The 144179-nt window shown below is 41.2% G+C and overlaps 2 protein-coding genes across 4 annotated transcripts; one reads left to right on the top strand and one right to left on the bottom strand.

The window, feature by feature from the left end:
* Positions 1 to 2784: 2784 nt before the first annotated feature.
* Positions 2785 to 58205, bottom strand: CCDC186 (coiled-coil domain containing 186). 3 transcript variants are annotated; one of them, XM_074959297.1, is made up of 17 exons: positions 58034 to 58205; positions 40651 to 40784; positions 38839 to 39553; positions 36117 to 36243; positions 32656 to 32784; positions 31416 to 31628; positions 29291 to 29410; positions 27691 to 27816; positions 27225 to 27323; positions 26236 to 26322; positions 23077 to 23219; positions 15980 to 16235; positions 14662 to 14851; positions 13091 to 13171; positions 11557 to 11767; positions 8666 to 8885; positions 2786 to 6931 (listed from the first exon to the last, which is right to left on the bottom strand). In XM_074959297.1, the coding sequence occupies exons 3-17, from the start codon at positions 39534 to 39536 to the stop codon at positions 6848 to 6850; spliced, it is 2784 nt and encodes a 927-aa protein (XP_074815398.1). In that variant the 5' UTR covers positions 39537 to 39553; positions 40651 to 40784; positions 58034 to 58205; the 3' UTR covers positions 2786 to 6847. The 3 variants fall into 3 exon arrangements, with proteins under 3 accessions (XP_074815399.1, XP_074815398.1, XP_074815397.1); XM_074959298.1 differs by lacking the exon at positions 40651 to 40784 and having other exon boundaries at positions 2785 to 6931; positions 27712 to 27816; XM_074959296.1 differs by lacking the exon at positions 40651 to 40784.
* A 19102-nt stretch (positions 58206 to 77307) lies between these two features.
* TDRD1 (tudor domain containing 1) lies at positions 77308 to 133759 on the top strand. Its single transcript, XM_074960046.1, has 26 exons — positions 77308 to 77330; positions 80908 to 81227; positions 82670 to 82740; positions 83536 to 83559; positions 86139 to 86286; positions 86948 to 87053; positions 88478 to 88541; positions 90628 to 90732; positions 91131 to 91313; positions 92574 to 92717; positions 98168 to 98342; positions 101345 to 101431; positions 101658 to 101840; positions 115184 to 115291; positions 116614 to 116784; positions 119236 to 119487; positions 119692 to 119820; positions 120695 to 120805; positions 121548 to 121718; positions 122761 to 123015; positions 123563 to 123679; positions 124114 to 124227; positions 130493 to 130660; positions 131084 to 131299; positions 131479 to 131525; positions 133328 to 133759. The coding sequence occupies exons 1-26, from the start codon at positions 77308 to 77310 to the stop codon at positions 133418 to 133420; spliced, it is 3585 nt and encodes a 1194-aa protein (XP_074816147.1). The 3' UTR covers positions 133421 to 133759.
* The last annotated feature ends 10420 nt before the right edge of the window (positions 133760 to 144179 follow it).

Raw genomic sequence — 144179 nt, 5'->3', positions numbered from 1 at the left:
TCTAAGTTAACATCCTACTTGAATTATTTTATACAGCAGAAATTGGACATAGTTTTCCAGCAATCATTCCACTAGTGCTGGACAAGTAACATAACTTCTCTACCACTACTCAAAATTCCCCTGTTTATGCATCTTAGGATCTCATTTGCTCTTTTAGCTGCAGTCATAGTAGAAGCTCATGTTGAACTGATTAGCCTCTTCCACCCCCAAATGTTTCTCAGCCACTGCTTCCCAGGATAGTCCTTCATCCTGTAAGTATGGCCTACATTCTTTGTTCCTAGATGTGTATGTTCACATTTAGTGGTATTAACCATTTTGTTTGCTTGCTCCTAATTTACCAACTGATTTAGATTATCTGAATCAGTGACCTGTCTCCTTCATTATTTACTGTTCCTCCAACTTTTGTGACCACTGCAGACTTTCAGTGATTACTTTCTTCCAGGTCACTGATAAAAATGTTTTAGTGTAAGGTCAAAACCAGATTCCCACAGGAAACACAGCCACTCAATGAGTATTTTCCATTTCGAGACATTTTGAGCAAGTAGCCAGTTAATCCTTTTAATGTGTGCTATGTTAATTTTATATTCTAGTTTTTTAATCCAAATATGATATGGTACCAAGTCAAATGTCTTGCAGAAGTCACCATAAGCCCATGTTTTGCATTAATTATATTGCCCTCCTTTGATTCTTTATTAATCAAGCCCCATATAAACCACTCCATTATATTGCCTGGGATCGATTGTCAGGTTGACAGCCCTATACTTACCCAGGTCATCCTGTTTTAGCCTTTTGAAATATTGGCACAAGATTAGCTTTCTTCTGAACTTCCCCAGTGTGCCAAAACTTATTGAAAATCAGCATCAACAACATCCAGCAACTTCCTCAGCCAGTTTTTTAAACTCTTAGATGCAATTTATCTGGACTTGATTTTTAAAATCTAAATTTTAATAGCTTGTCTCACATTGTTCAGAGATTCTAGTGGAATGGAAAGTGTTATCTTCACCATATGATGAAGCTATATACTTTTTCCCCCCAAATACAGAACAGAGTTATTGAATACATCTGCTTTTTCTGTATTATTGATGCGTCTACCATTTCCATAAAGTAATGGACCAATACCATTGTCAGGATTTTTTGTTCCTAATGTATGTTAAAAACAAAAAATCCCACCTCTTGTCCTGAGTTCTGCTGGCCATAGATTTCTCTGTCTTTTGACTTCCCCTATTTTCTACAATTCCTAACTTCCGATTTATATTCACTATCAACTTCCCCTCTTTCATTTTGTTGTTTTTAAATTGTTTATGTTTGCATTCACTTTGCCTCTAAACCAGGTGGGTTTTTTAACCAGTATGACATTTGTGGAATTGTGGCTTTTTTGAGCATCTAGTAAGTTCTTAGATAATTGAGAATTATCATTCACTTTTTATTTAAATTCTTCCTCCTGGTTCATTTGGCTCATAATTAAGTTTTGTGAAATTGGCCCTATTAAAGCAGAGTGTGTGTGTGAATTACTGGTCTGGACTCTAGTCTGCTTGCATGACCAAGTAATGATCACTTGTACCAAAGCTATGGTTCATTTCTAGTTGGGTGATCAGTTCCTCTTGTATCTCTTAGAACAAGGTCTACTATAGAATTCCCTCATGTTGTCTACAACACTTGAGTTAGGAAGTTGTCATCTATGTTTACAAATTCCAAGGATGTCTCTAGTACTGGCAGCATGAGACCTCCACCATAAGTCACTTCATTTGAAGTCCCCTCTTGTGATCATTCATGTTACAGATAGGTGTGTAAGGAGGCAGTCATCCTTTCTGAACTATGATTTGGTGGTCCGTAGCAGACGCTAATACCACATCTTGAGCTTTATCTTTTAGGACATTCATCCTTAACCTTGGAAGAAAGTGGTTTTGAATGCTTGTCAGTGACTTGGAAACAGCTAATGCCATTTTTGACAGAGTGCTGCTTCTCCTCCCGTTTTGCCCACTCAATCCTGCCTAAAATAAGATACCACTGATTTGATTTTTTTTTTTTTTTAACCTTCAGTGGTACCAGTCATCCTCCCCAGGTTCAGTAATAGCAATGCAATCCAAATTATACTCAAAGATCAGCAATTCTCTTGTTTGTTACCTAGGCTCCCAGCAATTCAGTAACTTCTTTCCATGTCCCTTGGGTCATTCATCACTTTTTTGTTCTCAACTCATGTCATCAGTTACCCATTTTGGGCAGATTTACACTCCCACTCTGGAGAAAAGGAACTGGGCGTGGCCCAGGATGTGAGCTACCTCTTGCAAGGGGTGTTGCATGGCCTCTCTGAAATATAGGAGCTATGACAGCTAGGTGATATTAATAAGCCACATGTAAATAAAAAGGATACCAGAGGTGCTGCAGGGAGGTACAAAATACAGCCTTCTGTAACCATATAACTGTCCGAGCTTCCAAATACACACTCCCCCACACCCTTAAATTAAGATGTAATTGGAAATATCTGTGCTCTGGGCATATGAGCAAGTCTCAGACATCCAAAAATCACTCGATTATTTAAAACTATGTTTAGATTCTCCTGCACAACTTGAACTCTCATCCACATCATAGATTCCATCACCAAAATGTTACTCAAAGTTTCACATCTTATAAAGAAACATGCAACAAAAGCAAAGATTGGAATTGGGGAGCCTCCCCTTTCTGAGAATCTGGGCCTTAAGCCTTCCTCATGCCAAGTATTTCCCAGATGTGACATGTGAAAACAAGCATTCAGATATTTTCATGTTTATTATTTCAAAGTACACTATATACATAATGTATAGTCATGTCTTGAAAAACTTCATTTTATACAGAAATGTATCTACAAAATTAACAATCAAATCAATAGTCAAAGTATCTTTGTCAATACACATATGTACATATTGGAAGATTGAACATCATTGTCACCATCAACAGAGAATGGGTAAGTAAATAAAACCCTTGGGGGGAATCTAATAACTAGATCATTTTGTATCGTAACTGAAAATTCTTTATTTGGCAACATTTTCAGCTATCTTTTTGATGGGCATGAAAAGATTGATTTCTTACGCCACCTACTGTTACTAATACTTAATAGCACAGTCGTGTGTCAATAGTTTTAAAAAAAAGTGAAAAGTATTGGCTGCTATTGACAGTTTATGGAGACGCCTGTATATCTGAACTGCCTTACTGCTCCCAAAGTAAGTAGTGGGTATAAAGTTTTAGATAACACAGCAATTCTACTGCCGTGCCGAACCAGTTTCAAAAGTTACTTTTTTCAGCATGTTGCCAGCAACGAGCAAAGATCAGTAAGCAACTGCAGAGCAGAAAATGTTTTGGGAAAACAAACCAGATCCCATTGTTTTCTAGAAAAGTCTGTTCACAAAAAAAAACTTGCATACACTTAAGTGGATTTAAAAGGGAAAGGACAACTGATGTCTGGCATAGAGGGTGCCATTCAGATACATGGGCCTGACTTCCTAATCTGGAATAGGATTTTCCATGGTGTGGAAAGACCACCACAGCTAGGAAGCCAGAAGCAATTTTCTTTAGGACCTGAAACCACAATCCACCTGGATGGTGGGATGTGTTACCAAAAAACAAAATTGCAAATTCTACTTCAGCCCATACATGCAAGTGGTGAAAGGTTTAGATGGATATTTTCAGAAGAAACTTGAGGCAGCTAACTACCTAGTACCACTAAATTTCACTGGACAGTGGGCACTTAACAGCCTGTCTCTCCTTCTGAAAACACTAGCCTACTAATACTTCCTAGAATTCAACATACTGAATTTATTTAAAAAAAAAACACACTCCCTCCTTCCATCTTTGAGAGCCTGGCCGATACTTATCACTGCAGTGGCCAGCACAAAGCTGATGCAACACTCCAGTTCCCCAAACAAGGATCAACTGGATACAATTGTTGCACAGGCCTTGTGCTGATTTCATAGAGGGCTGGATTTCACTTTGATTTAAAGCTATTCCCCTAGAAAAGAGGCTGTTAACAAAAATGTTTTACCTCCACCAAAGAAATCATTCCAATCCTTGCAGTATACCATGAAAACACTAGCATAGGAGTCAGACAAGAATATTCATGAGGAAAATACAAGCTTCTCTTAATTCGCAGCATCATCTTCTATATGAGAAAACTGACATCTGTACAGTCAAGCAAAACTACTAACATTATTCCTACAACAATCTGCATCATGTCAAAAGTATGATGGCAAAGATGTGTATAGACACTAACGTAAATACTGGAGTGCCATTTCCGGCTGTGGCAGGGGCTTTAAAGAAAAAGCCTATACAAAACATCTGACTAGAATATAATGAACTCTAGGATGTCATGGCCACTACATATACAATTTATACAACCAAGGGAAAAAACCCTGTAAATGTGAGTGTTTAACACAGAGGAAGCAGCACCTTTCAGCAAGACAAGAGGATAACGGGGTGCTCTAAAATCATTTAAGAGCTGGAATGACACAATGCCATAAAGCAGTAAGAATTTCCACAATATCATTGCACTTATCCCATCTGCATCACATTTCTTTACTACGTTCACATTAAACAGCTGCAGACCACCACACTAAAAGGTTACATTAATATTAAATACTCCAGCAAATAGCAAGCTTGGTTTCAGATTAAACAGTGGAAACATTCAGTTTCTTATTTTTTTCAAAGCATGAAAACAGATCTGGTACATGTAGGTATGAGAACTTTGTTGTTGTTTGGAGATGTGACCGTTGTTTGGCGATGTGACCATTGCTCCTGAAAACTTTGTTCTGCCGTGGGGTCTAATTCAGTCAGACACACTTACTAGTCCACTGACTTCAAGAGGGGCCAGAATTTCACTCACTGGCACAAGCCCATTGAAATCAATGGAACTAGGATTTTCTCCTTCAGAGGTTAACAAAGTTTCCTACTCACTTAATGAAGGAGAGGTAAGCCTGATCCAGGCTGGCTAAGCTTTCCATCACTGGCCTCATTTGTTCTTAAATCTTGAAAAAAAGTATTTAAAAAAAAAAACTAAGGTTGAGAGCCACAGTTGGGGCACATTTTCCCCAACTCCAAGTTTTGAATCAATAGTTTTTACCTTCTTCCAAATAAATGCTCAAAAAAAAAAAGTAAAGATGAGTTATTCAGGACTCATAAGGAACTCTAAGCAGACCAGGCCTTGATCCTACAAACACTTACATACCTTGCTTAACTTTACATGTAGGAATAAATCTCACTGACAATCAGAATTATTCTCATAGACCAAGTTAAGCACTCATGGGTAAAACTTTCAGAAGGGTTAAAGTGATTTAAGGGCTTTTGACAATACATAGGCACCTACATAACTTAGATCCCTTGGTAACTTTTACCCTGTGTTTACAGATTACAGCTCGGTTTGCACATGAGGTGAGGGGGTATAGAAATATTTAAAAGATTAATAGACAACACTGCAATAAGGTTTTTAAGTGGCCTTTCAAATTAAAACGGGTAATATTAAATTGTGGAGTGTACATGTGCACTAAATACTTTTCATGAGAATAGGAAGTGCAAATATTTAATAAATACAGTATAAACCCTAAATATATTTACAAGATGAACTGGTCTGACTCAGGCATTTTAGTTACATGGGCACTAATTCCACAAAATACGCATTTACTGTAGGAGTGGAACCATTCCAGTCCATCTGTTACCTTTTTCTAGTATTACACTGTAGAAAATATTGTGACTCAGCCTCGAGGTGACACCATTCTTGTTACTTCCCCATCACTTTGAATGAAGGGTGGAGATATCACCTGACATTTCAAATGATGGTCACAGTTAAGTCATTTTGACAGACTAATTCACATTAGTAAAGTGGAGTGTGATGTTTGTTCAGCTTCTACAGTTCCACCAATAAATTTCAATTCACCGTTTAAATATACCTTACGGTCAGTTTTACTAGCTGGGCTATACTTACAATTAAGATGACTAAACATAATGGGGGGAGGGTTTTGTTTTTTTAACAGATTGGAATGTCTTGGAATAAGGGAGTATGTATATAAATAATGGACAACTTAACTCACACACGTTAAAAGTTGTGTTAATTTATATTGAAAATCAAACTTATTTTACAAAATCTACCTGAGTTCAAAGTTATTCAGATTCATATGTCCAGAGATGTGGATTTTATGAAAGACTTGGTGAGTTGATACAGTCTGATATAGCTGAAAATGCCTAGTATCAGCAGCAGAAGTTTCTCATTCTAACTTCTTGCTAGTTTACCTACCCCCCCACAAAAAAAGTCAATTCATATTCAGTTTCTAGGTAAGCCATTAAGCTTTATCCAGTGGTAAAATATGCATCATGTCCTTAATTATTTTTACAAAAGTTAATTATAAAGCCCCTTTCCCATGCATATGTTAATTGCTTGATCAACTTAAATATATCAAACACTTACAGAGTAGGGAAGAAGATTCTGAAAGCCCTGGAAGCTCAGTAGCACTGGATATGTTCCACAGCAAATCAATTTTTCTCCCCTGCAAGCTTTATCATTAGCAGGCTGTTTAATTGCACAGTGCAGAAATTAAAATCTCACTGAAAGGTACTCTACATGTAGTGCACACCGCAAAGCATCTGGATGCCTTAATTTCAGAGAAGAGTTCTAAGAATGTAGCCTATAGTAAAGTTCATCAATGGCTGAGGCAAAACACCCTTCACACCTGATCCTACAGAGCCTCTCCTGTCCAGAAGGACAATTTGTGTGGTTAAAGGTTTGCAGGATTAGGCCCTGCCATTGGTTGACACTTGGTTTACAGGAGAAACTTCAAAATGACAGTCTGCAGCACCTGTTTCTTTGTTCTGACTGTTCCATAGTTTGTTACACTTGCTTCCTCCTCCGTTCCAGTTCATGCTGGTGCTTAATAAGCCGTTCTATTTCTGTTCCTAGTGTCTGCAGATTTTCCTTTGAACAAAAGAGAAGGGAACAATAAGAGGAAAACATCAGTAGATGCAACATACAATACTGAATTTAAATTACCACTTGCCATCAATATGAGTGGATTGCTACCTGAAAATAGCATGCTTACTTGGCAGTGAAAAGGTGGGGGAGCAACCCTTCTCTCCCCACATTAATAGTGAATGTGATGCTCTAAAGGACAGTATCTTTCTTATAGATTTTAGGATTCTACTGAGCATGCTGAAAAGGTATACTGCTTCAGTTCAAAACTAATCAATATATAAAGATAGACATGGAATCAGAGAGCAGCTTATACAGTAACTCCTCGCTTAACATTGTAGTAAAAAAAATGCAAAAGTTCCTGAAAAATACAACCTTAACCAAACGATGTTAAGCAAATTACTGTACACAGCAATGATTGTGAAGCTTGGTTGACATGGTGAAGTCAGAGGGTGGGATATTTCCCAGGGAATGCCTTACTGCTAAATGATAAACTAGCACTCAGTTGAGCTCTCAAGGGTTAACACATTGTTAATGTAGCCTCACACTCTACAAGGCAGCACAAATGGAAGGAGGGGAGACAGCATGGCAGACAGAGATGTGCATTGCCCCTTTAAGTATGCTGTGCCCACTTTAAGTACATTGCCCTTTTAAGTAGATCAGCAAGTTGAGACAGCTGCTGCTGCCAGCAAGCCTCCCTCCGTCCTGAGCCTTGTCATGTCCACCCACCTGCTCTATGGAGATGGGGTAAGTGGAGTGCAGGGGAACACCCTGACATTAGCCCCCTCTTTTCCACCCCCCTTGTATAGCAAGCAGGAGGCTCCCAGGAGCAGCTCCAAGGCAGAGGGGCAGGAGCAGGACATGGCAGTCGGGGGGAGGGACTAGGGTGACCAGACAGCAAGTGTGAAAAATCAGGATGGGATGGTGGGTAATAGGAGCCTATATAAGAAAAGACCCAAAAATCGGGACTGTCCCTATAAAGTCAAGACATCTGGTCACCCTAGGAGGGACAGCTGAACTGCCGACAACTGATAGCCTGCTGGGCGGCTGCCACACAGGGAACTTAAGGGAGCTGGGAGCTGATAGGGGGGCTGCCAGTCCACCCTGGTTCCAAGCCCCCACCAGTTTGCTGCAACGGGCTGCTCTTTCTGCAAGCAGTGGACAAAGCAGGTGGCTGCCAAACAATGTTATAAGGGACCACTGCACAACTTTAAAAGAGCATGTTTCCTAATTGATCAGCAAAGTAACAATGTTAACCGGGATGACTTTAAGTGCTTGCATATTTATACCTGCCTCTGGAAATTTCCACTACATGCATCTGATGAAGTGGATATTCACCCACAAAAGCTTATGCTCCAATACGTCTGTTAGTCTATAAGGTGCCACAGGACTCTTTGCTGCTTTTACAGATCCAGACTAACACGGCTACCCCTCTGATACTTTAAGTGAGGAGTTACAGTAGATACATTCCTTACTAACTGTTAATCATGAGCCTAGTGGTAGGAGAATCATCCCCATTTTAAGAAACACACACACAAAATTCCAACCTGTACAGAAATCAGAACGTGTGTCTTTTGAGCATATTTTTGCTCTCTCTCACTGTCAATGTTCCAAGACAAACCATAATGATGATCTCTAGAGAGACCTCTTCTTTGGTAGTTGTGTGTTCAGGGCAGTATTTATTTGAGAAGAGCAAAAAAAATTTGACTCATAGAATGAAAGGCTACCATAGGTACTCACTTTAAGTGTAATATTCTTTAATAAAGTATCCTCCAGCACAGCCTGTAGCTTCCTGTTTATCTCCAGAGAGAGTTCTAATGTGAGCCCACTGTCTGCGGGATGCGATGTATACAGGGATGCCATGATGCCACCGCGCCTGCTCAAATGGACTTTGTTAAAGTCCGAGGCTTCTGAGGACAGTGTGCCAGCTTCTTCCCTCAAAATGTAACTCTGAATAATTCTGGAAAAAAGAGAAATCCAAGTGAAACTTCAGGTGTTGAGTTATGGTTCAGGATTCTTTGCGGGAGGTATATATACTATATTTGGGTTACAACAAAACAGATCTTCACATGCATGATGTCAAGAGCAAAAACCTGATACAAAAGCTCCAAGGCTTAGAAGGGTGTATTCAGACGGGGAGATGGCTGAAGCCATTTCTTGCCACACACAGATTCATCTCCTTTTTCACATATTAACAGCAATCACCACCCAAAATAGGATTTCACCCTTGGTCTCTCCTTCTGGGTGGACCCTGGAAATCTTTAACTCTCATTTAAGTCAAAAGCAAAGCTTTTACTGACTTCAGTGGGGTTGGGATTTCACCCCAAAAATACACTTAGTGACAAAAACCAACCCTGGTACTGAAGGCCACCGCTTTAGCAAAGGACTAAGCTCCTCAGGGAAAGGACCATCTTTGTTTTTTGTATTTGTACAACACCTAGCACAATGAGGTCCCGGTCCATGAGTGGGACACCCAGATGCTAGAGAAAAGCAAATAAATAATAAAAGGGTGTGAATTGCAACTGTAACAGTTCTTGGAGACAGAACCTTATGATGTAGTCTGACTAGAATCCAAAGCATTTCCAGAAAAAAAATATCAGTTTTGTTAGCAGAAATATTCAAGGGTGGGATTTTGCAAAGCATCTGAGTGACTCAAAAGTACAAGTCACAGATTCCAAAAAGTTGCAAGCCTGTGCAAATTTAATTCAACCCCTTCTGCATTATAATGTAGTCTTTAATTACATGATCACATACAACTTTTTTCTATAGTCCCCTACCTCATTGCGTGCACAGGGTGGATGTTCTGGAGATGAATAAGAGTTGTGTAATTAAGGAGACCCCTGTCTCATCTGGTGAAGTTGGAAGGTGAGCAGTGAATGAGGCAAGGGATGACAGGAAGATAAAGAATGGTGTCATAGGTAAGGCAGCTGGATGCTATCCCTAGATAACTGGATTCTATCCCTACCTCTGCCACCGAGTTCTTTTGTGATGGTGGGCAAATCACTTAATCAACTTTTCACAGACCATTACTAATTGTGTGATCCTTATTTCCTGGATGCTTTATGTGAGACCTTTGAATTTGATTTGCAGAAATGCTGAGCACTCACTGCTGCAACTGAAGTCACTAGCAGCTGTGCTTTGAATGTACGAAGTGCTATATAATGCTAAGTACTCAAACACTAGGGTCTGATTTTTCAAATTGGACACTAAGACTGGTAGACACTTTCAACCTTACTCTGTGCCTCAATTTCCATCTGTAAAAGGGGGATAATATCCCTTCTCCTCACAGGGATATTGTAAAAATACACTTTTGAGGTTTATGAAGTATTCAGCTACTGTTGAGATGAGCCCCATAGAAAAGCTCATGAGGAAAATTAACAATTCTGTCCTCAGAGCAGGGTTTAAATAGGGTACAGTAAATAAGGCCTCGGGGCACTCATTGAACAAAGAGGATAAAACAAAATACCAAGTAGCTGCTTATTGGGTGAGCACTGTCCATTGTGCTCAGAATGAATCTGCACTGATTCAATTTACATGAAAGGCAGTAATTACTGAGAGTTAGAAAATTGCATTAGGTTTCTGAAAGTTTTTTTTTTTTTCCTAATTAGTCACTTTTAAATCATGGCTGCTTTTCAGAACAGCCTGTGTTTTTATACATGAGACACCAAACACATTACTTGTTTTTAGTATGTTTTTGAAGTGCCAAAGTTATTAATAGTTGTTTGGCTTTGTTACAGTCTGAATGAGACAGCTTGTTTAGCATTTCTGTTGTAGTAGCTCCTAAGGAACCCAGTGAGGGATCAAGGCCCTGTGTTACAAGGCACTGTACTGGCACTACAGAGGGTCCCTACCCCAGGGAGCTCACGATCTTTTATGAGAGACCATCTCATGAGATGGCATCACCATAATAGAGGACTGCATGTGGTAATGGTTAGATTTAATACAAACAACATTCCTTCAAAACAGAGTATACTCCAACTTCTTCCTTATGACCCCCAGCAATACTGAACGAGCAGACCTTAGACAGGAACCTAGCCAGTAGGCTAAATGACAGAAGATCCCATAGCCTGCACAGCATGGAGAAGAGAAATCTTATATCATATACTAAAGATGGACAGGCTTTGGCTCAGATATTTTATTACAGTAGGCATCAATCATCATTTATTATTTGTATTATAGTTGCACCTAAAGGCTCCCATCAGGAATTATACTAGACTCTGTATCAACAGAGGACCTCTCAGCATAGAAACGATGCATCACAAACAACATTTTTTTTGAGAGAGAAGAACTTGACTCTCTATACCAATGTCACACCTCAAACAGCCAGAGGGAGTCGCTGTTAAAGCAGAGGCACTGTTGACAGGGTGAGAACCTGCAGCACTGACAGCTCCTGGAGCAAAGGGGACTAAGCCACAGATCCAGGGCCTTCCGTTTGGTGCTGCATAGTCTAGTAACTGTTCACAGAAAATAAGGTGAACATTAAAATCTGAGGTCTGCTGTGGTTGCAGATGTTTTATCATTTAACATTTTTCTATCTCAAGTTAACATTGTGTGTGTTATGTAAGAGAAAGTGTTCCAGTGCAGGACAGTCACTGAGAGCCAACACTATGTGATCCAAATATCATTCATACTTGGTTTTTTTCCGGATTTCCTCCACCAGTTGCTTAATGTGATCCTCCATGAATTCCATCTTTTCATTTTTCCGAGCATGAGCCTTCTGTAGTCTTACTATTCTCTCAATCAGGACAGCCTTGTCCACTTCTGGGAAGCTATCGGCAGCTCCTGAAGATCCAGTATTCTCAGGCGAGCGATCTTCGTTGCTGCTTCGTGCGTTAAGGGACCCTACCAAACAGTGACATTGTTTAGAACTGTGTATGTTATAATAAAGTACTTCTTGCCAAGTACGCCAGTCCATCTCATCACAAAATCAATAGCTCCAGACTGTGCCCAAATATTTTCTTCATAAAATATTGATCTCCTGGAGTAGCTGCACATAACTACAGTACCATTTTCACTATATAGGTTCAGACAATGGTAAACCCCTCAGTGTAAACACAGCTATCACGGAATAAAGGTGCTTCCATCAGTATATAGCCTATTTCTGTACAAGAACCTTTATACTGATATAACTGCCCACGCTAGAGAGTTGGATCAACTTAATTGTATTATGTTCTACACGGATATAGTTAAACTTTTACCAAAAAACTACAGCTAGACCAGTGAAACTATTAAATACAAGAGTGCTGCAGGGTTGATGGCAGGAGAAAGACCGAGAAGCTCTGGAAGCAACTTTAAAAGTGACGGGGATGGAGAGGGATTACGAAGAGAAAAGAAAGGGCTACATATCTCAAACACAACCTTATGGACTAAAGGTGCATCAACTTTGATATAATTAACCTAATTTAAAATTATGTGATATCGATCAGGTAAATAAATGCCAATGATACAGCAGAAAAAAAAACATTTTTCTTCATGGCAGAACAATAAAGGAATAAATTTGACAAGCACACTGATGCCTGTAAATATGCCCATTGATTTACCAGTTACACAGTGCCAACTGTCAATTAGTGCAATTTAATTAAACAATAATGGAGACAACTACTGATTTTTGCTTTGCCTTTGGCTACATTTAAGTGTCATCTAAGGTACCTCTGAACATAAAAGCAGCAAGTTCAAAAAGATAGGAGTAAAAAAGCTAGACTGTCTATAATAAGAACACATGGCTACAGTTATATTAACAAGTGCCATTATTAGGCCTGAGACCCCTATATCTATATTAAGTTCCTGAACCTCAATGAATTCCCCAGACTTTGCAACATGAGAAAGATATTCCTTTTTCTCAGTTATACATACATTGATTTTCAGTTAAGGATCACTGGGAAAACACTGCAGTTATCAGGTCTATGTATCTCAAAACTAAAAAAGAAAAGGGGGATAGCAAACTAAAACGGACTCCAGGACTTTCACTACCAAGACTGACGATATTCCATAAGTCTTGGTGTTCTACAGGAGAAAGTGTTAACAAAAGCATTGCTCAGAAGTACATAACCTACAGAAATAACTAGTAGGTATTTAAAACACAAACACCCTAAATCTGTGGCAGTAAAATAAGTTTGAGTTATTAAAACTGAACAGTAAAGGCAGAACTGTTATTTGTTACGTCACCTGATGAGCTGGAACGACTCCCCATACTGCTAACTTCTTTATCACAGCCGCCATTTTCAATCTGATCCAATTTCCTTCGTGCTAACAAGAAAACATGAGGAGGGTTACCAAAATATGAAAAAAAAAATCCTAAGAAAATGGAACCCGCACATACACACCACCCCAATCCACCAGGAACTGAGACAATTTTCTTTAATTGCCAAATCATACATGTGAGAATACTACAGACTAACAAACCATGTGAACATCACTAAGTGCTTGGTCTAATGCCCACTGAAATCCATGGGCTTTGGATCAGTCCTCAAGTGAAGAGGTAACTCCATGCACTGGGTTGTCTTGAGACTACTATTTAAGCCATGCTTTATTATTGATATGGCATGCTATTTAAATAGCTAATGAATGACATAACACAGCCCTGCTCTGTGGAAATCAGTTATTCCGTGACTGCTATCACTACAGTGGCTGTGCCCAGATGTTGAATAGTGCTGGGAGAAGAAGTATGAGCACATGTGTTCATACCTGTATAAGAAGGTAAACAGAACTTCCTCTCCCAATATATGAATAGTACATAAGAGTTATGTTTTCACATAAATTCCAAACACCTCATTAAGCCAAACTGCACTCTAAATTCAGAGCACATGCACTTCTGAATTATTAATGTTAACTTCCTGAAAGTACAAAATTAATAATCAGTCTCTGTATGAATATATATATATTTAAACAGATGAAGCACTTCCTTAAAATTAAATTACAAATGCCACCAACAATAATTCTGGCTACAGTTGGCATTTAGAAAGCTTCTGATGTGTCTTGAATAGCCTTCTGTGTAATGATAAGGAATCACATGTATCTGGTTACCATGGATGAAGTCTCAGTTGTCCCATGCCATTTGATTCATAGAATATCCTTTTAGCTGAATACCAAGAATGTGTAGATCCCTTCCAGTACTTCTATTTTAATCAAGTCAGCATTTGAAAATCACACACATAACATGCAAGCAATTTACTGCCTATGAGATTCGATCTCCGATTTGATAAAAAGAAGGCCTGCAAGGATTGCACCCTAACAGAATATACGGATGCAGGCAGGAATCCTTCTCTAGCTGTGTATGCAGGGCGTGAGGAGGAGTATGTTAGTACACTCTAGTGCAGGGGTTCTCAATCTTTTTCTTTCTGAGCTCCCCCACCCCAACATGCTATACGAACTCTACGGCCCACCTGTGCCACAACAACTAGTTTTCTGCATATAAAAGCCAGGGCTGGCATTCGGAGGTAGCAAGCAAGACAATTGCCTGGGGTCGCACGCCACAGGGGGCCCTGCGAAGCTAAGTTGCTCAGGCTTTGTCTTCAGACCCGGGTGGCAGGGCTCGGGGTACTGGGCTCCAGCCCCATAAAGTGGTGTTTCGGCTTTCTGCCCTGGGCTCCAGCAAGTCTAACACTGGCCCTGGTTGGTGGACCCCTGAAACCTTCTCGTGGTCCCTCCAAGGGGCCCCCAGACACCTGGTTGAGAACAACTACTCTAGTAGACACAAGACTAATTCGGGAGGGGGGAGGTATGGGGGGAGTTTTCACCTTGCTGAAGTTGCTTGGTGAGGTCTTTAAGATTTGCCATATGTTTACGCTTTTGAGTAACCAACTCGTCTTTTAATTCATCTACTTGGGTGTTCAGTGCTGTTAGTTCTTTCTGTTGAGAAGCCAAGTCTGTCTGCACTTTCTGGACTTCATGTTTATGTAGCTCTTCCTCCTTTTGCAGTTTGTTTGCCTGAATTTACAATAAAAAAAAACACATCTAAAATCACTAGGCATAACCATCTGCTTAATGTCAACATCACCACCGCTTTGCACCTGCCCTTCATCTGAGAATCTCGCATCATTTTATGAACCCTTAATTAAGCCAAATACCACCAGTGTGGGATAGCCCAAGGTAGTAAACAGGGTGTACTACTTATTCCAGAATTTAGCACAATACAGAATAAGATTTAAACTCTAAAAATAATCCAGTTTGTAACTTTTCAAAATATATCTGCACACAGTAAAATAGAACCATGATGAGGCTATTAGTAATAATTTTTATTATAGCCACAAAATTATTCTTACAACTGATGGGAGCATACAGATACAAGCACAAAGGCTGCTCCAGGTTGATTTTAAAAAGTCATTTTACGAAAGGACCTCCAGCTGTGGCAAACTTGATACACAAAATCAAGCTGCAATCCTGCAAATGCCTACACAAGTGAGTAGTCCTACTGAAGTCAGAGTGGGCCTATTTAAATTACACTGTTAAATATTACAGGAGTACCTCTGGACAATGGGAGCAGCCTAAAATAATTCTAGTCTCCTATATAACAAACAAGTTCTTTAAACATGAATGATTTGCAGAGTCAGTTTCACATGTGAGTTAAATCCTGCTGGGTATAAAACTGAATTAAGGCAGTCCAGGGCCCTAGGCATGCCATGACATTGGCCTCCTGCTATGACTCCACCCCCACTGCCCTAATTCTGTGCTGAGACCCCATCCTTCATCTACCTAAATAACGGAGGCTGAAGTCAACTCTTGCCTCCTAGAGAGACAGGAGAAGCAACAGGGTCCCTCTCCCAGAGCACTGGGTCTTCCATTGACACATATAGGGCAGTTCACACGTCAAAGCTATGGTTCTATGGAGTCTACAGGCTCAGGAAGAAGTTTTTGGTTACATTCAGATCACATTTCCAAGCTTTTATTCACAACTGCAAGGGCTAGCAACTAACTTTTTAAATGAAAGCTGAAATTCTGCACTCAAGATGACACTGCACGAGATGGACCCTTGGCACAAACCTTAGAGCCTTTGCATTAATCCAGCCCTGATCAGATAACCTATTAGTACAAAATCCATCTGCATGTTGTACTCACCAGATCATCTTTAGTCTGTCTCACATGTTCCAGCTGACTCTGTAACTCTCTTTCACTGTAGGTAAGCTTATCGAGCTGGGTCTGTAAGAAGTTGGTTTCAGACTGCAGCTGTGCATTCTTACTCGTTAGCTTTTCAGTGAATACAAGCAGCTCAGATTCTCTTTTCCGACTGCCTTCAATGTCCTTTTGGAGATCAGTAATCAGAGAGTTCAGACTGTCCAGTTCTTCCTTCAAGGTGTCGATTTCTTGTTCATCTCTACCAAAACAAATGTATTTAACCTCAAGTCACCCCTAAAACATTTATCAAGTGTGAAAATACTAAATAATATTTATCACAGATACAAAATAGCTTTCAAACTTCAAGCCATTTCATATCTGTAACAACATCTGAAAGATATTTCTTACCTCCAAGCTGTTAGTGATCCCAATCATATTACTGCTGAGGGAATTCTGTGCCACTGCACGTGAAGAATTCACGTCCTGCACAAATTTCTTTGCTTCCCTGCAGAAGAATGACTTTCTGACAGGGAAGCAAAGGGAAGCTGAAAGAGCAGTCACGCACCACTCCCTAGCTGTGCAGGTACATCATTTAAGGCACCCGGAGCAGCTGGCGGAGAGGTAAATCACCACAAGTTTAGGGCACCCCAGCCAGTGGTTCCTACCCTGAGCCGGGATCAGCTGCTAGTCACTGCTGGAGTGGAGGCAGGTGGGGATGGGACTTCCTCTTCCCCTGCAAGGAGTAACTAGGCCTGTGTCAGACCCATCCCCAGAAACCTCCCCCAGCTGCAGAAAGCTCAGCATCCTCCCCTGCTTCCTGCCCCCATTACTCCTCAGCTGCAGGGGGAGGGATCACTGTACAGGGAGCTACGCCCCCATCCGCCCAACCCCTGTGCATCCAGACCTCCCATACCCAGACACCCCTGCCAAGCCTCACTCCGTACACCCAGAACCCCCTTAGCCCTCCAAACTCTAACTCCACCCCACTGAACCTCAACCCTGCATCTGGAGCCCCCTGCACCCAGACCACCCCCCACTGAGCTCCCTGCACTCAAAGCCCCACCCTGACGAGCCCCACCCCCCTGAGCCTCCACATCCAGACTCCTCTGCTGAGACACCCAGACCCCTCCACTGAGCCCCAACCACTTTCTCCTGGAAGCCCCAGCAGAGTCCCATTGCACCTGCACTTGGAAACCCCCCCAATGAGCTTCTGTGCATCCAGATCCCCCCACAGCTAGACCCCCCATTGAGCTGCCTGCATCCAGACTGTCCCACAGAATCCTCTCGATACACAGCGGCATCCCCCCACACTGAGATCCTGCCTGATTGAGCCTGCCTGCCCCACACCTGGTGCGCCTGGCACAGAGGGCCAGGGCCCCAGGGTGTATTTGGGGCAGGCCCAGGCCTTGTGCTGTGTCAGTGTTGGGCACAGCCTCACCACTGAGTCCGTGTCCCCGGGGTGGGTGGTGGGGAGGCTGCAAGATGATCTCCCATCTTCGTGCAGCCAGCGGCCTTTGCTCTCCACTGCCATGCTGGAGCCTCTGCATTTAATTACTAGCAAATAAAACTTGAAGAATTTTAAAATATTGTGCACAGAATGTTTTATGTTTTTGGTGCAGAATTTTTAATTGTTTGGCACAGAATGCCCTCAGCAGTATCATATCCCTGATAATGACTAGTAAATAGAAGAGTCTGAATGCTATATAAATTTGAAAATTCCATTTTATAAGAGTAATACTGTTACAACACTGAGTCGACCCTGATGGGGGATTCACCCCCATGAGTTCAAGTGGCTGCCTCCCCCTGCCAAAGTGTTCTACCAGTTTCAAAGTACCGCAAAGGCTCCATAAGAAACGTGGTGGAGTATGCCTGGAAGATAAGATGAATCCAGTGCATTCTCTATGGCCCCTAGCCTAGCTCCCATGACTAGCCTTGTCTATTCTGTAGGCCACAGCACAGCCAGGTTTGCATGCCCATATCTAAACCAAAACTTCAGAGCAGGACACCCCAAACTTTGGGGAGATTTAGAATCTGAATTCAGATCCAAGGTTTGCAACTGACCCCTATTCTCTATAAAGACTAGGCCAAAATCCCAGATCTGAGCATCTTGTGAAGTCTGGAAAGGTGGATTCAAAAAAATCTGGATCCAAATTTTGTAGCTCAATTCAATTCTAACCAATTTATTGGACTTAACTTTACAGTCTTTGGGGACTATAGTGTGGTGCATTTTTCTTTAGTAATTAAGATGTCAACTACAATATGCTTCTTGACTGTGCTAGATGGTTGAGTATTCATCACTCGCCATTAATAAAAAGGATTGCATGAGAAGATCAATTTGAAAACTTGTATGAAGTCACTGGGCTTGATCTAAAGTCAATATGAAGTGAAACCACTCAGAATTTTGCAGGAGGCATTTAGCAACTTGCAGCATTAGCCCTATAAGGTACTACTTTTGCCAGCCTTTCCAAGTTAACGAGCTTGAATTTTCTACAGGAATGTTTTCATACTTTCTCTTTATGGAAGCAGAAAACATGTATTAGGAAGAGGGCCATTCTGATTTATATCAATTCAATACTTTGCCTGCCATGTCAGTATAATCCATTGTGTCTCACATTACTTTGTAATCAATGGGTAACAAAACTTCTTCACAAACTTTCATAACAACCTTTTGGGAAATATTAGTTACTACATAAATGCATCCTCAGTAAATAAAAACCCCTAATCTTTTCATGCTTTTTTTGTTACCACAAATACACCCTAAACCTGCCTAAGTGATTTGTTGCCACACGTTCATATGGTATTTGACAATTCTTTTAGTCCCAGCTATTACATAACAATCCTCCACAATAACCTAGTTAAGACATCGGCTGTTCTCTTCATTAGGACAGACCTAATTTTAGGTCACTGACTATTACATGGTCAAGTATTTCATTTCGTTCTAATCCCAACTAAAGGAAAAATCTAACAGTGAATTATGGTTTTTCAAAGCAGACAGTTTTCCTTTCATCAGGTAGATTAGTCAAGAGTTTCCAAATTCCAGTTAACCTCCATAGAGAAAAAAGTCACAGCACTAGATCATCCTGTCCTAAATTGATAACTTCTTTAATAAAGGAGATAAAAAAACCTTGCTCTTAAGAGGTATATTTAATAGAAACACCTTTGCTTTCTCACAGAAGTCACTTTTCTATTCTGATCACATTTTCTACAAAGGTTTGATTTATAAATAGTTTACAGAAGGTTAATGAATGATTAAATGTGTTAATACATGCTTAATTGTCAGACTGTTTTAGAGTCCACCAGGGTGCTTATAACTATCTAATACCTTCTACTGATGCATTTATAAAGCCACCTATGACACACATTACTCCGGTATGTACTATACTTAAAAGTATTTATAAATGGAATCTTAATGTAAAATGACCTCTATTTCTGATGTCACTACCTCAAACAAGGCAGAGTTGTCTTTCTGGGTTACTAGGGCACATTTCTCATCAGTCAGCAGCACATACTTCCCTTACAAAAAGAAGGGAAGAAACCTCCACCATACTCAATGAAGACTTCCTCAGGCACGAGAGTACTAAAGGCCTTTCCTCATAGGGAGGAGGTTGGCACTGAGACAATGAGAACATGAGACTTCTGCAGCAGAGTACTGGTTTCCTTCTCCCTGCCCCAGGAACTGGATCTCAGCATTAAGGAACGCTCTCTGCCTGTGCTGGTTTTCTTATAATACCAGACTAAACAAAATTTGTGATTTTTTGTCAGTTCTACAAAACTAGATCTAAGGTTACAACATACAAATGTTCATGAGAATCCCAACAGGAGACTGGCATCTAAGCCACAATGTCAAAGGACACCTCAAAAAGATATTTTTAAAATGGGGTTGCACTTTATTTTATTTTTGTTTGTTTAGCGTATTTTTTTAAAGTTTGTTTTGTTTTGTACCACAGAAATATGAATGATGTCACGTTTGCTCTTTCTTGCCTTTTCTGGAGAACTTCACTGTCCTCCCCATCCCTTCCCTTGAGTAGGTCATGTGTACTGCGTGCAATCACACTTTAAATGGAAGGGGCACGATGCTGAATCTTCAGTGAAGATGACCTGTTAGACATTGGAGCTAAAGTGATGCCAAAAAATTTTTAGGAACATACTAAATATCCCTTTTCCCTCGGAGTTGCATTTGTGATATTATTTCACGAGTCCTCCAGCCACTATAGAGAAATCTAGCCTGGACATGACCTGAACTAATGTAAAAATACCACCTCTCTCCCCACTAAGGGAGAAAAGAGCAAGTCAAAACCCAAACCAAGTTACATGCACTTTTTATATCACATAAAACAGTAAAAAAAGGTGCAAACCCATTTTTAAAATTTTTTTTGCAGGTTACTTTAAGATGTTCAAGTCACACTGCATTTAAAGAAGAAATAAAATCACTAGGCCAACATGCTTATCCATTTTTGGATGCACTCAAATGCATTCTCCACACCTATTCATAATTTTGAAAATGAAGCCCAACTCTTATAAAACTAGATAGCTGACACCTGGCATTATCCACATTGCTATAAGCTGCTCCCTCTCTATGGCCATAGTATGGTGACTGGTAGCATGTTGCTGGTTTGGTGGCCACAGAAGTATGGCTGGTATTGTATTCCAGCTAGGGAATGTTAATCGTTTATTCCCTCCTTTGTCTCATTCTCTTCTGTGCGAATACAGCCAAATATACTGTTTGCCCTTTTAGAAAAACATACAATGAATTACAGCAGTACTCTGGGTTGACGTCAGCTATTTTCCTTACAATAACCCCATTTATATTTCCAGTTCATCCCATACTCTTTGGAGGAGGCTGTTTTCCCACTGCACATTTCAAACTGTGTTGTTTCACTATGCTTAACAACAACAAAACATCATGACGCAGTTTGGGCACGTTAGGGTAGAATACCCTGCATCCAGCAACTTCATTATACAGAATATGCAAGTGTTATTTAGAACACTATCCTTGCAAAACAGAGCAGTGGTTATACAACCTCCATTCAGACATACACCGGAAAAGGGGACTAAAAGAAAATTCAGAGCAAGGCTACAGCTTTCTCTAGCTACTTTTATAATAGCAGATGTCCCCTATACTGCAACTGGCCATCCACCTCAGATTTCTGTCACTGCAGGGTTGGCCTCTTCTAGATCAAGCACTAACAGCACCGACCAACGTGTATTTTTCCCTGTGTAGTTATAAAAGGGTCCCTGTGGTGGAAGGCAGCAATGAAGCTGTTAACCCTCCACTTTGTGCCATGTAGGCGGAGTCTCTGGAAACGTAGTTATTTTGACAGAGATATTTCTTTTAGTGTGTGGCTCTTCCTCCCCTGGGATAATACATTATTAATGTAAATTAAAATGCAAAGAATTAGAAAGCCCCGCTTTCCATTCTCCCTCCCACCCAACCTAATGAAATTCCTAGTCAAATATTTGTTCAATCATCGTCATCAGAGGAGGAAAATGTATTAGCCCTCCTGTAGTTGATGAGTAACTGATATTGATCAAGGTGTCATCTGACTGACTGCATGGCATCAATCTTTTCGAGAAAACTGATGTTAATAGGAGCCAAGGTTGATATAAGGAACTGAAAATGTTTAGTTGTATAAACCGTAAGGAAAGCAGATAATTGATTAAATGCTGTTCAACCTCAAATGAAAATTGCTTACAAATTCCACAGGCACATGTGGGCATTTCTGTTTAAACGATGGTCATCTGCCTCCAATACAACATTGTCAGAATCCATGAAAATGGATAGTATGTGTTTTTGCTCTAGTTCACATGTACCATATGGAAATAGGATTATGCTCAGACATTGCTCTGGAATGTCCGTGAGCCAGTGTCTCCTCTAACTTACAGGGGCGTAAACAGTGGTGAGCTGGAACCGGTTGTTAAATTTTGAAGCCGGTTTAGAACCGGTTGTTAAAGGGGTGGGGAAGCTCAGGTGGGATGGACAGGATGTGGCCCACGGGATCGTCCTGTCCATCCTGCCTGAGCTCTCAGCTGTGGAGGCTCCCATCTGAATTTTTACTGACCTGGCGGCACTTCGGCGGCGGGTCCTTCACTCGCTTCAGGTCTTCGGCAGCATTTTGGTGGTGGGTCCTTCACTCGCTCCGGGTCTTTGGGGGCATTTCGGAGGCAGGTCCTTCAGTGCCGCCAAAGACCCGGAGGGACTGAAGGACGTGCCAAACCCAGAGCGAGTGAAGGAACCGGTTCTTGAACTTCTGGCAGCTCATCAACTGGGTGTACATCTGTATTAGCTACATGGCAGTTAAACTACACCACTGTCAAACTGGTGCAAGTGAAGGGAGAATCAGCTTGTCCGCTCCTTCACTTCCTTGAAGCAATGGCATTTGTTACAGCTGAACGGATGCTATGGTTTTTAGTGACACAAATGCTCATAAGTATTAGTTAATAATATTTAATGCACCATATGTTAAAGAAGATTTGTTAAGTTTGTATTTTTGTAATACTTGAATGTATCCATCATATTCAGAGAGGGCTGATCTTCCCAGCTCAGCAACCTCTCCCCTCCCTATCTCCAAAACACTGGGGACATTGGCTCCATTTCTCTCATCCCTTCAATAAAATGAGCATTGGCTGATTTCCCTGAATGGAGGTTGTCCAGAGTCAGCAGTAGAACGAGCATTGATCAGTAAAAACCGGTGTGACACAACCTATTACCATCCACCGTACACCATGTCTGTCACTTTTACTGAAATCTAGTGAAATGATTAGGGACCAGTGACTGAATTCATCCCTATTGGAATACTACCAAAGTCAATGGAGTTACCACAGAGATTAAATTTTGCGCCGTACTATTTCAAAGGTAATTCGTTACAGCTATCAGTTAACCCTAGAACTGTCAGGTTTCAAAATATTGCTCTTGGGTGCCTGTAAGACTAAATAATTTAGGAAGGTTCTATGAGGAACACGCCACAGCTGGGAGAGGATACAGATTCTCTGAGGTCCAATACACTGTAAAGGCAGCAATACTTTTAAAGCACAGAAATGCTCTAGGTCCAAAACATAAATCTATATAATCAAATAAATTCTTTAAAAACTTTAGTTTATACCTTTGATGTTGCTCCTGCAGCTTATCTACAATTTTCACTCTATCCAGTAAATTCTGAATCTCGGCCTTCTGCCGATTAATAATTTCTTTGTACTTTGATAATTCATCTTCTGTTCTCAACCGTTCATCCTCCAGACACTTTACCTAAGTGCAAAAGAACATAATCTTAATTGTAAATTGGTTATTTTCCTGCCAAACTTCAGAGGATAGTATGTTTCATCCAATAGGTCTAAAGCTCTAACCACAGTTACGGTAGTACTCCCTCCCTGTTTTTGAGCAATGTATAAAATCAGATGCAAACTATTTCACAGATCAAAAGCTAAAACAGAGAACAGTACTCTAGTGTTTTCTGAAAGGGAGTGTACTCTAGTGTTCAGTCACATAAAAAACAAAACAAAACAACTATAAGAATTAGCTTCTAAAAATGGTCAAGTCGTACAAACTTTAAGAGGGATAATACCATCCCCTCCAAAAGATTCATAAACCCACATGTATGGGTGGACCAAAGCCAAGCTGCAGTTTCATCTTCCTACAGTTACCATGACCAACCCACGTCATGCTCACCCATGCTTCTGTCTAAGAACTGAATGCTTCTCCCTACAGAGCTAGTCCATGCTGCTCTTGAGCTGGCCAACAGATTGATAGATGGGCTGCTCATCAGTGATGTGTGGCACTTCCTCACGAGCTCTCAGAGGCCTAGTGTGCAGCCTCTAGTACACTCTGAAAATGCAGCTGTACTCTGATCTCTTGCATGGCAATATACTGTGCTGTCAGAACACCTCTGGGCCAGCTCCACTAGGAAAAAATCTAATTGCAATATTCTGATCATTGCACACAGACGTACATACAGAAACACCCCCACACAGACATGGATAGTACTCTGAAAACATGTGCTCAACACGCAGTTGCTGTCAAAAAAGCCAACACAATGTTATTATCTATCCCTTTCCTGATGGTTCCTAAGAGAAAAAATTATATTGCCGACTGTATAAATCCATGGCAGGCCCACACCTTGCATACTATGTGCTGTTCTGGTCACCCCATCTCAAAAATGATATATTAGAATTGGAAAAGGTCCAGAGAAAGGCAACAAAAATGATTAAGGGTCTGGAACAGCTTCCATGTGAGGAGAGATTAAAATGACTGGGACTGTTCAGCTTGGAAAAGACAATTAAGAGGGGACATGACAGAGGTCTATAAAATCGTGACTGGTGTGGAGAAAGTGAATAAGGAAGTGTTATTTACTCCTTCACATAACACAAGAACCAAGGGTCACCCAATTAATTAACAGGCGGCAGGTTTAAAACAAACTAAAGGAAGTATTTCTTCACACAATGCACAGACAACCTGTGGAACTCATTGTCAGAGAATGTTGTCAAGGCCAAAAGTATAACGGGACTCAGAGAAGAGTTAGATAAATTCAAAGAAGATACCATCTTGGCTAATAGGTCCACTAATGGCTCAGGGACACCAAGCCAAGCTCTGAGTGTCCCTAGCCTCTGATTGCCAGAATCTGGGAATGGGAGACAAGGGATGGATCATTTGATGGTTGACTGCTGTGTTCATTCTCTCTGAAGCACCTGGCACTCGCAACTGTCAGAAGACAGGATACTAAGCTAGATGGATCACTGGTCTGACCCAGTATGGCCGTTCTTATGTTCTATCCTCCTGAAATGTGGTACACAGGCCTTTTAAAAACAGGTTTCAGAGTAACAGCCGTGTTAGTCTGTATTCGCAAAAAGAAAAGGAGTACTTGTGGCACCTTAGAGACTAACCAATTTATTTGAGCATAAGCTTTCGTGAGCTACAGCTTATGCTCAGATAAATTGGTTAGTCTCTAAGGTACCACAAGTACTCCTTTTCTTTTAAAAACAGCCTCTAGTCTAACCTGGGCAGCAAGGCATGCTGGGAAAGAAGGCTACTCTATAAACCCTTGTCTTCCTGATAGTAGGGGGAAACTTTGAGAAGAACTGTGGCTGTTCATGGGTCTCTCTAGGACAAAAACTTATGAAGTGACTAATACTACCCAAGAAGAAACCCTGGACATAGAGTTCATTTATTTTTGGGCTTGGGCTTTGTTTGGAGTTGTTGTTTTTTCCCCACTGGGTGAAATGAGCGAGCTTGGGCATTTGAGCAGTGTTTGTGGCAAGCACAGGGCAAGTACTTGCTTCCTTTCCAGGGCCCCAGTTGGGAAGGGAGGAAGCCCCCTCCATGTCATCTGTTCCCCACGAAATCTAGATGGGGAAATTTGTTAGGTTTTCCCAGCTGAGACAGCCTGTGATCATGTAGCCTCTGGCCAGATCTTCAGCTATTATTTTGGAACCTTTTATGTTTTTGAAACAAACTATGGTCGATGGAACATAATCAGGAGGAAATTTGCTTAATGAACTCTTGTGGCCAGGTGGCTACTTGTTGATTTGGGATTCTGGATACCTCAGAAAGGATGGACTTTTATGTCCCCCCAGAGAGCTATGTTTTCTACAGTAATGAGACAGCTCCAGAAGGGGAAACTGAGATAGTAAACATATCCAGCAGCAGAAAGGTAAGAACTTGCTCCACTCCCTTTCCAGCAGGGGATCCCGGGGGGCCAGCCGCTGCTCCGCCTGCCGGGGGAGGGATGGGGGAGCCCCTGGGCCAACCTCTGCTCTGGCCACCCTAGGACCGCTGCTGGGAGCCACCAAGCTGCAGCAGCTCCCGCTGCCCCCAAGACTGCTGCTCGGGTGGTCCCCGAGGCCAGCTGACTGAGGCTGCCAGAGTAGCGGCTGGTGTGGCTGGCCCCGGGGCTTCTGGTGTGACTGGCTGTGGGCTGCCCGAGCGGCTGGCTGCAGAGCTGCTCCAACAGCAGCTGGTGTGGCTGTTCCCAGGGCTGCCTGAGCATCTGGTCCCAGGGCCAGCTGCTTGGGTGACCCTGTGGTCAGCCACACTGGCCACTGCAGAAGTCATGGAGGTCGCAGGAAGTCATGGAATCTGTGACTTCCACAACCTCCATGACAGATGCTTAGGAGTAATGCAGCCATCCTGAATTCATGCTGACAAATCTCTATACTAGATCACGATTATTCTTGCTCTTTATGTAAACTAGCCAGATACAATAGGATCTGTTTTCAAAATCCTTATGTTCCACCTTCAGTCTCATGGCAAGAGAGAACTCTTTAGTTACCTTTGTTCTTAGTGTACGCAGCTCATCCATACCCTCTTTAAATGTTCTCTTCAGGTCCTCCAGTTCTTTTATTTTGGCATAGTGTACCTTTTTAAAGGGAGAAAGCATCAGAACACTGTCATTTTAGGAGGCACAGGATCCCCTCATCCACTGTAAGACTACACCCACCAATAGAGAACTTATTTGCTGCCTGCCTAACTGCCTGGGTTTAATAAATATCAGCCCAGAGTCCTGTGCAAGATATAGTATGTGATCATGTAACTAATGACTGCATCATAATACATGTGCTTAACTTTGCAACCTTCATGTGCTCTTAACATAATTTTTGGGGATGTAATTTCTTAGGGTTTTTTCAAAAGGCAAACTAAAAAAAACCCCAGATGTTTCATCATGTTGAATCACATTGAACTCCAAGATGGATCATCAAATAGCACAGGGATATCTTCATCCACAAACAGACCTCTACCACTTGAGCTAACAGTAAATGGTAGCAGCTGAAAGTAGTTAGGCTTGGTCAACCTGCCACTAGAGGGGGAGGAGACATTTTGCCAGAGGGCTCCATAGCTATTTGTTAGACAGAAAAGGAATGTTAAGACTCAGGCCTTGTCTACAATACTGTGGTAAGTCAACCTAAGTTATGTTACTCCAGCTACGTGAATAACATAGCTACAGCTGACATAGCTTAGGTCGACCTATTGCGGTATCTACACCATGCTGCATCGACAGGAGACAGTCTCCCATCGATTTACCTTAATCTTCTCGTTCCGGTGCAGTACTGGAGTAGACCAGAGAGCTCTCTGCAGTCGATTTAACGGGTCTTAACTAGTCCTGCTATATCAACCCCCCGCTGCATCGATCGCAGCAGCGTCAATCCCCAGTAAGTGTAGACAAGGCCCGTGGAATCCTAGGTTTAATGCCAGGTTCTGAAAGGGAGTGTACTCTAGTGTTAACAGATCCTAGTCATACTGCCTATAACAACAACAGTTTACCTCCAGCTGCTCAGACTTTTCCTGCATTTGTTTTTCTAGTTCGCCCTTTGTTACTCGGAGCTTTGCATCCAATTCATTTGATTTAATTTCTTCTGACTCCTAGTTGATTTGGAAGAAATTAAAAAAAAAAAGGGGGAACATTTTAATTATACAGCTTTTTTAAAAGAAAAACTCTTTACCTATTTTATGAACACAGAAGACACACATTCTTATCACTATCTGTAATTTGTACTACCATATATAGTAGTTTTGAACATATAAAAACACATTGCACTCCAGTGAAACTGGACTCAAGATCTCACTTTTTCCCTAACTTTTATTTATTTATCTCTAATCATTGACGTTTATACATTTAATGGCATAACATCTCACGTGGCATGCATGCATGCAATAATTTTTCACTTTATTACAATTTAAGATGAAAATAAGAAACAAAAAAATCAGATGTTAAACATGTTAATTTCACCTCATGAGAAAGTATGCCTACTTGGTATGTTTTTATCATTTCTTGGCAGTTTTTCCGTATTTGGTCTCCCTCCTCTTTTGCTTGAGTTAACTTTGTGGTTGCATCTTTGAGTTTATCTTTGGTTTCCTAGAAAATAAACCATGAATAACTATTTGAACCTACAGAGTGTCACAGAGCAAGATTTTGAATTAGCAGGGAAAAGGGAGTTATCACCAAAATGTTTTCAATTCTAATAGAGTTTCCGACTAATGATTTTATTGAGAATCATAATATTTGCTTAGAAAGTGCTGCACCACCAACTGTTAAATCATCTGTTTATGGCTCTCCAGAACGGCAACACCACAACTCAAAAACTTCAAGGGAAAATCTGCTTTTACCACTGTGTTCCTGTAGCCATATTTCCATGAGCCACATTGAAGGCTCCCTTTGGTAACACTGAAAAAACAAGTGGCCTGTAGTGGCTGACTCATTATCTCCACACAAAAAAATCATGTAACTGAAAACTTCACTGTTCAATCACAGCAATGTGTTTCGTCCTATCACAGTTGTAAGCTCTTAAGAGCGAGGATCTAGTGGTCATCTCTCTCTGTCCTTGTGGTAATTCAGCTCTCTGTTTTTGCAATATACATATTTAAGGAGAACCAAGTGCAAGGAACCATGTCCAGTTGCTTTCCTCTTTTCTAATCAGACTAGAGTGATCAGATGTCCCGATTTTATAGGGACAGTCCCAATATTCGGGGCTTTTTCTTAAATGGGCACCTATTACCCCCCACACTCTGTCCCAATTTTTCATACTTGCTGCCTGGTCACCCTAAATCAGACTGTTACTGTTTGTGATTTAGACTGTGCACACAGTCTGAACTGACTTGTTCAGGAGAAGCGAGAGAAGAAATTCTTAGCGAGGATTGTAGGATGTGTCATTCACACTGTGTTACGACAGACTGAATTAAAAGCACTCTTGCAAATCAGAGTAAAGCAGAAATCATCCTGGATATATTCCAGTGTTTCTCAATCTTTTGTGCTGGCGAACCCCCTTGGATTTAAAAATAAATAAATAAAATAAAATTAAAAAAGTGACCTCACTATTAAGACTTGAAAAAATTGTAACCCCTTACCTTAAATATAATGAAGTAAATAATAATACTCAGGGCCAGCATGAGGGAGTGGCAAGCAGGCCAACTGCCCAGGGCCCCACACCACAGGGAGCCCTGCAAAGCTAAGTTAGATGCTTCAGCCCTGGGTGGTGGGCTTAAGCCGAAGCCCGAGCCCCACTGCCTGGGACTGAAGCATGTAACTTAGCTTTGCAGGGCCCCCTGTGGCATGAAGTCCCACGCAGTTGCCTTGCTTGCCCCCCCCCCCGAACACTGGCCCTGCACTTACACCCTAAACCCATCCCAGGTTCAGAAACACTGATATATTCTACCCATCCTTTCACATTTTCCACTTCAATATCACTATCTTTAAAGTATTATTCCAAAATCCATCAAGTTAAAAAGTAAACAATGATTTTTTAATCATTTTAGTGCTACTAAGCAAGAAAATGGCATAGCAACTATATTGGACTCATTATGATCTTACTTCATGGTATTGCTTTACTAACCTTGTGTGAATCCATTTCAGTTTTCAATTTGTTTTGGGCCCATTTTACTTTGATGATATGAGAATTGATTTCTTCTTTCAATTTTTCCATTTCTCTGTTGAATCTAGTGGCTTCACCTTCCTAAAAAAAAGGAACAAACAAAAACATCCACAGATTACATTTTATTGATTTTAAATCCCAATTTTTATACAGCTAGAGAATTAGCCTCATATATGAGTGACAAATAGATTTCATCTACAAGGCCCCAAACCTGCAAAAAACTGCATACTGTTAGCCACACTAAAGGTTTACAGGACTAGGTCTTAAAGCCTTAATTGTCTATGTCTATGGGCCCCCAGTGAGACACTGCCTCTCTGTCCATGTGTGTTGTTGCCACATTTGTGATCAGAGGAGAGGTTCTAGCTGAAGCAATCTTGATTAATTCTGAGACAGTTTCCAGCAGACTGTTTTCCAGAAGGACTTTTTTGTCTGGAATTGCATAGATCCATGACAGACTAGACATACTGATCTTCTGGACAAGTGGCAAAGCCCCTTTTTCTTTTTGCAGGCTTAAGGGAAAGATGCAGGTTTGGGAGGGGGGATCAAATTGTAGGAGGATATAGCAGAAAATGTGAGGTTTACTGACTTCTGTGGGTACTCTGACAGAAGCATTGTGTACATTGGATATTTGACTAAATGGACAATTATTGGAAAGAAGTGTAAATTGTTCAAATAATGAGAGGACAACTGCCTAGATAGGTGCCAGATATAATAGGTCAGGTATCATTAGGCTGCACCTAAATATAGTTGTTTACATCAGTGCAAAGTGGATGTAAAACACTATCAAATCAGACTGCTATTGTCTGACACATTTTGCACTGATGTAAATGACTATACAAGGTGAAGGGCAACAGTGATTGTTGGCCAAAAAAATGTACACCACACAAACCACCACTCTATTTTTCTTCAAGTGAACATCCAATGGTATTAATCAGCAAAGCATATTACTGAGATAACCTTAGATACCAACAGCTACAAACTAATATTTGCAATTAAAAAACCCGTGCATTATAATACAATCCCAGCAGCCAAATAATATTTCTGAAATAACAGATCTAAACTAAAACAGGTTTACAAAAGCACCATGTGAGGGCAGCAGAATCACTCTAATATAAGTCTCCAAGCAATGTTGTCCTGACTGTTAAGCTAGAAGTTAGACCTACCAGCTACGTTTTGTTTTGCTGACCTGAACAGGTCACACTGTCCATTCCAATCTGCTTAATTCTTAGGAGCAGGAATGGCAATGACATACATAAAAACTATGCTCCAGGAACCAAAGTTCTCAAGTTTCAATAAGATGGTTCTTTTGATCTTCTTCCTCTTGTGAGTAATGATCACTTGGAGCAATGATCATGATCAAATCCATCAGAGTAGTCTGAACCCTCTCCGTTTTGGGGAGAATACTGGATCTTTCATGAGCATAAAATCAGGTTGTTTGGTTTTTTTCCCATTAGTTTAAAAAATTATTACATTTCAAAATTTTTAGACCGCTGGTAGTTTAAATGTTTGTCTCTTGCCTTGACACTGCACTTGCAATGAGCATTTGCTGAACCTTAGTACTTAAGGAACATATCTGCACAGATGCCTCAAAATTCAGTCAGTCAAACAATCCTGTGGAAGAGTACAAGGGAAAGGGCCTGATACAGTTCTTGCAACATGTGTAGAGCTCTTACTGACTTCCAAAAAGGAGTGCAGGCTTTGATGGCTCAGCCTATTTTAAAAATCCAGTATGGACAGCCACAGGGGAAGAAAAAAAAAGTATATAACAAAATTCTACAGTGTTTGTAAATCTTCACTGTTTGTAAAAGAAGCGATGATCTATAATATAATGGCTGCAAAAAGAAAATTGTGCTGTTAGCATGCTACAAACTTCAATTCAGAAGAACACATACGAATCTCAGGAAGATGACAATAAGATCTCATTCCCCCCCACCCCCAAAAATAATATATTGACATAAAATGGGTCTTTCGCAGCCACACAGTAAAAGGGAAAGTAATAAGATATCACAATTATTAAATGAAAGGTGACACATAAGTGCTTTCCTGATTATTTAAATAGTGCTTTTAACCGTTTCTTTAAAAGTACCTTGGTTTCATAGAGCTGGTGCAATCTTCCTTTTTCCTGAGAAAGTTGTTTGATTTTATTCACATGCTTTTCAATTTCTTTATTTGCATCTCTTAGTCTTCTCTCCAGTAACTCCTTTTCCTTTCGGAGATCTAGAGACTCTTTTTCTCCTCGAACATACTTCATCACCATAGTTTCCTTTTCTTGGCGTGCCTCTTCACATTTCTTGTTTGCCTTTAAAAATTTAAATTCAGCCATAAGTTTACATTTCACTGATGATAGTTTTTATACATGAACAATGGATACTCACAGTACTCCAACACAGTAATTAAAACATAACTGAAGGCAAGTCTTAAAGTCCCCAATTCTGCAAGCAAGGTACGCACTGGCTTAACATTACTACCATGAGCAGTCCCGCTGATTTAAATGGGACTACTCAGAGTTGTAACTGATGTGTTTAAGTATTTGCAAGCTAAATGCTAAATATTTTACTTCAGCTGCATAATCAGCAGGCCAGTGCAGTTGGAATGTATTTGACTCCAAAATGGAGAATATACACTTGATAACTCCTAAGTGGAAAAATATTTTTGCAGATATCCAGTTCCATTCCTCAGTTATTGTCCCTCCACTAAATAATTTAACAATTACTATTCAGCTGTACATCATTTCTCACATAGAGACTTTGTGGTCCAGATATTGCTAATAATTTTTGTTTTCCTTAATGAAACAATATGTTCTAAAATTCTTGTAACACAGAGAAAGCCTGTGACTTGGCAAAATCTTAAGGAAGAAAACAGATGACCTTGCAACAACACAAAATGAGGCGAAAATATTATTTCTTTGTATCATTTTAATTGTGCTTGAAAAGATCAGATTTCACTGGTAAGCCTGCATAATTGCGGACTTCTCCCTCCATTCAAAACCAATGTAAATGTTGATCAAATTAAAATTTACAGGGAAACAATCATTCCAGGGCTTATTATTTTACATATAATACACAAATGAAAGAGCGTGGCCAGACAAAGCATATGTGAGTGTTAGTGGCTCTACAAAAGGTTACAAATACTTGAAAGCTCACTAACCATCAAAATGCATGAATAATTGAATCCTATTAATTAAAAAAAAAGTTTGGAAGCCTTGGTGTATCAATTTTCAACATATCTACTGACTGCAACGCTCAGGCTGCTGAATGTTTCCTACAGCAAGCTAATTCTTTAATGAGAGATTTAATTATTAAAACTTCAAAGGAATTCAAAATTACCTGGTCCATACGAAATGCCATCTCTTTATGCAATTGCTGAATAGTATTTTTGACTGCAGCATCTTGTGTTACAAGTTTGTCTTTAGCAGTTTTAACTTCTTTTTTAAGCTCTTCTATTCTTGATTCTAACTGTAAAGCAAACATTAGCAGATAATTATAGAAGTCAGTAAAGATTCCATCAAGTTTGTACAATTATTTCTTACAAATTAGATGTTACAGCATTTTTAAAATATATACTGCACTTGCCAAACTCTAATCAAACTGCAACATTCACTAGTAACAGCCCAGCTTTTGTATTACAATACTAAAGATGAAAGGAACTGAGATCATCATCTGTCAAGGGCTGATTGCATCATACTAAGCATAACCTCTGGACTAGAATAAATTACTATGTGAAAAGGTAAAGAGAAATGGGTCAAATTTTGAGGTTCTTATAAACCAGGGGTGGCCAAACCATGGCTCGTGAACCACATGCGGCTCTTTTACAGCTGAAGTACGGTGCGCGGAACCCCTCCCCACGACTTCACCCCCTGCCCAGTCTCCACGTACCAGACTGCAGGGGGGAGCTCAGGACCTCTTCCTTGCAGAGGGGTGGTAGGGTAGGGGCTTCTGTCCAACAGGAGGGGGGGGTCTTGGGGCTTCAGCCCCACAGGGTGTGTCTATTGGGGCTCAGGGCTTCAGCAGGAGTGGGGCTAAAGACCCGCATTCTGGCAGGTGTGCCCCCTGAAGATTCTGAAGATTGTCATATGTGACTCGGAGGATGAGTAAGTTTGGCCACCCCTGTTATAAACGCTTTCTTTGCTTAGGTAATGTTTCACTGAGCAAGGACAGAATAAAAATTGAGAGCTCGGCATTACGTCCTATGTTTTTATGCAGTTGCCTATAAAGATATACATGTCCAAAAGGCAAGAAGAAGACAAAACAGTTTTGTCACCACATCAAGGATTTGATCCTGCCCTCTAAAGCTGTGAGCATGAAAAACAAACACACACAAACTTAATACACTTGTGTAAGCATGCACATACGGTAGCAGGTTTTGCTTGCGGTTGTGAACACATTTTAGAGCCGTATGATTTTACTCTGCTGAACGTCAGACAAGCTACTTATCTAAGGACTTCATGTATACAAATTCATTGAGCAACAACAACAAAAAACCATCCCTAAATCTGTTACTGCAACCCATGAATCTAGCTGCTGCCAAGTTCCATTTCAAGATGCAATATCAAAGAGCTACTTGAATAACTTCTTTAAAGTAATCTCTTCTGTAATCATCCCAAAGTGTGCAATATTAAAAGTGTTAAAGGTCTGACTTAACTGACAAATGGAATTAAACAGTAGTAACAGAAAGGCCCACTTATCATTAGCACTTTCCATCACAGCCCATATGGTATGAAATGTCACATAGCAAATCCAAGATACTCATGCAATCACCGAGTGATATTGGGGAATATGAGCAAGGGACAGTGAGTGAGCTGCATTTGTTGGTTTATGCAGATGTTTGTTTCCATTCAACTTGTAATGTTTTTTAAATGTCAATTCCATTTCCAACCATGCTATGTACTTTCAAAAAAGCTTTGAGATACACAGAAAACAGACAAAGCTTCTGTACCCTCAATGCATTCAAGTACTGTATAAATCTTTGACGCAGCACTTGAGAATGTCTCCTGCCAATCTGTGTGGCATAGAAATTAATAATCAGATCTATGGCATGACTAAAACATTAACATTGATTTTAAAATATAAAAATTAGTTGGGACACTATTTCACCACAGAACAAGTTCAATGTCAAGTTATAAACACATGCCTGAATAACCCTTACAGCAGTAGCACTAGCAAAATAATCCTATAAACGTATAATGACATTCAAAAAGATGCCACGCTAGTGATATTTTGTGCCAGTAAACACCAAGTGTACGTTTCTTTTGTTTGTGACAATTCTCAATAACTATTATATTGAAAATGCCTGGGTCATACACAGTAACTTGAAGTACCACACATTATTTGTTCTTATAATTATCTATATGGAACATATGTACCTAAATAGCATTCTTTTGAAGAGTGTGTCTATTGTAGAGTATATTTATATATCAGAGATTTTTTCCCTTTTTCTAATTAGTCTCTCAACTTTAGGGGTTTCTTTTCATTTTCACTAACAAAAAGGAAAGAGGACAGATTACTGTTTACATCTCTTCTGAATCTCTGTAAGCTATTTGTGGAGACATCTGTAGAAAATTCCCCTTTTGTCTATGTACACACAATAACTGGTCCCAAAAGGGAGTGCAACTCTTTAATATGTCAAACTGTGGGTCCCGACCCCATTTTAATGGCGTTGCCAGGGCTGTCTTAGACTTGCTTGGGTCCAGGACCAAAGCCTGAGGGCTTCAGTCCTGGGTATCACGATTCAGGTGACAGGCCCCCTGCCTGGAGCTGAAGTCATTGGGCTTCAGCTCTGGCCCCCACACCGGGGGCTTGGGCTGGCTCAGGCTTTGGTACCCCCTCCTGGAGTCATGTAGTAATTTTTATTGTCCGAAGGGGGTCACAATGCAATGAAGTTTGAGAACCCCTGCCTTAAGTGGTCAACAGCTGCAGCATTCCCAGATTCAACTGTAACTTTAGCTTTCAATCTTGGGTTTATATACAGTTATCTGTAGCTGGCAATTTGTATATAGTACAGTATTTAAACTAATATATAACCTTTAAAGGTGGCCTCACACATGACACGTCCGCTGCAGAAAATTGGCAGGCCCAAATGGCAATATAATTTTCAGATAAATGCAGAATACGGTTTCAGAGTAACAGCCATGTTAGTCTGTATTCGCAAAAAGAAAAGGAGTACTTGTGGCACCTTAGAGACGAAGCAATTTATTTGAGCATAAGCTTTCGTGAGCTACAGCTCACTTCATCGGATGCATACTGTGGAAAACACTGTGGTTTTCCACAGCATGCATCCGATGAAGTGAGCTGTAGCTCACGAAAGCTTATACTCAAATAAATTGGTTAGTCTCTAAGGTGCCACAAGTACCCCTTTTCTTTTTACAGTATACAGTGCATGCCAAGGTTGCGTTTTGCAATTTGAGTATGACTCCTGTTGCTAACGTTTAGTCATCCAGCCATCTTCAAATGGGAACTGAAGGCATTTACAGGATTGGGCCCAACGAGCCCAGCACCCAGAGATGCTGAGCATGTGGAACTCCCATTGACTTCATTAGACTTCTACATGCTTAACATTTCAGTGGTTCGAAGCCAAAGATAGTAGCAAGTGCTTTCAACAAACTAATAAGGCTTTGTGGGATGGAAGAATGAGTCAACAAATGCCTAGGCTACATTAGCATTGGGAGTTTGTTCCCTCCTTCGCTCACACACACAATGCCGGCTAGAAACTCCTACTAACATCAATGACAGTTAAACGTACATGCCAATGAAAGGTTAGACAGCGTAGTCAGCTCTTTTGTTATCTGTACCTGTTTAATAATGTTGAGGTGCTGCTTTTCTGTTTCTGTTCGTTTTTTCAATTCATCTTTTAACTTGTCCTTTTCTGAACAAATATCCAAAATCAGTTCCTGATGCTTTTTGTTTTCTTTAATCAATCTGTAAAGATGAAATAAAATTGCTTTGCTTTGTTGTCTGTGTGGAAGACAAGGAAAAGTGATCCAAACAATTGGGCACTGGTACTTTTTAACCCAAAACAGCTTTGTTGCACACCCCTATATGCAAGGCTTTCACAAAACTGCAGACAGAGCCTTAGCTACACTGCAGCAATTGACGTGACACTAACAATGTGGCTGGCACTAATGTAAGTGATTACTTGCATGGTCTCCATCACCATGACACTAGAGTACTTCCAACATGTAAGTGTAAAGTCACAACAATCTGTAAACATACAGATATTATCTTCATTTTACGGTTGTGCAGAGTGATGTGACTTGCCCAAGGTCACACAGGAAGCCTGCAACACAGCAAGAAATTGCACCCAGTCAGGTCCCTTAACCACAAGATCATCTTCTCTCCCCCACCTGTAGGTAGTTCAAACGTTTTAAAATAAATAGTTTGTTCCTTTACAGTAATGGTTCTCAAAGAGGTGTACATGTACCCCTGGGGGTATGCAGAGGTCTTCCAGGGGGCACATCAACTCATCTAAATATGTGCCTAGTTTTACAACGGGTTACATAAAAAGCACTAGCAAAGTCAGTACAAACTAAAATTTCATACAGACAATGACTTGTTTATACTGCTCTATAGACTATACTCTGAAATGTAAGTACAATATTTATATTCAAATTCATTTATTTTCTAAGTCTATGGTAAAAAATGAGAAAGTAAGCAATGTTTCAGTAATACTGTGCTCTGACACTTGTATTTTTAGGTCTGATTTTGTAAGCAAGTAGTTCAAGTGAGGTGTAACGTGGGGGTACACAAGACAAATCAGACTCCTGAAAGGGGTACAGTAGTCTGGAAAGATTGAGAGCCTCTGCTTTACAGTATAACAGTTTGAAGGCTGAATCAAAGCTGTAGCCTAAATGATAGCATATTTGTGTTGATGATTATGGCTACATACTGCAGCATTCCAGAAGCGATACAGAAGACAGTTATACCTAAAACTCAAAGGTAATGTTTTCAAAAGTGCCTTAGGGCCCAATTTTCAAAGTACTCAGGAGTCTAAAGATGCAGACAGGCACCAAGGGGGATTTTCAGAAACACCTAAACAGGTTAGCTAACTTCAAGGCACTTAGGGGAGTGGAGGGAGTTGCAGGGCTCACTGGTTTGGAAAGGGTATAAAAGGCAGAAGAGAAGCAGCACTGGTTTGTCTGCATCTCTTTAAGACAGTGATCAGTACACAAGACTGATCTACTACAATCAAGTATTTACAAATGAGGGGCACAGTAAACAAACAGGTAAAACCCAGCTAACCGGTTTGTACACAATACCATGGAATTACTACCATCTAGACACCCACTGCCTTCAACTCCCACTCCCCAAAACACTCCCAAATTCTTTGTAACTGCTTTATGCATAATGTACACATGCCAGACTCACAAAGTCACCGTTTTTTTACACTTAGTATGTTTTCTGATAGCAAGATTATCAAAATCATAGCAGATCTCTCCAGAATCCCATGCTTTGAACGGGAAGTTCTCTCTGGAAGATTTTTTTTTTTTTTTAAATGTGGTCATCCATTACTATGGTATCACAGTTCCTCCCACAAGAAGTTAACACAAAAAATACAGAGATATATAAATAAAAGCCACTTTCACTTCCAGCCCTGCCAGCAGGAAAAAGAGTTTAAAGTGGAAGGTTAGGTTTTTCCAGTGAGCAAATGCCCCTCATGTTATACAGAGAAAGCAATATGAAAGATAAAAGGAGAACCAAGAATTCAAGCAGTGAGCTGAGAGAGTGTTTGAACAATCTTCGTTCAGTAAAACTGAGTTAACAATTTGAGTACAAAAATTTCTTGTAGCAAACTTTGTATATATACAGTAAATTATGAATTTCAAAAGCTTTCCTGTAACTTATTACTGTGTTACCAGATGTTATTTCAATGTTATTTGATGCTTGAAGATGTAAGCATAAAAATAAAATCCCTTAATTGCTTCATACTTTTATGAGAACTGAATTAAAGATTTCCTTTTCAAGCCTTCTTTTTAAAATCCAAACTTGGCCATCTCAAAAACTGGCAGAGGAAACTTTAATTTAACAATCATCACTGGTTTAACAATTGGGACAGCTGATGAAATTCTTCTGGAGGAGATAAGCATGAAACTGAATAAAAATTTGAGTGGATTAATTTATCATATTTGACAAAGGATTCATGTCACCAGTAGTTTGATGGAGTTAACAAGGAATTCTAACTAATGTAGGCTAAGTCACCAGGGATTTCAGATTTAGGATTAGCAGATGTCTGTTCAGTTCATGCCACATTCAACAAGAAGTTAGAGGTCTATGTATACTCATTGTACATATTTGTAAATTAAATTTAGAATGATTATAGAGTTTGTAAAATAAATAAAAAACCTCATTTACACAACATCATTAAAAAGAGCTAATATAAGCCAAAATCATGACAGGGTTAACAGCAACAACTAAGACCACATATGTTGCACAACATGGAAGTTGTAACTCCACAATATACAAGTAAGGATACTCTTGTACATACTTATTTGTCCTGAGGTTAATCTAGATACTCACTTCTTTACCGTTTGCTCCTGTTGGACGTATTTATCTTGCACACATTTTTCAAAAGTTGCTAAGGCATGTTCACCCTTCCTCATTCCATTTGGGAGCTTACGCTCTTTCGTAAAATCTGTAGCTAACAGTTCAGATTCTATTTCTTCTAGCAAAGCCTCCTGTGATGATGATTGTTGTATTGTGGAAATAAGTTTCTTGGTGCAGTCTGTGTCATAAGGGCTTTCAGAATAGATTCTATTGCTAGATTTTTTCGTAAAGTCACACTCCTCCCTTAGCTCCTGCAGGATTTCCATTAGGGACTGTTCTGTGCCATTACTTTTTGAAACCTGTTGTTCAAAATCTTCACCAGGCAAATGTTCCGCATTCACAGAGTCTTCTACTTGTCTTTCAGAACATGTATTAGCACAGGAATCCCCGCCTCCACTACAATCAGGTGAAAGCTGCAGCTCCTGTGCTTCACTTATGGCTCCATCCCCTCTTACGTCAATAGTTGTTACATTGTAGTTTGATGCCAACAATTTAGGTTCCCTTTCCAAGCTGGAATCCTCATCACCAGTATAGCCAACATCTGAGCAGTCCTTCACTTCAGAAGTCTTGCTTGTGCTCTCATTACTTGATGAGCCGGAAGGTGTATTGTCTTCCTTTGATAGATTGACTGGCTCCAGTATGCTCTGTATTTCCGGTAAACACTCTTCCATCCTTCCGTTTTAGGAATCTAGAAAGAGAATTTGGACAATATATTACATTCAAGAAGTCAAGATTAAAACGGGGGAGAGGAAAAAATACTTGGTTGGAAGTTCAGATACTGGAGGAAGGAGAATAATTTTGTTTACATTGCCAATGGTTAGCCAATGTTTTTGTCTGCTAAACATTTGAACATTCACTGTTCCAACAATTATAAATCTCTTATTTAAAAAAAGAAGTTCAGGGGACGGGGGGAAGATACCAGACACTGAAATTTAACCTAATTTTTATGTAGTTGAGGTTTTTTTTTCTCCCTTTCAGTAACTCTTGCAGTCTGAAGGGAGGAAACCGTAGAGGTGGCAAATGTTTTGTTAATTCTACTGTGTTTTTAAAAAACAAAAACCAAGCACTTCCTGCTACTTTCAGATAAAAATAGCAGAAAAAATGCTTCCAAAGAATAAAATACTGTAAAGGTTTCATTTTAAGCTTGCCAATGAAGATGATTTAAAGACTCACAACAATGATGCCTTAGAGTACAAGGTCTCTTGCTATAGAGTGGAAACCACCAGCCATTCATAACAATCCTTTGGGGGGGGGGGGGTCCACAGGTTTTTCCTCCTTCACAGTCAGTGAGCGCACACACAGACACTAGTTTCTCATCACCAAGTACTGACTGATCAGTTCTTTGCTTGTTGTGACCCTTGAGTATGTATGGAGGTCTCTAGACCCAGAAAACTGGAGTGGTTCCTTTCACCTTCTTCCCCACATGGAGCTACAACTGATCAATGCCCAGCTACTGGATTTTCAGTCAGTCAGTCTCCAAGGAATCCCCTTAGGCTACACATGGGTAGCTTCTCCTCAGCCCTTGCCATGCTGGCCAGCACCTTGAGCAGTAGCTTGTATGGCTTCAGCTATCACTAAACAAAGGGACATCTAATTGGTTTCTCTTTTAGCTTGAATTAAGGGTGCTTAATATACCCATTAACTTTAACAGGTCTGTGATCCACAGCCACCATTAACGCTTTCCACTATAATATGTAAATGCAGCTGGAAACAATGAGGAGCCACCTGCCCAGCTGTCTCTACTAGGAGAAGACAGGAACACCACCCAGGGATGGAAGCCAGTACCTGCACGGGAGCTGCCAGCCATCAACAACAGGAAAACGTACAGGGGAGTGGAGAGTGAGGCAGACAGAGACAATATCAGAGGAGTAGCACACCAGGGAGAGCATCAGATGCCTGGACAACATGGATAGGGAAGCCTGTGGAGAACAGCAAGTTACAGGAACAGAACACATAGGAGAAAAGATATACTGAAGACAACAACAATCAGCTGTTTTCAAAAAGGACAACTCACTTTTCAGACCCTTTAAAAGAGACGCAAAACACTTTCCTCTCGTCACTTTCAACACTAGATGCAATGCTCTGGAGCTGCTGAAGATTAAATCATCGGAAACAGGCAGGGAGATAGTCTGTGCAGTCACGACTGAATGGAGGTGGTGTACAAGCCACTATTACCATGTAGTCTGCATTATGAAAAAGAGTGAACTATGCCTGCTGCAGCTCCTTTGCTTTCACACAGCACTGGGGCTGATTCCTGTTGTATTCTTCCACCAGTATCCCCTATGCAATCTCTTCATAGATGTTCACATTTCTGCAATTGGGCTGCAGCTGTGTCTGCACAGTCTTGTCTCCCCAGAGACCCAGGGACCCAGTACTTCTGTCTACTCCAGGCAACTGCACATCTAGAGCATGTAACTGGCATGGACAGTTGCTCACAACAAGGGAGAGCTGCTAGGTGCGCTCACTTAGGTGGGCAATCAGGAAAAAGTATTTAAAAAATAAACATCAACATGTGGGGGAAGTAACTTCTGACCTCCATGACCCTGGGCACTGGTGTTCACAACTGTAGCCAGAGCGGTCACCGTCAGGCACTGTGGGACAACTGCTGGAGGACTGTTATGGTCGACATTGGTCACACAGTGTCTACGCTCACATTACATTGATCTCAGTAGGTTGACCATGCCTCAACACTGTTTGGGGAGGTGATGTTACTGCATCGCTGTAGCAAGGCGTTTATATCAGCAAAAGACAAATTTGAGCATAGACATATGCACAAATAGATTGACATAAGTCGCCTTGCGTGAACCTAACTTGGTAGTTTAGACCAGGCCTAAAAAAGGAAGTCATACCAAAATAACAGTCTACATAAGGAGTTTTACTGCCCCACCTTGACCCAGGTCTCAGAGTCACAGACTTTAAGGCCAGAAAGGACCATCACCATCATCTAGTCTGACTTCCTGAACATCACATGCCACAGAACCTCACCCACCCACCCCTGCAATAGGCCCACAACCTCTGGCTCAGTTACTTTAGTCCACAAATGTTGATTTAAAGACTTCAAGTTTCAGAGTATCCAGCACTTATTCTAGTTCAAACTAGCAAGTGACCTGTGAGAAAGCCCAAGATGGATGTGGAATCAATAGACCCCAATAGGATGTGGTAACTAATTTTTTCCATTTCAACTGCTAACATTTAAATAGAAACAAATGTCAACATTTTTCATCATTTCACTGCTGAGCTTCATATCAGAAACTTTCATCCAATATGTTTACATAAGCATGGATGACCCTCCCAGCTCTATTTTGATATTTATGTAAAATAGCCTTTGCAAACGAATAGAACAAGACAACAAATTCGAACATGCATACGGCAGAATACACCAGATACTCTTTCAATTATTCAAGCAATTGCTTGCCACAGGTCTTATAAATTAAGATAAGAGATAGTCACCATTTTATCAACTAAAGTGCGTTGGTAATGATGCAGTTTGTAAAATTTCAATAAAACTTAGCCTAGCAGTAGCAATTTTCTTAAATCAAACCTGACATTTTGGCTAATATCTATGATGCTTTCTACTCTGCCCTAACGTAGGTTGTCAGATGTCAGCGTGGTTATGGAAAAACAGAACACTGACACAAGCTTATGACAAGATAAAATATTTTATCGACAGCGATGGAGGTGGCATTTATTTGTATATGGTGTAAGAAAGTGGCGTGGTTAATCTCTAGTTGGCCTCAGCACACAACATGATTAAGTCTATTAGTAACCATGGCAGCTAACCATGTTTTGACTTTGCCAGATACCTAGATCCTGTAACTAGTCCATGACACTTGGGTGCTCTGGCAGAACCCTCCAAGCATGCCTGTACCACTAGTTTGACCAGTTCTCCTTCCTCCCAGCTCTCTACAGCATAGGGCATTCCAAAGTGCATTGTCTCAACATTTCGCTTTCCATACATAACCTCCCAGCACTTTTGCCTCTGTGCCGCAGCCCATACAGGGTTAAGCAGCATGGATGGTGGGGATACACAAATGTGGTTTCAAAGGAGCTGCACGGGGGGGGGTCAGGGGACCATTGCATGGACACAGTTCAACCAGACTTGATGTAAACAGACCAAATGAGAGTTTCAGACACAAATTACAAAAAAAAAAAAAAAAAAAAAAAAAAATAGGTGGTATGTGGAGTGCAGACAAGTCTAAGCCGTCCACTTCAAAACCATAGCCCTGCTATAAGGTAATAGTCACCAGTTTGGCACAGGACAAGAGAGACAATGAATAAGATTTGCATAGGAGTAAAACACCCCTCTCTCCATCATACTGACAGCCAATAGCATAGCCATAAGTACTAACTCTGTATTCCCAAATCCAAGCAGTCAAAAACCATGAGTCAGGCCTTCAAAATCATGATTTAATCATTTTTAAGTTTATATTTTGCTTTCTGGTTTTTGAGTTTTTAGGGTTCACATTCCAAGATTTTCTCTCCAAGTATTAGGGCTAGAAACTGGCTTATTTTGTATAAATGAAAGCAGAGGGTCTCATCACATGATTCCAGGAGCTGGAGCTTTAAGGAAAAAACAAACAAACCACTGAGAGGGTTGGTAACACTACTAACTCAGTGTTGCAAACTACTACTTTGGTGGGAATGCTACAACATCTTTTGCATGCACCAGAGATGACTTGCAAATATTTTTCCTGTCACTTGACGGTATTTCCAAAACTTTAAAATTTAATTTTGCGGGGCAGCACAATTCAGATATGTTTTAAATATTGCCTTCGTGCTTTGAGGGAGTAAAACTGCAGTTGCAGCAGGTGGGAGACATGTAGGTTTTTTTGTTTTTGTTTTGTTAGTACCAGAGGATGGCATTGGCAAGAATGTGACAATTTTTGTTACTGACAGTAATCCCAGGTATTATCCTCCAACGTAAAATGTGCCAGCAGGAGCAACGTGGTGAGGGTAGCAAGGAGGACAATGACATCTGAACAGTGTGCGCATACAAAGAGTGGGAAGCAAGGGGAGGAAAAGAGGTACTAATTTGGTTTAATCTCATGGTTTAGATTTAGCAGTTTGGGGGTTTACATTGAGTCCTGTATTTCATTGATGTGTTTTCTGATAAATGGGTCCATATGAATTTCTGCTACACGAGAGTGTGCAGGACTGAATTTTTCAATATACACAGCAATATACCCACGAGACAAGAATCGTCCCTATGTTTATAAGTTCTGTGCTGCCTGCTAAAATGAGTAACACTTTTTTGGCATTCATGACACACTCTGCTGTAGGAATGTTAGGGGAAAAGCAGACCTGGAAGTGGGTGGAGGGAAGATGGGTCTAGCCAATGACAAGGTCTTAGAAAGCTGAAGGATGTGTGTTATTAATTCTGCTCTGAAGGTTGATGAAGAGGAACCTTGTTTTTCACTATTTCCTTGTAAATTGGATCATAAAAATACAGAGTAATATTATGATTACCACTTATGTAGCCACTTATGATTCAGCATTTGACACAATATTCAGAGTAAACTGCTTTAAAATCTTAGGGTCACGTTTTGATCTTCAGCTGGAAAACTTTTAAAGGGACACTGTCAACTTAAATATTTTGGAAATGAACATTTAGATAATGCATTTTTTGCCTTTTGCAGAGTGTATGATTTTTTTTTTAAGTTTTCTTTAAAAAAAGTTTTAGGGTTTTTCAGCTTCCCCTTTAATGTTTATCACAGTCTTTTCAGAAAGCAAGAAACTGACTATATAAAGGGGAAAACAGTGAAACTGATGATACACAAGATGCTGTCAAATGCACAAACTGAAAAGAAGTGTTTTGCTAGTGTCTTTCAGTGTCAGTAATCTTACAGGTGTGTTGTAACTATGGCCCTGCTTCCACAGTTAATGAGACTATCAGTATCTTTAAAAGTTAAGCATCTGTGCATTTGCAGGACCATGGCCTTTACCAAGTATAAAATTTCAGACAAGATCATTTCCAAGTTGAAGGTGTCAATTTAGAAAATACTTAAGTAAAACTATTTATTTTTCTGCTAGTCTTTTGTCTGACCGAGAGCACTTTTGCCGAGATTGAAGTGCCCTCAAATCCACTTGGGAATTTTTTAAAGAAGTTTAATATATTTATTGGAATCATTTAACGAAGTAGGGGCCTGATCCGCACAGTATGGATCCAATCTGCAAAGTGTCTCATGTTGGTAGCCCTACTGGGCTGCAGAATCAAGCCCTTATCTTGTTTATCCATTTATGTCTGATCTACCCCAAGGCAATTATTCAACTCTGGTTCTTATCCAGGGTTCACTCCCATACTCTTGCAAACTGACAACCAACTATACAGCCCTCTGTTAACTTCACTTTAAGAAATGTAATAAGCAGAGGATTTGGTGGGTTTTTTTAAACAATGTCTGTCAGACACTGATTTTTAATGTTATTTTGAGGTGAAAAATTAAATTGTAAAGAAGAGCACAAGAGTAAGTTATATGCGTGCACAACCATGAGACTGATCATAGTACAGTAATAAGTTTATCATGCTGAATTACTACAAGAGGAGAGTATCTGTGATCACACTTAAATGTCAGTACCTGAACTAAAAAAATATTTTGCAAGTCTCTGCAGAAAATAATAATAAGCTTAAGGAAATTCACTCACTGAAGACTAGATGATGCAGATAGCATTTGTTTTAAAATGTTTTCAAATTAAACTTCTGATTAATTTGTTAGTCTAGAACCACAATAATGCATGACATACTAGGCTGGAGAGATTCAACTTTAACTTGCAGTGGTAAAGTAAAGATTATTTTCAATTCTTTGTCACCAAATGTCAACCTGCTAAATGTATAAGCCCATCATGCAACCACCAGACAGATTTCAGAGCACAGGTCAGCTAAAATACAATATTCTTTCAAACTCTGGAGATGTGAAAGTATCGAGACACCTCTTACAGGAAGTGAAATAGTAATGTCCTACTCCTCAGGAAACACATGCCATCCCCCTGCTACCCTTCCATATATTCTATTCACTCTAGATATGGCAATACAGCAGACGGTTCGCAATTTTCATGTGAAACTCTTAGGCCTTGTCTAAATATAAATTGTACTGTTTTAACTATGTGTGGTTAAAGTGGTACAACTCTCCCCAGCATGAATAAAATCATATCAGTATAAAGATGCTCTGTACAGGAATACCTGCATCTATCCTAAGAGTTGTACTGATAACTATTTCAATAAAAATTTAACCAAAATAGTTAAAGCGGTACAAAAACGGTGCGTAGACCAGACCTTACCTTAAGATTTCTTCAGAGGGACTCATTTATACCTTCCAATTTTAAACAGCAAAGTCCTTAAACTATTTAGAATCTTTCTTTATATTCATGGTCCCTCCTCAAACCTGTGTTGACCAACAACCTAGAAATCTTCCTGTACTGTTACTGCTCCTGTGGCTTTTAAAGGTTGTATTTTGTCAAGGTCATTTTCCTTGAAATTCATCATAGAATATCGAAGCAAACACCTCTAAGCAGTAATCCTTCAAATGCTCTGCAACTTCCACTAATCCTCCATATTGCCAACCCCACAAGCTCAGAAATTAGAGGACAGACTATAAGAGATATTTTTAAAACCTGAATTGCACATAAAATAGATAAAAGTGAATTAATGTGTAGCTTGCTCTGCTGGTCACCAGGAGAGGGGACTATTAAACTTCTCTCCCTCCTGGTTGGTAGGGTCCTTCCCCTCTACTGGCATCTGGAAAAAATGGGGGTTTTTACCCCTCTGTTTTTCTCTTCCTCTCCCTCCTACTAATGAGTGGAAGAAAGATCTACTTTTTCTTCTCTTTCTCTATAATTAGTGGCCAGGGTTGTGGGGCAGCTGTCTGCTCCACAGAAAAGAACTGGTTGTCTGTGCTATGTGGTGCAGACTTCCTCTCCTTTCTGTGCAAGGAACTAGTGGCACGCATAAAGTCAGGTCCATTTGCTCCTCCAATTCCAGTAATGCTCATCTGGTTTGCATAACACTCACTCATAACACTGCTCATCAGGACACACGGCCAGCAGAACCCAATAATAAGGTTATTGTTATTCACCTTTCCCCATATCGCCAAGAGGGAAAGAATAGCATCTTCATGCTGCTTACATGCATCATGAATAGTACTCAAAGATGTTAGGTGCATGGGACCTGCATATCAGTCAAATACTGTCGAAGCTGAATCCAGAGCACAACTGTCTAACCACACGAGTTGTACCACTTTAAGTACACCAGTGAACTTAAACTGGTACAAACCCTCCCCGCCACAGCATGGATGTAGTTATCGCATAAAACACTTTTATATTGATACAGCCATGCCCATACGGAAAGGGAAACGAACTATACTGGGATAAGTTACAAAAAGTATATCATCAGCCCTTAGTGGTTAGACAAGGTGGTTAAAAGACCTGTGCCTGGTCCATACTTCCAGCTGTTACTATTACTGACAGAGCTGCAACAGCGGTAGAAGGAAATATAAAGAAATTCTAGCGTAGACCTAGCCTTACTGAGCTGAAGAACAGAAGCCAGAGTCCCTTTCTGAGCATGGGTTGCATGATTTCTTTTATTAGATATTCTTGGTAATCTCTACATATCAAGTACTGTAACACACCAACAAAAATAAAAGTTACTCATTCTTTAAGGCAGGCTTGTGATGTAAAATTAATGGTAAAATTCTGCTTTGGATGGGACTTACAGAAGCTGGTCTGGAAGCCAAATGGCGAACTTGAATCAAGAAGGAAAATCAGCTGCATTACGTGTAGGACATGATACAGTTCTCTTTATTTTTCCAGCATTGTTGCTTTTGACACAGTACTACAGGACTAGTACACCCTTCAAAGCAGCTGAAACCAATTGTCACTGGTTTCACTCTTACAGGAACTCATCAGCTGTGGGCAACTGGTCCAACCCCCCCAAATAACAAATTTTCTTAACCATACTTTTAAAAACAATTCTAATAAAATCTAATAAATCTAGACAACGATGATTGCTAGTGGGCTGTAGGGTGATAAATGAAGATTTTTTTTTTCCATGAAAAGTACAAGGCATCTAGAATCAGAGATGCTACAAGAAAGAATTCATGGCTTTTCCTGACTCTTCCATTAGCAAATATAAGCAATATGACTTCTATTTCCAGGAGTAAATTGCATGCATTACTGCACTTACTTTGAAAGCTCATGGTTACGGGTCATATGGTGTTGCAACACAATTTCCTACTCCAAATTAAAAAAAAAAAAAAAAAAGAGAGAGAGACAAGGACAGAGAGAGAACGAACTCCACCCACAAATTGAGGATTGCTGTAAAGCATACTAGATGTGTTTGACCTATTCTGCTCCACCTGTTATACGTCACCTTTGTTAATTAGGGAAAAGAACTAAGTGGCCTGATTTTTAAAAGTACTAAGCACCCAGTGCTCCCATTGACTTCACTGTGTGTTATGGTTGCTCGGTACCTCTGAAAGTCAGGCCACAAGATTCCAAGTGCATCCTCAGCTGAAATTCAGCCTCTTTTTGTTAAAATGGAATGTAGTTTATCTATGTCTGCAAGCTGCACTTTGAATGTTATCAAGATATTATTCCACTTAGAAAATATTTTATCTGTACATTTACTGACTTAATTCTCCAAAACTCATGTTAAAATATGTCAGTTTTATAAGTCTATATGAACCTGCAAACTCTCCTTAAAATTATTCTTTACTGTGATGTCTGCAACAAGCGCCAGTTATAAATTATTTTATGAATCATTTTTTGTCCCATTAAGATGTGCACATGCCTAAACTGAGTAACTGGTCTTATTGCTATAACTAACCCTTTACTTTCCTCCCACCTTCTTTTTCCCTATCATTTGCTACCCTCACTTGTTTCTTCCATTCTGATATTAGGCCTCAATCCTGCAAGATGATCTGCACAAATGGGCCCCTATATAAAAGCACTTTTCTGCCAAGGAAACAATTGTTAAAGCTAATGAAACACCAGTGATCTTAGTTACACTGGGAACATTTGTAAGCATTTTTCTGCTGCAGTACAATCTAGAGTGGATGTTGTAGGGTAGACAGGGTTCAGGTATTTACCACATCAGATCATCCAACTCCTATGACCTGTCTACACTACAGCTTCCATCACCAGGAAAAACCTATCAATGAAGTTTCCAACTCCTCTAGATTACCAGAAATAAAAACATGTACAAGTATCTATGGGATAATTTATTTATAAAGCTGTTTTTGTGTTCAAGGGTTTTGAGCAATAAAAATCTTGAGTACAACTGATTTAATCAAACCCCCTACTCCAAATGGAAATACCAACAAATGACAAGATACTTTAGTCATTGTAATATAGAATAGGGTGAAGGATATGTTTATTTGAAAAAAAAAGTGTTAATTGTTAAGATTAATTGGATGGAAAGTATTCAAAGTGTATAAGATTGTTTAGAATTTTCTTGCTGAACATACAAAATTCAACATACAACATTCAAAATAAGACTGGAAATGATTCTGTGCAAAGACCTTCATTAACAGCACTAAGTATTATTAGCAAGCCCATAACTGTTCAGATAAATTAGCCCTATGTAGAAATTTTCTCCTAGTAATACCATAGTACCGAATATCATTCCATGTCCTTTACACCATCCTGTTATAAACACCTTAGAAAGGCTACTGTAAAATTAAAAATATATTTTCCACTACCTTTTAAAAAGTTACTCTACTACAATACACAAAAACTGCATTACAAGACGTATCAAGAACCTGACAACTGACAGAAACAAGGAAACTACTTTGTTACTAATTCAATAGTTACTAACTACTTAGTTACTAACTACTAGAAAAACAAATCCACATGATGCAATGTGGCATGGTCTACACTTCATCGCACAGTGATAGTTTTACACTAGGGTAGTATTAAAGGAATAATGATTTGATACTACAAAATATTCTGAATTTTTATAATTATGTGATTTGTGGTAAAAAAAATTAAACTTTAATTTAAAACCATGGGCCTCAGGGGCTAAGGTCACTAACTGTAATCATTTAATTAGGGAAAGAAATAGGTCAGCATGCCCAATCAGTGTCTATGAAATGTATAGATATGCATTTGTCATCAGAGCACGCTTTATGACACATGTACTGTACACATACTACAGTCTAACAATTAAAATTGAACAGAGAGCTCTTGCAGCTTGGATTATATGACAGCTATGTTGTTACTCAAATCTCAAAGCATTCACTCAGCTGAAAGTAAAAGGACTGAACACATCTTTGTACTTCAGTCGTTCCACCAGTCTGGAGAGGGGGAGGGTAGATTTTTTAATAGAACAGGATATCTTCAGTTATTGTTTTAAGTTCATTGCATAGATCAAGACAACTAGATTTCCTGTTCTATTTCCAAGTCAATAATACAACACATCTTTAATTTGCATGGTGTCTTTCATACAAGCTGCATCTCAACACACTTTATTGAATTAAACAATACTACCAGAAGTAAATGAGAGAGAATTTAAGTAGTAAAGGCAAGTGAGAAAAATGTATTTTCAACCAAGATTCATAAGGAGATGGGGAATCAATTAACTGGAGAAATAAAGAAATTGTGTTCTACGTGACAAGAACTAAAGAGGAGCTGCCTCTCATACAGGTCCATCAGTTACGGCTATAATTAATATTGTGCTTTATTAGGTTAGCATATTTTATTCTCTCTAGTATGCTTGCTGCTAGTTATATATATGCTACAGAGTTGACAATTATGGTCAGAGCATGTGCAGAGTGACAGAGAAGAGAGATTGTTGCTAGAAGTTCAAAAGAAGAAACAAAGGTCCATGAAGTCAGTTACAGAAAGTCTATGGAGGATTTTAACAACAAAGGGAGGGTTGGAATCAGATCCTTAAATGAATATTGGACCAGTGGGTGCTGTTTGAGGATGATGCTCATATAATCATGGGGTTTTTTTGTACATGTGAAAGGGCAGGTGCAATCTGGAGAGATGGGACTCAGGGAGGCCAGGGCAAAGGACTGTGCAATATTAGAAAAGACGGGAGTAAAAAGGGATACTTTCAGATAAGATGGAATTGAGTCAGTGACTCGGATAGGCATCATTGTGGTTGTAGCAGTGATAGACACCAAATAGCAATGAGGTTACAGAAGCGTAAGTAAATTGACAGTCAGAGTCAAGGAGAGTTTTGCTCGATTGCCAACTGGCTTTTCAAAAGTTAGACCGGCTTCTGTCTTCAGTAACCTTGTTAACTATCATACCAATAAACTCTGCGTCTAGACTGGCCAGCAACTCCCATCAGCTCGATGACTCAATTTTCTGCACGTTTTCAGCAGCAAAATCATGCACTTTCGCATCTGCTCCAGTCTCAACACTGATTTTGGTTAGTAAGATAGATGAATGATTCCAGAGAGATACCTAAGTTATAGTAGTAACTGCCTTTTTACCAGTATAGTTTCCTAGGATTCTAGCCAATTGTCATCTTGGGGAAATTATGTTCTGTCAGTCTAAAATTTCCCTTATAGGTTCAAGATTCCCTCCTCCCACACACACACAAACTTCTGCCCTTTATAAAACAAGCACAAAACCCTACTCTTTAATAATGCTAGTGCAGATCAGTTGCTGTGACTCAAATTATGCAGCGACCAATGATATCACAATAGTTTTCAGAATAGCAGCCGTGTTAGTCTGTATTCGCAAAAAGAAAAGGGGTACTTGTGGCACCTTACAGACTATCAAATTTATTGGAGCATAAGCTTTTGTGAGCTACATATCACTTCATCGGATGCATCACAAAAGCTCACAATAAAATAAATTTGTTAGTCTCTAAGGTGCCACAAGTACTCCTTTTCTTATCACAATAGTTGTTAACTCTATAGCAAATATAATGAATTCCAAACATACCAGAGATAATAAAATATGCTAACCTAATAATGCACAATATTTTATTATAGATATAATTGAGCCACCCGTTTCTGACTGAGAACTTCATTAAATCATAAAGATCTAGAGACCAATCATTTTGTAGCATGGACAGCTTAATAATACAGAGAATCTCATGCACTCCTTCTTGTACTGCTGGGGGGAATTCTGCACCACTGCACAATGCAGAATTTGCACAGAAATTAATGTTCTGTGCAGAATTTACTCCCCGCACCTCCAGAACTGAGCTGCTGAGCTGATGGCCGCCCCTAGGGGCCACTGGACCCAGCAGAGCCCAGCTCACAAATAGAAGACACTACCAGGGGAAGGAGGAAAGAGCAGCAAGGGTTCTGGGCAGCTGCAGTTCCTGGCACGCCCAGGAGGAAGCATGCAGGAAACTGCACACAAGCCTGGATCCCAACAGGATCAGGCTGTTTCTCCCTCTGGCTCCCTGGTCTCTAGGGGTGTAGGGGGTGCATGCAAGTATCTGGGCTGGGGAGAAGGGGCCCATAGATGGGCTCTGGGGGGGTGTGAGTGTCTGAGTGGGGTGGAATCTGGAGAGATGTCTGGACCCTGAGCTGGACTCCGGGGGAGAGGTAGCAGAGAAACAGGAACTGGGTTGTTTTAACTCTCTGCTCCTGGGGGGAAAATTTTGTGTGTGTCTGTATTGTTACAGACACAGTTTCTGACTTTATTTTTAAATAAATTATAAAAATAATTGAACCTGGAGTGATTATATATAGTGTTATTTTGACAAATAAAATATGTAAAGTTTTAAAATACTGTATTGTGTGCAGAATTTTTTTTTTGGGGGGGGGGGGGGGCAGAATTTCCCCATGATTATTCTTTCCCATTTATAACCACATGGACCACTTCCCCTGCTCACTCAAAAACTGAATGGACCACTTATTCCTAGCCCTAATTGTGTAACATCCCTGTGGCAACTATAGTGATTGCTCACACAGAAGGATAATACGGGGAAAGTGTTTAATGTATTTTAGTGATGTTTTAATGGAATTTAAAAGCTTGAAACAAGATAGAGAGACAACTCTGATCAACTAGCTACCAGTCAGGGGTCCACGAACAGCAGTCTGAGAACCTGTGTGTTTAAAATAAAGAAATTGTTTCTGCCGCCTCTTGTACTGCAAGCAATTCTTTCTAGGACAGCTAGTTTGATCATATTATTGTACCACTTGGCGGCGTTCACTTTGCTTGCTGATTTCCAACATAAAGCCAGCAATCCTGTACTAAGTTCCATTCCATTGTTTCAGAACAAAGTATGGATAGAAGACACCATGTAAAAAAAAAGTTGTACTTTAGTTCTGTGTACTACTAAATAAGATAAGAATGATACGTTCCGTGCACGCAACAGGAGTAGAATATGCCTCTCAGTGCTGGTATACATGTGTTTAAGCACCATTAAGGAAAAGTGCTTGAGCTCAACTCAAACATGGCTCAACATGGTTACAGATAAGATGGTTTCTAACATGGTTTGGCTTGAACTAAACCATGTTTAAAATCTGTGTTTTAAAGGTCTTTACTTAATATAGTATAACTTTCTATTTCCCTGTTTGATTGAGACAAGTAGTTTATTACCATTACTACTATTTAGACAGTGCAGGTCTAGGCAACATGGCAGTAAAACCACCTGAGCTCTGTCTACACTAGCACTCCCTTCAGTGGTAGGGCAGAAGTAGGAGATTTCTCAAAAATTGCTACTATAAGACACTAGTCCTAATCATAGTTACTTCAAACATCACTTACTTGGCTCATGGAGGTAGAACCAAACTGTGTTACAGGCTGCCTGTCTACGCAGGGAAAGTCAAAGAGGATTGCAGCCGTGGTCAGGGCACAAATCTGTTTGTAACAGGAATGGAAAAGTCTACGGTGTATTAAGGCTGTAACAGTGCTCTAAACACAAGAGTAAATTGACACAGCTCTCTGACCCAGTGTAGACAAAGCCTCACTGTGTTATGAGCACTAAGCCTCAGGAGATGGGAGGGATAAAGGTAGACTGGCAGAGTACATAAAAGCAAGGAAATTTAGAGTATCAGACTATCATTTTATTTAATTGTTTTAATGCTATTTATATATATTTAATGGTTGCAGGTTGCTCCATTTCAGCACTGAGGTGCAAAACTCAGGACTGTATATCTTCAAAGCACTATGACTCACTCTAAAGGAATTGGAAAACAAGATATGCTGTTTTAACTGGGTTTTCTTTGCTTGTGTCACACCTTGTGCATTACCTTAGTATGTATTTTTTACATGATTCCTTTGAGGTACCTCTGAGTTTTTCCCCGTATCCTGCAAAGACTTCATATTGTGATCTGATTGATGTTTTGGCAGTGAAACCAATCACAGCTCAACTTGAAGATAAACTTCAACATGGTTAGGTTTACCACTGGGGCTAGATTTGTTACAATTAGAATGCAAGTCACTGGGCAACCAGAGTCTGTTAATATTTAGTCTGTCTGGTTCCAAGGTTACTGTACATGTGATAGTCAAAGTGGATCTATTCATAATTGTCGGGGGAGGGCAAGGCAGAATCCTACAATCCCAGCAATGGGGCTGGCCTGGGGCCCAAAACCAGTAATCTTTAAACAGGGTTTTAAAACAGCCTTTAAGCTCTAAGGGCTTGCTAACAAAAGGAAGGGGAGGGGAGGGACAAGCAGATAAATAATCCTTCATTGGGGGAGTTGCAGCAGTGCAGAAACATATTTCATAATTTTCCCAGTGTAGAAAAGACTTAGCACCCTCCTAGCTAAACTGACACATTCCTAACAAAACCTGGTTGTTTCTATACTGTTCAGCCACCCATGTCTCAAACCAGTGCAGCTCCACTGGCAACAGCCCTAGTGTAGCCTTGCTGCAGTAGCAGCATCTTAGCTACCATGTCATCCAGACCCGCTCTGGGCAGGGGTGGATGACTTGCCTGCTGAAGTGCCAATTAACTCCTAGTAACCTGTCTATATGAGAGCTCCCCCAGACCATTGCTAGTTAAAACACTGTAGCACCCTGAGTTGGCTACGTCAGTGTTTTTCAACCTTTTTTCATTTGCAGAACCCTAAAAAATTTTGAACGGAAGTGCAGAAATCTTAGACACAGGCTGCAGACTCCCAGAGATCTGCAGACCACAAATTGAAAACTAAGTCATGGGTTGAGCCAGTGTGAACTAAAATGGGTTTTTAATTAAAGGAGTTTCCAAAAGTTGCTACAACCCTGCAAGTCCAAAGTTAAAGAACAGCTGAAATATGGTACTGTTCCATATATACTGATCAGTCAGACTCATGTGTTACTGTGCTGGAGCATTTCTATATTACAACAAGGTCCCCCTGCAAACATTTAAAAGTGCGGATGGGACCAAAATATCAGTGCTCAGGAGACCCAGATGAGTGACTAAGCTTTAAAGGTAAATTCATTAATAGAGGTCTGTTAAAGATGAGTAGTATAGTGGGCACACAATATTCTTTTAATTTTAACTTTTAAAATATAAATCTCATGTGCTCCCAGGAGTTAGGAACTATACGAACCTATGAAGGAAAACATGATCCTAATTCCCACGAGCACATGAGATTTTACATTTTAAAAGCCACTACTGAGTGCACACTTGTCCACACTTCTGTATAGCCAGTTTCACTGTTTCCCATGAAGAGTCAGTTTATCACTTTCCCCTGTTCATGAGAGTCTTCCAGAGAGCAATAGCACAGAAATATACATTTTTTTTAAATAAAGCAGGAAATTGTGACTATATTCTATCCAAGAAGTTAGCAGGGAAGACTCAAAGGAAATGAAACTACTTTTTAAAAATTATTTTATTTTGATAAAGCCAACTAGATTTCACCTGGATAATGTCCCTTTAAAGTTAGTATCTGTAAATTTGATATTATGAAGCACTTTGGGATTTTTTTTATGACTGCTGCATTATTAGTATTATACTGTATTATTTTACCTTTCATAAAGGAAATTCTACTAGAAGAAAAAGTAAACAAAACAACAAAAATAAGAGTACTGTATTAAAAAGAAATAAAAGGGCAGATTGGGATCTTCATGTGTAAAATCAATCCTGCAACACAACCTGCCCAGATCTTCAAAATGTCTCTCTGAGGTTCCTGGAACTCTGTGTGGGTTTAAAGGGTCCACCAGTGAAGATTGCTTTCTCAGGATCAGAGCTAAAAATATGGACTACGCAAACAGAATTCTTCTTCTTGCCTGAGTTGCTGTAAAACCTCCCATTTTTAAACCTGGAACTTCAGACAGCTCTTATAAATAAAAGCTGAAAATACATATTGTACTGCAGTAATCCTGCAAGGTTAAAAAAAAATCCCTTCATGTCAGCTATTCCATAGCCTTCACATAGTTTTACCACAAAAACCGCAAGTGTATAATAGAAGCACAAACCGCAGAAACAATGGGAAGGCTTTGTACACTCTATGCATTAGGACAGTAAAAATATAATCAACACTTTCCACAGAGGGGGAAAAAACAATATGAGGGGGGAAAATCAGATGATACACAGCAGGAGTTAGACACTTTAAAGCTTCTGAATGAGGAAATGGTATAAAGCTGCCTAATCAAGACTTTAACCTCCTTGTATTCAATTTCATTTTGCTTTTTTCCCTCTCCTAAACTTGACCCTTTCCCATAGAGGCCACAAGTTACTGATGTCACTCCAACTACAGCTACCTGCACCTGGATTCCTTTGCAACAGATTCATTGAAATCTCATTTCAAGTAGCAATTGAAAAGACCACACACAAAAGCCCAAAGTAAATTTTGTCTGCTGTAGTTTCCACTGTACAGAATAACCACAGTTAATATTTTATTATTATTAAAGCAATCATTAAATCTTGCTGTTTTATTATTAGTTTTCAATGCACATTTAGGGGCAGCTCTGGCTCTCAGTATTTAGAGAAAGAAAAGGAGTACTTGTGGCACCTTAGAGACTAACAAATGTATTTGAGCATAAGCTTTCGTGAGCTACAGCTCACTTCATTGGATGCATTCCGTGGAAAATACAGTGTGGCGATTTATGTACATAGAGAACATGAAACAATGGGTGTTACCATACACACTGTATGGAGAGTGATCTCTTAAGGTGAGCTATTACCAGCGGGGCGGGGGGGGGGGACGACGACGACACCTTTTGTAGTGATACTCAAGGTGGGCCATTTCCAGCAGTTGACAAGAACATCTGAGGAAGGGGGGAGGGGAGAATAGTTTTACTTTGTGTAATGACCCATCCACTCCCAGTCTCTATTCAAGCCTAAGTTAATTGTATCCAGTTTGCAAATTAATTCCAATTCAGCAGTCTCTCTGTCTGTCTGGAGTCTGTTTTTGAAGTTTTTTTGTTGAGGAATTGCAACTTTTAGGTCTGTAATCGAGTGACCAAAGAGACTGAAGTGTTCTCCAACTGTTTTTGAATGTTATAATTCTTGACGTCTGATTTGTGTCCATTTATTTTGTTAGTCTCTAAAGTGCCACAAGGCCTCCTTTTCTTTTGCGAATACAGACTAACACGGCTGCTACTCTGAAACCAGTGTTTAGAGAAAAACCAAAGCTCCTTAGGGTTTTATTACCTAATCACTTTTGATACTTTGGAGAAGGAAATAAAAGCACTAAACTGTCAGACAACTCAGCAGGCAGCTGCACACCAGGATCATCGGTGACGATCCTATTCAAGAAAAGAAAAGAAATACTTGTGCACCTTAACGCCTACAGAGGCAGCTCTAGAACGCTGACTGGCAAGAAAGTCAGGACTCCTGGGTCCTCTCTTCCTCCCTCACTGTGTGGCCTCTGTTTGTGTGCGCCCCTGGATCAGTGGCTACAGTAAGGTTTCCCTAACTCCCGGGCAGAGGGAGAACTTCAATAACCAGCCTGGCCATAAAGTGCTGCGAGATCCTTAGACAAGAGAAGCGGGACAACCATAAACCATCAGTATGATCCTAGCTCCCTTGTCCACACCAGGCTTCCCCAGCGAACTCTTCCTGAGAGCGGGGGGGTTGGGATAGCGTCCTAAGCATCGGGGTTAAAACTCTTCAGCAGCAAACTAGGGAGGCGAACTAGCGAAGCAATTCTAACGCGAGTGTAGCGATCAGCCAGGGCCGGCACCGACGGAGAGAGCTGGGCAGGGGCACAGGGGGGCTGAAATGCACCGAGCCAACCCCCACTTCCACCCTCCCTGCCGCAGTCCCACTGACCCCGGCCACAGCCTCCCGGTTTGGACTTCACAGCCTCCCCGTCCCCAGCCAGCGGCCTCTTACCCGCTTGTTCGGAGGGTGGGAGCCAGAGCGGCGGCAGCGCCTCCATGGCCGCGACGCGGTCCCCCGCGTTGTTCCTCCTCCTGCGGCAGCTCCCGGCCGCAGCTGGGCGCTGACACATCAACAAAGATGGCGGCCGCGGACGGCCTGCCCGCCTCGGGTGGGCGGGAGGCGGGGCTGGCGCTCTGCCCGCAGCGGGCCCGGCCTGTGTGCCTCGGGCTGGCGGGGAGGTGCTTGTTGACGGCGCGGAAAGGCTTCTCCTGTGTCCCTGCCCCACCTTTTTTGCACGGCGCTTCCCCGTCTCTTACTCACAAGGCCTGACGCTAGCAATGATGAGGATGATGAACGGCGGCAGGAGTCCGACTGAGGGATGCCTCCCACTGGCACCTGCTCCAGGGCCTCATGGAGGAGGGACCACAGCTCCCACTCGGGGCTCGTCTACATTCACAGGGCGCCACAGGATTGCTTCTCCCGTCAGTGTAGTTTAGCCACCCCCTGGAGAGGCAGTAGGTGTGGGAGGAGCTCTCCTGTCAACACAGGGCTGGCTGCCCTGGGAGTTAGGTCAGTGTAACTCGGTTGTGCAGGGGTGTGGAAAATCTGAGTGACGCAGTTACACTGACATAAGTTGGCCGGGTAGACCAAGCCTTCTTCGTACTCCTTTGCTGCATTATTTGTTATTGCTGTTTAGTATCTCGGACGCCTTTACTGCATTATTAGTTTATGTGCTCTCACAGTCCCAATGTGCACTCGTGAAAACTAAGGGCCCTCTTCAGCAAACTACATAAGCGTACACCTAACTATAAGTAAGCCCATTGACTTCAGTGTTGGGCAGATACAAAATAATTTGCGGAATCGGGGCCTAAAAAGTATACAAAATGTATTAGGAACATAGGAATTGCCAGACTACATCAGACCTAAAGTCTAGTCCAATACCCTATTTCCAATAGTGGCCTGTGCTAGGTGCTTCAGAGGAAGGTGTAAAAACCCTGCAGTAGGCAGATGTGGGAAAACCTGTCCCATACATTACGTCTCACCCTTGTGTCTTATGATTAGAGATTGGCTTGGGCTCTGAAGCATGAGGTTTAATAGCCATTCTGAAATTAGTTAGAATAATAATACCTGGCTCTTATATAGATCAGTAGATCTCAAAGCACTTCACAATTTTTAATTAATTAATCCTCACAACACCTCTGTGAGATGGAGAGATATTGTTATCCCCATTTCATAGATAAGGAACTGAGGCAGAGAAAGGCTAAGTGAGTTGCCCAGATAGTAAAGCAGGGACTTTAACCCAGGTCTCCCAAGTCCTAGATTGGTGCCCTAACCACCAATTTTTAATTATTTATAATCAAGCTTACTAAGATTCCAAACCTGCAAATCTTAATTAAAGAGTGATCACGCTGATTTCAAGGAATACTCACCTTCTTAGGGTTGCAACTTGTACCCGGAATTTAAAAAAAAATACATATATTCTATAACTAAAACATTAAACTTACCCTTCAAGTCACCTCCATTAGCTTCCCAAGTGCCTGTATGATCATCTTGCCTTCAGTCCTCAACCTCCCTGTCTTGTCTTTTCTTCATGTTATGATTATTATTTTTGTATTATGTATACACTCAGTGCTCAAAATTGAGCTAACACCATACAGACAGATTTCAGAAAATAAAAAGGGATGTGGACCCAGGGACTCAGAGGGTTTCTAGTCAAGGGCTCAAATGCTGGCACACTTGCTTGATTTTATGCACATACGTAGTTCCACTGGGTAAACTAAAGCATGTGTGTAAATGTTTGCAGTATCAGGACCTAAAATACAGACAAAGACTCAACTAGTGGTAGCAACAATTGGGTAGAAATAGAGGGAGAGATGGACAAAGCTTCAAAATATAATATCATGCAGATACTTAAGGCTAGTTAGTATGTTCACATGTTGATGGTTCCTCTGTATATGTATATAGAGACACATGTATACTATGCCCCCAAACCTGCACTGTCTTGTGAATAATTTTAGAAATGTAAATAGTCCTGCTGGTGTCAGGCTGTTTGGAGTGGCTCAGCTCAAGGAAGACTGTCAGAAAACAGGAAAGACACCCCAAACTGGTGGTATGTTCTATAATTAGATTTTACCAAGCCAGTACCAAATGTGAACTGGATCACCATACCATTCTTACCATGGCATCACAGACAGTCTCCTTAGATGCTCCAGTCCAGGGGTCGGCAACCTGTGGCACGCATGCCAAAGGCAGCACGTGAGCCGATTTTTACTGGCACGCTGCTGCCAGCCTGGGTCCCGGCTGCCGGCTGGCAGGAGCCAGCAGAGGGAACCCCAGCCCACCACCGGTCTGGGGTTCTGTCCGCCGGCCCCGCTCAGCCTGCTGATGGTCTGGAGTTCCGGCTGCTGGCCCCTTGCCAGCCGGGGTCTCAGCTGCCGGCCCCACTCAGCCTGCTGCTGGCCTGAGTGAACAGAACCCCAGGCCGACAGAGGACTGAGCGGGGCTGGTGGCTGGGACACCAGCTGGCAGGAGCTGCCGGAACCCCAGACCAGCAGCAGGTGAGCTGCTGCCGGTCTGGGGTTCTGTCCGCCACCCGGCTCAGCCCACTGATGGTCTGGGGTTCCGGCTGCCGGCCGCTTGCCAGCTGGGGTCCTGGCCATCGGCCCCGCTCAGTCTGCTGCCGACCTGGGATACCAGCTGCTGGCCCCGCTCACCTCACTGCTGGTCTGGAGTTCCAGCCGCCTGGACCCCTGCCAGCCGGGGTCCTGGCCGCCGGCCCCGCTCAGCCCGCTGCCAATCTGGGGTTCCATCGGGGGCCCCTGTAAATGTAAAATTTATTACTGGCATGCAAAACCTTAAATTAATGAAGACTTGGCACGCCACTTCTCAAAGGTTGCCGACCCCTGCTCCAGTCTATCCTGCCATCCAGACAAACTGGACTTAGTGATAAATGGTCACTTACACCAAAGATCACATAACATTTAGGTTGCTTCCAGTCCCAAGGAACCAGTAACTTACCCCAGACCAACTGTACTCTAGCTCTTACACCAAAGACAACACTGGCAGCCAATTCTATAGTAAACTAAAGATTTATTAGCTAAGAAAAGGAAGTGAGCATTATTGCAAAGTTAAAGCAGGTAAAATATAGGCACAGGTGAGTCACAGTTTGTAATTCCAAATGGTAGCAGCAATGTAATAAACTGCCAGTTTCCCAAAAGTCTCTCAGGGCTACCCAGAATAACTCTGGGGATGTGTCTCCTCGTTCAGTCATTCTGCCTGTTAGAATCCAAACAATCCAGAGATGTGGGATCTTTCCTTGAATCCATTCTTATAGCTCCTTCTCACAGAAAACAAGCTGACAGTGTCACTACCCACATGGGCTTTTCCTTTGATGGTGGAGAGTGAGGAATGTTGACTGCCTATTTTGAGTCTTTGACTGCCAATCATCATTCACAGTGACCACTTGCTTTGAAATTAGCATTTTTCTGTTAAAGTTCTTCATTTGCATTTCACAAGGCTTTTTTCTCATTTGATGGCTCATTTAATGGGTTATTTAGTTACAGGGGTATACACAATGTAAATGTTTGCTATTACATTATAACAGGATACAGATAGTGAAAACAATGCAAGTAACATCCCCTTAGTTTTCAAGACATTTAAAAACCAAATACATTCATATACACTTAACAATTAGTTTGATCTATACTGATACACAAGGGAATTGACCTGGGGCTTTGGCATGAGCTGACACCTCGTCTGCCAGTGTCACACTGGGTTTTCTGGAACTACTCCCATATGGAAAGTTAAACCTGTGTGTATACAATATTGCCAACTTCAAGCATTAAAAAACATAAGTCAGGGCTCAAAAAAAAAATCACAAGATTGTATGATTTTTTAAAGAAAATCTCATGCCTTTTAAACCATTCAGGAGTCTTTTTATTTGCCTTCTGATTTCTGAGCCTTTAGGGTACACTCACTTCACATTATCAAGATTTTCTCTGCAGCCATAAGGGCTAGAAACTTACTTGGAAAAAAAAAAGAAAGAAAGCTGAGATTCTCATGCAATTATTTTTATTCAAGCAATGGGGGCTTTAGGAAAAGCACCAAATAGCAAGCATTGATAACATTGTTCATACATAGGTATACATACTTACAGTAATTTTGCATAAGGCTTTAAAAAAAAAAAAGAAGTAGTATTTCAAAGTACCAGTTGTAACTGGTCAGTGGCTATTGGCATATATAACCTTTTTGTAGTCCTAGCCCATGTCAGGTGCCTGGGGTTAAAAAACAAAGATCAGTCTCTTCCCAGGACTCCTCTGTGTTACATCATTATTTCCTTTTCCCCCATTTTAACTTGTATTTTTTGGGCAAGTGATACATGTATTGTGTTGTATAAAGCCCCAGTCTTGCAAGAAGCTCTGCATGAGCAAACCCTCATTTACTTGGATGTGGTGCTACACAGGCACCCATGCAGAGGTCCTTGCAGGATCAGCGCCTAAGTAATAAATAATAAAAGTAGCTTATCCTCACCCCAAAAGAGAATTATATCCACTCCCCATGCACTCACAGGTCTCTAGGCCTGATTCACACATTGATGCCAATTAAGTGTAAATCAATTGAAGTTAATGGGTGAAATCCTGGCCCTATTGCAGTCAATGACAGTGTGCCACAGATTTCAGGGGGGCTAGAATTTCATCCAGTGAATTTACACTGGTGTAAGATCAGAGATAGGATCCTAGGTTAGCAGATAGATCGATAAAATGGCCTTGGCATTCAGTCCTAAACGTGTCTGCATTGCATTTCAGTAGCAGGTAAAAGGATTCTTATATGGTCCACAAAGACTTTTGGGATGCAAGGAACTACACAAAATGGCACTTATTAATTATAAGAAGACATAAATTGAAAAACCTACCTTGGCTGACTACCTAAGGGAAAATACCTATGTTTACCATAACAGAGAAGCTGGCAGAAGAAGCAATTGCTTCTTCTCTGCTGGAAAAACAATCCATTTCTTAAATGTTACAGTAGGAAAACAGATAGTTCCTTTGCTTTTTTATATACCTATGAAGTCAGCGGTTCTCTTCAGCTCCTGTAATTCAAAGCTGAAATGAACAATTTTAGGAATCTTTGGAATTAAATGTACCATATACATTTTCTTTAAAAAAATAATTAGGGTGGACTTAAAGTTACTGTGGTAGAACAAAAAGAAAAGGAGTACTTGTGGCACCTTAGAGACTAACAAATTTATTTGAGCATAAGCTTTTGTGAGCTACAGCTCACTTCATTGGATGCATTTGATGAAGTGAGCTGTAGCTCACAAAAGCTTATGCTCAAATAAATTTGTTAGTCTCTAAGGTGCCACAAGTACTCCTTTTCTTTTTGCGAATACAGACTAACACGGCTGCTACTCTGAAACCTGTGGTAGAACAGGATTTTTTTCCTCCCCATATTTTTCTGGAAAGTGGGATTTCAAAACACCCAGCTCAAATGTTAGAAAACCACAAAATGCTCCATAAAGGTCTCCTTACAGATCCCTGAAATGAACGTTGGCTTTATAAGAAACTCCACCCACAAGCTTCTAGAAACCAGGAAATGCTCCTTTAAGTTCTGCTTCTCACTCCTCTCACAACGCTGCCCTCACTGGGATGTCAGTGCCTTTAGTTTAGGAATGGAGAATATTTGCCTAAATTATTAAATTGCAGTAATCCCAAGATCCATTTGTAACATCGGTAAGGATATTTAAAACAAAATTATTTTAGAACCCTTTACTGATGGCACACACTAAGGCAGCTTGTAGGATTAATGGGCAGAAAGGTTCTCTTCCTACCCTATCTGCTCTCTCTGGCTTCTACTCCAGCCTTAGGGCTAGAATAACTCCCAAATCACCTGTGAGAACCTTAGATTAGGGGACAATAGGGTGTTATTATTATTAATAAACATTTATACGATAGCACTGCTTATGCTTGGTGCTGTACAAACAGTTATAGAGACAATCCCTGAGTCAGAGAATTTATAGTGTAAAAGACTCATGTGTTCTCTCCCTGTGCAATGGAACCACATCTGTTCTGCAGCAGACAAGGGCCCCCTGCATTGCAGAGAAGGGGGCAGGATTTATCCCTTAATCATTTTTGGATGATGCTGATTTTGGCTTAGGGGTATTGTTTTGTTATCAAATGGAAACAAAAAAAGGGGAGGGGGTAAGCCAAAAAGATGTTTACACAATAATTCCATTCTTTACCTAAAAATGTAATGATATGTTGCATTGCTATAGACCTTTCTATCAGAGGAACTCAGAGTACATTACAAATAGGAATATGTCTACACCGCAAAAACAAAAAAAGGTGTGTTCTTAACTTAGATTATGTAACCTGGTTTAATTTACTCAGGTTAAAATAGCTTTTAACTCATTGAGACCTACAGGGCAGCCTTGGGTTGAACTCAAGCTACTAACCTAAGTTATAAGCTAAGTTGATATGTCTTTGCCACCATTCCTGGGTTAGCGAATATGTAGGGTGACCAGATGTCCTGTTTTTATAGGGACAGTCCCATTTTTTGGGACTTTTTCTTACATAGGCACCTCTAATCCCCCACCCCCTGTCCTGTTTTTTCACAGTTGCTATCTGGTCACCCTACTAATATGGATTTAGCTAACCCAAGTTAAGACGACACCTTTTATTTGTAGTGTAGCATAAGTAACAAAACCCTTCTTGAACTATCAACCAGTATTATCACTATTTTACTGATGAGTAAATTGATTGAGACATGGCATTGGATCAACCCTCCCAGGGAGAAGTTTACCAGCACAAGCTTTTTCTTCTCTGAGCTCCCACAGAGTCACCACTGGATTTTGCCATCTACTGGTGATAGGAGCATTGAGGTGAAGGAAGAATGTATGTACTAGGGGAACAGACATTGCACTAGGACTCAGAAGACCTGGGTTCAATTTCTGGCTCAGCCACAGACTTCCTGTGACTTTAGGCAAATCACTTAATTCAGCCTGTTCCTCAATCCCCTATCTGTAAAAGGGGGATTATACCTCCCTATCTCACAGGGGTATTGTGAGGGTAAAATCTATTAATGACTGCGAGGTGCTCAGATACTATGGTGAAGAGTGCCACATAAAAAGAAGGGTGTAAACACTAAAATAGACCAGGCTGAAGCATTCTTAGAACTGTGTGTAGACCTGGATTTCAGGACACTGTGCTGAAAACACCTGCAGCCTTTCTTCATTAACACTACCATCGTTGCAAAGCTGCAATGGGGCTGGAAAACGGGTACAACCTTATCTTGCGTAGACAGAGGAAGGGGAAACAAAAACTGAGCTGAAATAAAAAAAATAATACTGCATAGTAAAAGAAAGGGGAAAAGAACAAAGGAACGGGGGAAAAGAGAAGAAATGAACTGAAAATAGAAGACAAAGCAGCACCGTTTTCTAGCGCACGATGCAAAATCTGTTTAAAACGTTTCAGAACAAAATGTGCTCCTAGGTCAAGACGCTGTGTCCTAAGTTTCATGTTGCAAACACATTTTTACAGCAAAGTTCTGAATTCATATAAAATGAGGTTGGCAGCTGAAATGCTGACAGACACTTAATTTTATTGGTGCTATCAGACAAAATACTAGTTATTGGAACACCCTTGCATGCAGTCTGCTGCTGAAATGTAACATTTAGCCCTGGCGGCTGACAGGGTTACCAGCTGTGGAGTGTAGCCAATTAAATCCAATTTAAGAAGAAACCCAAAGTTGCCCAAACATGTTCTGAGCAAGACGGCAACTTTTGTAGATTCAACTGAAATCTAATGCCTGAGGGGAAACGGATACAAAAGTTCTCCGTAGCCAACATCTGAGAAAAAGTAATCACTTTGATCTTCCATTGGCAGCCGAGTGTGATCCCAACGGCACATTGTGTGGCTAATAGTGAAGCTAGTGAATGTCCTTAGCCTTCATAGAACTCAGTTAATGTTCTGGAGGGACAGAGTGAAAACAACTGCAATAATTTTGCTGAACAAATGGAGCATGATTAATGTATTGTTTAATTGGTGCCCTGACAACCAGACTCTCATTGAAAATAAAGACAATTCAGTTTCAGCTCCTAAACTTAGGGGTGGCAGACATAAACAGAGTGCTGAAAATTAGAAGCTGACATTAAATTATCTCTGACTGGTCTGCTGGTCCCTCTTTCATAGAGCAGAAAGAGTACATTGTGATGCAGCACTGAATCCACTGCAGAGACCGTGCCAGCAACTGCCTATAGCTCACTGCCACAGCTCTATAGTAGGACTATGCAGATTCCAACTCTGATTAAATAAGGTTACCTTTTGTGATAACCTTCCTTCAAAAAGATAATATCAGTTTACCAGCAGCGGTGACTCAGGGTAAGTCTACATTACAAAATTAAGCTGACTTAAGTTACATCTACGCATAGCCACCGCAGTAATAAAATCGCTTTTGCATGTCCACATTACTCATTGTGTGTCGGCGGTGCATGTCTTCACTATGAGTGCTTGCATCGATGCAGAGAGCAGTGCACCGTGGGTAGCTATCCCACTGTACGACTTGCCACAATCTAGCAGGGACTCAGGGCTGCCCGGTGGCTAGTGCTGGGCCGCACCGCCTGCCCAGCACTCCAGGGTGGGCTGCCTGGAGCCCCGGGGCTGGGGGTGCGGCTGCTGGGCCACCTGGAGCCCCGGGGTTGGGGGCGCGGCAGCCACTCTGCCCAGCCACCTGGGGCTGGGGGCAAAATGGCTGCGCTGCCCAGGAGCTGTGGGTGCTGAGGCTGTGGTGCACTGGGGCTGGGGCCTTGCCCCCCCTCGCCCCCGGCCATCCGGTGCAGGGCTGGGGGGCTGCGGTGGGGGTGCTTTGGGCTCCTGCGGAGGAGGGGGAGGTAGAAGGGGAGGGAGAGGGGGCAGAAAGGGAGAGGTGGGGCCTCAGGCACAAGGGGAGGGGCCGGGGATTACCCTCCCCGGTGGCCAGGTCACCGGCTGCCCATGGCACAGACTGTTTTGGGAAGGGTTTGTAATGCCTTATGGGGGGAAATGAGTTGCACAGGAGTCACTGATTTCAATGTCCCATGATGCAGTTTTCTCCATCCCATAATTTTATCTGCATCCTATAATGTTTTGCACCTCTTTTCAAAAGCCTTGCAAACCCAAAGGTCCGCCATCTGTGTGAGAAGCTTGGCTCCTGCACACCTCTGCATTATTGTGATGAGCATTGTGAGCATGGGTGCCTAATCCTGCAGTATCTGCAGAGCCACCAGAGGGGCCGCAGGGAACATGACAATTCTTTGGCGGCTACCTTGATGTGTGGCATAGACAGAAACAATTCATGGTTGTTGTTATCATTCACGGAGCAGCTGCAGACAGTGAAGTGCCGGCTTTGGGCCCAAGAAAGAAGCACTGACTGGTGGGATCACATCACTATGCAGATATGGAATGATGAGCAGTGGCTGCAAAAGTTTCGGATGCACAAGGCCACATTCCTGGATGTGTGTGTGGAGCTCACCCCTACCCTCCAGCTCAGTGACACCAAAATGAGAGCTGCACTGACAGTGGCGAGTGAGTGGTGATTGCTGTGTGAAAGCGATAAATTCGGAATCAATTTGGAGTTGGGAAATCTACCCTGGGGGTTGCTGTGATGCAAGCGTGCAAGGTGTTTGTGCAGCTGCTACGAAGGACTGTGACTCTGGGCAATGTGCAGGACATAGTGGATGGTTTTGCAGCAATGGGGCTCGTGAACTGCGGCGGGGCAACAGATGTCCACTGACTTTCCCCTGGTGTTATCTGGACCAGTGATCTGCTAGGTTACTCTAATCCTCGACTCTGGGAGCCAGCCTTACCCTGCTCTGCTGTGAGAATCACCACTCCTGGGCTGTTCACGCACAGCCTCTAGCATGTAAGCTGCTCCCAGCTATGTGAGTGAGCACTTTTGGCCAGTTGCTGCTTGGATTGTGCAACCGAATGACACTAGCCAATATCTCCGGTCCCAGACATAACCCTAGGAACCTCTGTCTTGCAGTGTCCAGTTATGCCTGCTGGACGCTGCAAGCTTATATGAGTTCGTCAATTTAACAAAGAAATTGATATGTACCAGGCTTGTTATCCCAAGGGGAGTCTCTGACACGCTTCAAACCAAACGCACTGCTTCAGGTAGAATAAACAAACACATTTATTAACTACAAAAGATAGATTTTAAGTGATTATAAGTAAAAGCACAAGAAGTCAGATTTGGTCAAAAGAAATAAAAGCAAAACGCATTCTAAACTGATCTTAACACTTTCAATGCCCTTACACATTTAGATGCTTCTCACCACAGGGTGGCTGGTTGCCCTTCAGCCAGGCTCTCCCCTTTGATCAGCGCTTCAGTCGCTTGGTGGTGGTGTCTGTAGATGGAAGTGGAAGAGAGAGAGCGTGGCAAATGTCTCTCCCTTTTATCATGTTCTTTCTTCCCTCTTGGCTTTGCTCCCCCACTTCAGAGTCAGGTGAGCATTACTTCATTGTAGTCCCAAACTGACCAAGGGAAGGGGGGGGCTACTCACTCAAAAGTCCAATATAGATCCTTTGTTGCTGCCTAGGCCAGTGTCCTTTGTTCCTGTGAGACTAGGCTGGGTTTGTCCCATACATGCCCTGATGAGGTGTTAACTGCCCTTCTGCTCCTGGAGAGTTTTGCCTGGGCTTGTTTTAAGCCATGAGGACACATTTTCACCCTCATAACTGTATACATGAAATTACAACCTATAACATTTACTATAACAACAATGCTCAGTGCATCATGACCCTTCTCAAGACATCCAACATGACAAACTTTGCATTGGATACCACACAATCATATTATAAGGATGAACATGGGGGTGCAGGGTGTTCCCCCGAGGTACAGAGCGTCTCACACACGCATATCCCTATTTTGGCACCAGGCCACCTTTCCCAGAGTACATCAACAGAAAAGGCCACTTTCCTATGGTATTGCAAGCACGGGTGGATCACTGGGGACATTTTACCTACATCATTGCGGGATGGTCAGGGAAGTTGCATGACACATGCATCTTTAAGACCACTGGCGGCCTGTTCAGAAAGCTGCAAGCAGGGACTTTCTTTCCAGATCAGAGGATTATCATTGAGGATATTGAAATGCCAATAGTCATCCTGTGAGATACAGCCTACCCCTTACTTCCATGGCTCATGAAGCCATACTTCGGCTATCCTGACAGCAGCAAAGAGAGCTTCAACTACAGGCTCAGCAAGTGCAGAATGACAGTTGAATGTGCCTTTGGCGGTTTGAAAGGCAGCTGGCACTGTTTATTCATGAGATTAGTCCTCAGTGAAAAAAATATCCCAATGGTTATAGCTGCCTGCTGTGTGCTTCATAATATCTGTGAAGCAAAGGGGGAAAAGTTCTGGCCAGGGTGCAGGGCAGAAGTGAAACAGCTGTCTGCTGATTTTGAGCTGCCAGATACCAGAGTTATAAGAAGAGTTCAATGAGGCTTTGAAAGACCATTTTAATAGTGATGCACAGTAATGTGTGTTGCGGTGGTGTGCTCTGCCTGGCATTGGTTTTTTGGTACGCTGGGTTTTTTGCACCGCAAATTGTTTTTTGAGTGCGGTGTGTGTAGTAATAGAACATTGCAAATGCATCTATTGCTGTTATCTGTGAATGATGTCAGCCCCAGCCAGCATATGTTGTGAACTAATAAAGATGAATTGTTTCCATAAATAGACTTCCAAACTCATGCAGATAGACATATTTATAACCGAATGAAACTTTATAAATACAGAGAAACAAACTTTGAAGGGAAAGAGCAGTCATTTTCATTTCACAAACACATATGCCTACTGTCTCTCTCACAGGTCAATGCATGTGTGGCTGTGATTGTCTATACTCTCCTCTGGAGTGGTTTGTTAGGGGTAGTGTAGTGGCCCCTAATGCCATGTGGAATGGCGGTGGGGGTTGGTGTGTAGAGAGGTCCTAGAATGCAGTTTTCTATGTGCTGCAGAGGGAAGTGAGCACAGATATGTTGAACCTGAAGGTCAACGAGAGTCTCCAGCATGTCTGTTTGCTACTTGAGATGTGCTAGCATCTCCTACTTCTGCATGTGTCTCTCCTTTTCCTGAGCTTTTCTCCTCTCCACTCTATCCCTGTCCATTCTGTCTGTGAGGGTGATCCTCCAAGCCCTGCGTTCGGTGTGACGGTGAAGCCCATAAGGCTTTATGGAAATATGCTTATGAATGTATATATGACATAACTTGAATATGTTTTACGCTACATATGCCATGTAACATATCTCTGTAAAGGTTAAGATCTACTGAATCTATTAATCCTATTTGTATGCGTGTATCATTTTTGTATTCGAAGTTATGAATATTGGCTGTATACTTGTTTGATTTTAAATAATCTTAGTAAGGCATTTGGTCAGCTTCTTTAGAAAGGAATTTGCAAGTTAAGTGCCCGATCAAGAAGCACTTAACGCACAATGGATCTTGGAAGGCTCCAATCCACAAAAGAACTCTACATGAGGATGTTCAAAGTAGCATGTGGACAAAGGCTGCTGCCTGTAAAAACTGAGTCATGCATGGACATGTGACTTGCCCATGTGATTCCAAAACTCTGTCTTGGAGCTGGACTTTGCATAGGAGAGAGGAGTGGATCTCCACCCACAAGAGAAAATCTATTTAAACCCCTGGCAGACCCCTCCATTTTGTCTTCAGCTGGCTAAAGAGATAGCCACTCTACCCCCAAGGATACCTGAAAGAAACTGGAACAAAGGACAGTAACTACAGGGCGTATGAGTGATTGTTGGACCCAGACTAGAAGGAGACTATTCTGTAAAAGGAAGCTTACTGGAATTCCTCTGAGGGTGAGGTTTTTATCTGTATTCAGTTTTCTTACTGTATTAGATATAGACTTGCGTATTCTATTTTGCTTGGTAATTCACTTTGTTCTGTCTGCTATTACTTGGAACCACTTAAATCCTACTTTCTGTATTTAATAAGATCACTTTTTACTTATTAATTAACCCAGAGTACGTATTAATACCGGGGAGGGGGCAAACAGCTGTGTATACCTCTCTATCAGTGTTATAGAGGGCGAACAATTTATGAGTTTACCCTGTATATGCTTTATACAGGGTAAAACAGATTTATTTGGGGTTTGGACCCCATTGGGAGTTGGGCATCCAAGTGTTAAAGACAGGAACACTTCTTAAGCTGCTTTCAGTTTATGCCTACAGCTGTTAGGGGACGTGGTTCAGACCTGGATCTGGGTTTCCAGCAGGCTAGCGGGTCTGGCTGAAACCAGGTAGGGCACTGAAGTCCCAAGCTGTTAGGGCAGGGAAAGCAGGGGCAGAAGTAGTCTTGGCACATCAGTTGGCAGCCCCAAGGCAGTTTCTGTGATCCAACCCGTCACATTTGGTATGCAAAGCACGAGAGGCTTGCAGGATCTCTTGAACATTCATCCCACATTCACTTTGTTCTCCTTATCTGGCTGAACCGTTCTGCAGGTGTGGATGGAGACTCTCAAAGCCACATTTCCAGGTGCAAAAGATACAACACACAGAGGTATTATTGTGAGGGTATTCACAAGATAAATGGAAACTTAGTATACTGAACTCACTCCCCTAGATCCACACAAGTTGCAAGCACTACATTCTCACTTCTCCTTCAGATTTATAGAGCATGGCGGCAGTCCTAGCCATGATGAGTACAACACACGGAGAGGGTGCAAGTTGGGACATTTGGAGATGGGATAGCTCACGGATATGAGTATATGCGGAGAGGGCAATTAAACTGAATACTGGCACCCTTTCCCACAGGTGGTAGTGATTTTAGCTGATATCTCACTCATGAGGGTAACGGAGGCTGAATGGGAACATCTCCTGCATGCTTCCTGCTGCAGACTGGGGCCATATGTTGCTAGCTGCGTGCTGCAATGGTGCCTGCTGAAGTAATTGCTGAGTAGCATGGGTAAATGTCCTACCGTGGTGGAAAAATAAGGCAGCCCTCCCCAGAAACCTTCAGAAGAGGATTTCAGACTACCCTCAGGAAAGTTTCCTAAGATCGCTGTGGAGGATTAACAGGACATCCTGGTGCACATAAATACATTGTTTGGCAGGGCACGCTCTGCCTAATTGTACCGGGGAGTGAGAAACAGATAGCAATTCTACCTCTCTTGGTTATTTCACTACTTCTTCTAGAATGATTAATAAAGAGTAAATGAACAGATGTGTCCCTGCAATATCAAAGCAAACGGCATACTTACCAGAGGTTCCTTCCCCCTGCATCAGGCTTGCCCATGCTGAATTGTAAGCACTGGCTCAATTACTCTGGAGTCAAAAACAGGTCCTGGCTCACTGCGCCACTGGATCCCCCAGTCGCCTGTCCCCCATACTCCTCCTCCTCCTCTTCCCTGTCCAATACTTCCTCCTCACTGTTCACTGCAGAGACCAGTGATTCTGACTCCTCTGAAGTGTCCACATGGTGGTGGCGGGGTCTCCACTGAGGATGGTGTGCAACGCTTTGTAAAAGTGGCAGGTCTGCAGCTCTGCACCAAAGTGACTGTTAGCCTCACTGGCCTTCTGGTACACCTTCCGCAGCTCCTTGACTTTCATGCGGCAAAGCTGCAAGTCCCTCTTTTAGCCCTTCTTTCTCCTACACGCCCCAAGCAATCTACTGTGATATCAACATTTCTACAGTTGGATCAGAGCTGTGCCAGCACAGCCTTTTTCCCCCACAGCTGCAGGAGATCCACCACCTACTGTATCCTGCAGGGAGGAGCATGTCTGCAGCATGGAGCCAGCATGCTCAGGTGGGCAGTCGTTAGGTAAGCTCTCCACACCAAGGAAACAGGAAATGATATTCCAAAAATTCACTTTAGAGGGGAGGGGCGTATACCTGTGTACCTGGCTGCCAGGCAGCAGAGTTCAAAATGGTGACCAGAGTGGTCATGGTGGGGCATTGTGGGACACCTCCTGGAGGCCACTGAAGTCAACATAAGTAATACAGTGTCTACAATGACATTGCGTCGACCTAACTGCATCAACCTAAGTGGTACACCTCTCGTGGAGGGTAGTGGGTGAGTTACACTGGTGGGAGCAACATTTTAGTGCAGATGCTTACCGAGTTAGGTTGATGTAAGCTGCCTTGTGTTGACGTAAGTCTGTAGACCGGACCTCTGAGGTGGTCTGTTTTGAACTCAACTCCCTCAGCAGCAGGAACTCAGGCAGGAGAAATTTATCTCTGACATTTCTAGTGCGGGTGACCCCAAATAGTTTCAAAGCTGCAGTAAACAGTGCTCTGCATTGTATCCAGAAATTAACTCTAACCACACACTAATTTAGAGAGGAGTAGGTGTCAAATGTCAGGTGAACAACTGGTGGTTCTCTTCCAAGCTCTGCCACAAAATAAGATCCACTCATTCGTGACATCAGAGAGAGACATTGCTCACAGTAGATTAGGCAAGTGTTTAGCATATGATTGTGTATGCTGTCTGAGCTTCATTGGGCTCCTTGAGTTTGACTTCCACTTGATGGGTCTTGAATATGCTCATGAGGTCTACTGTGCTCTTTGGGTTTGGCTCCTTGATGGAGGGACAAAAATACATGGTGTTAACTTCCAAGCACCGACACACAACACCCCGACTTGTGGCACCACAATGAGAGTTCATTCACAGTAAATGATGCACATCTGTGATTCACCCTCTTCTTTCTTACATGAGAAACGAAACAGTTAACAATGTGGAAAACCTCAGGAGCATCCAGGCTTGTAGGGAAAATTTAGGTTGATATTTATGTTCTGCTGTTATAATTAGGATTTAAATTTGACCTTATACAGTATGTACAGATTTTATTTGGAGCAGAGTGGGAATGCTACCTGTTTAAGCCTCATTAAAAATGAAGATTTATGAACCTGATTTTCAGCCCAATTCTCCCTTTTGTGCCCTCACTTTTGCAGATGCAAATAATTGTGGATGCAGTTGTGATGCCACAATCGTATGTGTATCATTGTCATTTTGATGCCTAACTGCTGGGGTGAACATGCAACAGGAAGTTAGGCTCTTAATGCTATTAATTATGCTATATAAAATGAAGACATATTTTTGTCTTCTTAGACTGTACGCTTTATGGGGCAGGGACCATGCCTTGTATGCAGTTATACAGCATGTAGCACAACAGGGCCCTGATCTTGACTGGGGTCTCTGGACTCTTCTGCAAAATAAATAATAATAATAATAATAAATTAAAAAAACAAATAAGGTGCTGTTTGACCAAATTGCCCAGCACTTGTTTCAAGGACAGTATATCACTATTTGCGTTATGATAAATTAGAAGGTGCAATTAATTAATTTGCATACAGGACTTTGAAGATGCAGAGTGCAAACTGCAAACCGATTATCATGGGGCAAGTAAGCAGGTAAATTGGTCCAATGGCCTATTGAGATTTTGGCTGACTCTTGCAAGGCACTGAGATGTTGTGTTGATGGGTTGGTTGCTGTTGTAAGGACCTAGATAGACACAGTTGTTATGATTGCAGAGCGCATGTGGTAGTGCGAGAGAAAGACTGATTCAGCAAAATGCAGTGAGTTTATATAGTACAGTCTAGCGTAGTGTGCAGTATTCACCATAGGATAGGATGCAGACTAAATATGGAAATGCAGTCTCAGGTATCAGTTAGGGTGCAAAGTGCAGAAATGGCTGCATTACAAAGGGCAGCAAAAGTGCAAAAGCCAGTACTTTTGCACTGCAGCAGGGACAATGATTGGAGGGTGCCATCTACAGTGTTATTAACTGCATCTGAACCCATTATAAATCAAGCCTAAGATCAGCTGTAAAATAATCAGTTAGCTCCGATACCAGAGCCAGGCCTCGTGTGAACCCAGTCACCAAACCCACTGCACCATGCCACTCCAACTAGGAAAGTCACTAGACTCAGTCTGCGCATGCCTAGAGGTAAATTAAGATTTATTGGGACCCTGGGAACAACGAACATTTGGGCCCCTCACTTGACATGGAGCCCTGCCCCCCTGCTCCTCCTCTTCCTCCAGAGGCCCTGGCCAGGCCAGAGTTGGCAGTAGTAAGAGCCGCCCAGGGACCCAGGCCACTGCGGGGAGCCCTGGACACTCCACCTGCCCTGGGCAGCATGCCCTAGCGGGCAGAGCCAGGGGCTGCTCTCAGTGGACAATCGGATTTCTGTTTGAGCAGCCTATTTTGGTTGAATTTCAACTTGTTTCCAGGCAATTTAATCTAAACTGGAAAAAGCCACTCTCAGATGTTTTCACTGCAAAAAAGTTGTGGCTTTACATAGATGTGGTGAATTCGAGATCGCTATGTCAGTGTAAAATCCTAGTCGAAACAAAGCACTGTAGTTTATCCCTCAGTGCTGTTAGTTGAAGTCACCCCTATATCCAACTGAGGTTTAGCCCTACTAGCTACATTAAGGTCAGAACTACCTGTGCCTTCCCCCCACTCAACTTTATATCGCAGTAGTGATCTGGATCTCAAAACACACCGTTTTTGCCGTGAAGTGAAGTCAGAACAGCCCCACTGGGCCTGGCACTGGTTTAACTAAATCAGTTTAAATTCACCCCTTCAGTTAAACCAGGGCAATTTTACCTGCAGACAGCCCCCATGAGTATTACATTGCCTTACATTTCATGCCATCAAAGAACAGCAATTTATTGACAAGGCAACACATGCAGAGAGGTAGGGCTACGGTGAGGCAAATATTCAAAAACAAACCAACGTGAGCTAGACCCATCGAGACCACAGATTCTTCCAGAGGCTGTCGCCGATGCTGAGCTAATCTCTCCATCCAAGGGCATCTCCTGTTGCCTTCGTCTCCCCTCGCCCCACTTTTATACCAGTGTCACTCCCCGGACTTGCAGCGGAGTTATGCTGGGGGCTGGAGCCCGAAGCCCCGCGGCCGGAGAGGGGGCACGCGGCGGGAGCCCCGCGGCCGGATCCCGGGGGCCGGAGCACGCGGCCGAAGCCGGGGAGAAGGCAGCAGCGCTGATGGAGGCGAGCCCCGGGCCGCCGCTGCCGCCGCGCGCTGGGGGCCTGCGCCTGGATCTCGGGCTCGGACCCCGAAGCTCCGCGGCCGCGGCTGGAGGCCCGCGGGGGGCGAGGCCTGGCGGGGGGCGAGGCTGGCGCCTGGGCGGGGCCCGGTCGGTGAGCGGCACGTGGTGGGCTGGGCGCACGCGGGAAGGGAGGGACCCGGCCGGGCTAACGGTCGCGGCGCTGCGTGGGCCTTGCCCTGTCCGCCGGCCCGGGGCGAGGAGAGACGCTGTGAGCGGGGGGCCCGGCCCGGCCCGGCCCTTGACCCCTTTGGGGGCAGCACGGTGACCAGGGGCTCCCGTCGCTCTGGGGCGGCCTCCGCAGCGAGGGGCGCGCGGTAGGGCTGGGAGGGGTGTGTGGGCGCCGTCTCTGGTGCCCTCCCCGCCCTTGGGTCGGTGCTCCATGCCTCAGTTTCCCCTCCGGCTGCTGGGAAGTGGGGCTCTGGGGGAGGAAGTCGGCACAGCACCTCCTGGCTTCGAAGCCTAGCGCTCGTGAGCGGCACCCCACACCCTGTGAATCAGGGACATGGTTAGCCCCGTTGTACAGTCGGGAAACTGAGGCCCCTGGGCGAGGCTGGGATTTCCAAGGGGCCTAAAGGAGTTAGGGATGCTTCTCCCACTGAATATCATTAGGAGGCGTGTACTTCTCTTAGGGCTTACTTGGAAGTTATTCTGGTGCAAGGAAGGGTGTGGATTTAAAGCTCTTTGGCTATTACTGAGTAAGGGCCTGTGTGGATTCCAGAATAAAAGTGCCTTTTGTCAATTACCTTAATCCAGGTAAATTGGGGAAGGGCAGTCTTATTCCAGAATAAGAGCCTCCATATGGGGCTCTGTGGCAAAATGGTTTATTCTGTGATTGGTCAGTTTTCCTCAGAGATGAAATTCTTAGGCCCTTCTGAAAATCCCAGTTTAGGTGACTTCCCTGAAGAGTTACAGTGAGCTAATTGCAAAGATGGCAATAGAACACAGAGCTGTCTCTCATTTGTATGCATTGCCCCAGAAGCCATCCTCTTCCCCTCAGTGCTATTGCCAAATATCAAGAACACTGTTTAGATTTTAGACTAGCATTGTGTCTATTTCCTACAGATGGAAATGTTGTTTCTGGGTTTGCCACTTATTTCCTGTGTAAACTTGATCAAGTTAGTTTTCCTGTTATTCCTTTCCCATCTATAAAATCATGATTTACTTTTATCTCTTGGTGGTGTGAGACTTCATTCTTTAGCATTTCAGGGCTTCCTGGGCTTCTGATGAAAGATGCTCTAGAACAGGGGTAATCAATGTCTTCTGCAGTTTCCACAGTATGCATCCGATGAAGTGAGCTACAGCTCACGAAAGCTTATGCTCAAATAAATTGGTTAGTCTCTAAGGTGCCACAAGTACTCCTTTTGGATTTGGCCTGCGGTCTACCTATTGACTACCCCTGCTCTAGAAGTACAAAGTTTTATGGTTAAAGTCAACTGAATGATTTCCTTGGGTGTGCCCTATTTAGGTAAAATTGAGGTATTGTAATGAAAAAGAAATAGCTTGTTTTGCAAAACTGAGTTTCTAGCATTAAAGAACTATTTTTGCTAAATAAATGTGTAATCTACTTAGTGCATGTTAAGCCAGGCAGTTTTATTTAGGGTGCTGGATATTAATGCTTAGCAGGAGGAGTATTTTGCTTATATCATTCTTGTTGCAGATGCATGAAGATGCAGAACCATTGGGCTAAGTAGGAGAAACAGCTTTTCAGGAATTGTCAATAATATGAAACTTGGTGTTCATTTTAATTCTATAACTAGATCAGATATTTGAATTGTGTATAATTTGGTGCAGTGAACTAAACAACTTGTTCAGTGCTGCTATATTTATTATTTATAACCTCTCACCTTGATATGTTAATTTAGTGATACACTACGTAGTGCATAGAAGCAGGGGTATATAATTATCTAATACTTAATTTTCTTACATGCCAAGTTTCTTAATCTAAGATGCAGTACTTAATCCACATTAAGTCCTTGGCAGGGTAGAAGTCTTAAAATACATGTTTAATTTAAAATCAAAGAAGTGTCTGAGTAACTTTCAAAGTGAAAAACACACTGACATAACTATGGCTATTTATTGCTCTTCAGAACTTTCCAGAACAGTTCACTTTTGATCTGAGTCCAAATATGGAGAACTTTCTCTCCAAGGATTTCTCACAGGTACTTTACAAAGCGCTAGCTCTAGCAATAACTACAACTTTCCTGCCATAACATAATACAGTAATTTATTTAAAAAATAAGGTCCTTGAAATTTGTAGATTTTTCTGCATCTGTGGAAACTTTGTCACTGGCTGTGATCCTTTTTGATAATAAAATTCAACTGCCACACTAAGGGGCTGGGTTTGTGAGGTGATGAGAGAATTTTTATTCTTACGTTTCATCTTGAGTTAATTAGCTGTTTCTCAGAGTACTTCAACTCAGCTTTGCATAATTGCAACACTTTTTGAAACTTAAGTTGGAGGCTGTATTAAGAGGGACAAGAATGAATAATCTTGCATGTATTTATCAATGTTCTGGAGCCTCCGTTGGGGCTTTTGACAAGTTCTTCGTCTCATTACACTGTATACTTGAGGAATAAAATTGTGCTGGCTTATTAGGATTCCATTGAGCTCAGTTTGCCGCTCACTTTGGGTAATAGGTTTAGTTTTACTTCTGTACAAGAAGGGCGAGCTAAAATAGTACAAACAGCTTGCTTCTTACAGAGATAAGGAGTTTTAAGTAGCTGCTGCCCAGAAACTACTCCTTATTTGAAGACCTAATTACAGTATGCATTGTAGCATGTGTTGGTAGGTGGTTGTAGATATCTTGAGATACATGGCTTTCTTGCAAATTTATTTCAAACTAGCAAATTCTTTTAACATATACGATAATGCAGTACTGCATTGTACTTTAACTTCTGGAACCCAAGGCCAGGTGTATATTACAAAGTTTGGTCAATATGAGTTCTGTTGGCAAAAAGCTGCCACAGTTAGGTATGCACACACAAGTGATGTAAAAAGAAAAGGAGTACTTGTGGCACCTTAGAGACTAACAAATTTATTTGAGCAAAGCTTTTGTGAGCTACAGCTCACTTCATCGGATGCATGCAGAAATAAGACTGCCATCTTCAGAAATCTTCAGGAGAGGATTGCAGAGTACGTCCATGGAAGTTTTATTGAGATCTCTCAGGAGGATTCAGGGGACATCCCTGTGTACATAAACATTTCCACATCTCTTCTCTCTCCCCTCCCCACCCCTCCCACCAATGTTGGACTGCTACCTCTTCTAGTACAAGTAAAACAATGAAAAGTAGATACCTTTGTCCTGCGAAGTTGGTGTCTGGCACCATCTGTACATTTAAACATTGTAATGGAAAAAGCATTCACATATTTACCCAAGGTTCCTTCCTGTGCATCAGGCTCATCCATTCTCAGCTGGTGGTATTGGCTAGACTGTAGTGTAGTCTCAAACACGTCTTGACTCGGGGCATAGCTGGATGCATCCAATGCCGCATTGCAGATCCGCCATCCTCCTCCTGCTTGCTGTTAATGGCAGGTGTGTCTGTTGGCTCTTCAGAGGTATTAGCGGTGCTAGGGGGATCTCCACCGAGTATGGCAAGCAGCTAGTTGTAAAAGTAGGTTTGCGCCTAGGCACCAGATTGACTGTTGGCCTTCTTGGCCTTATGGGATGCCTGCCACGGTTCCTTCATTTTCATGTGGGACTGCTGCTGATCCCTGTTGTTTCTCTTTGCCTGCCTCCCCTATCCAGTTTTTCATAGATGTAGAATTGTAGTCAGTTGCTTTGTAGCTATGCCTGCACAGCCTCTTTTCCTCACAGGCCATAATACCTCAGGCAGGAGTGTCTAGAAAGTATAAGTGGCATGACCAGTTGGACAGTTGCACACAACAAAGGAGAGCTGCTGGCTGGGCAGTTGGGAAAGGGCATTTCAAAAATAAACACTTAAGGGGGTGGGTTCTGGTCTTTATGACCCCTGGGCAATGGAGTTCACAGTTGTGACCAGAGCTGTCGGGCATTGTGGGACAGCTGCTGGAGGACTGTTAGGGTCGACATAAGTCATGCAGTGTCTACACTTGTTCTGTGTCAATCTCAGTATGTTGGTCATGGCTCAATGCTGTTCGAGGAGGTGGGGTTACTGCGTCACTGTAACAGGGTGCTTATGTCGGCCAGAGATAAATTTGAGTGCAGACACCTGCACTGTTAGGGTCATATAAGGTGACTAACATCAGCCTAACTTTCTACTGGAGACCAGTCCCAAATGCCAAAAAAATCATTGAAAAGCAGAGCCTGCTAGTATACTCCCAAGATAATCCTTGCCAAATTGAAATTGGATTTTCTTCCTAATATTTCAATTTGTAATACTTCAGAACACTTGCTTTCAGTTGCTTATCTCTAGCCCTTTAAGAACAGGGGAGTATAACAGTTAAGTGTTACGGCTCCAGTTTTTTCTCAGAATTATGCTGTTAGTATTAGCTTAACATAGACACGGGTTTACTAAAAATATGGACAGCTCAATGAGACAGATTTATTTCCGTCTACCATCACTACCGCTTTGAGAGTTCTTTACCAACGAATGAATCCTCCATCTGGAATGTTAAAAATGGTTGAAATTTTAAGGAAGAAACTTAATACACCTTTCTTTTAGGATAATCATTTATACTTTATTTTCTTCATTAGTTTAATAAGCATTGTTAAAACTTTCCTTAAAATTAAGCTATATTTAAGTATTTTAAAAGTCAGAGTTGAATGCTATATCCAGTTTAACACATGTTTTAACTACTTTTTTCCCCTCTAGGTTTTTGTAATTACAAAATAGTAACTTTGTAGGATGTCAGGGAAAGATTTGGGTGTGGATGTTTACAAGATGAACCGACGATATCATATAAAGAGCAAGGAAACCAAAGCCCCAAATGAATCCTTAAGAAGCCCTCGCACCTATCCCAACTTCTGGGTGAAAAGCCCTGATCTTGGAGGTAGAACTTCTGGATTAACCAACAAAAACTTCTTATTTTGTGAGCAAACTAAACAGTTCTTTACTAGTCGTGAGAATGGTTCAGGAGATGCTAGCTCTCATTGCAAGAGTGGAGTGGCGAATGACTTTAACAAGGAAGAGTTTGGATCAAAGATGAGCGAGGGAACACTAACAGGTGAGATAAAACACCTTTTAAATAGGGTAAGTTTTTGTAGCTATGTGAAGACTTAACTTTTGTAGCACTATACAACATGCCCAGACATGTAGTTTGCAGAAGGGAGGGAAAAGGCTAATTTAATAAACATCCTCACTAATCTGAAATTCCAGTTTGATAAAGGTAATCAATCTGAATACAGTTTGAGTACCTGGTAATGGGATAACATTCATTTGCCATATGCATGTGTATATGTAAAAATTACGCACAACAATTGTAAATGTATCTGACTAAGGAATAAAACTCATTAAAGGGAGACTATCAAATTGTAATCCAGTGATTTAAAAAAAGTTAATAATTTCAGGGGCTGCTTATGTCTTGATACCTGGAGTTTTCCCTTGCTTGTGTAAGTCTTTCACACAGCAACAAGGATACAATACCCCTGGGAGAATTCTGCACCACTGCGCAATTCAGAATTTGCACAGAATGTTCTGTGCAGAATTTTATTTTTCCCCTGCAAAATTGGTGCTGCAGAGCTGCTCGGGGCTTCTGGATCTGGCAGAGCAGTGAGGATGCAGGCAGAATCATTTGGGTGCTGATAGTCTTCCAGTGCTCTTCCTTCAGCGCCTCTCTCTCCTCCCCGCCCTCCCCCAAGGACAAACAGCTTCTCCCACAATTAAAAGTCCTAGGAAAGAATTCTTGAGTGTCTCAACACAAAGAATCATGGGCTATGCCCCTCCTAGGCACACAGGTGAGTGCAGAAATAGTGTGAAACACTAATCCAGGTATGGCTTTGCTGTGGGGACACTCACATCCAGGCTAGGCGCCAATCACCAGGTTAACTGTGCAGTAAAGACATACCCTTGAATTACAGAGCACTTTGTGCATTTGAGAAAATTAGAAACAATTATTTTAGCTAATATTTCTGTTCCTATAATATTGGGTGGTCTAATGATAGGCAATTCAGAAAGTTTAGTTGGTTTCAGAGTAGCAGCCGTGTTAGTCTGTATCCACAAAAAGAAAAGGAGTACTTGTGGCACCTTAGAGACTAACAGATTTATTTGAGCTTTCTTTAAATCTTATGTTTGGGGTCATACTCTTTTAAAGTCATTTAAGTGGTGCAATTTGTAAGGGTACATGATTTTAATTACTCATCCAATGTCTTGTATCAAGTGATAGACTGATCTACTTTTTATTATGTGAGGATACTTTAGTTTCAGAGATGTATTTGGTAAGAATGATTTGTGTCAAAAGGTAATGTTAGTCAGTTATAAAACAAAAAGCTGTGGCACTTGTGTTTTCGTATTCCTTGCTCTTAATTAGTAGAAATGGAAGATATTCAGTTTTCTTAGCTTCAGATAATATTTTGTCTGTTTACAAAAAGCATAAGACAATCTGTTAATACTACTCCTGTCTTGGTTTTATGAAATCAGACCATTTTATAAACACTTCTTTGTTTTTAGGAAACTCAGTGGAAAGCATAAGTGGTAGAAGTAGTTTGCTGTTAACACCTTCAACTAAGGAGGAAAATGCTGTAAGTTGGGGTTTTGTGCCAAATTGTTAGCTTGTATAGTGCTAACAAATGATCAGCTATATTTTATGCCTTGCTAGAATATTTGCATTTGTGTTTATTTTTGCTCCATTTTTTCCTGTTGGCATCACATTTCAGTTTACAATTAACCATTTGTTTGTTGTTTGCAGATGCAGTATTCTTGCTTACAAGTGACTTATTTGTGTACTTTTTAAAATATAAAGTTAGACTGCACGTTTAACTTATTTTTAAACATAAATGCCCAGTAGCTAAGCAAAATTTCCATTGTTATTTACAGGTAGTCTATAAGCTGCCGAGTAAATATCAGAAAAAATATTAAGTGTTTTAATGAGAAGTTACCTATGGCTCAAATTTAGAAATGGCATTGGAACAGTGATTTGCTAACAGTATCAGAGATACAATGCACTGGTCAAAATTAAAGACATAAGTTGAGAGATGCACTTAATCTCCCTCCCCATCCATATTTACCTTATAATGTAGCTTCTCCAGTATTCCTCTGAAAATCACTGACTTGACAAAGATGAACATTTAAAAGACGCTTGTTTTGTTAGAGGCCATCTGTTCTCCACTAGGCCAATAAATTGACTTCTTCACTGGCTAGTGGTCCAGAAAGATCCTGGATCAAATACACTCTTACAGACTCAAGGATTATAAGACTGATGTGAGTCCTAAAGTGATGTTCATACTCTCGAAGAGGTCACAAATGCTAATTTTTTGAGGTGCATGAAATGTAGGGAAACTGAATGACCCAGGTCCTCTATCCTGTTTTACCCATAGGTTGCTGGTCCAAACCTAATCCAGGTGAGCAAAAATTAACATTTGGCCTTTCAGACAGATGAATATATTGTATTCACGTGAAATAAAATGTCGAAAGTTTCGGGGGAAAAAAACCTGACAAATGTTAGAGAAGTTTGTGATTTACCTACTTTTAAATGTACATATCTGTTGTAAATTCTTTCTTTCTGGGCTAGTTATGTTATATTTCTCGCTTCTATTCAGCAATTTTTCAAAATCATGCTCTGTATGTTTTATAATTCTTTTCTCTGGCTGTTGTCTTGTTCTGCTTTTTGTTGGTCTTTCTTCTTCTCCTCCCGGTATATATTTTTCTCTCTCCATAGTCACTGGCACAAACAGCATTCTCTAACTTATTGACAAATACCAGTTTGCTAATAGCATTTTCTCAATCAGATTTTTAAAATGTCTTTATTTGATTCTTTACTGATCTGAGTGTTCACACTAGGGTTTCCACTGATTTAAGTTAAACTGCCACGAACCTGATTTAGTTACATTGGTGAAAAAACTGTATGTAGGCCAGCCTTCAAGCTACTGTGAGGTAAGGTCTTTAATTTTAAATGTCTAAAATCTGTTTGAGGCCCCCACATATGAGACCTGAAACTGACGTTTTTTATAACTAATGCTGTGTACCTTTTTACCAAAGAGATACTGAATAGCATATGAAGGCTGTGTATACAATAGCACTTTTCTTGATAAAACTTTTGTTGGTCGGGGTGTGGAAGAAGCACATTCCTGACTGACATAAGTTTCACCAACAGAAGTACCAGTGTGGACAGCTCTATGTTGGCAGGAGATGCTCTCCCGCCGGCATAGCTACCGCCGCTCGTTGGGGATGGTTTAATTATGCCGATGGGAGAGAGCTCTCCCGTTGGCATAGAGCGGCTACACGGGAGAACTTACAGTGGCGCAGCTGCAGCTGTGCCGCTGTAAGGTCTGTAGTGTAGACATAGCCAAAATCGCCTACTCTTTACTCTGTTGCAGTAATGATAGTAGCTGGCAAAGATGGAGTTTCAGAACTTCTTTGCTTTTGCATGACGCTTATTGTTACTTTACTTATATTTTGTTTTTATATTATATTATATTATATTTAATATATATATATATATTTATATTATATTTTGTACTTATATTTTTGTTATATTATCAGAGTGGTAACCGTGTTAGTCTGTATCCACAAAAGCAACGAGGAGTCCAGTGGCACCTTAAAGACTAACAAATTTATTTGGGCATAAGTTTTCGTGGGTAAATACACACTTTTACCAATGAAAGCTTATGCCCAAATAAATTTGTTAGTCTTTAAGGTGCCACCAGACTCCTCGATGTTTTTGTTTGAATTGTTATCTAATTAGGTGTAAGAATCAAATGTAAGATAATTTGCTAATGCATTATTTATTAAATGGTCTAATTACAGAATCGTAAATAAAACTAGTAGCTGAAAGCCATGCTGTTGCATAGGCATAATTTTTGGTTTTGGGCAGGGGGGAGCCAAAAATGGTTGAGAACTTAAAAATTGGACAGTAACAGACTGTGAATCCCAGTGATATTCTAAATAGAGCTTTCAAACATACTTGCAGCTGTTTCTATCACTGCAAACTGACTCAACAGGCATTCTTTGCTTCAGAGTGATGTTTGGAGTTGTTTTGTCTCTGGGGCGGGGTTGTGGTAGGAGTTTTGTGTTTTGTGTGCATGGAGAATGAAGAATGTTTGCTGCAGTTAGGGCCTGTGTGTGTTTGGGATTATTGTGTACATTGTTTGTGTAGACTTGTGTCTGGGGATTGTTGATTTGTGCAAGTGGCAGTTAGGCCAAGTAATATACCATCTGTGTAGTCTCTCTCATACAACCAGTAAAATTGTTGCATGAAAATTAGCTTTAGAATAAGGGTGGTGATTAGTTATCTCTGATATCACAATAGTGTAGGACCCTTGGCATGGCATAGATACCCCCCTTGTTGTAAGTGTATATCTCATAGGGTCAAAATAGCTGAATCTTATTATATAGGTAATCCAAAATATTGCTGCAATTGGGTTACAGCATAACAAATGTGTTGGCATAATTATTTAAGTTTAAATAAACAGATAAATGATTTCACTGTAAGAATAAAACTGTTTACATTTTAAGGGTTGGGATTTCTTACTGGATTAAAGCATTTAGGAGCTACACAAATTTGTACTATGAAAAGAATTATTCAGTCTCTCTGTAGATCCTGGCATTCTTCTCTTGTTAATCAAAAGGTACCCCTAAATGACTGTGATCCACAGTTTGTTAGTTAAATGAAACCGCTCTATATTAGCTTTTAAAAATTAAGAATATGCTTTAAATGTCTCAAGTTTCATTGCTATTTTAAAGTGTGATCAGAACCTTAATTAAATAAAACTTGCTCAATACTATAAACTTGATTTGGTAGCTTTAGCTGCAGTTATTTGTAAAGAAAATAGTATGTGCTTTGGGATTTTGAGAACTTGTAACTTTTCTATACTAGGGTAAGCAGTTCTAGAATTGTAGGTATTCTGTATTGGAATATTACTGCTTTAGAGCTTTGAGTTCCTGTTACAAAATATTATTTGAGATTTGTCTTCTCTTTCAGAGCTCCAGTTCTGACTTGCTTCACACAAAGCAGAAGAAGATACAGAATTTCCCTGAGAATATTTTATCTATAAGCTACGATTCAAAACTATTTAATTCGTTAACGCCGTCCCCTCGGATGACTACTTGCCATCATTGCGGTCTGTATGGTAAGCCTTAATTACTATCCCTTAGGCCTGCACACACAGTACTCAAGTTGGACGAGGCTTTCAAGTAAATATGTGCAAAAGGCTCTTATAAAAATGTAGATATTAAGCCCTCTCCCCCAGACTTTCACTTTTTGAAAGAAATTGATATTTTACATTGGCATAGTAATTCTGCAAAACATAAATAGCAAAGATTAAAAAGCATCAGACGAAACTATTAATCAGTCCAATCAATCAGTCAATCCATGCTTTGAGAAATCCATGGTGACACCACACAGATGAAAAAGCAAATACTTCAGTGAAAAATTAATGAAGTACAGACTTCAAAAACAAAAAGATAATGGTATATTAAATTAATAGTAAATATGTATTCTATAACTTGTCAGCTCTTTTTGAGAGAGATAAGATGGATGAGATACCTTTTGTTGGACCAACTTGCGTGGATGAAAGGGACAGGCTTTCAAGCCTTGAAAGCTTGTCTCTTTCACCAACACAAGTTGGTCCAATAAAAGATATTACCTCACCTACCTTGTCCCTCTCGTATCCTGGGTCCAACACAGATACAGTACTGCAAACAACTTTTTTTGTTCAGCCATGATTGTGCCTCTTCCCTTCTTTAGGTTAGGCACAGTACTGACTTTTTTTTTTTAATTTTTAATTTTAGGAGACCTGAGATGTTCTCAATGTAAACAGACATATTATTGTTCTACAGACTGCCAGAAGAAAGATTGGTCTGCACATGGTATTGTATGCAAGCCAATTAAACAAAAGTAAGTTTAGGATGTTAAAGCAAAATCTTGTAACTCAGAGAATCTTAAAAATAGGCAAATGAGAATTACTTTTGATTTAATTCTAATTTTTTTTACTATAATTCAGATACCTTTAAATGATCTCTGTTGCTTGGTCTTATACTGAAAGATATTCCACTACATTGTAAATCTGACAATCATAAGAAAATGAGGCAGGAGAGGGCTGGAAATTAGGAAAAAAAAAAAAAAGGCTCAGAAAGGTGTCTGAAAATGACCGCATAGAGCTTTATACTGTGTCTGAATGGCTAAATATAAAATTTGCTGAGTTTACAAGTGAAAACATGTCTCTTGTTAAGTTACAGCACTGCAAACGAATTTGGGGTGGGAAAAGTCAAGCTGAATTTTTTTTTCTGCCTCGTTACCTGACTAGTAATATAGATTTTTTTGCAGCCAGAGCCTAGATGTCACTGTGGTACTACCTCTATTTGCAGCTGCTGCATAGTGGTAAAAGAAGTTCAAATCTATTACATGCTTATGTTATGCTACTCTTCCATGTGTACAATAACTGTGCTTATATGGAATGAAATCCTGCCCTATTGAAGTCAATGGGCGTTTTGCCATTGACTTCAGTCAGGACAGAATTTCATCCAAGAATGATGTTTGCTCTCTAGTGAGAGAGGAGGTGGTCCATGGATACAAACATTTGCCCTTTACCTTGGGATTCAGTCAAGGTAAAGAACAAACATTTGTACCCTGGAACAGACCTTTGGGGAGCACCCACACAAACCTTTACAACCATGTTAATTGCCAATTAACTTGAGGTCAAGTCTAAACTCTCATTTAGTGTTTGAGGTTTTTGTCACAACCATAACTAGAGACTTAAAGAAGAAAGAGAGCTGAGATTCTGGAGAAGAAAAGTTTCATAGAGGAATTGGTACACCATACTGCTGTTTTTCAGCGTAGTCTGAGAACTTGTTGGCTCAGACTGTTTGTTTTAAGTTTATATCCTTTCTGTAATAATTAGTCGTGAAGTTGCATTAATTTTCATGTCAAGAAAGTAAAATTAAAATAAAATCTTCATGATCAGAATTTTTTAAAAAATGTATCACTACAAAAAGTGAGACACACCTCAGCATGCATATATATTAAATGTACAATTAATAACCTCCCACATCTGACTTCAGATGCAAGAACTGTTCTTGCTAGTTACCAGCTGTGAAGTATGGTTTAAAAAACATAAAATAAGCTGGCCTTTACCTTACTTTATTATGCAGTCTTCATTGTGGATCTAGGATGCAGGTTGACACTCATACGTTTACAACACTTAAGTCATTTTGCTTTGGGTCTATAAGTACCTGTTACTAAAATGGCTTGATTCTTTATTTGCTGGTTCTTGAATACTGTTGTGACTTTCTTTAATGGTTTAATCAACTGCTTTATTTCAGTTTAAAGAAAAGTGAAGATAATGCCAAGTTGCCTGGTGAAATTAAGAATAAAATTGATTTTAAGGTACAGAATGTTAACTTTTATTTTAATTGGCTCTGCTTTTTGGAGAAGCTCACTGCAGGTTGGATATAATAAGGATGAATTTAAGTTTAATGTGTTATGGTAAACGTCGTAATGTTTTAAACATCATAATGCTCAACTCACTATAGTGAAGAGAATAGGAAGTTAAGAAATTTTGATCGCTTCAAAATACACTGTTGCTTCAAATCAAACAAGCTAGTCTAAGCAACATTCCAAAATGGTTGTTTAAAACTGAAGTTTTTGAGAAAAGTAGAGTTCAGTTATTGCTGGATCTTTCTTACCTGTGTCAGGAGAGAGTATGGTAGATGGCATCGGTAGTGGAGGTTCTGATTTGAAGGGGAGACAGAAATATAAAATGTCTAAATCAGAAACATTACTTACATGCTTTACATTTCCTAACACATTGTATATTGTTACCTTTTTCAGCCCACGCAGTTAGCAGTTATTCGGGAACTTGTGGGTTGTTTCTGCTAGGAAGAGAAATTGATGAGACGGGTATTTCTTTGATGCAATACTGTTGATTTAGAATGTGCACATCGTCATGTTTCTCAGAGTAAAAACATAGGAGGCAATTTTCTTTGCTTGTAGTTTCAGGATTCTTTCCAGCTAGCAGACTCGTCAAAAAGCCCTCTCTTAGCGTTCTCTTCTGCTGCTTCTGCCCACAGACTCATGTTACTCCAGCAGACAATACCCAGGCCTTTGTGTTCGTATTCCATCTCCACTGAAACCTTTCCACCCACATATTTCAGATTTCAACTGGCCTTGCATATTGTCTGTGTTTTGGGCAGTTGCTCCTATTATTTCAGCTATCTTACTCCAAAAAAGTAGCTTAACTGCTTCTTACATTTATCCTTAATGAAGGGCACTATCATGGCCATCAGCTTCAACAAGGTTTCACCCAACTTCCATCATAACTTTTTCCTTTTTGGAAGGTAAATGGAGGGAAACTTGTCTGCACAAACTATTGGGTATAAATATATCTGAGCTTCCCGGTAAGATTAGCTTTCCGTTAATTTTTCTACTTTAAATCCTTATTCAAGGTTATAGGTCTGATTTCTTTCTTTGCCTTGATGGTAGTTTATATATAGCCATATAAAATAGTCCAGACCTCCAGTGCTTATATTGCAGTATAACTCTGATTCAAAACAGCAAATGCTAATTGACAATAAAGGTCAATTAAATAAAGGTGCCTTGCAAAAGAGGATATATTGATAATGAATTGAATACATTCTTATTTCGTGGTTTTTAATAAATGTATAAAGAACAGAGTTCCATTTGTGTTTAGCTTCAGCTCAGTTTTAAATCTCAGGTTGTGCAAGACTACATGCACTACCAACTAATACAGTGAAGGAAATTTAATACATTTTATTCTTGCTTTGAAAAATGCATCTTACAATATAGGATGTCACAGAAAAGCTTTAGTAGATGTGGATCCCAGTATAGAGGTAGGCTGATAAGCCATTGTTGGGATCCCTTTGTTCGTGTACAGAAGAGAGAGTATTTTATGATATAATAGTAAGGTACAAATTTAAATATAGTGCCATTTTGTTATGGTCTGCAAATTAGGTATATACTGAAATCAGTGGGAGTTAAGTGCGTTTAATTTAATTTAGATTTAGTGCGTTTAATTTCATTTAGATTTGCAGGTCATGTTAAACTCTTTAGCAGAGCAGTCCTACTTTTTTTTTTTTTTAAATTGGTAAATTATCCAATACCAAAGGCAATTGCGGCTCTTTTAGACTTCAAAACTTTATGCTTGTACCTTGTGCTTTCAAACTCCTCTCTATAGAACAGTGCTCACTTTTTTTGTCAGAAGAGTTGCTATTCTGAGCAAATGGTGAAGAGTTGAAGGAAGGTAGTGTCTTTGTGCTCCATTTCGGGTTTAGGCATAAAATTTTCAAAAGCACCTACGTTGACTTTCTCTGAGACTTAAATTCTTCAGTACCTAAGTCACTTTTGGTTACTTTTGAAAATTTAATTAAGCATAAATGCTTTAAAGAGCTACCCTGAAGCAGGTAATACGTAGACAATTCCAATTTAGAAGTCACCTATATTTGTTTCTAAATAGGGCAGTTTATCTCCTGTTGATGCACACAAGATAGATGACGACATCAAGAAAATAATGCTTTCTGATCTGCAAAACCTAGGGCTCAAAAAAGCTATGGAAATACAGGTACTTTCTCCTTGCCACCCACTGCATGATTACATTTATTTTTGGAAAATATTGATACATTTCACTGTCAGCATCTTCTGTGTTCATATCTATTTCTTGGACAGGTCACTTCACCTCTGTATGTCTGTTTCCTCACACGTAAAATGTGGATAGCAATCCTGGCCCATCCTTTTAAGAGTTGTTCCATCTACAGATGGAAGTGCTATAAAAGGGATGGGGGTGGTAGTACAGAACTGGACATTCCTAGCATCAGTAGTGTACATCTACCAGTTCTAACTGATACAGAATATTTATAGTATATAGACACTCTTCATGTGTCCATTAAATAGTAAACACGGTAAGTTATTGATGACAAGTATTAATGTTAGATACTTCAGTAGTATGGCTTTTCTTTTTAGGGTACAGTCACAGAATTCAGGAACCCAAGTGAATTTTATATACAGGTCTATTCTCCAGAAGTTTTAGAACATATCAGCAAACTTACTGTGAAACTAAAAGATTGTTATGCAAATATTGTTAACCAAGAGGAATATATTCCTATCAAAGGGGAAGTTTGTGTTGCAAAATATTCTCTGGATCAGGTAACTTTTTTTTTTTTTTATTTGGGGCCTGATAAACATTTTTAAAAGAATGTGGGACTGTAAATATCTAAATGTCCTAAATACCTTTTAAATTGTGTGTGTTTACTTAGTTTTATATATTCTGTTTTGTGTTGCATGTAACTCCCATTGTTATCAGCATTTGCATTGAGTGATGAATCTGTTGTAGCATTTGGAAACCAGGTGTAGTTTATACTCTTGCACATTCTGAAATCCAACTTTGTAGAAATTCTTGTCTTTTGAGATAGTTTACGTTATCCTAGAGCAGCTCATTTTCATGTAATATTTTCTTTAAGTTCTTTATTAAGTTAATTTTCTTTTTAAACAGACCCTAAGCAAGTCAAAATACTTACCATGATGGGCTATCTTGCTATTGGTACAACGGGACAACCTGCAAATAAGAGTTATACCTCAATTTTTTTAACCTTAGTGCAGGTCATTTGACCCTCCCCATTTACTTCTGATTCTTACCTGGTGTGTGGCCTGACTTTCCTGACAGCAGTTTTTTTGTTAGCCCTGGTCTACGCTTGTGGGGGGTTGACCTAAGATATGGAACTTCAGCTACGTGAATAGCGTAGCTGAAGTGGGCGTATCTTAGATCGACTTATCTGGCCGTGAGGACGGTGGCGAGTCGACTGCTGCCACTCCCCCGTCGACTCCTCTTCAGACTCTCGAAAGCTGGAGTTCTGGAGTAGATGGGGAGCGCGTTCGGGGATCAATTTATCGCATCTAGATGAGACATGATAAATCGGTCCCCGATAGATTGATCGCTACCCGCCGATCCGGTGGGTAGTGAAGACCTGCCCTTAGTAAAACAACTTATTTCCCCCCTTGTCATCTTCTATACTTTCTTCTTTCCCCCTCCTCCTTTCCCTCAACGCTACCAGACTCTTAAGCTGTTAGAAGCATTGTAATGATATGTGGTGTCTGTCTTGGGGGGCGGATGGAGGAGGTAGAAATTTCTTTGGAGCAGACTTGCTGTGAATCCTGAATGTTTTGTGCTTTGAAATGAACCATGTCTTGGTGACCGTACTAATTCTTTTTCAGATGACTTTTGCCCAAAACTATTGCTGTACAATGAGTCTTTGGTTCAGTTGAGTCGCTTCAGAACGGATCAATATTTTTTACTTTGTTGCCAACTTGATGGAGTAAAAGTAATTCCTGAAATTATTCCTTTTGTGGAGAATATAATGTGTGTGTAGTTGTGTTTTTACATCCAGAATATCATTTGTTCACGTGTAGACCTGGAACAGAGTACTGGTAAAAAAGGTGGATATCTTGCAGAAGAAAGCACAAGTGTTATATATCGATTATGGCAATGGAGAAGATGCTCCACTAGATTGGATTAAACCACTCCACAAAGACATCGAACTGTTTCCTCCCTGTGTGAGTATTTCTTTTTAACTTCTAATAGCTAGCTGGGTAAGCAAATGTTGTATTTAAATGAACAGTTGTCAGTTAAATCAGTGTTTCTAGTGGCATGCTATAATTGCAGTTACCACAACATTTTGTTAAAAGATAATATTGCAAGTGTAGTTTGGCATCATTCCTTTTATAATGATTAGGGGTATGATGTTGTCATGGTAAAATTACACATAATTCATGGCATAGTCACGGTAAAAAAATAGATGATTTCACCATATGGTCATGGCAACCTTGTACACCCAGCTGCCATGCATTAGCAGTTAGCTTGTTTTGATATAGTCCTCTCTAAAACAGGACTAACTAACTGTTAATCAGTGCTTGAATTATGGTGGTGGGGGGGGGGTCTGCCCTGTCCTCTCTTCCACTCAGTGTAGCTGGGTTCCCTGTAGCGGCAGCTCCCATTTTCTACCTTCTTTCCTTCTTGTAGGTCCCCTGGACCTTGATTTCTCCCCCCCTTTCCCCATCTCCCTCCCTAGCTGGTTGCTGGGACTTGCTACCTGGGCGTGGTGCTTCACTTGGCAGGTCCCAGGCCCCAAGGCCCTCGTCTGGAGAGAGGCCTCTTTGTCCTAGCAGGAAGAGGGCGGCGCTGTCCTGTGCCCTGGCCAGTTTCTCTGCAGAGATCAACTCAAGCCCTCTGCATCTCATCCTGATCACTCTTCCTCCAGTGACAAGCTGGAGGGGGGATGGGGACTGGGATCAGAGGGGGGTCAGGGATCGAGGAGACTGGGGGTGTGTGTGTTGTGATTGAGTGATCTGGGGGGAGATTACTGGGGAGGTGGCATTCAAAGAGGACTAGATCAAAGTGAACTAATGAGGTGTTGATGCATGGCAGCAGGATAAATGGCATAATTCATGGTTCTGTGACAGTGGTGAGCTTTCGTGATGGAGTTGATGTAAATGGCAGAATTCCTGCGTTCCATGACAGTGACCACCATGACAGAATTATATCTCTACTAATGATTCAGTTATTGTCAGTAATTCAAAGTTATGGTTTTGTGAAGTTTGTGAAGTGTTGGAAGTGTGGCAATTGAAAATTTGTCAAAAGTTATTAGAGAATTTTGGCCTCTGCATATTTCCACTCATGGAAGACGTGCCACCCAGTGCAGGCTAGACACTAGAACCTTCTCCAAGCGGTGCTTGTTGAAGCTCAGATAACACCAGCTAATTTTCCATCATCTAACATACTGTCACCCACACATCTCACCTAATGCTGAAGCACTAGTGAAATATTTTTTCTTTGAACCTTTACAGGTTGCGAATTATTTTAGACTGTAGTATTTGGACGAATATTAATTTGCTACCTGGAATGAGTCCACCAAATCCATTTTCACTTGAGAATTTATACTGAGATCTCAAACTGGTGCTCTATCCCTATACACCTAACATATACACCATGAGAAATAGGTGGCTATTTAAGCTGTATTTTGGATCTTGTCCTCTCCCATGTCCATGACATTTGGGCTGGTTCTCTTCCTGAAAATTTGAGGCAGTTCTGACTTGCCCATGAAGCTCTGGGTTTTAGCTATGCCTCTTCTACCCTTGTGCCAGATTTTTTCTGTGTGTTGTTCACTGCTAGCATCCCAGCCATTGGAGCTAATTTAAGGAAAGCTGTGACAAGACACAGAGACTGACTTCCACAGTGTCATGGAACCAGGAGACATCAGTCAGTCTTTGCCCAAAGCTCCTGGGTCGTCTTCACAGAGATTGTTTCATGGACAAGACAGTCTCCTTTATTACGCAGCTCTGTATCCTTAGAGCAGGTCCACTCTGTGCACTGAATGAAGTAGGAATCCTGTGAGGCAAAATGGTATGTGATCATAAATAAGGACGGTTATAATACATATAAAATAAGACTAAATTAGAATTGCAAAAGCCATCTTAATTCTGGTGTTTCCGTTCTTTTGGGCGCTTGACTTTACAACCTTAACGTTCTTTTAAAATGGCTTTGTGTGTGTAATTTCCTAGATTTTTAAAAAGCAAACTGGAAAAACAAATTCCATCTCTTTGCATCATATTGATACCCATGTGGTTCATCAGCACTGTTGAGCATACCCAATGTGGATGAAATCGTGGAGATTGTAGCTGCAAAAATCTGAAGCTTCTTCTGGATAGGTATAAAGAGCTGTGACTTTTTCCCCCAGAGACTTAAAACTTGGCCACATTTGGGCAGTTTTTCACAGGGATGGCAAAATATGCACCCCTAAATACAAAGTCCACTCCTTCCTTCCTTTTTTCCCCTCAAAACTTCAAGTATAGGGTCCTTGAGAAGCTCTCTTTTATTTAAATTGGGGGAAGCACCCTTTCCAGATGTGCAAGGGGAGTACTGTTTTGCCCATAGCTTCCTACCAAGATGCTCATGACACATGCTTCCGTGTTTGGGTGGGGAACTCACCTGGGACATCTTCAGACCCAAGACGTCTGGATTTCCGGTGAGACTCACAATCATATAAATGTACTTGCTGATAACCTATGCTGTCATACAGTTGTCATTCATAAAGCCATGTTATTTTTTAAAAAGGCCAAAAATGACTCTGAACTTAAAGTAGATGGTAACAAACAGTGAATCCCAGTAATGATTGCACCTTAAGATATTCTAAACAAAAAGCTTTCGACTATGCTGTAGCTGTTAATTGCTTCATGCTGACTCAAGATATTTTAAGCTTTAGAGTTTTAATGCTGGAATCTTAAGATCAGAAATCAGAGCTATGGGTTTAGCATTCACAGATATCCCTTCCCACTCTGTGGGGTTTGACAGTCCACGTCACAGCTCTCAATACAATAGCAATGTAGTAATGTTTTGTAAGACAGGGAGGATCATTCCCTCTTTGCCAGGAAACTCTTTGTTTTTGGAACTGGTGCATTTGCCACCAAATCATTCCAGTAGCTCTGCTTCTGCCAGAATTATAAAATGTCCTAGGACCATCTCCACAGACAGTTCACAAGCAAACCACAAATGGACTGTCATGGACTCTGTCATCCAGAACATCTTTCTGTAAGTGGGGTCACCTGACTGTCTATCTGTTCGCCTCAAAGGTTAACGTCAGCTGTTTTGCTCAAAGGGCAGGGTCTGAGCTAGGTTCTCTGTCAAATACTTTCCTCAACTTGTGGACTCCTGGAATGATCTAGGCTTATCCACTGATACCATTAATACCAAGGATTTTCAGAAACCACATTGTAGGATTCAGCAGTGATGATCATATTAAAACCAGCCCAGACAGTTCTGGTACTGGAACTTCATGAACTTGTCCACTCAGCCACAGATATCCTCATCTCTTTTAACTATCATAATCTCCCAGAATGAAGGATACTTTCTACATCTGGACCCAGCTTTGTTGCACTTGACAGGGCAGATGCTGGCTTGCTAATCATCATGGAGAGAAGCTGCTCTATGGAGTCAGAGCACACTAGTTCAGAAAAGACTCTATTAGACTAATATAAGCAACCAAGTGGAAAAGATGTCCTGTTGGGGCGGAGCAATGCCATCTATGTCCTCTAAAGACTCCTATTCTTTCCATTGTGGATGATGCACTCTCACTCACTAACTCAGGGCTATCAGTCAGCTCCACAGGAGTACACTGAGCAATATCAGCTCAATATCAGCTCAACATCCCCTCCCTCTGGGGTCACACCATATTCTCCTTCCCCACAGTCGCTAAGTTCCTTAAAGACAGGTTTCAGAGTAACAGCCGTGTTGGTCTTTATTCGCAAAAAGAAAAGGAGTACTTGTGGCACCTTAGAGACTAACCAATTTATTTGCGCATGAGCTTTCGTGAGCTAGAGCTCACTTCATCGGATGAAGTGAGCTGTAGCTCACAAAAGCTCATGCTCAAATAAATTGGTTAGTCTCTAAGGTGCCACAAGTACTCCTTTTCTTTTTAAGTTCCTTAAGGCTCTTATTTCCCCCGAGTCCCAGAGCCCTCTCCTTTTCCCTTTTGCATCCCTGTCATCATGCTCATTCTTGCTCACTCTGCATCCATCTCCGAAGAGGGCCTTAGATGTCTACATAGCAGCTAGGAGGTGTAAAAACCCAGTATGAATGTGGCAACCTGGGTGGTGACATAGGCTAGCTGCCCGCATACACTCTCGCCCGACCCCGTGGATATGTACTCTGGCAGCTAGCCCAAGCCAGCCAACACAGCCACGCTGCTATTTTTAGCATGCTAACTTGAGCAGAGCTTGCATGTGAATGTCTACCTGTGCTAGGATTTGCACCTCCTAGCTGCTGTGCAGACATAACTGAAGTGGCTATAACATGAATTTGAAAGTTTGAAATGCAGGCTCTCATGTCTTTTCCATCTTAGTGTGTTCTGTTAGGACAAAGTACCGTAAGGCCTCATGCTAATTTTGTTTTTTCCTAAGTGGTAGCCTTCCATTTAAATCAGATGATTTATCTGCCTGTTTTCTTAAGTCCCACTACAAAGAGAAACTAGAAAGTACACATTTGGTGTTTGTAGGGCTCTTTCATTTTACCTTGACAGGATCAAACTTTTCAGACTCCCTGAGACTATTTGTAGCATTCGCAGATAGGATGAAAGTTCAGGCAAGATCTACCCAAAAGCTAAGTGTGTGGGTATCTAATTGTATTAGGGTATGCTATGAGCTAACAAGATCAGATCCACCCATGCAGGTAAGAGCCCACTCTACTGGAACTCAGGCAGCTTCTGCGGCTTCCCTAAGATGCATACCTATCTGAAACCCTCAGAGTGGCTATTCTGGGATCAGTCCACACATTTACATGTTTTCACATTACACAGCCTAGTTGGGGTATCAAGATCTGAAACCCCCTTTATCAGAGCTGTCCTGCAGCCTTTATTTAAGTAGACTTTCTGAGCACTTACTTCCTTTATACTAGGTCACTGCTTGTTAGTCACCAAAAGTGGAATACATATTGACAGTCATTTAGAGAGAACAGTTACATGCTCTAGAGTAACTGGCTCTTTGAGATGATGTCCATATATCTATTCCACTCCCCGCCTTCCCTCCCTTCTCCTGTGGAGTTCTATAGCAGTTGGCTTTTGTGTCTGTGAAAGAACTGAAGGATGTGGGGGAGGGGAGGTACAAGGGCAGTCTTGCACATGGGGTACACACCAGAAGTGGAGTATATATGTACAATAGGTCTTGACACATCTGCACATATTGTAGGGTATGTAACCATTCTGTATGGCACAATGAATGAGCATAACAGTGGAGGCAGGGGAAGAACAGGAACAAGAATTCAATATATTGTCCCTTAGTTCCCCTGTAACCGTAGGACCTTATGTAAATAGCTTGAATTGTTAATATGGACTTGATTGACTTGAGTGCAAAAACAAAAATAAGAACCAGTGACTATATTTCTTGCAAACCAAAGATTTTGCAGGCTCTAATTTTATTTTCTTAAAAAATGTATTCTTTTTGGTTTTCTCTTTCAGGCCATTAAGTGTTGTGTTGCTAATTTTGTTCCATCCTCCTTGTTTTGGAACAACGACTGTGCTAACATTATTACCCCTCTGCTCGTGGGACAGTACTGTTCGGTGACTGTTGTTGACCTATTACAGGAGGAGATGATGACTTGTTTCGCTGTAGATGTTGTCCTGCCAGGTTCTGGTAAGATGGGTTTGATTGTTCTGGGACATATCTTAAAATTGTCAGTTGTGATTCTCATTTCTGTTCCCTTAAAGCGTTTTACAGAAATGAGATCGCACACTTTTTACCTAAAATGTTTAGTTTTCTAGTCTTAGAAATTTGAATAGCTGCAATAGAGAGATCTTGTTTTGAAAAGTTGTGTGTCTTGATTGGCTTAATCTCATGCTTTGTTGACTACCTTTATAAACTTAAATTCTTCAGTAGTGAACCTTTAATAAGATCATTTAGAAAGTCTGGATAATAATTTTCTTCCCATATGGTGCTAGTCTTTATAGAGCTTTTGTCTACTGGCATGTAGTGACTTGGGGTTATTTCCTTACATTCTTTCTTACTGTAATTTTTTTTCACACTGTTTACTTTGAGGTAGTTGCCTTTTCCAGGCACAACTGTATCTCTGCCCTGTAGTGATGTTATACAGTAATAATATGGCTGTGACTAATGCATCTTAGTTTTTGTGGTCCTAGTGTACATTAAATGGATTCTCAAAGACCTATCAGATTTTATGTTTCCCCTCAAGTCATCACTATAGGGCAGACTTAAGGTTGTTTGGGACCCTAAACTGTGCATTTCTTACCTTAACGTATTTGGATTTCTTTTAATTATTAATTTAATTTTGAATTTCCTGAGTTTGTAATGCATGGTTTTGAAAACTTTTTTTATCCTTAAATTACTGGCACATACTCTCAACCTTAAACCCAGCTTCTAAGAGGTTTTTTTTTTTTTTTTTTCCCCCCCCTCCTGGGAATTTCTTTAGTTTTTAAAAAATGTAGTTAAAATTACATACTTAACTAACATAAAAACTAAACAAGAATTCCCCCCAAAATGCTAGTGTGTGTGATATTTCTAATTATTTGAAGACATAATACCAGTCTTAAATATTTACATGTTAAGGACAGAGTCCTCAGTGGAGAAGGGTAGCATGAAGCAGCCAGAGTGCATTGGCCAGTTAAGCAGCTGTAAACCCAGCCTTGCATTGCTATAACAGCTGAGAGATACTAGTGGATCTGGACTTAAATTTGCAATTAATTTATTGGTTTTGAGGGCTCTTTGTGAAACCAGTGCTATGTGAAGAGGGGAGGTAGGGAGAGCTGAGTTCTATTGTACCTGCTCTTTTGGGTTTCCCGTTGTGCAGCTGCTTTGGTGTGCCATGAAGTTAAGGCAGTGGTACCATCTAGTCTTTTAGTCACTGATGTCCATACTATGTCTGCAGGCACAGAACCTTTAAAAAATAGTGATATTTGAGCCAGCTAACTTACCAGTGAGAACTCTTGACACACACAGCTAGTTTTCTTCATGCTATTGAGTAATGATATCAAATACAATGATATCAAATAGAAGGAACAGAAGTGGACACCGTGTAGAGTCAAGCACGAGTGTTTATTACGCACAGCGCTGGCGGAGAGTCACTTTGTTTATTAGGCTCAGTGAGACACTGCTAAACAATTGATTACAATAGATTATATAGAATGCCGATGGGCGGAGGGAAGCGACGGGGTAGGAGTTCCCGAGCCCCTGGATAGGTTCTGGCAGCAAGACAAAATTAGCACAATAAGCTAATAGTCTAAAAGATTACTTAATGGCTTCACCCATAGCTCAGGTTAACATAGTTGTTAATACACAGGTGTTATTCCCAAAATTTTACTTTTAAAATGTGTAAGTTGAATCCTGATTTCAGGTCCTTAGGGGTGACGGTGGCTCTTTCCAGACAGGTGTGGCCCACAGGTATATCTCTGGAGGATTTAAAATAAAAGGATCGTGAAGAGTACACATCAAAAACAATTGTTTGGTTTTACCTTTGCATTTTTGTGAACTATGATTGGCATTTGTGAGGGAGGGATTCATCTGTGAAAGGGAGGATGTCATATCTCATGCTGACATGTTAGGCCTCTCCCTGAACTCTGGTTGGCATTTGGGGAGTGTGTGTTATCTACTTCCTGCACCGGGGAGTAGACTTTGAGGCTCCTCTCAATGCGTTGTGTGCCTGTAACTCATGATAAAGACACCCAATTACTGCTCTCCACCTGGAGTTATGCTGTTTCAGCTCATAATATCTATAGTGAACAAACAAGGGTTGTTTCCTGCTTCTTCCAGTTTCCTTAGCCATGTATTGTCCATTGTTAGCCAGGCCTCATGCCTTAGACCAGGCCATGGAGTTTGGGCCTATGAGAGAGATTTTTAACAGAGACTGTAGTCAAGATCTTACATACATATTATTGGGATTTTGGCCCTTCATTAGCTATAAAGGAAGAATGCTGATTGAGTTACAGTGGCCCCACTTAAGTTATCTGAGCCTGGCAGTAGCCCGTATAATCATAAGATACGATCATTACTAACTTAGCTTAATTATAACCCAACTTCTTCAAATATAGGTTGTGCATGAGATAAAATTAATTTTTGTCTATATTGAGAGTTTGAAGTATTTGTGGTGTTCTGCTCATTTGGGACAAAGAGAAGAGACTGTCACAGACACTGAAAATCTTAAAGGACCCAGTTTTTAATTAATTCATAAACTAATGGATTTACTTGTAAATTCTCAGGCCTCATTCTGTACTCAAAGTGCTGTAAGTTTGAGGAAGATCTGGAGCAGTTGAATCCTGCTTGGTGTAACACATGCAACTCAGCCTTAACTATAGAGTCGTGGCATGATAAATTCAGTAGCAATTGTTATAGATATTTTGGTGAAGTGAAATTAGCAAGATGGTAATAATTGAGAAATGGGTGTTTTTAGGAAGCTTCTTAGTAGTCAAACTACTGAGAGACTTGTTTGTATATCTATATAAAAATGTTGTTCAACATCCACGGCATGCTAGACGCTTGACCAACAAGTAAAATAGACACAGTCTAGGTCAGATTTTCCAGGGTTAGTAGTTTAGAGAGTGCGTTCAGAAAACATGATTTAAAAAACTAATCTGAGACTGCCTTTGTATGTAAATTAGTTTAATTTACATAAATATGTATTATAGGGAAACACCTAGATAAAATACTTCTCGAAATGGGGCATGAATTGAGTCCAAAGAGGAAAGAAACTAAGAAAATGAACCCAGATACAGGTGAGTAAACCAATCAGGCTTTTGACAGATTAATCTGAAATTTGGGAATGATCTTCTCCTATTTTGGGTGGTGTGGAGTTAATGGTGAAGTTAGGTTGCCCTCTGTTTCAAACGTAAGACGCTGGACAGTGGAACTAGCTTCAATTCACTGACTGTGATGTGGCCTGTGTTATTGGAATATTAACTCAGTAAAATAGCTTCTCCTATCATGTTTGTATTTCCTCAGGTACTGTGTTACAAAAGGATTCTGAGGGAGAAAGAGAAAAAACAGCTGAAGATGAAGAACTGGTTCACAATAGTGATTTAGCCATAAAGGTTTTTTCCGTATCTGTGGGAGATACATTTTCTGGTGTAGTTGCCCATATTCAAACGCCAGAAGACTTTTTCTGTCAGCAGATTCATAATGGCCGTAAGTGAATATATTCATACAGGTCATTCTAAAGTAAAAGTGTTAACATAATAGTTTATGCAAAAATGGTATATTACAATTATATATACTAATTTTCTTTTTAATAAAAAGCACCTGAAGGTCCCAGGGGAAGAAGGTGGGACCAGAAGGAGGGGAAATGGAGTTGGGGGAATAAACTAGGAGCCCTAGAATAAGGGTTGCATATAACTTGAAGCTTAGAATAGCTGGTGAGGACCTATGAGTCTGGAAGAGGCTGAAAACAGCAAGATCCTATGGCACAGAGTTTAGCTTTCTTGTGTTGCCACTTGACCGAATTATTTTTTCTGCCTTACTTGTACAAAAAAATGTGATTTTTTTTTTTGATTTGTTGAACTGACCCAAAAAATATTATTTAATGCTGAACTGATTCTAAACTACTACTTATAGTGTGATATTTCCTTTATAGCAGTTGCTGTTTGAGTGCTTGATGCCTCTATTCTCTCTCATGGCTAAGTCCTCAGATTGTTAGTTTGGGTCATTGCCTGCCTGCCCCCTACTGCTACAGAATCAGAGCTGATTGGATGGCAGACGAGGGACTAGCCCCCACTTTTCAGAGACCCTTCCCCTTAGTTTCGGGTTTGTTCTGCCTCCAGTAGCTACTGGCAGGGAAGGGGAATCCAGCATCTGCTGCAAGAGAGAATGGGAAAAGAAAACCCAAAATATGAAGATGTAGTTTGTCTCATACAGCGCCACTCCCGACTGCTCAAGTAACAGGCTATGAGGATGATGGAGACAGGAGACTAAGGCTATGTTCCTCCTGCTCTGCATCCCTGCAATAAGTTTGTGCCTTGTTTTCCAGCTGCCTCATCCTCTGGGTTGGAAATTGTTTTGCTCTGGTGGCCTTATTCTGACCCAGGAGCTAGTTCCCCACTAGCCAGACTTCGAATGTCTTGAAGGATGTAGGAAAAATGGAGAGCCCTTTGGCCACCAGAGGCAGATATGTCAAAGGACAGCATCCTGTCACAGGGAAACCGTAGGCGGGCCCGGGAGAGCAAGAAGTGACTAAGACAGTTTCAGGGATGTGCCCTCCTGCAAAGCAGGTCACATCATTACACACACCCCGCCCATCTATGTCAGGAAATTCAGTCTCCTTCCATTAGCCTCTGGGAAGGTCAGGAATTCTGCATAGATAGATATATAGGGAAAAAGAAGGGAATCTCATCGGGAAGAAATTCTTCTTGGGCTAAGCAGCTCTTGGGTTTGGTATGAAAAGCACCATTACCTCAAAGTCTGCTATCTTGGAGCCCTGGGCAGCAGCTTAATATCCCCTTACTAGCATTTGGTCTGCTCTCCAAAGGGCAAAGATAGAGATGCATTTAGCAGAGGAGGTTCATGGTATTCCTCACCTGACTCAGATTCCCAATCCCCACCTCCTCTAAAGAGTAAAATTTAAAAAAGGGGGGAAAAGGTTCAAAAAATTACCACAGAAATATTGGAAAAAAACTTGTCCTGTTCTTCTGAGAATAGCAGTTTCTTTAACGCATCACCAGAGCAAAAAACTCTGCTCATGAGGTTTTGATCCATGGAAAGAAAAAAATAATAAAAGGAATAGAATTGTTTGTGTCTGATTTTTCTTTATCTTCATCATCATTTAATTCATTTTCATCCTCATCTTCGTGGGTATCATCAAAGAAAAAGAAGACGAGGTAGTATGTTCAATCCAAATCCCAGAGAGGAGAAAAGTCAGGATTTTCTTCAGAGGAGGAAGGTGAACTCTAAAATCAGAATCTAAATAGCAGGATGAAGCAAAGCAAGGGGATCTTTTTCAAACTGTCATTTGAGAAGATGTTACAAAGGGTGATTAGATACTTCAGGTATTTTGTTGGATGAGCCCACTAGCAAATACTACAAGGAAGAAAAAATGATTGGTCCAGAAATTACAAAAAAATATTTTCCAGCTGGTTCATAATCTGAACTATACATTGCCCTTCACATCTTTTTGGAAAAAGTAATTAAAGCCAAATGGGAAATACTGTAAAAACCTGAGGAATATCCAGGTATATCAAAAAAATTCTACAACGAACACTGTAGCAAAGGAGATTTTGTCTCTTCCCAAAGTGTCAGAGCAGTTTCAGCACTAGTGTAAGATGCTGGTATCCTAATGGAAGGGGATTTTTTCCCAAAAGAACTCAACAATTGCAGAATGGAAATACCATTGTTCTGTACGTTTGAGGCTGCATCTTCCTATCTGGGCTTCTTCTGCAGCAACATGTTGTGTAAGGACAGTCCTGGCCTGGATTGACAGTTTTTTACAGCTAGAGTGCCCCCCCAAAAAAGACGAAGAAATCGTTTTGGTTAGGTTCGGAGTTAAAGAAAATCTCAATGGCTTCAGCCTTCATAACCAACAAAACCAGGGATGCTTTGATGTTTTCAGCACATGTCACGGCCTCCAGCATGGTGACCAGATAGCATCCCTGTTTATGAGCCTGGAAAGGCAATATACAAGCCAGAATCATGTTAGTGTCTTCAAAATATTCAGGAGGTGGCTTATTTGGAGAGCTGTTAGAGACAAAGTGATGCTGGAATCCTCAGATAACTCAAAAAAGATCTTACAGAACCATCCTCACTCCAAATCTGGGTATAGGGATAGCTGACCTTATTACAGGTATGAATCTCGTTTTCTTGGCTACTGAAAGTATGGAAGGCAAGATTACAGCAAATGTAAGCCTTGAAAGGGTAGATATCAGTCTTCCTGCAATGCAAATTCCAACGCTTAAAAACAATGCCTGACTAAGTCTGGAGAATTCCAACGAGTGACAACTGCGGGTAGACGATTAAAATTCAGGGACCAGTGATCTTTCTCCCTGTCAGGCTAATGGATCCTGGATGTGTTTTGACAAGGGTACATCATAGAATTCTCAAATATTTGGAGCCTTCTTTTTCTCCCTTCTCCAGTATCCTTAAATCCACAAACAAGGAAAATATGCTAAAGGCCATAAAAAAGCTTCTGCAAATCGGCAAGATAATTACCAAGATGGAGATGTTCTCTGAACATACTCACTTGTTTTTTGTACCTAAAAGATCCAGGGAGGACAGAGCATTGTTGGACTTAAAACACCTGAACAAGTTCATAAGAAGGGCCAGAGTCAAGATGGAGATCTTAAAGTCCATAGTAGTGGCAATATGACAGAGGGATTATTTTACAGCAATCAGTTTGAAGGAGGCCTATCTTCATATGCAAGTTCAGTAGGTACACAGGAGATTTCTGTGCTTCATTCAATTGTTTTTTATACAAAATTCTGCCTTTCAGACAGTCATCTATATCTCACAAAAGTCCCCATTCTGGTGGCTTTGCTCAAGCAGAACAGGATACAGGTATACCCTTTCCTGGATATCATTCTAGTCAGCGCCTCCTCCAAGGAGGGGTCTATTTTGGTGGCTCAGACAAAAATCCAAATGTTGCAACAGCCTTTTCAGCACCTAGTTAATCTTGGTGTGTTGATGGACACAGAGGCCCACAAAATCTTTATCAGCTGAAAAATGGGACGAGATCAATTCAGCCGTTAACCCTCCTGAGGAGGTATCAGACGACATGGGTAGGCACTCTGAGTGTTGTAGGGATGGTCATGTCCTGCATTGGAATAGTGCCTTTGGCAAGAATGCATATGAGGATTCTCCAGAGTTTCCTGCTGTCCCTTCCCCACCATTTTCTGATTTTTTTTTTTTTTCCCCATCTTGGAAGTTGAACGTTTTGTCATTTTGTGTTGAAATCCCTGGGTTGGTGGATGAGTCCAGAGAGATTTCAGGGAGATCTGGCCAAGGCAGAATCAAAGCAGTATGTCATCACAGATGACAGTCTGGAAGGATGGGAAACATTCTCTGAGAAGTTGGTGGCTCAAGGGATATGGTCCATCTCAGAATGAAAGAAAAACACACATTTTCCTAGAGCTGAGGCTGGGCAATTAAGTATGCTCTTTGACAGCGGGCCCCAGCATTGCTGAATAGTCATATTTTGGTAATCACACACATGGCAGCGATGGCATACATAAACCATCAGGAGGGTACGAGGTCAAGGGATCTACAAAACGAAGCAGGAATCTGTGATGCAGTGGATGGAAGTCCACCTGTGGTCTGTCAGGGCCCTGTATACCAAGAGCACCAATAATGTGAAGACTGACTGGCTGAGCAGAAGAAAAATTGATCAGGCAGAATGGAGTTTTCACAATTAATCCTTCTGGAGTTCTGATTTTAGATCTTTCCATCGAAGGTTCACCAATAATTTGCAGGAAGAAGGCAGCCAGGATCCCTAGGCATAGATGCCTTGTCACTAAAGTTTCAGAAGGGCTTACTTTATGCTTTTCCCCAGTGCCCATCATCACAAGTGTAATACAGAAGACCAGGAAGGAGGAAATGGATTTGGTGGGATTGCATCATTATGCAGGTATGGGATGACGAGCAGTGGCTGCAAAACTTTCCAGTGCGCAAAGCCCACCTTCCTGGAACTTTGTGCAGAGCTCGTCCCTGCCCTGCAGCATAAGGATACCAAAAATGAGAGCTGTTCTCTCGGTGAAGAAGCGCGGGGTGATCGCTGTGTGGAAGCTGGCAATGCCAGACCACTCCTGGTCAGTCGCGAATCAGTTTGGAGTTGGGAAGTCCACCATGGGGGTTGCAGTCACACAAATGTGCAGGGCCATTAATCTCATCCTTCTATGAAGGACTGAGACTCTGGGAAATGTGCAGGAAATAGTGGATGGCTTTGCAGAAGTGGGATTGCCTAAATCCGGCGGGACAATAGATGGCACGTATATCCCGATGTTGGCCCCAGACCATCTTGTGACAGAGTTCCTCAAGAAAAAGAGCTACTTCTCTGTGGCATTGCAGGCACTTGTGGATCACTAGGATCGTTTCACTGATACCAACGCAGGGTGGTCAGGGAACGTGCATGACGCATGCATCTTCAGGAACCCTTGCCAGTATAGAAAGCTGCAAGCAGTGACTTTCTTTCCAGACCAGAAGGTTCAAATGGGGGATGTTGAAATGCCCATAGGGGTACACTGGGTTTCCCAGGATCATTTTCTCACATGGCTCATGAAGCCTTACACCAGAAACCTTGGCAGCAGCAAGGAGCACTTCCACAACAGGCTGAGCAGGTGCAGAATGACCATTGAATGTGTGTTTGGCAGATTAAAGGCTTGCTGGCACTGCCTTCATGGCAGGTTAGACCTCAGTGTGAAAAATATTCCTATGGTCACAGTAGTCTGCTGTACTCTGCATAATATTTGTGAAGCTAAGGGGGAAAAGTTTCCCCAGGGGTGGAGCGTCTACTGGATAGGCTGATTTTGAGCAGGGCTGTTGGATACCAGGGCTCAGAGGGGGGCTATTCAAATCATAGAGGCTTTGACAATGAACTCCAGTAATGTGTCTTCATGAAAGGCATTCAGCCAGGCTTTGTTTACTTGCCACCTGGAATGAACCTTGTAGTAATTGCTTCCTGAGTGATTTGAAATGTGCCAATTGCCACTGTGTATGAATTCCAGCAGCAAGGTATGGGCGAAAAATAAAATAAGGATTAATTTTCTATGAGTACATTTTTATTAAACAGCAATAACAAATACATAGAATTCAATTTCTTGTAAGGGACATGATACCGAGGAAGACTCTCCTCTTAATGGAGGCTCTCATAGCTGTGTATAAATCCAGCTGGGGTAGAGTGAAAGGGCTACTGCGATGGGCCGGGAACATGCCAGGAATGTGGTGGGGGGAAGGGCATGGCATGGCATGGCATGCAGTTCTGGATAAGCTGCATGCCGAGGCAAGCATGCATGTGTTCTGACTGTAGTGCAGTCAGGGACTTCAGCATCTCCATTTGGTCTTCCATCCTTTTTATCATCCGTTCCTGGCCTTGCTTCCTCTCCAGGCTAACTATATTTTCAATTTTTTGTTAATTGTGTCTCTCCACTCTCTGTGATCATGATCTGTGGTGTCAGATGATTGGAGCACCTCCCTAAATTGTCCTCCTTTACTCCTCCTGGGTTGCCTCCTTATCAGACGGAGGCGCTCCACTGGTGTGTAGGGGGTTCCCCTCAAGGGCACAGGTGCAGAAGCACAAGAAACAGAGGCAGTATTGTGAGTGCACTTACAGCATTAAATCATAATAGTTAAATGCACCTCTTTCTCATTCTCCCTTGGCAAGCACGCAGCTGGGCGAGTGCCCTAAACATAGTCAGTTCGGCCTGGGACGGTGGGGAGGGGAAGGCCCAAGATGGGGCAAGGGGCCTAGGTGTTTTTTTTTAAGGGAATTGCTGCAAGCAACGAGGGATATTATTGTAAATTCTGCCACCATTTTCCACAGGTGGAGGTAATTGAAGCTGATATCTCACTCCTGAGGATAAACAAGGATGCAAGGGGGCATCTCCTGCATGTGTGTGCCTTCAGAGCGGGTCCCTATGCTGCTTGCCTGTGTGCCACTTTGATTGCTGCACAAGTGATTGCTGGTTGGTGTGGCAAAGTTTCTTATAGTGGGGAAAGAAACACAGCAGCTTTGCCAAGGAAACTTGGCAGAGGATTGGCAAGTACCTCCAGGAAAGTTTCCTAGAGATCTCTCTGGAGGATACCCATGAAATCTCTGTGTGCATTAACACGCTTTTCCGCAGGGCCCCCACTGAGTAGCTGCATATGGGAATGGGAAACAGATGCAAACACTACTAGTCTTGTACATGTCTATCCCTTAACCCACTTCTAGTATATAATGAAACAAAGGACAACTCTACCTCATATAACCAAACAGTATCAAATCAAAATGAGCACTTACCAGAGCTCCCCTCTCGTGCATCATACGTGCTGGAGTCCAAATACTAGGACTGGTTTGAACCCTCCAGAGTCGAGAAGAGGTCCTAGCTCACCACGCTACTGGACAACCCTGTCACCTGTCTCGCCTCATCCTCCAACTCCACTTCCTCATCCACCACTTCGTCCTCAGAGATGAGTCTGCTGGCTGCTGTCTCCAGTCCCCTGAAAGTATCCACGGGGCTCTTAGCAGTGGAGGTGGGGTCACTGCCGAGGATGGCGTCCAGCTGCTTATAAAAGTGGCGGGTCTTTGAGAGAGCGTTTGCTGCATGGAGCCGCCAGGATCAGCTGGGAAGATGCCTTATGAGCTTTTCATGCTGAGCAAACAGCAAATGGAATTTCAAAAAATTCCCAGTCTTTTAAAGGAGGAGGGGATGAATGCCTGTGTACCTGGCTGCAGGGCAGTAGAGTTCAAACTGCTGACAAGATTGGTCAGGATGGGCATTGTAGGACACCTCCTGGAGGCCATTTATGGCGACATAAGCAAGCACAGTGTCTACACTGACAGTGCGTCGCTCTGACTTAGCAACAAAAAGCTCTGTGCCTCTCGGGGTGGTTTTATTTTGTCGGCGTAGCAGGAGAGTTAAATTGGCAGGAGGAGCATTGTAGTATGTACACCTCTACTGTTTTATTGATGAAAGCTGACTTTTGTCCACAAAACTGTGTAGTGTAGACAAGGCCTTAGCGGCCCCCAGTGGCTCGAGGCCTTGGTTTCTGGACATCATGAACATAACCACGGAGCCACCATTGTTCCTGAATCTGCCGCCAGATGTGTTATCCCAGAGTCTTCATTAGGATCCGAGCAAGTTAAATTTAGCACCTTGGCATTTGAAAGGTATTTTCTAAAATGAAATGGTTACTCTGCTGGTCTCACAGAAACTCTCTTAGCATATAGGAGAAAATCAATAAAAAGAGCTTACTCAAGGATCTGGTCTAAATTCAAGGCATGGTGCAGAGACACATTCAGCATCACGTAGCCAAAGTGTCTCATGCTCTGGAGTTTTTGCAAGATGGTTTTGATATCAGATTGAAGGCTAATACCTTGAAAATACATATTTCTACACTGTCTGCAATTTTAGTGTATCCAGAAAATCTTCCATTTCCTGCCATGAGAACATATTCTGCTTTATTAGAGCAGTTCAGCTCTGACATCCTCCTAAGGTGCATTGTGCTCCATATTGAGATTTGTTAGCTATAAAGGAAGAATGCTGATTGAGTTACAGTGGCCCCACTTAAGTTAGCTGAGCCTGGCAGTAGCCTGTATAATCATAACAGATACAATCCTTAATAACTTAGCTTAATTATAACCCAACTTCTTCAAATGGCCAAGACTATTTCAGTGGATGACTAGTACTCCCCAGGTTTGGATCTCTTCCTCCCCCAGTGAGGTGGTCAACCCATCTGCTTCAGGGGTTCGACAAATTTAAGACCTTTGAGGACCTCTTGACGTGGATTACAGATACCCTTGATATACCACCTGAACTGACTCAGGAAAAGCAATAGACAGTTGGATGTTCTCCACCAATAATACTGAGCAGAATAGCAATGCACATTAACAAGTCTCTCCAAGTTAGCCAGGGAATCATAGAATCATAGAATATCAGGGTTGGAAGGGACCTCGGGAGGTCATCTAGTCCAACCCCCTGCTCAAAGCAGGACCAATCCCTAACTAAATCATCCCAGCCAGGGCTTTGTCAAGCCTGATCTTAAAAACCTCTTAAGGATGGAGATTCTACCACTTCCCTAGGTAACACATTCCAGTGCTTCACCACCCTCCTAATGAAAAAGTTTTTCCTAATATCCAACCTAAACCTCCCCCATTGCAACTTGAGACCATTAGTCCTTGTTCTGTCATCTGCTACCACTGAGAACAGTCTAGATCCATTCTCTTTGGGACCCCGTTTCAGGTAGTTGAAAGCAGCTACCAAATCTCCCATCATTCTTCTCTTTTGCAGACTAAACAATCCCAGTTCCCTCAGCCTCTCCTCGTAAGTCATGAGTTCCAGTCCCCTAATAATTTTTGTTGCCCTCCGCTGGATGCTTTCCAGTTTTTCCACATCCTTGTAGTGTGGGGCCCAAAACTGGACACAGTACTCCAAATGCGGCCTCACCAATGTTGAATAGAGGGAAACCTTGCATACTTCTATCTCCGTCCCACCCTTTGAGCCCTTGGCAACTGCTCTTTATCATTTCTCCTAACTAATGTGACTGCTATCTGGACGCCTCCTGAAGAGTTGGTGAAGATCCTCATGGCAGAGTTTCCCTAAACTATATGCTATAAGGATGAGTTCAGGCCTCCTCAAGTTTTTGCTTAAGGTAGTATTGGGTTTTCATCTCAATCTATTCATCTTCTACTATTCTTTTTAAAACCCCACTCTAATCCAGCCAAAATGAAACTATAAACCTTGGATGTAGTGAGAGCTTTATCTGTTTATTTAGTCAGAACTAAGTCATTCAGAGTATTAACAAGAGTGTTCATGACTTTTTCGTGGAGAGTTTCCTCTAGCCCTCTATCTCCCTTCAGATTATCTAAATGGGTTTTGGACTACATCAGACGTTGCTCTCAAGGGGTTAACATGATATTGTTAGTATACATTCCACGAGGGCTCATGCAACCTCAGCAACTTCCCTGTCAAATGCTTGGATTTCTGAAACGTGGTGTGGCCACATAGAGCTAGGTCCACATGTTCACTTCCCACTACTTTCCTAGTTTGGGTTTCCAGGTCAGATGCCACCTTTGGTAGACCAGTTCTCCAGTCACTCTTCAAGTTATACTTTTCTTTATGGTTACCATAGGGTAAGCAATGGTTACTTACCCTATGGTAAGCTTGGTTCCTTGAGATGTGTTATCCACACAGGTTCCACTACCCACCTTGCAGCCTCACTAACTGAAGTTCCACTATGTGGGATTTTTATTGTCAAAGGAACTGAGTAGCAGTTGCATGTCCTGCTTGGCTGCTGTGGGCAAGAGAATATGAGGGGATGCTATTCAAAAAGAATCTGATCTTGGGCACGTAAGGCACTTGTGTACCAAGAGTGGAATCTGTGTGGACAACCATTTGGAGAGCCAGTTACTGTAGGGTAAGTAGCTGTTGTTTTTGATTTTTCCATTGGGAAAACTGAAAACATTTTAGTAAATCAAAATTTTCTCAATTAAAATTTTGATTTTACAAAAACTATTTTCTGTTGAAGAATTTTGACTGAAAAATATATACTAGAGCTGGCTGGGAATTTTCTAACAGGAATTCATCCTCTAGATCGCTGAATAGAATTCATCACTCTTGTAAAGGTTGGCTTTCTGTGATATGTGGTGTTCAGGCATGTACATACCAAAACAGAACAGTGTTTTTTGTTTTTTTTTCACTTACGTGTTTTCACCTCTGAACAATCTTAGACCTGATGGTTAGACTTTTGTCATCTCCAGAGATTCAAGATGAAGGTACCCTGGTTAGTCATTTAGCTGGTGCTCTGAAGAAATTCTTGGATTTCATAGCTCTATAAAGTACTTGTCCTGAGCACAAAAAATACCTGATTCTATTGGAAACCTGTAATTCCAATATTGCACTTTGCCTTTCATCTGGGAAGCAGCTTCTGAGATTTATTAAATTTATCAGTGGTAGCAGCCAACCTCTGGAAGTGGAGAATCTTAAAGATTTCCTGTATCCGTAAAAAGAAAAGGAGTACTCGTGGCACCTTAGAGACTAACAAATTTATTAGAACATAAGCTTTCGTGAGCTACAGCTCACTTCATCGGATGCATACAGTATGCATCGGATACAGATTAACACGACTGCTACTCTGAAACCTGTCTTGGTGACTGGCTGTTCAGTGACAAGTCTCCCAGAATATACTAGACTTCCTCCATTTGAAGCTCATAAGACTTTCTTACATTATATTACATCCATTTCTGATGGCCCAGTTGAACTATAAGAATGAAGACCTCTATCCTATGATTTGAGACCAAAGGTTACCTTGATGAGGAAAAAAACAATGCCAGCCTTTTGTTCCAGACATGGCAAACCATAAGGACGCCAGGTTGCATTGTACGGTGTCATGAGGGGTCCTTGAATCTCTTTAAATTCTGTAGAGTCTTGAATTTTCTCTCATCTAGAGCAAAGGAAAAGATTTTGTAGAATAATCGGCAACATTTTACTGTAATGGAGCCAAGTTCTGCTTTAGTTAAGGTTGAGTTGTAGTGGTCTAAAAATCTGTTGTGGTTAGATGTGCTTAGATGGCCTTGAAGGATGCTGTGCCTTACGGGAGAGTGGGGTAGGGTTAGTGATCCAAATTTGGGGTCATTTGAGCAAGTGGTTCCTGAGGAACCTGAACCCCTCAAGCATTTCATGTAGTCCACAAACTACCAAATTTTTGCGCACACACCTGGGGCTTGGATCATCCCCCACCTAATCTGTTGCTTGACATTTTAGCACAGCTAGTGCATGGCACCCACAGCCCCTTTGAGGAAGCAGTATTGAAAACATTAAAGGGCATGTGTAGTTGTCTAGAATGGTATATGCTAAACCAGGGGTCGGCAACCTTTCAGAAGTGGTGTGCCGAGTCTTCATTTATTCACTCTAATTTAAGGTTTCACGTGCCAGTAATACATTTTAACATTTTTAGAAGGTCTCTTTCTGTGAGTCTTTAATATATAACTAAACTATTGTTATATGTAAAGTAAATAAGGTTTTTAAAATGTTTAAGAAGCTTCATTTAAAATTAAATTAAAATGCAGAGCCCCCCAGACCGATGGCCAGGACCCGGGCAATGTGAGTGCCACTGAAAATCAGCTTGCGTGCCGCCTTTGGCACACATGCCATAGGTTGCCTACCCCTGTGCTAAACACTCACACATCACATTACAATGTGCATGTGCAGAAAGACTTAGGGAAAACTGTTTCCACCCAACCAAGTTTCACATATCCCTGGATAGCTCAAGTGAACATGCTGTGGCTGTCAAAACCTGAGCTATACGAAGGCACTGTAAGTTTGAATCCTACCTTTTGGCAGAAATCTTAGAGCTCTGTAGACCTGATGCTACTATCCACCTATGTCAAGGGTTGTGGGGTTTTTTAATATAATCAGAGTAAAGCAGATAATTCAGAAGGGGCTCAAATGATTTACAGGGGGAAAATGCAATACAAATGTTTTCTATACAGTACTTGCGGGTGTGAGAGTTGAGTGCAAGCAGATGGGGGAGGGAATAGGTGTGGAGATTTAGCGTCGGATGATGGGAGGAGGATTTGGAGGGATTAGAAGTTGGTGGAGCCCTATTCCTCTCAGGGGCTCCGAGCCCCTCTCCCTGCCTCCCATGTGAGCTGGGATCGGTGGGGGTGGGAGGGGAAGAGCAGGAGTGCTGAAAGTAATGCAGATTTACACTTCTGAAAACTTAGGTGCTTTAGGTTTGTATTTCCTATTGCTCGCATGCAGGGTGGGAGGTTAGCAGGGTGGGGGAAGACCTGGCCAGGCCAGCATTTCAAGCAGAACTCAGATCTCTGAAAACCAGGAACTAGAACAAAGACGCACACCAGCACAACCTTAACTCCGATCTCTTTGAGCAGTGCCTCAATAAGATCCATAACACTCGCTCTGCAGATAGTGCTGAACTTAGGGAATAGGGTAGGTGGTCACTGTTGGACTGTCTAACACTGCCTCTTTAGGCAAAACACATGGCTAGGTGATCTGTACAGAACAGGAGCTACTTACACCTGACTTTCACTCAAATGTAGTTTACTCCACAGAAACAGCATACACCTGCTAAATTTTACAACCCCTTCACCATTAGGCTCAGGGTGGTATTTAACACTGTACTTTCACTTAGCCATCATTAAACCCAGAGACCACTCCTATCCTACTTTATTGCTGCCATTCCCCCTGGCAAGAAGCTCCCTTTGTACTGCTAATGACACAGCCTACAGAACTCATTGCTGAAATGAGGCATACTAGATCTCTCAAGGTACATATGCACCTCTTTCCTTTGATCATGCTATACCTAACTCAGTGAATGCAGCAGGAGTGCATGCTGATAATTCCCAGTGGCTGTTGCCAGCTTCAGGGGTCAGTTAGAATTGTCCCTTAACTCCTTATTTGTTGGTTTTCAGAGGTTTGAATTTTGCTGAACTCCTGGAATGTCCAGGAAGGGCACTAGGAACCACCAACCAACTTTAGCTCTGCATTAATGAAGTTTGTCATTGAATTAGATTTTTAGAGCACTGATGTGCCTTTGCTGTCACAAGTTTTGACAAGTCTGTTCCAGTACTGAGACCAAAAAACCATCCCACCCAGTTATACAGAAAGAAGTTGATTTTTGTCCACTGGAGAAATACCATTAATTATAGGAAACCTCTGTTCTTTCAGGCTTTTGGGAAATCCTTCTTTTGACACACAAAGGAGCCTAACACTGATTTTTATGTAATAGATAAATCTTAATTTTGGGCATTGAGTTAAAAGGGTTTGTCTTGTAGTGCTTGTTTAAAGAAGTCTTGTTAATGAGTATTTTCCAAAAACACTTATTGTCAACAGGCCAGCTTGCTGAGCTTCAAGTATCCTTGGGTGAATACTGTAACAAAATCCCCACTATCCCAAATTTCTGTCCAGCTGCTGGAGAAGTCTGTTGTGCCCAGTTCACAGGTAAAGGAGAGGGAAAGGATGACTCTAAATGGCTAATCGCTATTATGTTTAATTTCTTACCAAATTAAACTAAATCTCTATAAAGCACTCTTAAATAGATTTGAGTGTCTACATTAACTAATCGGTGCAACTCTCTAAACTTTTTTAGAAATATATTTAATTCAAAGATATTTCTGTGTGTAGAAAGGGCTTTTATCATTTTACTTGGACCCAATTTACCTGTGGATACAGAATTATCAGCCACATCTATGGTAACCAGTGTTGTGACCAGACACCAGCTGTGATTAAGAGCCTGGAATGGGTACTTACACCAAGGAAACTGTAGCATTGGATAAATTCTTGGGTAGAAATACTTTCAGGGAAACCCTGAAGAAATTTCTAGCTGACGTTGAGGAAAAAGCCCTTAGGCCAGAGGAAGAGAATACTACCAATGTGCTAAATAAACAGTTTTCTTGTGTCCAGAAACAGTATGGGATACATAATACAAGAGACAAGAAAATGGGGATCAGAGAAGCAGTGCAACATCCAGCAATGTTTACTTCGATATTGGCAGGGGGATTCGGTCTTTGCTCATCTGTTTCGGTGAACATAGTTGTGATAATGGAGTAAAGTTCGCTAATATCTCACTTTAAGTCTCCAAATGCCTTAACACAATCTAAACGTATTGCTATCCCTTTTTTGACCTGAGCAATTAGCCCTGCAGGTTATTTCCAGGAGGAGGAAACATTGATCATCAGGTATTTATCAATAAACAGGATTCCATTAAAGTCCTGTTTCCCTGAGTGCAGTAGGAATTAAACAGGAGACAGTTATTTGCTCTCTGTCCTAAGCCCCTTTCCAGCTAGCACCTAGCCCTAAAATGTTTTAACTTAGCTTCTTCTCAGGGCCATGCTCCTAGTGCTTTTTCTGGCTGTCTCCTTTGCTTTCTTGTTGCCTTTTCTGTCTGCTTCCGTAGTCTTTCTGCTGTTTCTGACAGATGCCTCTCCATCAAGCAGTACCCAGTGAAACCCCTCTGGCCACATAGCTCTGTTTCTGGTGGGACTTGCGTGTGCTTTTGTTTTGGGCAGGGATGTGCCCATCTTTTGGGTGGAATCTCCTGTTGTTTCAGCTATCTGGTTCCATTAAGGAGCTTGTTTTTTTTCTTTTATTTTGAATGAAGGGTGGCTGTTATACTTAACAGCTTCAACAAGGTTTAACTCAACCCATGACAATATTATAGTTCAGAGCCATTGCATTTTGTATTAATGTGTTGCCAAGAAATCCTTTTGGTGCTTAAGAATTAATCATTCACAGAATGTTTGTATCTGCATCTTTCCTTCCAGAAGACAATCAGTGGTATCGTGCCTCTGTTCTAGCATATACCTCTGAAGATACTGCTTTAGTGGGCTACATAGATTATGGTAACTTTGAAGTTCTGCAAGTGGCTAGGCTTCGCCCTATGATTCCAAAATTATTGGAGTTGCCAGTGCAAGCTATAAAGTGTACGCTAGCAGGTATGAAATGAACTACAAGCTATTGCAGGTGGGATGAAAAATAAAGTTCAAAACAGATGTGGGGCAAAATTTTTTCAGAATTTGCCTAATTTAAGACCAGATGCAACTACTGAGTGACAGAGGGAGGGAGGGAGGATGAGGTTAATGTTTGAAAGCTACCTGTAGAAAATCAAATTAGCACTTCATAGTGATAACAGGAACATTAAAATTCATAAAGCTAAAGTCCTTTCAAATGTGCATAATAAAGATATCTAGTAAAAAGGAATAAAATATACTGTAAGAACTGTACTGTCCTCAAATATGCACTTGTGCATTGTGCATATGTCCTTGGCTCTAATGTGTTGAGGTACTGGCTGCAATGACTTTCTTAGGCACCAGTTCCTTCTTGGAGCCAGTGCTTTCTTTGAACTGAAGAGGCAGAGCCACAGCTGTTCAAAGTGCAATTTTCTGATAGAGTTTAATCTGCAAAACCTCATCTTTTTCTTGTTGGACAAATCAAATAAAACCACTTTTTGTTAAATTTGACAGCACCGAATATTTGAATGGTACTTTTTGGCAAACTACAGATCAGGTGCTCCCTTGGATCAAACTGGCTTTTTTGAAGCCTCTGAGCATTTTCTTAACATTGTCAGTAAGGAATATTCCATTTAATCCTGTCAAAAGGACAAGGCTGAGATGCTGCTCAGGCTCTAAAGCTTTGTAAAAGAGGAAAACCTTAAAGGATGGCTGTGCCTTTAGGGATAGAACCCATGCACATGGGGCATGCCCTGCAAATCACACTGGATGGAATCAGCAATAGTGTTTTTGTTAATTTGGTAATACACCTCTACCCCGATATAACTTGACCAATATAACATGAATTCGGCTATAATGCAGTAAAGCCGTGCTCTGGAGGCTGGGGCTGTGCGCTCGGGTGGATCAGCGCGTCTGGCTCCAACACGCTGCTTAGCGTGTTGGAGCCAGACGCGCTGATCCACCCGAGCGTTATATTGGTCAAGTTATATCGGGGTAGAGGTGTATTACCAAATTAACAAAAACACTATTGCTGATTCCCGAAGTCCAATGACTGGACTGCAATGGCTGGACTCAGGTACATATTAAGATGGAATCCCCAGCACTCCATGCACTATCAGAATCTTCAGCACCTCTTTCTAACTTTGCTATTTCCCTATGTTTTGTTTCAGATTTTTGGTGGTAGTTCTACAAAGTTAACATTAGACTTCCCCACTGTATAGTGTCAGATGGATCAGTGCAAACTGTTGGTTCAATTCAAGGCAAACATCTCCACGTTTAATGTGGTATTAGTCTACTCTATTCTTCATTCTTATCAATGAACTGCTCCATTATAGGAACTGCACTGCAATACCGGCACAGAAACAGTCAGATTCCAAAACATGCACCTCTTACAACACCAAAATTACTACACCTCTACCCTGATATAACGCAATCCTTGGGAGCCAACAAAATCTTAGTGTTATAGGTGAAACCGCGTTATATCAAACTTGCTTTGGCCTCGAGCATTTCCGTTATTAATGGTCACTTCCCGTCCCCTGACTAACCCCTCAGAACCCCCGAGCCATCCAACCCCCCCCCCACTCCCTGTCTGCCCCAACACGTATCTACACCCCTGCTCCCCGGGACTCCCACGCCCACGTTCCCCTCCCCCGACCGCCCTGCCCCCAGAACCTCCGAACCATCCAACCCCCCCCTGCTCCTGTCCCCTGACCGCCCCCCCGAGATCCTCGGCCCAGCTCCCTTAACAGGGGACAGGAGCAGGGGGGGGTTGGATGGTTCGAAGTCTAATGTTAACTTTGTAGAACTACCACCAAAAATCTGAAACAAAACATAGGGAAATAGCAAAGTTAGAAAGAGGTGCTGAAGATTCTGATAGTGCATGGAGTGCTGGGGATTCCATCTTAATATGTACCTGAGTCCAGCCATTGCATCCCGAAGTCCAATGACTACTGCTTTTCTAGGGGGTTCTTACTTGGCACCGAGAGTGTATGACAAAACACAAGTATGTCTATACTGGCAATCATCTACAACTACAATTACTAAGTAACCTTTCTTTTAAGTGTTTCCATTATTAAAACTGTGTCAAGCAATACAAAAATTGAGTGTCTCTCGCTTAGCAGTATTGAGATGTGTTGGGGGAGCACTTACCATATCTAACAATGGCGCTCTGATCTCTAGGACTCTAGACGCTACCTTAATAGTTCCCTTCAGCATTTTGTAACCCCTGACATTAAATCACTGGCATGTGCTGCTATTGATTTGATGCATATTTAACTGGCAAGTAATTTCAACCATTGACAATGTTGTTCATAAAACAGCTTCACAAAATGAAGAATGAACTAGTTCAAGAATGGGGATTGTGGGAGAACAACTCCCAATAACTACAGTCCAGCTTGAAATAAGATAATATTTCTTTCCTTTAAATTTCACTTTCAGGTGTGAAGCCCCCATCAGGAGCCTGGTCCTTGGAAGCTATCTCTCTGATGAAACAACTAGTGCAAAATAAAATGATCACTATAAGAGTGGTGGACAAAAAAGAGAATAGCTCTGTTGTAGAGATTGCAGATGAATCTGTTACTCCAATAATAAATGTATCTAAACATCTTTTAGAATCAGGCTATGCAGTGAAAGATTCCAAGGATGTCTTGACAATAAATGAAACTGTTAACACTGTGAAGGAAGTAAATGGTAAGTACATGAAAAGTTGCTATAGAAGCTGGTTTTATCTATACTGTACAATAGATACACAGTAATCTATTAGGTGACTTGAAATGAGTATGGTCAGTTATGTGGCCAAGAATGGGCATTTAGAATGTACATTTTCTTTCCCTATAATGCTGTCTTTTATGTCTCTCTGACCCTGTTTTCTTCTCTTTCCCCTTCACCCTTTAGCTGTAGGAGAAACAATAAATAAAATGGATTGTACATGGGTTAAGCTGACTCTTAAACAGATATTAAATGTCATGCTGTGTACGGTGAACAATCCGGGAGACTTCTTCTGTCAGATCTTCAAAGATGATGGTGAGTTGTCTCAACCTTCATTTTTCTGTGCTCTCTCTGTCTTCTCATCCTTAATCTTGTTGCATATTAACTTGTAAAATACTTTGGAATGGGATCAATGTAGTTTTCATGCACCAATGCTCCTAGTGGACTTTTCATACTTAGAGCTTACGCCTGAGCTTCCTAATTAGTTCATACTAGTACTGTAGGTCTAAATTTGAACACGCATTTTAATAAGGACAAAGATCAGATCTCTAGGGACAAAGAATGTTGGGAGATAGTATCCCGGATGCAGTGACACTGAAAAGGAATGAAGGGTAATTGAACATGAGCTCCCAGTGTGTCTAGGAGGACTAACATAACTGATAGAGGCCTAAGCAGGGGAATATCAAATAGGAGTAGGGATGCATACAACATTATTAAAACCATTACTGGAATACTGTGTCCAATTCTTGTGTCAGAACTCTAAAAACATCTTCAAAAATTGGAAAGGATTCAGAAAAGAGGCACAAGAATATTTTAAGTACTGGAAAAACAGTCTTATTGAGCTTAGGTCGAGCTGTCTATTTAGTTTATCCAAGAGAAAATTAAGAGATGACATGGCCTGCAAGAACCTGCATGGGGAAGAGATTTCCAATATTTTTTGGCCAACTAAAACTTATAACAGTACTAGACTTTTATACATCAATATATTAATACTGTTTTACCCTAAATCAGGGGCACCTTGAGATTTTTTAAAATATCTTTCTAAATATGCTATTAATGGGACCCAATAAATAAGATGACATTCTGCACAACACGGTCTTGTTTGTGCCTGGTAACTCCAAACCACTGACTTGCTGCTTCTAAAGATGTATTAAGTTTGGTGGTTGTTTGTTTTTTATATTCTGCTTAGACTTACTTGCTCTAAATGTACTCAACAAGTCATTGGCAGAATACTGCCAGCAGATTTCAACTAGTGTTTTCAAGCCTTCAAAGGGAGAACCCTGCTGTGCTTTTTTCTCTGGTAAGTAATATTACCACCTACTCTTGTTCATTTTTTCATTTACAAAAATGTCCTTAAATGGAAAATGCACCTTTATCTTTGACTCAGAGAATGTTCTGTTTAATATATAGCTTTTTAAACCTTGTCAGATATTTTGGGCATGGTCTTGATGTGTTTGGTGTGTTGCTAAGTTGAACAAGGAAGGAAAATAGATCTGCAGTTGGTAACGGTAAACCAAGTATGTGTGAATAGTGACTCCAGTGAGTGAACAGTTAGGAACCTTTCAGATTCGATATACGCTTAAATAGATCATAATATTGGATATTATTAATATATAGTCTGATTGAACAGAAGTAAACAGTATAGAGAAAGAGGTTTAATTATTACCTTAGAGAAAGTTATTGCTTTTCCAGGAAGTAAATATTGGATTTTCCACTAGTTTGTATGGGATGTTAATAGGTTACTTGCATCACTTTTTTTTATGTACTTTCATTTCTGGATGAAAACTGTATTGATATTGTGGAAGGGGCTTGATTGCCCATTGCCCTGCACCTCGTATAGTCACTCAAAGCAGTGCAGAATAAATATAAAATGCTATCAAATCAGAATGGCAGTGTTTTACATCTACTTTGAAGTCATGTAACCGATTACATACTGTGCAAAGCAACAGAAATTAAGGCCCATTTTCTCTGCCAAGGAAAGTAAATTAGTTCTGCTTATGATTTAGGTAAATGTGGGAAATCACAGTTCTTTTAAATCCTAGGTGATGGTAACTGGTACCGTGCTTTGGTAAAAAAAATCTCTTCAGATGGAGCTATTAAAGTGCAATTTGTGGATTATGGAAATGTTGAGACAGTAACTCCAGATAAACTTCGACAGATCTCATCAACATTCCTAAAACTTCCATTTCAAGGAATTAGGTGTTGGTTATCAGGTAAATCTTCATTTAAAGATGTTTTAGAAATAATTTCTGCACCTGCTAAGCATTCTGTCATAACGACTCTTTTATAGTTAGAAATCATATGAGTTTCAGGCATGGTAGACCTTCCAATGTAGCATGTTTTTAGCAAAATGTGTTTTTAAAAAAAAAAATGTTTCAACCATATTTTCTTCTGTTAAATAGAAGTGATTTCTCTTTGTGAACTGAAAGGCAAAGTTTCTGATCACCTGTAAACTCTTCACAATTACACTTCCATTTATATCTCTGCTCTCATCTCCTACAGTTTGCCCCATTCTAAGTTCCACCCAAGTTTATTTTCTTATTGTTACTTAAGGGCAATGCAGAGACAAGCCGCTCCTGGATACAGGCCAGTACAGAGTGGATGTGGAGCTACGGTTCTGCCTGCCCTGTCTTGATTTGGAATGAGACCCCCTAGCACGCTCAAAGTGAAAAGGTTTCAGGATCGCATCTTAGTTTAATAAATATTGAAATAGTTATTTGGCAAGGAATCTGATGTTTTCCCTGACCCACCTTTTTCCCAAAAGGAAGATCTGGGCACTCAGGGATACATTCCTAAACTACCACTCCAATTCTATATATTAGATGAGGAAGAGCACTAGGGCTCAAAAACAACTGTTCCCTTCTGTCAATTAATACTCTGCCTTTTTAGTATTTTGCAAATGAGGATATTAAACTGCTTTACAAACCTTGTATTGCCATGTAGTATCATCCCCTTTTACAGATAGCAATGGGAACAGAGGCACAGAGGAGATTGACTCATTGACAGTCATGCAGAGTCTATTACGGATTTAGGAATAAACTCAGGATTTTTTAAGAGGAATTTGATATTCTACACTTTGGGGGCCCCAACTCATTTTGCACTAGATATACTTAGATTACACATTCCTTATGGCTGCAAAAGTGGTCTTTCTAACTAACAGGACATTTTAAAAATTTGGATAAAACTAAAATGGTAATTTTTTTTTTAAATTGTGAATGAGAAAATATATTTTTAAGTCTTGTCTTGTTTCCTTAGGTGTAAAGCCTGTTAACAAGGAATGGCTCCCAGAAGCCACAGCAAGATTTCAGATGTGCACTGCAGGAATTAAACTTCAAGCCAGAGTAGTTGCTTTCAACAAAAGTGGTGCTGGAATAGAGCTCATTGATAATTCCACAGGTTGTCCAAGAATAATCAGTGAAATTTTAATTAGTGAAAAATTGGCTTTAAAGGACGGTCTGCCAAATAAAGATGGGCTACCAAATACATCTGCTGAGAAAGTAGAGCCTCGAGGTGACTAAAGCAGTCTTGTTAACGAATGATAAGAATATTGGGTATCCCTCAGTCTGACTCTCCTTTTGATCACATCTAAGATGTAATAAATGTATCTAGTTTTAAATACATCATGAAGTTTATGATTGGGTGCAAGTTGTCCTGCAGGTGGCATGATAGGCAAAAAGTAGGTAAATGTGCAAGTCACTAGGGTTATGTGTTAAACAATATTACTTAAATACACTGTAACAAATTATAGCAAACTTGAAGTATGACTAAAGAGTCTATCGCATATTGGTTTCTAGTATCTTATTTTCAGCAATATTAAAATTAACTAGCATTGATTGATTGTAAGAAAATTATATATTTTCTGATGAACAGAATATCCAGTGTATTAGTGTCAATGTTCAGTTTTCATCTCACTGCAATCACACTAAAATGACTGGAACATGTTGATAGACTGGAGATGTTACTTAAGTTAATAGACATGTGCAACTGTGATGAACTTGTATATATTTCTAGAAGTGCTTTGCTCTGTGCTTTACTAGTTTGTGTTTAATTACTTTAGAAACCTCTTGTGAGCAGTGGCAGACAATAGAATTGCCTATCAATGAAACTGTGTCAGTCCGTGTAATGGAAGTGATAAGCCCAGACTTGTTTTATGCTCTGCCAAGTGAAGCCAGAGGTAAGAAATGAAGAAAATCTCTTGGTTTATCTAGTTGGTAGCAATATATTTGGAAGATGGATGCAAGATGTTTAACATTATAATAATGAATTGAGAGACTACCAAATACATCTCAGACAGTAAGAAAAATGCAGAAATATAAATATTTTTATTAAAAGCTTTGCGCTAACTTAGGTAAAATCAGGCCTAATAATAGGCTTTCCTATGGGTGGGTGTGTGGGTGGGTGGGTGTGTGTATAGCCTATTATTAGGCCTGATATTACCTAAGTTAGCTCAAAGCTTTTAATAAAAATATTTATATTTCTGCATTTTTCTTACTGTCTGAGATGTATTTGGTAGTCTCTCAATTCATTATTATAATGTTAAATATATATAATTTTTATCATGCTTGAAACTTCGTGCAGTACTAACAGATTCTCTTCACTTATTTTTAGTAGATCAAGAGAAGTTGCGTAGGTTGATGATTGAACTGGTAGAATATTGCAACACTCAGAACAGTCACTCCTTCAGACCAAAAGTCGGTGAAGCCTGTTGTGCCAAGTTTGCAGGTGAGAGAGAATTCTTGTTCATTCTAAAAAAGGAAAAGTGATCTGAACTGCAAAACTTGGGCAGATGGCAAAGTCCAAACCTTTAAGAAAAAAGAGATTTGTAAAATCCTTGATATGCCACAAAACATTGCCATATTTCATTTTATATATGGCTTCTGTTTAGTCACAAACAATATGTGACAGTCAAGGCTAGAAACTAAGGAATGCCTCATGCATCTGAAAATCCATGGAGTTTTAGGAGGGGCAATATAATGATCTAAACTGGAATTTAGTGAGGCTTCTTGAGTGAACTCCCCTATTCCTAAGCAGTTTTATATGTTATCCAAAATAAATTTCTTCAGGAGCAACCCAGAGGGGAGGCTTGACTGAGGGCTTGGCTACACTTACATTTTATAGCGCTCTCACTTGCTGGCTCAGGGATGTGAAAAATCACCCCCCTGAGCGCAGCAAGTCACAGCACTTTAAAGCACTAGTGTAAATAGGCTCCGAGCACTGGGAGCCAATCCCTTCATGGAGGTGGATTACCAGGAGCGCTGGGAGAGCTCTTTCCCAGCGCTCGCGCACAACCACACTCGCACTTCAAAGCGCTGCCTTGGGAGCGCTCCCATTACAGCGCTTTGAAGTTTCCAGTGTAGCCATGCCCTGAGTCATTTATTTCAGTATTGATTCAAAGAAGAGTTCTGCCAAACAAATCCATAAACATCACTTCCTGTAGCACTTGAATTTTCATTGGAGGTGTCCTATCCAAGTACTGACCAGGCCTGCACCTACTTATGTGACTGGACATTGGTGTCAAGATCACAGTCCAAAGTGGTATAGCTGCAAGCAACAGAACATTCCTGTAAAGTGAAGCACAAGGGTGTCAGATCTGTCAACAGTTAAAGGAGAGATGGACAGAAATACTACAAAACACAGTGTTAAATATAGACACTGAAGTCAAGTACTAGATGAAAAGATGGCCAACAGAGTTGAAGTTCTGATTTACTTTACTATTTGAATGAGTTGGGGGACTAAAAGAGATGTTGAGGAATTTGTGTCCTTTAGTAGTAAATAGAAGCTAGCACTTGTGGTAGGTCAAAGGAGTAGGTAATTAATACATAGCATTTGTATAAACATCCAGAAAACACCACTAATGTTACAGCAGAGATGCTATAGTTAAGACTGAGACAGCAATTAATAAAATTTAATTGCTGCTTTAAGTGGTGCAATTGATGCTTCATTAAATTGTGTGAAGATCCCCCTTTCCCCTCCTTTTGTGCTGGGATGGGAAGAACTCTCCTTGTCAAGGCCAGGTCCTGGGCAGTCAGACTTTAGTAGTTGCAGCCAGAGTCCGCAGTCATGTGACAGGAGTTAGGAGTCAGCTGAGTCAGGACACCAGGAGTTCAGAAGCAGAAGACAAGAAACTGGAACCAGAGTTAAGCCAGATCAGGAGGTCAGAGCCAGGAAACAAACTGGAGGGCCAGAACCACAAGTCAGATGCCAGGTAAGCCAAGCCGGGTAAGGATGCCAGGAAATAAAGAAGCATAAGGCGCACAGTCCAGAACAGGATGGAGCCCAGTTGTTTGGATACTTTTCTGTGCTTGCTGCTGGCTTAAGTAGGGCCAGTGGGCCAATCAGCTGCCCAGGGGCTTGGCCAGTTGGACCTCAGGGCGGAACCTCGTCTTGGGGTTGGGCTTCATGAGTCCTAGATAAACCATTGTGAGCGGGCTGCCATGTAGAGGGTTGGAGTATGGTTGCTCCCATGGACCCTGTGGACTGGGTTCGAGACATGTGGGTCATGACATCACCCCTTCCCCTAGGAGCACCCTCTGGGCAACACGGGTCCAAGTTTCTCAGTATGGCTCCTATGGAAGGCCTGAACCAGGGTGAGAGCATGAATGTTTCAGCTGGCTCCCAAGTGTGTTCCTCCAGGCTGTAACCTTCCCAGTTAATCAGTACCATAATTTGCCCAGCTTAATCTTAAAGTTGAGGACTTCATGCACCTAAATTCCTTCTAAGATGCGTAGCCATTGAGAGCTGAATGTGCAGGCAGGCAGTGGGGAGAGGCAGCTCTCCCCCGGCCCCGCTGGAGCTGCCGTGGTCAGGGAGAGGCACCTCGCCTCCTGCCCCCAGGCTGCTGTTGGGAGTCTCTCCTTTCTTTCTTTCTTTTTCTTTCTTCCTTCCCTCCCTCCCTCCCTCCCTCCCTCCCCCGCCACAGCCCCAGGGCAGCCTGCACCCAAACCCTTCATCCCGAGCCCGCATCCCCAGCCAGAGCCCGCATCCAAGTACTGTCACCACTCTTTGAAGGCAGTCTTAATTGCCAAGAGCTTTTTGTCCAAGATCTCATAGTTTCATTTAGCAAGGGTAAGCTTCCTTCAGTAGTAAGCAATGAGGTGCAGTATTTGCTTGGTTCCATGCCTCTGAGAGAGGATTGCCCCAGTCACTGTGCTAGACGTTTCAACTTCCACAATAAAACTTGCCTTCACCATTGCTCCTGTATTGGCCCTCCCAGACATGATGCAAGCTTTAGCTGCTCAAATGCATGCTGGGCCTTGGGCGACCTGTGGAACGGAGCATTTTTCCAGAGTAGGGCAGTGAGAGCCGTGGCTTTTTTGTTGTTGTAAAATTCAAAATGAACCTCTGCTAAAAGTTTGCGAAGCTTAAAAATAGCTTCAGTCACGCATGTTGCAGGGGGCTGCCCAGTTGCGGGAAGACTACACCTTGTGTGGATCCCTCTTGATTCCTTCTGGGGACAGGATGAAACCCAGGAATTTGGTTGAGGTCTGATCAAACGTGCACTTCTCAAATTGAGTATAGAGACCATGTTTTCATAATCTGTGCAGGATTGTACGGATGTGAGTGGTATGTTGGTCCATATCATCTGAGAAGATCAATATATGATCTAAGTATACCACCATGAACTGGTTCAGTAGGTCTCATAGCATATTGTTAATGAAGTGCTGGAATGTTACTGGGGCATGAGTCAGTCCGAATGGCATAACTGAATATTCAAAGTGCCTTTCAGACCTGTTATGTCCAATCTTTCATTCATCCCACTCTTGGATGCGGACAAGTTGTAAGCTCCGTGGAGATCCAATTTAGTGAATATGCGAGTGGCCCCTATGCTTTCCAACAATTCAGGGATAAGTGGTAGTGGGTAACGGTTCCAGATTATCTGATTTGGGTCTTGGTGATCAACACAGAAGCAGAGGCTGCAACCCTTTGTTTTTATAGAGGGACACTGGCTGGTGAAGTCAGCTTACGAGCGAACCCCGGGTCCAGGTTATCTTGGAGATATTCTCCCAGTGCAGCCAGTTCAGGCTCTGACACAGTGCATATCTGCCCAAACAGAATCTTCACCCCAGCTGGAGTTTTGTGGGGCAATCGTAGTCCTGATGTGGGAGGAGACTTTCTGCATTCTTTTTCTCAGGGACATCAGTATAGTCACAGTATCTGGTGAGATGTTCCATAGTTCCCCTAGTAGGTGTTTCAATGCGGGTGACTACACCTACTTGAACCTCTTGGGTCTTGGTGCAGCACTTCCTGGTCTCCGGCTGTGCTGTCAGCAGAATTATGATGGGAAAGTGACCTTCTGTTCTCACCAGTGAATGAAGGGATCATGGTTAACCAGGAGATGCCAAGGATCAGGGGAAAATGGGGGGAATGGATCACACTTTAATCTGGTGCTTTTCCATTTTGAAGGAGGGTTGGGAACCCAAAGAGAGACAAAGGATTCCCGCCTTGTGCCAAAGCTATTAAAGGGGGTAGAACAGAATAAAGGGGGCTGTCAGTCATGAGAAATCCCCTAGTTACCACCTGAGCTGGAACTAACAATGATTGTACCCAGACTAGGAAGAAGTCCAGTCTGTGAAAGAAGCTTATTGGAACATCTCTGAGGGTGAGATTTTATCTGTAATTGGTTTCGTAATGTATTAGGCTTAGACTGGCTTTGTTTTGTTTTATTTTGCTTGGTAACTTACTTTGTTCTGTCTGTTCTTACTTGAAGCCATTTAAATCCTACTTTTTATACTTAATACGATCACTTCTGTTTATTAATTAACCCAGCATAAATGATTAATACCTGGGGGAGCAAACAGCTGTGCATATCTCTCTATCAGTGTTATAGAGGGCGGACGATTTGAGTTTACCCGGTAAAAGCTTTATACAGAGTAAAATGGATTTATTTTGGGTTTGAATCCCATTGGGGTCTGGGTGCTGGAGACAAGAGTACTTATTGAGCTGTTTTCAGTTAAGTCTGCAGCTTTGGGGAGCATGGTTCAGACCCTGGGTCTGTGTTGGAGGAGACTGGCGTGTCTGGCTCAATAAGGCAGGATTCTGGAGGCTCAAACTGGCAGAGAAAATGGGCTCAGAGGTAGTTTTAGCACATCAGGTGACAGTCCCAAGGGGGTCTCTGTGACCGAACCCATCACAATAGGCACCTGCAAATGGGAAGCCCCAGGATGGGGCTGAGGGTGTGTTTCAGTAAGGACTAGAGTACGGGTCCGTTTTCCCCCCCCCATTATGCCTGGGCTGGCTTCTTTTCCCCAACCTCCTCTGCTCTCATACTGGGCAGCCCAAAATGGCATGGCCAGATTTGCAGGCCAGTTTCTTTGATTTCTTCCTGCAAGCGCCTTGGAACTGGTACTGCTGCTCTGCTTCATTCCACTCTGTATCTGCTGTGAGGCAGCGGAAATGTGCTGTGTAGGAGGCCTCTGTGCCTTGCCTCTGCCAGAATCTCCTCGGGGCAGCCCCTTGGCCATTTGAACTTGGTGTGGGTCATCAAAGATGGCCGATATCTACTGGAGAAAGGCATCCCAGTTAGACAGCATTGGGCTATGGCCTTCCAGTGCCACGGGGGTGGGAGGGTTAGTCTAATAAATCTCCTGTCAGCAGGCTGATTACCAAGGATTGGTCAGAGGCATAGATTTTGGTACACATCAGAAACAAGATGGCATTGGTTCTCGAAGCCCCCAAACTGCTAGCAGTTCCCGTTGAATTTTTCAGGCAAGGGTATTGCAGGCCTCTGGTTGGGGCAAGGAGCTGCAAGTTGTGTTCACAGCACAGTATTCTCAGCGCTGAGCTGCCTCACTTGCTCCTGCAGCTGCTGGTTGTCCCAAGCCAACTGTGTTACTTGAGCCTGCCGTGCTTGATTTTCTGCCTGGAGGCAGGGGGCCCATTTGGGCAAGTCAGTACACCTGGTGGCTGTAGTGATGCAGTTGGGTCCAACCTTCTTGCACCAGGCTTAGTCCTATAGGGTTATTGTGGTCCAAACAAGTAGTAGTCAGAGCCAGAGTTCACGGTCACAGGACAGGAGTTAGCTCGAGTAGGATACTGGGAGATCAGAAGCAAAAGACAAACTGAATATCAGAACCACAAGTCAGGTGCCAGGAGTTAAGCTGGGTCAGGATGCCAGGAAATCAAGGAGCAGGAAGCACAAGGCACAGTCCAGAGCAGGGTGAGCACAGTAGTTTGGCACACTGGCCCTACTTAAGCCAGCAGCAGGAAAGGGAAGCTGTCCAATCAGCTGCTCTGGGGCTCTGCCAGATGGCTCTCAGAGGTGGGGCCTCATCCTGAGGCTGGGCTTCATTGGTTCCAAGTAAGCCATTGCAAGCAGGCTGCCACGTGAAGAGTTGGAATGTGGTTGCCCCCATGGATCCTGTGAAACTGGGTTCAAGACCCATGGGTCATGACTCTCCTTCATTTCTTGTGCCAGATTTTCCTAGTATCACAGAGCTGTGCAGCTAAGGAGCTAGAACAGGAGCCAATTGAGTTAGTGTGTGTTCACGTGGCCTTACCTGGGTGACTTTGATCTTTTGAGATCTGCCAAGACATAAGGTGGGGAGGAACATTCCCACTCCCTACTTGAGGGTGACTGGGCTAGCAAACTCAAATCTCAGATGGAACGATTTGGAGGAAACTCGGTCTCTCTCTCCTATCCCATGCCCTCACCAGGACGTCTATAGATTTTCCTGTCAAAAGGCATGTGATCTAATTTTGAACACCAACTGTACTTCTTAACTAAGAAAAGTTGAGGTTTTGGAGGGTTTGAAACATCTGTAACGTAGCTTAGTTCTTTTCTGATGTTGGTTTTTCTTTTTTAAAAAAAGAGTACTTCTAAATGGCCGCGTTTTGTTTTCTGTTTTTTGTTTTTACAGTATCCATGTACTCTGAATAATCTCCTTTAAATTCTGGAAAGCTGTATAGATTAGATGGATTATTATGTAACTCTGGATCCAAGTCTGAAAGCGAAGAACTTCAAATGTTTTGTTCCAATTTTTTTTTCCAGGGGATGGCCATTGGTACAGAGCTATCGTTCTGGGAGTTTCTCAGTCTGAGGTGAAGGTAGCATATGCAGACTATGGAAACACCGAAACTCTACCATTCTCTAGAGTGCTGCCGATCACTGCACATTACTTGAAGCTCCCTTTTCAGATAATTAAGTGTTCGCTTGCAGGTAGAAACATAACCAATCATGTTGGCTATTCAGCAGTGTGACTATTTGGTCAAAAAAAAAAATTATGTTGTTACCATTAACCCCTGTGTTATATTGTCCATCTAGATGAGGACTCAAGAAAACAGTATACAGATTAGCATTGTAAAGTCTATTTTCAAACCCAGAAAGACTAATTTGAAACTTTTCTGAAATAGTTTAGGTACTGCAGAAAAAAAAAACTATAGACAACTAGAAAACTGGGCTGCTCCTAATTTAATGATAAAGCTAAACTTTGGTGGTGTTTTTTTTTTTAAAGTTTTGTAACATTTTCTAGGTTTTACTGGCATTTTATAATTTAAGATTTTAATGATGTTGTAGCGGAAGTAGCTTAACTATTTACAATCTAAACTAGAACTCAGTTGTCTCTTACTTTATTTTTTCCAGGAATCATGGAATGGTCTCCATTAATAATAGATTTGCTAAAAACATTAATATTGAATAAGTGTGTCCTGATCACAGTAAAAGGGATCAATGAGAATATTCATGCAGTATCTGTGGAGAAGTGTTTTGAAAACAGCAGTCTAAGTATAGCCGACAAATTAGTAATGGAAGGTTTAGCCAAATATAGCAACTCTGGAAATCAAAGTATTCTACACCAAGGTAACTGTTTTTCACTCAAAATAGTCTCATTCTTAAATTTATTCTAGTGTTCAAAAATGAGTTGTGTGTATCCATAACTAATGTCCTTTGTCCTTCTAAAATCTCATTGTATTCAGCCAGTTAATGAGGCAATAATAATACTTTACTGATCAGATTCCTGTTCATTTTTTCTCTAGTAGCCCATGCAAATGAGGCTAGTTGCTGTTGCACAGAATTAAAAAAGCAAGTAAGTAATATTCAGCCTAAACTTACATTTTCTCTTCCAGATACTGATGTTTTTAAAAAAAAAAAAAAAAAAAAAAACAAGCATGGAAAAGGTTTGGGGTTTTTGATTTGTGGCTGGCTATAAAATTGAAAAAAGAAGTGTTCTAAAAATGTGAACTTTCCTATTTTATTTTTTACATAGTCAAATCATTCAGAATGTCATGCAACATGGAAAATATAGGTTGGCTGTATAGTCTTGGTCAGTTCCTCGTTTATCACAGATGCATGTAAAAAATGAATGTTCAGAGTATATATGAATGCTATGAGAAGTTACTGTGAATATTCTTCAGTGTGTTCTACACCATAAATATTTGAAGTAGCAAGCCAGAATTTGCTGCTGATATTAAGACATTGGAGTTGGACTTATTTTTATCTTTTTAAAAGAAAACCACAAAGTATTTATCCCGAGCACTGAAATTGCTTACTATGTATCTGTAAGAAAAAGTATAGTACCATTACTAGTTTTATAGAACTGACTTGCTGACATGAAAACAATATTCAATTATGTCTGTTTGTAGGATTATTAAAATGTATTTAATTAAAATTCTAGGGACTGTTGCATAGGAATTAAGGCTATGTAAAGCGGGCGAAACCTGCAACCTTTAAAGAAAAGATCATTTATTAGAATATTATAACAGCACCATTATATGGTCAAGGGACTACCAGCCTTTTCATATAACCGAGGGTTAATGTGCCTATGAAAAAATTATCTGTGGGTGCAACTTGGCATCATAATGCCTCCATGCTTGTATTTTTTTACAAGAATCTTAAGAAGTCTGTTGTAGGTAATAAGCAAACTTAGATTTTGTTTTGTTTTTATAAAAACAAGTGAAATCAGTGTTAAAAATCTGAACTTTGGGGTCTCAAAGGCCCATTTTCATTTTTAAGGAGAAGCCCTACATTTAGTGAGAGTTACTATCTTTGAGCAGGAGGTAGAACCAGAAGCATTCGTGGGTTCTGACTGCTCTGATGACTTTTGTGGGGGAAAGGAGAGTGTTTCTACTGAAGAGGGGTTATCATGGAAGCTGGGGAACTTCAGAGAGGGAATGTTGATGCCAGGCATTTAGAGGCTGGTAGAGAGTAAAGCCATCTTGTTAATGAGCTTACTTGTACTCCTTCCCTGTCCCGCTACAGAATGGAGCAAAATCATTTTCTCCCAGGTAGTCCTTTGAACTGTAGCCATGAAGAATCCAGCCAAATTTCTGCATCCAGCCCTGTGAATGACTCCTCTGCTTGTTTTGTTGGGGGTGGGGCGGAGAGGGGAGAGTGGGGGACAAGACATGGAAGGGGTCTGGCTCTGAATCCCCTGAGACAGGTGGAGGAAAGACAGACTTAATACACTACAAAGGGCTTCCAGGAAGTAACTCTAAGGTAGGTAGCACACCAATGAATGGGAGCAAGGAGAGAACTTGGTGACAGGGCTGGTAACTTCCTGTTGGCTTGGGCCACTGATCTGCTGACATCATCATCTCTAGCACCTCATCAGAGCTCTCCTTAGGGGTGTCTTTTAAAAAAAAAAAAAAATTGAGGGTCAGCCAAAATCATTTAATGCACCATGCTGTTGTTTTTTTTCCCCACAAAATAGGGAAAGGTAATTGTACATTCACTAAACCAGAATGGGAACCCAGGTTCATTTGTAGTTCCTAAAACTACTTTTAAAAAGTGGCTTTCAAGTTGATTTTATTTAATTTTAAAAACAAACATTTACATAATACTTTATATGGCAACATGCCTGCTAATATTCTCTCTGTCCTTCCCCCACAGATTGAAAAACATGAACAGATCCTCCTCTTTCTTTTAAATAAACATGTGGCTCAAGATAAGTGTAGTGAAATGAAAAAATTATTACAACACTAAATCTTTTAGGCATGATGTGTGTGTTATATGCTTAGTTAGACCTGTAACACTGTGTTGCCAATGTTAATGCAATTGCTGCTGCTCACTGCTCTTATTCCTAGAATAGTGGTGTGTTCAGGAGCAAAAAAAAGCTTGATTTCTTTTGTAGAAATTGTTTTGCTGTTAAATGCTGTCTGAATGTATCTGTATATATGTGAAATAAGAAATTGTACATTTACACTATCTGGATCAGAGCAAAGCTAGATGGAGCCAAGTTAAGACGTGAAGCCTCTGGCTGTTAGTGCAGTTGTTTTGAACGAAGGCCATACTTTTTCTTAAGCAACTGTTTTTGTAAGAAAACTCTTCACTTGCCAACCAAAAGTATGGTAGGAGAACTTAGTGAAAACTATTCAGTTTTCATTTACAAGAGGGAAAAATTGGATTTTTGTCTTAGAAAACTCAACTTCATTTTTACATTTAATGTATAGCAAACATAAAATTTAAGTTTGAAATAAAAATTCATGTGAAATTTTAGGTAAACGATCTGTCACGAAGAATTACGGTACAGATACTACTTTTTTCATTAGGTCTACTTCATGTTCTATGTCTAATTTACGGTTAGATTTGTTTAAAATGGTATTTTCAACCTTTTATTTTTCCTTACTGTTTCCTCCTGCTGCGTGAGGTAATATGAACGACCAAACTTGATTTTTAATTGGCATGTAAGTTATCTCTCTCACCTGCAAAATCGTTCCTTTTCTTCAGATTGTTATTCAGCAGTTCGGTTAGGCATTGTTTAGTGGTTAGAGCAAGGAATGGGCTCTCAGAACTCTTGGGTTCCCCATTAGCCTTTGCCACTAAATTTAGAAAAGTCACTTAACCTCTCCTGCTGTTTATGCAACTTTATTTTATTAATGGATAAAGTTCCTGTATATGCTCAGATGCTGTATCAGTGCACATTTACCCCCTTCATTTGAAAGCATATATCACATTCACAATTTGGCACCTTTATTGACAGTCTCAGCAGATAAACCAAGAGGTCCATAGCCATGGAGATTGAATTGCTCTCAACTTTAGAGTTAGTTTCCATGTTTGGTTAGAAACATGGAAATGTGTATTTCCATTGGTCATGAGCATCTGTTTTGTAGAGACATAAGGACTTCAGTTTAGAGTGCTGCCAATCTGATACTTTTCAGGAGCACTGCAGTTAACGTGAAGGAGTTGGAATTTTTAAACTGTTACTTTGCTTGTGCCACCAGACTTAATTCTCATTCCTCTTGATAAACTTTGAGAAAAGTTTTGATTGCCTTAAAATAGGGGATTTTTTAAGATCACTTTGTGTATGGCAGTAAACTATTGCTTACTTTTGTAAATTCAGGATGTCTATGAAAAGAGTCAGTGTAGTCCCAGTCCACCAAGTCTAGTAGAAACCTGTTCCTTTCACACACCTCAATGATGTAAAAACTCTTGGTGAATTGGCAATGTTCATAAGTTTGTGTTTTTCCCTATGCTCAGGGTGACTCTTTCACTCAGAAATAAATTCCATTTGAACAGCTATCATATCCAGTCAGACAGTTGGCTTTTATTTGAAACTGCTTTATAGCATTCTCCTTTGCTGGGTGAAAGATACGGAAAACATACCCTAGATTTTCTCCCTCTGTAGTTTGTGTGTGTGTGTGTGTGTGTGTGTGTGTGTGTGTGTGTGTGTGTGTGTGTGTGTGTGTGTGTGTGTGTGTGTGTGTGTGTGTGTGAGACATACTTATATGGACCAGCTGACAGAACTGGATCCTATTTTAATGACATTAATTTGCGCATTATTAAGGAATAAGTGCATTTTTGCATAGTTAATGTTATCACTTACAGCTCCCCTCTCTTCCTCTAAAAACATTTGGCTTCTGGTTATGAGACTCTGATGAGTATGATATGACCTGCAAAATCCAAAATGTGGCCAAGAAAATAACACGCTATTAATGTTCAGATGAGTAAGAAGATAGTACAATATAGCCTCACAAAAAAATGCTTTGGAAGCCAAGGTTAGTATGTAGCACTTGTATAGCTTTTATGTTTTCAAAGCACTTTAATAACATTCAGAGCCAGATGTGTTACAGTTGAACTATTAATTGTCAATAAAAAGTTCAGCTTTGGAGAAGTTCAACATAAGTGTTTGGAGATTACCTAAAAGGCTTTTTTACAGCCAAGACACAAGTTTGCTTCCTATATTTTTTGCTGCAACAGCTACTGACCTCACCAATAACAAAAACAGAGGGGAGCAACAGTTCCTGTATGGCATTAAGGAAAATTCTGTGTCTGTACGTGGTTCCCATTTATGTCAATAGGAAGTTGTGTATGCATGTGTGAGCTGAAGTTGTTTTTAGCTCTTGGTGGATAAGTAAAGAAGGAAACCATTTTCTTTAGTTTTAACATCTTCTCAGAAGCATGACCATATTCCTAACTAACCTCAGTGTCCTGAGGCACCTGAGATAGCCCATAGACAGGGACCCTATCCTGTGAATTAACATTCCCTGTCTCCCCATCCCCCTGTGTTAATGACTCCCACTTCAATGAGGGGCATCTGTACCATCTGGTTATCTCTGGTATCCCAAACCTGTGCCTATGTCGGGTTACTGGGATCACCTTTGCTAGACTTCCCTCTGAGGTAAGCCCCCAACCTATTACACAGTTGTAAGTTGGCCTGTAATAGATGTGAAAAGCTGTTGATCTCTGAGGCAGCCGAGCTAACCGAGCAACTCTGGACCCTCCCCCAATACCCTGGGTCCCCAGGTGTCCCCCCCACCGCCCTCCCAAGCTCTGTGGCTAAATCCGTTGCCCCACAAGTTTCAGTAGCTAAAGTCCTGGGGAGCTGCAGAAAGTGGCCACTCCCCAGCATCTTGTTTTTAGCCGCAGTAGGCCATATCCACGTGCCATGCCTCTCTCCCCTCTAAGATCCCCAAATGCAGCACTGTAGGAGAAGTGGTTAAAATTACCATTCCCATATCCACTATCCTGGACGTCCTGTCCCGTTCTCCCCCCCCCCCCCCCACAATTGGAAGGCCCAACCCCTGAGTGCGGCACCCTGCTGTCCCCAGCCATGCCTGTTGAGCTTCTCTCCCTTGAATTCTCCTACCCTTCAGTCACCCCTTGGTGTCAGTCCAACTCACCCATAGTGACTCTATTTCTTGCAGTTGTAATGCTCTGCTTCTTGGGTCCTAGAGGTTGTTCATACCCCTGGTCTGGTTCTACTTGTCCTGTAAGCACCCTGTAACCTTAGAATTGCTACAGAAAGAACTTCTGCTGCAACAGTGCGCCTAGCTTCAATTAATTCTTGGCCTGCTTCCCCAGTCTTCAATGCTTGTTCCCTGCACCAGCAGTGTTTTTCCCCCGCCCCCGGCTACTCATGGGACAAAAGGATCCCCAGAGGATTCCTCCTGTCCATGCTGCCCACAGGAGCACAGATGGGAGCCCCACTTTTTCCCCTTCTCGATTGGGCCCAACATGCAGGGAAAGAGGGAAACCTCTCCCCCCCACCCCCCGCCACTTCTTGATCTCACCCTTCTATTACGCAGAGCCGGCTGGTTGCAAATGAAGACGTTGCTGATGCTGCCAGCCCAATCCTGGTAAAGAGGGGCCTCCCCATGGTTGCATGGGGTATAAATACCCCACGAAACCTCACTTTTCCAGTCAGCAGAAAGAGTGAGCATTGACCTTGACCTAACCTAGCTCCAATGGCTTCCTGCCCTTCTGATCTATCCCTGTACACTTCCCCTTCTCCTTATCTGCTGCAATGGAGAGCTTAAGTGGGCAGTGCCCTTTTTCACAAACTAGCTGGACGAAGACCCACTTGCATAAAGATTGCAGTGGACACATGAGTTCTAACATCTTCTCAGAAGTGAACAAAACTTCAGCGAACTTCAGGAAATACTTTGCACTTATGTAGCACTTTTCATCCAATGATATTAAATGACTTCACAAAGATGGTGGATAGGCATTATTTCCATTTTATAGATGGGAAACTGATGTACAGAGAGAGGTTGTAACTTGCCCAAAATCACACAGCCCATCTGTGGCAAAATTAGGGCTAGAACCCAAGTCTCCTGACTCATGGTTGTGTTCTAACCACTACTTCCCTCCTACTAAGATAAGACATGCTAGACCATTCTGTTCAGATTTACAGTGCCCACTTTCTCTTCAACGTTTTTGTTCATTTAACAATCCGAACATCTGTTAGTTCATATTTTCTCACGCAGGTTACAGGCTCTCCAGTACTGTGAGGTCCCTCTAGCACTGTAGTTTTTTTTTCTATTTCTCTTTTGTATAGTACAAAGATAACGGCAAGTTAATTTTGAAATGTATGCGATTGTATACAGAGAGACTGTACAATTAATACTGAATATATGAGTTTTGAATTACAATCTTTCCTCGTAAATGGTTCTGTTCCAGTGCTTTTTTATGTAAAATCCCACTTGCTGAAGCATCATAGTTTTATCCATGAAGGCTTTTCAAAGTTTGGAAACGGTCTTTTTCCCCCTTTCATGATTGTGTGGCACCAACGTGAACTTAAGCTTGTTCCTTACATGATTTTGTATTTATTGAGCTGCCGGATGCAGGTAATATGTAAGCATGGTGTGAACAAATTGTACGTTTCAAGCCATTGTTGCCTTATTTAAACTTTGCTCGGCTTTAAATTTGAGGATGCTACATTTTTGTTGTATTTCAAAGACCAATCTTGAAACGCTGCACATACTCTGTATGTTACCAGGAGTAATAAAGCTATTTCATGGTCTAGATTTCTTTCCATTTGTACGGACTTAATCTGTTGAAAATTAAGCCCTTGCCTTTTTCTCTCCAAAATTGGTGTTTACATCATTAAGGGCTAAATTTTGCCATTGAATGCAATTCTCTTTGAAGTCAATAGGAATTTATATGCACACATCCAAAGGCAGAATGTGTTTCTAAGTGTCTCTGAATTTATTTTTATTTATATTTTTACCATCAAATTTGCATATCACAAATGGGTTGTTTGGAAATTGAGACAGAATGGAGTTAACCTGAATGCCATTGTTGAGAGTATATTACAACTATCATTTTGTCTTTTAAATGCAGCCTATATCTCCTTCAAAATTTGAAACTGTCCATCTTCAATCTATAAGATTTGTATCCATCTGAATTTTACCACATCGTCTGAAGCGGAATGAAGAGGCTGTGGCTTTTATATTCTGGGTTCCATGTTGAAATGCAGAAAAGCCCCTATTTTCCCTTTCCTAGCAAAAGAGAACCCCATTAATGATTGCTAGGAATATTAATATAGAAAGGAAATCCATAGGTTTCTGTTGCAATCTCTAAAATGTCATTGATGTATAGATGTCAGGTGTTAATATAATCCCCTGGTAGTGTTTCTAATGAAATCCCCAAAATTATTTGAGTTGTCAATGTGCTCCGTACTAGACATATTATAAAGGAAGATGTTATCTCTGTCCCTAGGGGGGCTGAATTAAGCTATATAGCTAAAACACAACACACAGGCAGAGCAGTTTAAGTTCCAAAATTGGAGGCCTTTTCTAAACACAAGTTGTATATGTTTAAGCAAAATTATTTTAAGTAGTGTTAGTTACAATTGCAAACTCCTGTGTAGACACAATCAGTTGACTTAATCTATTCCTTATTGATTAAAGCTAAATTGATCACAGGTCAGTTGTAACTCAGTTTAAATGTATCCACATAGGGGTTTGCATGAGTTTAACTAAACTGACTTTAAAAAATATTTGTTAAACTGCTGGTGCAAGTTGGTATGTAGAAAGCGCTTGTCACAAAATAGGACCTCAGTTAATAGCAAATTGTGATACTTTCATGTTGTGATCACCCAGGCTCATCTAAGTACAGTATTGCTGATGGTGCAGCATAGAAAGACTCAGAAGGTTTAAAATAAGCTGAAATCTATTTTATTTTTTAAATTAATACCATGTGTGTTTTACAAATATGGGTGTCACGTTTTGGGGTGTGACTCAGACCAATGAGAAGTTGTTGCCACTTGTCCTGTAACCCTGACTGCCTTAAAATCCTCTGCTGCTGTAGCTCCCAGCCTGGACACTCCCAGCCAGCATACAAGCAGGCACTGAGTGTATGTGTGTCTGTTCAGCAACTCTGAATCCAGCAGCCTGCTTACAGCACCACTGCCACACTCTTGTCTCCACCAGCTTTGGTTACCATTAAGCAAGTGACCCCAACACACCACCTGTCCTGAATTTCCTCAAAACTGTCTGCCTGAAAACGTCCAGCCCTCTCCAGAAACATTCAGAGGATTAATAAGGGTGGTTTGTTCTAAAGAGACACAAGCACATTACGGCTTATTAACTTAACTGGGGTAAATTCACCCTTCTCATCAAGCTCAGCACTGAGTTGGTTGAGTGTAAGAAATAAAACAGGTTTATTAACAAAGGACATGGTATCACTTAACCTAAGTAGAAAGAATAAAATTAAAATGGGTTACAAACCAACAAAAGTAAAAATACACTTGCTAGTGGCTAAGACTTAACAAGCTACAGCCTTGGTTCAAGGTAGATTTCTTACCAATCTTTCTCTTTACATACATACTGACTTTCAGTCAGGACTTTCCACCGAAGTACAAGGTGCTACTTTCCCTTGTTTTCCTAAGTGAAAGATCTTTGCATTAGCAGGTTTCTCACCCATATTCTGTTCCCAGAAACTACAACCCCATTGGCTGAAGGACCCATCTTTCTCAGCTTGCAAGAGCTCTGGCCCCTTGTGTCTGTCCCGTGATGGATGCCAAGATGGCTTCTTCTATCTCTTTATGTTTCTCTAAACTCACTGCTTTGTCCCTAGACTCAGGATCATCTCATGGTGTTCTTCCCTTCCTGTGGACCCATCCTCCTGCTGATTCGTATGTAAATGGGTCTTCCATTGTTTTTGTCACACCTTGCTGAATTTTGTTGGAGACTGATAACCTCCTTCCTTCCCTCTGTCTGGGATGGTACCCGTATATCAACTACACATGCCCTGCATGGTTCAAATACCTTTTATTCACAGACTTCAAAGCATAATATTAGTGAGTATTTATAATTTTTCATATAGTGTTAGTGCATACATTTCATTGTGTTAGTCTTTCGTAATAGACCTTACTTGATGCACTTTTATAATACAACCAATTGTATACAATATTATTGTAGTTGAATTCCAGACCCTCGTCTTTATAGCCCAGATTTTCCTGCTGGGGTGTTGACACCATGTTGTCTTGTCCCCTGATTATTAGCTTGATACATTTCTTTGTCTAGGGTAGACTATGACTATGTCTACACTACCGCGGTAAGTTGACCTATGCTATGCAACTCCAGCTACGTAAATAATGTAGCTGGAGTCGATGTATCTTAGATTGATTTACCGTGGGGGGTCGACAGGAGAAAGTCTCCTGTTGAATTACCTTACTCTTCTCCTCAGGGGTAGAATACAGGGGTCGACTGGAGAGAGATCTACAGTTGATTTGGCAGGTCTTTATTAGGCCTGCTAAATCGACTGTTGGTGATTTGGTCTCAGAGCATCGATCCCCGCTGTAGTGTAGTCCTTCCCTGTGGTTATGCATTGCTTGCCAAACATTAAGAACATATCCATAACTTTGTACACACTTCATACATACATCATGCAAGAATATTAGAGACCGGTGTGGTGTTAGTTTTTCAGTGATATGATACATGCCCCCTATTGGGTACATATCCTGACAACAGTGTGTTAGGTGCAGTGAGCATGCCAGGCCTGACGAGTTACTGACACAAAGTAGTGCATCACAAATGGACCTCTGTCTCACTCTGGGTACTAATGTATTGTCCAACAATATGAAAAAACATACAAGGGTAGTTATCAAATAAAATGGGAGATCAAAGTTGAGCTGCTGTTGAATTGCAGTAGTTACAATCTAAAGTCTCATGGTGGTATTGTGTGAACTCCAGATACCAAACCATGCATGTTTCCAGAAAGTGAGTTAGAATGGGGGGTGTAGCCGGTCAGAGATTCCATGACTGGTTGGCTATCAGTACGTAACTCATGGATGGCATTTGGTTGTTAGGCAATGTCTGCGGTAAACTGTATGCTGTGGTGTTTTTTGTAAAAGTTGTTAACATTTCCTACTGTACAGTATTTGAAAATTTTAGGCTGTCTATTGTACGTTTGTGGAAAAGGAGTGAATTGCTATCTTAATGTTGCAAGGCATAATATTGTATCCAATCAATTGTATGTTGTTATTACTATTTATGCATTTATAAGTTTCTACCCTTAATACACAGGTGAACAATACCAGACTCATTAGAAAACAAAAATAAAACCAGTTCTACTGCGGAGGGAGAAAGAGGAGAAAAAGGAGGGCAATACAGTCTTAAAATGTGTATTAAGCTAGCTAGCAGGGTCTCCATCTAAAATCGGAGAAGATGCCAACATTCTGAGTAACAGTTGTGGGCACCCAAGTCCCAGTCAAGTGCCTTAAACACAAGTCACGAGACCATATTTTCTTTCAACAGGCCTTCTCTTTTCTTGTCTTAAACCTTGCCTGCGCTGTAACGCTTTGTGCTGTTTTCATTGGATCTTGCAACCAGACCAGTGTCACCCCATGTCAGTATCTGAATAGAAATTTTCCAATAAGTGGTGGTATTTCACTGGTGACTTAAGGAAAGGTGCCATCTACTTTTCTTACCACTGGGGCACCATGGAGTTACATGTCCTGCTAGACACAAAACCCTGGTCCTGGACACTTGTGCCTATGAGAGTTTCCATAGCAATATCTTTCTTTGAAAAGCAGAGGTGTTAACTCTAGTGTTTTGGGCAAATAACTCAGGTAATTGCTTTCCACTTACATGTATTTCCCCCCTCCGAATTCAAATGGAGGAAGACAGTCACTGTTTCAGTTCTAAACTGTGCAGTATTGTGTACTGTCAAACAGTTGGGACTGAGGTAATTGCATTTCAGTGGTGAATGAAGTGGCCCTTCAGTGTAATTTGCTTCACAGTTTTTGTTTAAATGTCACACAGTTTTTCTTAAACCTTTTTATTTTGCCTCCATATTTTCTTCCTCTCTTCAGTTTCTTCCTCCCCTATACAATCTGTTTTTCTTTCATTATTTTCTTTCTTGTGCATTATTTTTGTAGTGTCTAGTTCTTCACTAAGGGGTTTTTCCTCTTGCAATAAGTTTAGTTCTTTATTAAACTCCTCTTGTCCTTTCTCCTAAACAAAGGATTGTGACTCTCTTGAGTATGTCTTTTTGTAAGGAGTATTACCAGCTCCAGGGTGTGCCTTTATACAGGATAGAGAAAGCACTGCTGCCATAATCCTACAGTTTTTGTTCCTCTTTCAGATATTGCTTCTGCTCCCAGCAGTCAATTTTTACTGGTCCTGTAAGAGTCCCGGAAGACGTATTCCACTGTATGTCCTGTGTGGGAACCAAAGAAAATGGTACGTGTGATGTGCTGAAGAATCTGGAGCAGTCCTAGCAGCTGGGGGGGGCGTGGGAGAGACGGAAGAAGAGAAGCATTTTAAAGTGATGGCGATGATTCAAATAGTTCATTATTTAATTTCAGACAAAAATTAGTTGTGGACAGTGATTTAAACCATAAAATCTTCAGTCAGAAATTGTCTTTTATGTGTTAGTATGGTGCTTCCTATAATAGGAGCATATTATTCACTAGGGCCCATGAGTGGTAGTAGGTATCGTCCCTATTTTACAGATGAGAACACTGAGTCTGAGACTTTTTTTTTTTTTTTAAGTGATCCCAAATTGATGATTTCTTCTAGTAAATGGAGCTTACCTGCTAATTGACTTCTCCCTGGCAGCATTTAAACTGTATCATATAAGAGATATGGATGCCAGGGATTCCCAATTTTCAGTGTTTGGTTCCAGCCCGTGATACACCCTCTGTCCTTGGGCAAGTGCCTTTACCCATCTGCCTCAGTTTCCCCATTTGTAAAAGGTTGAGACCTACCTCTGGTGTACATTGCAGTGACTAATCTGTAAAATAGCATTTTTGAAAAGTTAGTTGAATGCCAAGTATTAGTTTAGTATTTGTATTAATATTTTAAAAGGTGGGGAAAATGAAAGATATCCCTAATTTTGCATACTTATGGCTCAAATTCACGCCCCTGTTGTAGGCGTGAGGTGTAGAGTTTCTTGTGGACTTTACCATTTTATGTATTACTCCTTTGAAGAATTCAGTGAGCACTGAAACCTATTCCTAAAACTAAAATCAGTTTCCCCTCCACTGTAGGGTAAGGTATTAAATAGATCCAGGAGGTGAAAAGTAATCAGTCATTGGAATTAAGTCAATTAAAAACAGTTTAATCCTAAAATACCCAGAAAAGAAAGCAGAATAAGGAGGATTTGATCTAGTAATGGAATCCACTGCCTATTAAATATAGCTCCTGCTACTGGAATAAATTTGCTAATACACTTAAATAAATCCCAGTGTATTCTTAGAAAAGGGCGGGGGTGGGGAGGGATAAGACCGTTTATAATTATTTCAGTATTAAAAGTGTACTGAAGTTGTTGGTCTTAGGAACATGGAAAGGTCCTGTAATGTAGTGAACTGGAGAAGACTGGATCCTGCTCCCCCTTAAGGTGATGCTAAATCTGCCATTGATTTTTAGATCAGATATTACCCTGTAGTCTACTGTAGGTAACCACAATCAGCTGATCCAAGAGCAGCAGCATATTGTCCAAGAGAAGCTATAATCAGACCTCCATTATTAAAGAGATGGGCATGGTGACCGTCTGAAATTACTTGTAAGAGTAG

This window comes from Natator depressus, chromosome 7, assembly GCF_965152275.1.
Source record: "Natator depressus isolate rNatDep1 chromosome 7, rNatDep2.hap1, whole genome shotgun sequence".
Taxonomy (NCBI): domain Eukaryota; kingdom Metazoa; phylum Chordata; order Testudines; family Cheloniidae; genus Natator; species Natator depressus.
This window is presented reverse-complemented; position numbering and strand designations above follow the sequence as displayed.

Coding starts and splice junctions, on each gene's coding strand:
- TDRD1 (XM_074960046.1), top strand. CDS start 77,308: ATGAAAGATGCTCTAGAACAGGG. Junction 83,560..86,138: donor CTGGTCCAAACCTAATCCAG/GTGAGCAAAAAT, acceptor CTTCTCTTTCAG/AGCTCCAGTTCTGACTTGCT. Junction 121,719..122,760: donor AATTAGGTGTTGGTTATCAG/GTAAATCTTCAT, acceptor TTGTTTCCTTAG/GTGTAAAGCCTGTTAACAAG.
- CCDC186 (XM_074959297.1), bottom strand. CDS start 39,536: ATGGAAGAGTGTTTACCGGAAATACAGAGCATACTGGAGCCAGTCAAT. Junction 26,323..27,224: donor AAAAGTCTGAGCAGCTGGAG/GTAAACTGTTGT, acceptor CCCTTTAAAAAG/GTACACTATGCCAAAATAAA. Junction 23,220..26,235: donor TGCGTACACTAAGAACAAAG/GTAACTAAAGAG, acceptor TTTTGCACTTAG/GTAAAGTGTCTGGAGGATGA.